This window comes from Syzygium oleosum, unplaced genomic scaffold (genome assembly GCF_021117445.2).
Source record: "Syzygium oleosum isolate NSW1041296 unplaced genomic scaffold, Sole_v2.1 Sole_v2.17, whole genome shotgun sequence".
In the NCBI taxonomy this organism is placed as follows: Eukaryota; Viridiplantae; Streptophyta; class Magnoliopsida; order Myrtales; family Myrtaceae; genus Syzygium; species Syzygium oleosum.
Window position 1 is genome coordinate 4,740,720 of NW_026607501.1, and position 106,846 is coordinate 4,847,565.

Genomic DNA, 106,846 nt, shown 5'->3' on the forward strand with positions numbered 1-106,846 from the left:
CTTCCATCTGCACTTGATGTCCCTGCAAAACCCCCCGAAAAAAATTGTATCATTACTCATCGCAAACGTGTATATAGATATGTGATTTGCAAGGGTGCCGAGAGAGAGACTAACACAACGCCACGAGCAATAGGATCGTCAAGAGAGCTAGACACTACAAAAAAAAAATGATTTTTGCGACGGGGAATTTTTCGTTGCTAATTTACGACAAACTTTGCGACGGATTTAGAAATCCGTCACAAATTAGCGAAGAAAATAATTCCATCGCAAATTTGCGACGGAATTTACGACGGAATTAATTTCCGTCGCAAATTTGCGACGGAATTATTTTCCGTCGCTAATTTGCGACGGAATTATTTTCCGTCGCAACTTTCGTCGCAAAATTGCGATGGAATGTTGGTCGTCGCTAATTCCGTCGGAAATTAGCGACGACTAATTTTCCATCGCAAATGTGCGACGAATTTTGCGACGGATTGATTTTCCGTCGCAATTTTGTGCGACGGAAGTAGCGACGAATATTATATCCGTCGCAATTTTCGTTATATGCAACCCACCCGTCAATTTCTCTCTCTCAGTAGTAATTCGTCACGTCGCCCGCTTTTCTCCTGCCTTCTCCCTCTTTCGTTTCTCTCAACAAGCCGTGCGCGCAGAAATCAATCTCGTTAAAGCTTTTCCACCAGTAAGTATCGTAGCTAATTTCTTGACTAAACATGCGACTAATACGATCCTGTCCTTTCTATTCATCGCTTGATGCGAATTTTTTTTTTATTGACTTTTTTATTCTGTTTTTGTTGTAAATTGGTGGCCGGTCGACCACCAATTTGCGACGGACGGTCTGTGTCCGTCGCAAACTTGCGACGGACACACCCGGGCGAGGCTGCCGGTCGACCTCGCTGCCATGGCGAACTCGCCCAGATTTGGAGGAGGCCGACCGGCGGCCATGGCCAGGCCGGGCGGCCTCCCCCAGATCTGGGCGAGGCCGATCGGCCTCGACCCATGGCCGGCGAGGCCGCATGGCTGGCCATGGCCGCGGGTCGACCTCGCCGTCGCCCGGTTGGGCGGCGGCGAGGTCGACCGGCGGCCATGGCCAGACCGCTTGGCCTCCCCCAGATCTGGGCAAGGCCGAGTGGCCTCGCCGGGGCCGAGTGACCTCGCCGGGGCCGAGTGGCCTCGCCGGGGCCGCCGGTTGGCCATGGCCAGGCCACTCGGCCTCGCCCAGATCAGCCGGTTGCTGGACCGGCGGCCATGGCGAGGCCGCTCGGCCTCGCCGGCGTCAGCCGGTCATATAAGAAAAAAAAAATTAAAAAAATTCGGAAAATATAAAAAATAATTTAAAAATGAATGTTAAGTGATTTTACTTTTATTTAGGTACGTGTCCAATTGAGGGTCTCACAATCCAAGTGAACGTTGCAATTCTCTTCAAATTGACCACTTTCTGCTACCAAGATTTCAGTCAAATATCTGAGTAAGTTTTTTTTACATGGTAATTTTTTCAATTTTTTAAATTTCAAAGTAATTGTTGCGTGAAAAACAAAATTTTAATTTTCATAATTTTATTGTTTAATTAACAACAGTAGATATGATATTTTAAATATTTTACGAGATATTTTTATTTTAATACATACACAATGCAAAGAGGTAGGGCTTTGATGTATAATAAGAACTTACCTGGACGTCGAGGATTGACCGATGAGTTTCGTACTGGGTTGGAACTATTTTTAGACTTTGCTAGTAGTAAATATGAGTTCATGGATAGAAATAAGTTAAGGTGTCCGTGTAGAAAGTGCAGTAATGGTAAATTTCATGTGTGTGATACAGTTAGAGAACATCTTTGTAGATTTGGGTTTACTCCGAATTATTATAATTGGACTTGCCATGGTGAACCATTTATATCTGATGAAGGATATCGAAGAAGTGACCAATTTTTAGTTAGGGAAGAATGTAGCTATTATGACCAATTGAACCCATACGAGAGGATGGTGATTGATGCAGCTGGTCAGAATTTTGTTTCAGATTCGAACCATGCAAGTACTAGTTTTACTCCTACACCTGAACAAGTGGGTACTAGTCATGCATCATAATTGGAAGAGATAGGAGTAACGGGTTTTGATGAGAATGTGTGTAATGAAGCTTTTTCATCTAATCAGTTCTGGGAAGTGTTGAAAGCAGTAGATGAACCTTTATGGCCAGGTTGTGACAACCACACTAAGTTATCAGTGACAGCAAGACTGTTAAATATCAAGGCAGAGCATAATGTGTCGCAAGATTGCTTCAACTCTTTTGTTGACGTAATGCGGGAAACAATGCCTCGTGATAACAGCATGCCAAATGATTTTTACGATATGAAAAAGTTAGTGGATAACTTAGGTTTTCCAGTTGTAAGGATTGATGTATGTAGTAGGGGTTGTATATTATATTTGAGAGATGATGAAAATGCAGAATCTTGCAAATTCTGTAGACAACCTAGGTACAAGATTAACAGGAGGCAGGGTCGTAATCAGAAGCGTAGACCATGCAAGCAAATGTTTTATCTGCCCTTAATCCCCAGATTGCAAAGGCTTTATGCGTCTCAAGCCACTGCCGAACACATGACTTGGCATGCAAATCATGAAACAGAAGAGGATCTAATGTGTCATCCTTCAGATGCAGAGGCATGGAAACATTTTGATAGAACGTACCCTGAATTTGCGATAGAGCCTCGAAATATCAGGTTAGGTCTATGTGCTGATGGATTTGCCCCATTTGGGAAATCAGGAAAAAGTTATTCATGTTGGCCAGTTATCTTAACGCCGTACAATCTTCCACCTGGTATGTGCATGAAGACACCTTATATGTTTTTGACATTGATCGTGACTGGGCCGCAAAATCCGAAAAAGTTAATAGATGTTTATATGCAACCATTGATTGAAGAGTTACAACGGCTATGAGAGGAAGGTATCCTTACATATGATGTTTCTACCGATCAAACATTTGTAATGAAGGCTGCTCTTTTTTGGACGATAAATGACTTTCCAGCTTACGGAATGTTATCTGGATGGAGTACAGCTGAGATCTTAGGATGTCCGATATGTTTGGAGAGATCAAAGTCATTTAGATTAAAACATGGAAAGAAGCCCAGCTATTTTGACTGTCACAGACAATTTTTACCGATAAATCATACATTCAGAAGGAATAAAATAGAGTTCATCAAGAATAGGACCAAAAGAACACGTCCACCATTGAGGTTAACCGGCGATCAAATTTGGGAGCGGGTGCAGGACTTTCCAACTGTTGTTCAGAACCCTCACGATACGACTTTTGCGTACGGAAGTACACATAAGTGGACAAAACGCAGTATATTTTGGGATCTACCGTATTGGAAGGCCCATCTTATTCATCATAATATTGACGTCATGCACATAGAAAAGAATATTTTCGACAATGTGATAAATACTGTGATGGATGTCACCGGAAAAACAAAAGACAACTTGAACGCAAGAAAAGATATGAGAGATATTTGTGATCGGCCAACACTAGATGTGGATGCAAGCAGCAGGGGACCAAAACCAAAAGCAGTTTATACATTGGATAGGGAGCAGATGCGAGTTGTTTGTCAATGGTTAAAATCTGTGCGGTTTCCTGATGGATATGCTTTGAACCTCGGGAGATGTGTTGATTTGAATGAATGCAAGTTGACAAGTTTGAAGAGTCATGATTGTCACATATTGATGGAAAGACTAATTCCAATAGCTTTCAAGGAAGTTCTACCGAACTTTGTATGGGACGCCATTACAGAGTTAAGTAATTTCCTGCATGATATTTGCTCGACAGTGTTAAAAGCATCACACATGGAGAAACTGGAGAGAGATAATCCAATTATTCTTTGTAACTTAGAAAAGATATTTCCTCCATCGTTTTTTGATTCGATGGAGCATCTCTTAGTTCACTTGCCTTATGAGATCAAAGTTGCAGGTCCCGTCCAATTTTGATGGATGTATCCATTTGAGAGGTAATTTTTTTTCAAAATAAAGTTAAAATTACTTTATTATATATTATGTTCCGATAAGTTTCTTTCTATTGCAACTAGATTCTTATATCATTTGAAGAAAAAAGTGAAGAATAAGGCATGTGTTGAAGCTTCAATTTGTAATACATATATTGTAGAAGAAGTGACAACATTTGCGTCATACTATTTTGAGCCGCACGTGCAGTGCAAGAGGCGGAGAGCAGGTAGAAATGATGAGGGCCCCAGTGATCCCAATTGCAAAGCATTCTCTATTATCAATTATCTGGGTCGACCAAGCAGCGCATGTCGGTTTCGTTACTTAACAGGCGAAGAATTGCATGCAGCCCATACATATATTTTACTAAACTGCCCAGAAGTCGAGCCATACTTCGTGTAAGTTTAAATTTGCAAATATATGTATTGTGTGTCAAATATTTGCTAATATATAAATGCTATTTGTTACTAGGATTTTCCAAACTTCAATGTGTGGACTACCACCAAATGAGTTCGACCGTTTGTGCGATGAACAATTTGCAGCATAGTTCAAAACATATGTAAGTTGCCTATGGCCCAAAACCAAGTTATTTAAATTTTATACATCATTTATTAAAATATATTTTATTGACCTTGCGTGTGTAACCTTAGGTTCACAGTAATCATAATGAACTTGGAGAGCAAGGATTGCTATATCATTTGTCATGGGGTCCACAGTTAAGAGTACGAAGTTGGCCAGCATATTTCATAAATGGATATAATTTTCACACTCAAGAATATGGAATGGGAAAAGCCACAATGAATAGTGGTGTGTGTGTTCGGTCATCCAATGGTAACAGTTCAAAAAATGATTTTTATGGCTTGTTGGATGAAATCATAGAGATAGAGTACTCTGGACCTTTAATGATGCGGCTTGTGTTATTTAAGTGCAAGTGGTTCGATCCCGTCAAAGGAATGAAGGTGCATACAAAGTTTAATTTGGTTGAAATAAATCACAAGAAAATGTATATGAAATATGAACCATTTGTCTTGGTACAACAAGCAATTCAAGTATGTTATGCATCATATCCTAGTTTGAAACGTGACAAAGCTGATTGGTGGGCTGTATATAAAATCAAAGCACGGAGAAAAATCGAGGAACACTGGAAGAATAGAGCCTATCAATAAGAGGAAGTTTGTAACACGGTTGAAATTGAGGAATAAAACATTCCAACTTTACGAGATCCATGTGGAGCAATGATAGATGTGGATCCAACTGAAATTTGCGAATTAAATGTACAAGATGGTTCAGAATCTGATTTTAAGACAGATGATGAAGATGAAGATCAAGATCAAGACGAGGACGAAGACGAAGACGAAGACGAAGACGAAAATGAAGATTAAAATTGTTGTGACAAAACACTTTTAGTTAAATTATTATTGCGACAAGTGTTATTTTGGTTGTCATAATTATTATTATTGTTCTTGTTATTATTGTTATTGCTATTTTCATTATTGTTGTTGGTATTATTGTTGTTGTCGATTATTCATATTAATGTAATTGATTGTCGAAAAATTTATCGCTAAATGACGACAAGTCAAATATTATTCGTGCGCTGACATTTGCGATATTCTATTTTCCATTGGATTTGGATCGTTGCTAATTTCGTCACTCATTTTACGACAACAACTTATTCGTGGCTACTGTTCATCGAAGAATTATCGACGGAAGTGAAATTCATGGCAATTTTCCGAATCCGAAATAAATCCGTCGGAAAATTGCGATGGAAAAATATTGTCTGTTGCAAAAATTTGGACAGGGAAAAAATACGTCGCAAATTTGCAATGGACCAAAAAAAGTCCGTCACAAATTTGCGACAGACGAGCATTCCGTTGCAAATTTGCGACGGACAAAACAATGTCCGTCGCAAATTTGCGAAGGATCAAAAAAGTCCGTCGCATATTTGCGACGGACCAACATTCCGTCGCAAAGACAAAGAAACTGTCCATCGCAAATTTGCGACGGACAAAAAAACTATCAGTCGCAAATTTGCGACGGACAAAAAAATGTCTGTCGCAAATTTGCGACGGACCAAAAAAAGTCCGTCGGAAATTTGCGACGGACTTTTTTTGTCCGTTGCAAATTTGGGACGGGAAAAAAAATTCCCTCGCAAATTTGCGACGGACAAAAAATGTCCGTCGCAAATTTGCCACGGACCAACATTCCGTCGCAAATTTGCAACGGACAAAAAACGTCCGCCGCAAATTTGCGACGGACTAGCATTCCGTCGCAAATTTGCGACAGACCAAACAATATCCGTCGCAAATTTGCGACGAAATGTTAGTCCGTCGCAAATTCGAGACGGAAAAACATTCCCTCCCAAATTTGCGATGGATAAAAAAAGTCCGTCGCAAATTTGCGACGGACTAAAGAATTGTCCGTCGCAAATTTGCAACGGATCAAAAAAGTCCGTCGTAAATTTGGGACGGACCAACATTCCGTCGCAAATTTGCGACGGACTAAAGTATTGTCCGTCGCAAATTTGCGACGGACCAAAAAAGTCCGTCGTAAATTTGCGACAGACAAAATTTCGATCGCAAATTTGGGACGGGAAAAAAAATTCCCTCCCAAATTTGCGATGGAAAAAAAGTCCGTCGCAAATTTGCCACGGACAAAAAATGTCCGTCGCAAATTTGGGACGGGAAAAAATTCCCTCGCAAATTTGCGACGGACAGAAAAGTCCGTCGTAAATTTGCGACGGAATGTTGGTCCGTCACAAATTTGCGATGGACCAAAAAATGTCCGTCGCAAATTTGCGACAGACTAGCATTCCGTCGCAAATTCGAAGGACTCGTTTCGTCCGTTGCAAATTTGCGACGGACAAACGCAAATTTGCATCCGTCGCAAATTTGCGTTGGACACAAAAAAATCCAGCTCTCTCTCTCCCCCTGCAGGCGCACGTGCCCCCGTCAGCTTTTCTTATTTTCTGACTGTCACGCTTCTCTGACTGTCACGGGCTGTATTACTCTTCTTCTTCTTCTTCCTGCCGTTGTCTTCGCCGAGTGCCTTGGACCGTCATCGCCGTTGTCGCCTGCCGCCCTGCAGCTCTCAGCCGTCGCCCCCGTCGCCGTCGCCGCCGTCCCCGTCGTCGCCTGCCCGCGCGTGGGGTCGCCGCTCGCCTGGCGGAGCTCGCCGCCGCCCGGCTCGCCCGCGCGCCTCGACCGCCCGCCTCGCGGCCTTACGAAGCCGTCGCCACCCGGCCTCGCCTAGCTCGCCGTCGCCACCCGGCCCGCGGCCGGCCGTCGCCGCCCAGCCTCGCCCGCCCGCCTCGCAGCCGCCTGAAGCCGTCGCCGCTTAGCCTCGCTGAGCTTGCCGTCGCCGCCCAGCCGCCGCCCAACCGTCGCCGCCCACACGGCCGCCCGGCCTCGCAGCCGCTTGAAGCCGTCGCCGCCCGGCCGCCGCCCAACCGTCGCCGCCCGCGGCCGCCCGGCCGTCGCCGCCCGGCCTCGCCGAGCACTTGCCGTCGCCGTCGCCGCCTAACGCCGCCCGAGGCCATCGCCGCCCGGCCGCCGCCGCCCGGCCCGCGGCCCGGCCGTCGCCGCCCAGCCTCCACCGTCGTTCGCCGGCCGTGGCCGATCGCCTGGCCGACCAGCCAACACTTGGGCCCACGCCCGCGCCGAGCCCGCCACTGGCCGACCGGCCAAAATATAATTATTGTTTGGTTTTTCTTGGCCTTGAACCGAGTAAGCAACTCCATAAAACCTACCTACTATAATGAGTATTAATCGGATTTGTTTAGGGATTGTTTAGTTCTAATTGGTTGGCTAAGTTAGGGGTCAATTTCAGGATTGCATGTGGCTTTGATCGATGTTCGACTGGTTAATTTGTCCATTATATCGCCGATTAAGCGTTCAATGATGATCGGGTGATTGATTAAGCGTTTATTCAGAAAATGCATTAAAATTGAACAAGTGTAGAAAAATTCAGAAAAATTTCGTGAAAATTAAAAAAAGTCATATTTTGGGAAAATATTAAATTTGTTGAAAGAAAACCAAAATTTCAAAATATCACAAAATGGCAAAAAATAACTGTGGCCACCTACTTTGTGTGAAATTTAAATTTTTTTAGGTGCCCAAAAAAAGAATAATAATAAAAAATTCAAAATTTTCAAAATTTTATAAAATGGCTTAAAATACTTGTGGCCACCCATTTTGAGAGAAATTGTAATTTTTTTAGGTGCACAAAAAATGTAAAAATAATAATAAAATAAAAATTTCAAAACTTCACAGAATGGCTTAGAATACACTTTGAGTGGAAAATAAATTTTTTTAGGTGGCCAAAAAAAAATTAAACATTTTAAAAATTTCAAAACTTCACAGAATGACTTATAATACCTGTGGCCACCCACTTTTAGTGAAATTTTAATTTTTTTACGTTGCCAAAAAAATTAAAAAAATACAAAAATTTCAAAACTTTACAGAATGGCTTAGAATACCCATGGCCACCCACTTTTAGTGAAATTTTAATTTTTTTTATGTGCCCAAAATATTTTAAAAATAATAAAATTAATTTTATTACAAAACTTCACAGAATGGCTTAGAATACTTTTGGCCACCCACTTTGAGTGAAATTTAAATTTTTGTAGGTGCCCAAAAAAAAATTTAAAAAATCAAAAATTTGAAAACTTCACAGAATGGCTTATAATACCTGTGGCCACCCACTTTTAGTGAAATTTACCTTTTTTTATGTGCCCCAAAAAATTAAAAAATAAAGAAATAGCTAAATTTCAAAACTTTACATAATGGCTTAGAATACCTGTGGCCACCCACTTTGAGTGAAATTTAAATTTTTTTAGATGCCCAAAAAAATTAATGGCTTATAATGCCTGTGGCCAGCCACTTTGATTGATGATCGTGTGGCCGAGAACGAAGATCATGTCGCTGAAATTGATGTTTCATGGTTGTTCTTGTATTTGATGAATTATCGTGTGGTTTGAAAGTGGATCGTGTTGTTAATTATGGCTAATGTCGGCTTAGCATGGCATATCGTGCTCATATATTGATGTTTGATATCAAAATGAGTGCGATTCATAGTATATTTGTTCGTAGGAAATTGCCCGTCATAAACACTCGGCATTGGCTAATTAAGAGGGAACATTTTCTGCTTTTGAACCAAAATGGTAAGCTTCGTCATGTACGTCATTATGTGTCCGTAATACGTGTTCATATTTTTTTACATATTTGTCTAACCTTCCTACTTGTCAGTATAAACGTGGAGGTCACATGCATAGAAGACCAACCTCTTCAACGTCCTCGTCCCCGGCCCTTTCCTCATCTCCTGTCCTTTCATCAAACCCTCAACCACAATATACTGATGGACAATATGGACACGTTGGTCCTTCCTCCAACGCTCAAGAACATGTTATGGGACTTGGCCACATGCCAACTGAATCTCCTCCAGTTCCATCTCCTTTGGCTCCCTCTCCTTCCGTTCCTCCTTATTATTCAGCGCAACATTCGCATAATGACGGAAACACAGGTGAAGAAGATCAACGATTCATGATATGCCCATTTGGAGATTCGTAAGTACTTCATTTTGTTTAGTATATGTAATATTTATGGCTTTAGATATGGATGTCAACTGAATTGTCGATGTTGCACAATATCCGTATGTTTGCAGATTCACGGATGCTCCGTTTGTTGTGAGGGAACTGAATAAAATAGTCAAAAACTATTGGATGGGGCAGTATATTAATTACAGAAGTGTTCCACAAGAAGTGAAGGATTTGTGGTGGAATGAGTTCAAGGTAAGTTTTAGATATTCTATTTTCTCACCAACTAAGTTCGGTGTAATATATTGATGGTCAAGAATGATGTAAAGGGACCAGAACAATTCTTTAGTTTTCGGTACTAAAGGGACCAGATATTTTCCCCAAAATGAACTTAACAAAGTCTATCGCCGAATTGTCTGGTGCATGGTAATAGATATGTGACCATCATAATAACTTTCAGTTTTTCTTGTATTGATTGCAGCGGAAGTTCAGGTGGGCTCAAGAGGAAGAGAATGAAGTGAGAAGAATTTTTCAGAAGAAAGTTAGTGATTTTATACGAAATGTGATGAATAGAACGAAGATCAAGAAAGTGAAGCCGGCTTTCATTACAGATGACAATTGGACGGAAATTAACAGAATTTGGGAAACTGAAAGCAATCAGCAAATCAGTGAGCTGAATAAAAAGAATCGCTCTTCTAGTTCTAGTGAAGGGTTTGCCACATATGCTGAGGGTTGTATCAACATTGGGGAGCATCGCAAACGACTGGTAAGTCTGTTAAATAAGTTATAAGTTAATTTAATTCAATTACTCATGTTTACATTTTGTAGGCACAAGAATTGGGGACGGAACCGACATTTGCAGCTACATTTGAACGTACATTTCAAAATAAAGATAAGACATGGATTGGCGATCGAGCAAAATCTGTTAAGGTATGTAAGGTTATACTTTGGGCTTTATGGAAACTAGAATGAAAACCGTGAATGCTTTTAATATTTATGGTAGATATATATTTGAAGTTATTTTATTTTCATCTATATTGTTAATATAGGAAAAATATGATGAACTTTTAATGGGCAATGCTAGTGGTAATGATGGTTGTGCTGCGTCTGAGCCATCAGTTGACAGTATAGCATTATGGGTGGAGGCAACGGGTAGGATGAAAAAAGGAAAAATATTTGGGATGGGATCCTTGTCAAGGATGTACATGCCGAATAATGCTGGAACTTCATCATCCAATGCGACTGGTCGAAGGAGGTCACGACATGATGAGCAATTGACCCAAGAAGTGAACCAACTGAAAAATATACTTGTAGAGAAGGACGAAGAAATACATGACTTGAAACAACAAATGCAAATCGTTATGCGACACCTCAACCTCAATCGCGATGACGTTCCTCTTGTACCTCCCGTCAATCCAACAGGTGATGGGCACAATGATGAGCAACACAATGATGCTGAGATTGATGATGATGATGATGATTTTCTCGGTCCTTTCTAGTTAAAATTGCCAAAATCGGGGGTAAGCTTGCTTCACAATCTTTTATGACATAAGTGCAGTTTCACCTAATATGTTCCTGCCCTACAATTACTTTTTGTGCACAACTTTTTTACAACAAGGTTCTTTGCTTGCGAAAAACTGAAAATTTAGAGATCCTAGGATCGCATGCTTGTTAAAAAACATCATGATATTTGAACATTGTAGAAATACATGCCTTAATTGACTTTGAGTCCTCTCTTCCTGGGGATTGGTGTTGGTAATTCACCTCTCTAAGTCATTAAACTATTGCAATGCTGTTTTGACAAGGATCTAATTTTTCCTAGGTGACAGGAATACGGTTTACAAGAGTGAAAAAAGTACAGTGGATGTCAAAGTTGACTCATATTCATATGTAAGAACATTGATGTTCGTCCTGAAACGTTTTTTTGTTAACCCTCTTACTTATTTTTTTATACCTAGTTCCACATTCATGCATAAACACTTCTTTTATATTCTGGACTGATTGAATATTTTTATTTATGTATCCACATTTCATCAGGTGTCGACAAAAGTGACTGCTTTTGGTATCCTGCCGAGTACCACAGCTGCCCAATCTTGTGTCTGGTTTGTCGATTTTTCGTTTTTTAAGTAGAATCTATGGTTGTCCCGCCTCCTATGAATGTTTTGAATGTATTATAAGATTAGATATCAAATATCATCATGTCAGACTTTGCAACTTTGCATATATCATTATTTTTTAGCGGACTAGCATCTTTCCTTCAGTTACATTTTTCAATTATATGGCATTGTGTCTGGTTTGTTCGTTTTCTGTTTATGAAGCGGAATCTATGGTTTTCTCGTATCCTTTGATTGTTTTGAATGTATTACATGATGTTCATTAATGCGTAGCTATTGATATGGACAAGTTTTGATGGCCGAAATAGTGTAAAATTTGGAACGAATATTTAGAGACGAATCAAGTTCGTGCCTAATTTGCGACGAATCAAGTTCGTGCCTAATTTGCGACGAATACATTTTGCGACTAATTTTGCGACGAATTTTGTGATAAATTTTGCGACGAATAAAGTTCGTGGCTAATTTTGCGACGGATTTTGCGACGAATTTTGTGATAGATTTTGCGACGAATAAAGTTCATGGCTAATTTGCGTCGAATTTTGCGACGAATTTTGCGACGAATAAAGTTCGTGGCTAATTTGCGACGAATTTTGAGACGAATTTTGCGACGAATTATTTGCGACGAATTTTGCGATGGATAGTGTTCGTGGCTAATTTGCAACGAAATTTGCGACGAATTTTGCGACGAAATATTTGCGACGAATTTTGCGACGAATAGTGTTCGTGGCTAATTTGCGACAAATTTTTTTCCGTCGCAAAATTATTCGTCGCAAATGCGATTTGCGACGGATTTTGCCTTTTTTTTCGTCGCAAAAATCGTCGCTAATCCGGCGTTTTTTTGTAGTGAGATATCGCGCCCCATGATGACCGAGCTAAGTGAGGAGGAGTCTCGACGGGGGAATTTATATAGAAGTTCAGCGACGGCAAGAAAGGAAGGTTGAGATATCTTGCAACATTAAGGAATGTGATCCAATGTATAATATGTATATGGGAAGAGAGTGATGGTCATGTTTCTACACATATTTATCTGAGTATTAAAACGGTAGCTTAGACTGGAGTTAGATTTTGAGTAAATCAATGCAAAGACAGCGAGAAAGGAAGGTTGAGATATTTTGCAGCATTAAGGAATGTCATCTGATGTATAATATGTATTCGGGCAAGAGAGTGATGGTCCTGCTTCTACACATGTTTACCAGAGTATTAAAACGGTAGATTAGATTGGAGTTAGATTTCAAGTAAGTCAATGCAATGACTAACAATTACTTTGAAATTAAATTCTACCATTGACTACATGCATCATAGTCTCACCAGCCCACCTTGATATTTGTCGTTCTAATCTGTCAGAGACGTATCTCTCGAGATTATGCATATATCTCCCTTGGCTGTATATGTAGCCGATTAATTATAATTGATACCATAATATCTAATTGCTCTAAATAGTCATTTTATCAAGTCGATAAGCTTACTATTCTTCGATATATAAACAAATTACACAATTCACTCTTTCGCATGTTCTTATCTAAAGCTTTTTATGTGCATGTGTCCTTAAGTCGATTTTGCAAGTATTTGATGTAGCCACCGTCTCCATGTTTATGAAAAGAAATACCTTAAGATTGTTGATTTGATTACCGATGGAGATAGAGTAGTAGCTTATAGTTCTTTGATGTGTGATGATGATCATTGTCTTAAGGTATTATTTGCCCACATTATTGTTGTTGCCAAGTTTTAAATAAATATACCTCCAGGATATACACTAAAGTTACAGAGGAAAGAGTTCAGCAATTACTCAATTTTTCTCTTGGAATTTCACTTTGAATGTGTTGTCAAACTTGTCTGTGAAAAAAGAAGAGAGAGTTATGAAAAAGAAGTTGTTATTTTAAACGATTGTCATGAACAATTTATGATTTTGTGTTATTTACAAATAATCAATCAACACATCTCTTGAGAATTGTACCTTATTCCCACCGTCACCACTTTTCATAATCAGCCATCACCACTTTTTAGGATAAGGATACTAGGAATGCCATAACTTTTGTACGACGCTCACTTGAGTGCCATAACTTTTTTTTTTCGCTCACTTGAATGCCACATCGAAGTAAAATAGATCATTTGAGTGCCACTTCCAGCGAAAATAGATCACTTGAGTGCAATTTCCGGCAAATGAGCTGACGTGGATTTTTTAATTAATTTTTCATCCGACGTGGATTTTTTCAATATTATTTTCTTTTATTTTATTGATTTTTTAAAATTTTCATTTTTCTTTATCTTTTTATTTTTCTTTTTCTTTCTTATTTTCTTTTTCAAGGTTGGCGATGGTCGCCGGCGACCTTCGCCGGAGGCCTCGCCCTAGGCCAAACTGGGCAAGGGCCACCTTGCCATCGGTTGGTATGGCCACGAAGGCCCTTGGCGAGGCCATCGCGGCCTTGCCGCTGCGAGCGAGGCGGCGAAGGCTCTCACCAAATTTGGCGAGGCCGCCTCGCCTGCGGCCACGAACGCCCTTAGCAAGGTCATCGTGGCCTCACTGGCCGCGGGCATGGCGGCGAAGGTTCTCACCAGATCCGGCGAGGCCGCCTCACCCACGGCAACGAAGGCTCTTGCCAAATCCGACGAGGCCGCCTTGCCCGCGGCCGCGAAAGCCCTTAGCGAGGCCATCGTGGCCTAGCCGGCGTGGGCGAGGTGGCGAAGGATCTCGCCAGATCTAGCAAGGCTGCCTCGCCCCGCAGAGGTGAAGGCTCTCACAAGATCTAGCGAGGCCACCTCGTCCGCAGCTGGCGAGACAGCCTTCGCGGCCTCGCCCACCGCCGGCGAGGCTGTGACGACCTCGCCTAGGGCCTTCGCGGCCAAGGGCAAGGCGGCCCTCGCCCAATCTGGGTGAGGCCTTCACAGCCGGCAAGGGTTGCCGGTGACCCTCGCCTGCATTGAACAAAAATTTTGCACAAAAAAAATTAATAATAAAAAAATTCAAAAAAATATTAAAATATTATCCACGTCAGCTCTGGCGAAGCCACGTCAGATTTTCCGGCTACCAAATGGCATTTGGCACTCAAGTGATCACTTTTTCAAATTTTTGGTACTCAAGTGAGCGAAAAAAAAGTTATGACACTCAAGTAAGCGCCGTATGAAAGTTATGGTACTCTTAGTGTCCTTATCTCCCACTTTTCATATCAACAATTCTTTATCAAGTCACGAGAAAATGCTTCATGACCACTTTTCATATCCAACAATCACTTATTTTCGTGATAACAAACATTTCAACGTCAAGAAGCTGAGCGGGGCCGCAGAGGAAGCTCGGGCAAGGATATAGATATGTTTGTGGAGAGCCTAATGGAGCTTCAATGTGGAAGAAGAGACGGTGGTCGATGGAGAGAGTTGATAGCTTGACCAATTTGATGGTTTAAACTATAATTTTATTTTATTTTTCTCTCTAATACTTATATTTCTTTTCTTTTCCTCGGAAAATGAATATTTAACCCTTATCCTAGTGGTCAAGCAGGCAAAGGATCCGACCAAAAAAAAAAAGGAGGCAAAGGAGAAAAACTTTTCTTCTTCTTCTTCTTCTTTTTGTTTTAATAGTGGGAGTACTGCTCATTTAAGATAGTAATTGAAGGTGCGTGTCAATTTTCCATGCAAAGTTTATCTGTCTACTTTCTTTATTATTAAAAGACTTAAGTAAATTAAAGATTTAAGATCAGATTACCATCAATTCATAAAAAAGTTGTTGCTCAATGAAGAAGCAACGACGAAATTTTCACGATGACGGACTTGGTTAAGCCAATCAATTGTCGTCTTCGTCTTTTGGTGTTTATGAAATGGGGCGTAGAGGGGCCCAAATGAAAAGAAAAATGTGATATGGGACCGAATGTTGTAATTAAAGTGCAACCAATTTGACATGGCATATTTCGACAACTCGCCTCAAAGTCTTGTTCCACCACCCACGAAAAAACGGCCGAATATCTTGTCCACCGTCAGTACGAACGATTTAACCCCTCATTTTCTCATCAATCATGAAATCAAGGGCGAACCAGGCAATTTGTCAAAAATGCGCTTTCCCCTTTTCAGACTTCGACCAATCCGAACGACTACTGTAGGTCGCAAATCCGATGTCATCGCCATGGATTCTCAAATTGCCGCTCTTAGGAGCAATGAACCATAACGAATACGACATCGCCTTATGAATAAATTCGCTTTCCAGCTCCATAATGGTAAATAAATCAATTGTCGCATACATCTTCAGCATGATCATAAGAGGAACCTCACTGTATCTGTAACAATCTATCAAGTGCATCGACACTAGTACATCCCATGAACACAACCTTTGGCCCTGTTCTACACATATTTATCCAATTTTTAGAACGGTAGCTTAGATTGGAGTTACTCTCGAGTGAGTCAATGCGACGACCTACAATTACTTTGAAATTAAATTCTATCATTGTCTCCGTTTGTTTCATGGAAAATGAATTATTTGTAAAATATTTTCCTTAAAAAATGATCATTCGTATTGCTTACAAAGACGAGCGAAGATGGATGGTTAAAGCAACAAGAGGCAAAGATTTGGCAGCGAAACTCCTCAAAGTATCTTTCCTAGCGACTATATATTGCACTTGGATGGAGCGCAACCATAGGCGGTTTCAAAACAATCCAACTGACATTCAGATTATTTTGGCGAAGGTGCGGAAAAATGTAAGAGGTAGAGCTTCGCTATACCAAAAAATCAAACCTTCGCAAGCTAACTTTGTTTTAGCTACTTTATGGAGACTTCCTACCTCCGTATTCTCGAATTATTAGTACTAGTTGTAATGCCGGGGAATGCCCCTAAGCTGCTGTACATCATCTGTTATATACTACTTACATTTTACACCAAAAAAAAAAGACGAGCGAACAAAAAATATTTTCAACATTTACAAAAATGTTTAAACATTTATAGTTGTTGATAATGAACTTTTTTCGTTAAACGATTATATTAAGCGATACAAAAAGATCATTTTTAGGAAAATATTTTTCAAATCATCCATTTTTCGCAAAATAAATGCACACTGCATATTTCTTAATATTTATTGTTCTAAATGGTTAGAGATATAATTAAGAGATTTTTCGTATCAATAGTATTTTTTGAAACTAAAGAAAAAGTGCAATGAGGAAATCACAAAAATCTAATCACATATTACATACCAAGGATGATTTCGGCTTCAAACTTTGTAAGAGTATGATATTCAATCCTTACATAGCAATACATTTCGATCTAAGAAAATAATTTGAGAATTCTCGGAATAATTACCATACAAACGTATTAATCTGTCCCATACCGAATTTTTTAAGTTTGAGTTCGAATTTTTCTCATTCTGTGATCATTTATCTAAATTCTTCAGGAATTGATTAGTTTCATAATATTTTGCTTTCTCATTTATCGTTTTTGAATATTTCATTTTCGATTTTGTGACTCGGATATTTTTGCCGCAGTATTTGCTTAACAATTTTTACGCAATTTTCCATCAGTGCTAGGTGTTGTAAGATTAATTTTCAAAGCGCGGAGTAAGTAACAATTTTTTTTTCCGACCAAAAAAAAAAAGCACAAGGTAAGTAAGGCGCGGACCGGTACATGAACGCAAAGCTGCTGGTGGACTGATTGGGCGTCGCGATTAGGGCGTGTGAGGCCTAGGCCTACGCAAAGCACAAATTTTTTTTTTTGTTTTGTTTTAATAGTGGGAGTACTGCTTATTTAAGAGAGTAATTGAAGGTGCATATCAATTTTCCATGCAAAGTTTGTCTGTCTACTTTCTTTATTATTAAAAGAATTAGGTAAATTAGAACGGTAGCTTAGATTGGAGTTACCCACGAGTGAGTCAATGCGACGACCTATAATTACTTTGAAATTAAATTCTACCATTATCTCCATTTGTCTTGTGAAAAATGAATTATTTGGAAAACATTTTCCTTAAAAAATAGTCGCTTGTATTGCTGACAAAGACGAGCGAACGAAAAAAAATTTCATCATTCACGAAAATGTTTAGACATTATAGTTGTTGATAATGAACATTTTTCATTAAATGATTATTTTAAGCTATACAAAAAGATTATTTTTAGGAAAATATTTTTCAAATCATTCATTTTTCGCAAAATAAATGCACACTACACATTTCTTAATATTTATTGTTCTAAATGGTTAGAGATATAAATAAGAGATTTTTCGTATCTATAGTATTTTGTGAAACTAAAGAAAAAGTGCAATGAGGAAATCACATAAATCTAATCATATATTACATGCAAAGGATGATTTCGCTTCAAACTTTGTAAGAGTATGATATTCAATTCTAACATAGCAATACATTTCGATCTAAGAAAATAATTTGAAATTCTCGAATAATGGGTGACACTTTTTTCACTCCTCATTTGGCTCAAACGCTCCCTTTCATCTCCCAGAGTCAAATGTGGGGCCCATTTGAGATCCTTTTTTTATTTGTCTTTTTTTTTCTTCCACTTTCTTTTGTCTTGTTCTCACTTGCGTTGATGCGTATCGCCGATGCGTCTTCATCTTCCTCCTCCGAGACCTCCATGCACACCAACAACTGCACTGTCTTACAAAATCTCACGAGCTTCCTCTCTACCTCGCCATCACCCCTCACAAACCCTTGGCACGTTTGGTAGAACCACCTCGATGCAAACACAAGGGACAGCTTTATCTCCTCCCTTGGCTTCTTGTCTGGCACAGTCCACGACATCTGTTTCCGGTACTCCTCCTCAAATGCTGCATCAAACTCCAGAGACACGCCCTTGCCACCTCTAGCGATCATCCCTTGGACGCCACCTCCATCAGCGACGAGAGGACCTTGATCTATGCCGCGGCCGCATAGCTCGCTGTGTATTGCCTCACCTTTTTCGCGTCCCTTGCATACTTGAGGTTCATCAATCTCGCCTTTTTCACCATGTAGTTCAGATTATTAGTGAGTAATAGGTAGGAGAACGAGACTTCCTTGTAGAGCTTGGCCTTGGCATTGAACCTCCATAGCAGGATGAGGATTAACCATGCTAATCATGATCACTCAAAGCTTAACCAGTACAAAGAGGGCTTGTAATTCTCTCTGGCGATCCTTTGATTCTCACGATGATTTCCGAGCATCGAAACAGAATGATCGAGGTGCTTGAGCCTACGGGCAACTCGAGCAAGACCTGAACGTGAGATAATCCTGATGCATCTGCAACTAGCCGTTCAGGAGGATAAAGAGCTCGACACTCTTGTCAAGGAACCATTGCAGGAGATAGCGTCATCTTCATATCCGTGGGTTCCTAATCAACAAAACCACTGAGAATAAAAAGGAAAGTGGAAGAAAAAAAAATCAATTAAAAAAATTCCCAAATGAGCCCCACTTTTAATTTTTAGCGAGGATAATATGGTCAATACACTATAAAAGGGAGTGTGAGCCAAGAGAGGTGTGGAAAAAGCGCGACCCCAAAATAATTACCATATAAATGTATTAATCTGTCCCACACCGAATTTTTTAAGTTTGAGTTTGAATTTTTCTCATTCTATAATCATTTATCTAAATTCTTCAGGAGTTGCTTAGGCTGGGCATGGCAACTTGCCAAATAGTGTTTGATTCTTTTCTTTTGTTCCCAGAATCAGTTTGGGAATAGAAATCCGTTTGTTTAATTTTTTGATTCTGAGCACAAATTCTTGCAAATTTGTGCCCAGAATCAGTTTTGGAGCAGAATCAAGAAGCTAAAAAAGTAGCTTCTTGATTCTGGGAACAAAAATGAGAATTAGTTTTTTTTTTCTTCTTCTTTTTCTTGGTTTTTAATATAGCTTCTAATGTCCGGCGTGAGGGCCATCCTCGTCGTATCTGGCGAGATTAAAATATTTTAATAAAAATATTATTAATAAAAAAAAATTACCGGCCATGGCCAGCGACCAGGCCATGGTGAAAAAAATAAAAAAAATATTATTAATAAAAAAAAATTTACCGGCCATGGCCAGCGACTAGGACATGGAGAAAAAAAATAAAAAAAAATTATTAATAAAAAAAAAATTTACCGGCCATGGCCAGCGACCAGGCCATGGCGAAAAAAATAAAAAATATATTTTCAATAAAAATATTTTTTATTAAAATATTATTAATAAAAAATTATTTATAAAAAAATATTTTACCAGCCATGGCCAGTGACCAGGCCATGGCAAAAAAAATATTTTCAATAAAAATATTTTGTTATTAAAATATTATTAATAAAAAATATTTATAAAAAAAATATTTTACCGGCCATGGCCAGCGACCAGGCCATGGCAAAAAAAAAGAAAAAAATATTTTCAATAAAAATATTTTTTAGTAAAATATTTTAAAAAATTTATTAATAAAAAAATTATTTATAAGAAAATTTTTTACCGGCCATGGCCAAAAAAAATAAAAAAATTATTTTTAATAAAAGTTTTATTAAATAAAAAATATTTTACAGGCCATGGCCAAGAAGGAGGAGAAGAAAAAAAGAAAAGAAAAAAATATTAAAATATTTAAAATGTTATTAAAATATTATTCATAAAAAGAAATTTTATGCCGTTATCAAACGCATTTCTGTTCTTTTACTATTTCAGGAATAGAAATTTTGGGCCGTTACCAAACGCCTTCAAATGCTCAGAATCAGTTCCCGGGCACAGAATAAAAAAGAATCATTTCTGACCAGAATCTTTTTCCGGGCACAGAATGGTTGTCATGCGCAGCCTTAGTTTCACAATATGTTAGCTTTCTCTTTACAGTAGAGAGAAAAACCATTTTGAAAGGACAATGAACGCGGGGTAATTAATTAAATATGTCATTTTTTCTGCTTAGAAATGCCGTGAGGAGTTCTAAAGTTTCCTCAAATCTCGAGTCACACAATGCGACACTCGTTCCACGAGAGTGAAATAGAACTTCTGGTTTGACAATTAAACTAAGCTGCATATCATCGTTTTTGAATATTTCATTTTCAATTTTGTGACTCAGAATTGTTTGCCGCAAGATTTGCTTAGCAATTCTTACGCAATTTTCCATCAGTGTGCTAGGCATTGTAAGATTAATTTTCAAAGCGCAGAGAGAGTGAGGCCTGGACCAGTACACGGATGCGAAGCTGCCAGTGGACCAACTGGGCGCCGCGATCAGGGGTGCGAGGCCCGGGACAACGTGGTGCCCGACCCCGCCGAGCTGGCCCGGGCGTTGGCCGAGTCGCTCAACAGGACAAGGCCAGGGATCGAGAGGCCAAGGAGGCAAAGGAAAGAAATTTTTTTAATTTATTAGTGAGACAACTGCTTATTTGATAGAGTCATCTATCAATTGCCAATACCACAATGGCAGAGCCCACGAACACAAGCTACGGGAAGCGTCCCTATACGAAAGCAGAACGCTGCGCAGTCTCGGACAACCTTGCAATGGGGGTCCAACTCCACTGGTCCCGGTGTGCTTCCACTTCCATCTGCACCTGATGTCCCTGCAAAAACCCAAAGGAAAAAGAAGTCGTATTGTTACTCGTTGCGAACGTGTATATAAATATGAGATTCGTGAGGGTGCCGAGAGAGAGACTGACACGATGCCGTGAGCAATAGGATCGTCAAGAGAGCCAGATATCGCGCAATTCTCCCCATGCTGGTAGAGCTAAATGAGGAGGAGTCTCGACGGGAGAAATGTGATCTGATGTATAATATGTATATGGGCAAGAGCATGATGGTCATGTTTCTGCACATATTTATCTGAGTGTCAAAACAGTAGCTTAGATTGGAGTTAGATTTTGAGTAAGTCAATGCGAAGACGGAGAGAAAGGAAGGTTGAGATATTTTTCAGCATTAAGGAATGTGATAAGATGTATAATATGTATACGAGCAAGAGAGTGATGATCCCACTTCTACACATAATTATCCGAGTATTAAAACGGTAGCATAGATTGGAGTTAGGTTTTGAACAAGTCAATATGACAACGGCCACAACAAGAAAGAAAGGTTAAGATATTTTGCAGCATTAAGGAATGTGATCAGATGTATAATATGTATATGGCAAGAGAGTGATATTCCTATTTCTACATATAGTTATCCAAGTACTAAAACGGTAGCTTAGATTGGAGTTAAATTTTGAGTAAGTCAATGCGACGATATACAATTACTATGAAACTTTTGATGGCCCGAATTTCTTGATATTTATCATTCTACTATGTTAGAGACGTATCTCCAGGATTATACATAAACCTCTCTTCACCGTGCAAGTCCCCGTACAATCATAATCGATACAATAACATCTAGTTGCTCTAGATGGTCATTTTGTAAAGTCGATAAATAGGCTCATGCAAAACAATTCTCTCTTCCACGTATTCTTATATGAAGCTTTTATGTGTATGTGTCCTTAAATTAATTTTGCCACTGAATGGTCTCACATTGTCACCATTGGGTGGCGGTATAACTGGCCTCTCGTTTTCAACGTTCGGCAAAGTTATGTTTTGATTTGCCATTCCGTCATCATTGTTTCCAGTGGAATTATTTGGAATTGGACCACTTTGATTGACCATATTGGCAAGATTAACCAAGTTAGGATTACTTTGGTTATGGCCGTCGAGAACTTTAGGCCTTTGCAATATTCTTACCACTGGTTGCGGTATTGCTTGGCTGAAATTACCGACATTTCTTAATTGAGCAGAAGAGGTCGAAGGAACATACCCCATTGCCGCCTGACTTCCTTGCATTGAAAATGACTCACTTGATGGTCCCGGCCTAGAGGTGAGTTCGTTCACCATGTTGACTATCATGGGTTTGAGCACTATAGTAAGATGATCAGCCACATGATTAGCCAAATCATTTTGTTGCTCGTCGAACGTCATTCTCATGGTTGCCACCGGGTTTGGCTCCAATTATCTCCCCTATTCATCGGTGAGATCCCCTGGACCATCCGCTAAATTCCCACCATTGTTGTCATCACCCACTGCATAAGCGGATGATGACTCCGACCGGTCAAGCCTCTCATTACCTTGCTGTGGGGATTGATTTTCCTCGCCAGCGGCATTGCGGGGCTCTTGATTCCTCATTTTCGCCATTTGCACTTCCTCAAACCGAACCACAATGGTCCCACCAAGCGTGCCAAAAGATGTTTCGCCGAAAATGGTTTTCAACAAAATACTCTTTACCAAAGGTTGGATCTTTGGTTTTTTGAAGTGAATCGGGCTCAGTGGTGATTCGGACAGAAAACAATCAATATGGCTACACTACGAACTAAAGATAAACGATAGCGAACAAATAATTGGTTAAGTAAATTGCAAGTAAAATTGATAAGTGTTGTTAAATGCAGATACTGTACAATCGACTTTTCTTGGTCTTATATAGTCTTGTACAAAATGTTAATCTTCAAATTACAAATTCTAACTTCTTCTGATATTCTAAGCTTCAAATCAAGTCACGAGAAAATGCTGAGAGGGCTCATTACATTTCAATTCTTTATCAAACGAAAGAGGTCCCGCGAATCGATTTTGGGACTCGGATATGTTTGCCGCAGTGTATTTGCTTAACAATTTTTACGCAATTTGCCATCAGTGCTTGGAATTGAAAGATTAATTTTCAAATCACAGAGAGAGTGAGGCGCAGACCAGTACCCAGACGCGAAGCTGCTGGGGGACCAACTAGGCATCGTGACCAGTAGTGCTCAATTAATTGTCAATCAATTGTCGATGATCGACTTGGTTAAGCCATCAATTAAAGTGACGCGAAGATCAGATTACCATCAATTCATAAAAAAGTTGTTGCTCAATTAAGAGGGAAAAGTGCCAAAAAAGTCCTAAACTTTTTTTTTGTGCCAATTCAGTCCTAAACCTTTTGCATTGATGCCAATTTAGTTATAAACCTTTTTTTGGTGCCAAATAAGTCCTAAACCTTTTAAATTGGTGCCAATTCAGTCCTAAACCTTTTGTTTTTGTGCCAATTTAGTCCTTCCGGTCAATTTTGACCGGAATTTGCCAACGTGGACACTTGCCGGCCGGCGGCCGGTCACCGGCGCTGATGTGGCGCTGACGTGGACAACTTTAATAATATTTTAATATTTTTTCGAATTTTATTTTTTTCCTTTTTTTTCTTTTTTTTTCCACTTTTTTTTTGGTCCCCTCCTCCTTCCTCTGGCAGGTCGCCGGTCCGGCGACCGGCCAGAGGCCAGAGGCCGGCGAGCTCGACCTCGCGCCGGCCCCGGCGAGGCGGTGGCCTCGCCCGACCATGGCGAGGCTCGCCCTCGCCGAAGGCCACGGCGAGGGCCTCCGCGGCGGCGAGCCTCGCCATGGTCGGCGAGGCCCGACCTCGCCGGATCCGCGAGGTCGAGCCTCGCCCGGCAACCTCGCCAAATCCGGCGAGGTTGGGCCTCGCCAAATCTGGCGAGGTCGGGCCTCGCCCGACCATGGCGAGGCTCGCCCTAGCCGCGGCCCGACCTCGCCGGATCTAGCGAGGTTGAGCCTCGCCCGACCAAGGCGAGGCTCGCCTCGCCAATGGCCGGCGAAGGGCCTCCGGCTCGGGCGAGCCTCGCCATGGTCGGGCGAGGCCCGACCTCGCCGGATCTGGCGAGGTCAAGCCTCGCCCAGCAACCTCGCCAAATCCGGCGAGGTTGGGCCTCGCCAAATCCGGCAAGGTCGGGCCTCGCCCGACCATGGCGAGGCTCGCCCTAGCCGCGGCCCGACCTCGCCAGATCTAGCGAGGTTGAGCCTCGCCCGACCAAGGCGAGGCTCGCCCTCTCCAGTGGCCGGCGAGGTCGACCTCGCCGGCCTCTGGCCGGTCGCCGGACCGGCGACCGGCCAGAGGAAGGAGGGGGGGACCAAAAAAAAAGTGGAAAAAAAAAAAAAAAATAAAATAAAAATTCAAAAAAATATTAAAATATTATTAAAGTTGTCCACGTCGGCGCCGGTGACCGGCCACCAGCCGGCAGGCGTCCACGTCGGCAAATTCCGATCAAAATTGACCGGAAGGACTAAATTGGCACAAAAACAAAAGGTTTAGGACTGAATTGGCACCAATTTAAAAGGTTTAGGACTTAATTGGCACCAAAAAAAGGTTTAAGACTTAATTGGCACCAAAAAAAGGTTTAGGACTAAATTGGCACCAATGCAAAAGGTTTAGGACTGAATTGACACCAAAAAAAGGTTTAGGATTAAATTGGCACTAATGCAAAAGGTTTAGGACTTTTTTGGCACTTTTCCCATAGGAAGCAATGACGAATTTTTCATGATGATGGACTTGGTTAAGCCAATCAATTGTCGTCTTCGTCTTTAGGTGTTTATGAAATGGGGCGTAGAGGGGCCTAAATGAAAAGAAATAAAAATCTGATATGGGACCCAATGTTGAATTAAAGTGCAACCAAATTTTTTTTTTGATCGATCATTTTTTAACTCTCAGCTCAATCTCAGACTTTTACCTAGCTCTTGCAAGGCGTGAGAGTCAAAATTTATATTTGAAACCATACGTCGCCATCCCTAGGCCCTCCTGAAAAGATGGATATTCGAACTCCCCACATCCCTCTTCCCAAGTTGGGAGGATGGCCACTGGGACAAACTCCAATGGTTAAGTGCAACCAATTTGGCGTGGCATATGTCGACAACTTACCTCAAAGTCTCGTTCCACGACCCACGAAAAAACGGCCGAATATTATCCACCATCAGTACGAGCGATTTAACCCCTCATTTTCTCATCAATCATGAAATCAAGGGCAAACCAGGCAATTTGTCAAAAATGCGCTTTCCCCTTTTCAGACTTCGACCATTCCGAACTGACCGCACGTCGCAAATCCGATGTCATCGCCATGGATTCTCGAAATGCCGCTCTTAGGAGCAATGAATCATATCGAATACGAAATTGCCTTATGAATAACTTCGCTTTCCAGCTCCATAATGGTAAATAAATCAATTGTCGCATACATCTTCAGCATGATCATAAGAGGAACCCCACTGCATCTGTAATACTCTATCAAGTGCATCGACACCCGCACATCCCGTGAACACAACCTTTGGTAACGCACCCAAATCGCAGGCAGTGCACCGTGCAGTCTTTGAACTCGGCGCAAACGGTATGGCTCAATAGAGTTTCCTCAGGAGGCATGCTTCCAATTTCATCTGCGCTTGATGTCCCTGCAGGACCCAAAGAACAAAAATTGTATCATTACGCATCGCAAATGGGTAGTATGTAACTCGCGGGGGCACCGGGAGAGAGACTGACACGACACTACGAGCAATAGAATCGTCAAGAGAGCCCAATCGCGCGTGGTTCTCCTCATGATGGCAGAGCTACGTGAGTAGTCTTGATGGGGCGGCGGTTTATATAGAGGTTCGGCGACAGCGAGAAAGGATGGTTGAGATGTTTTGCCCCGTTAGGAATGTGATGTTATCTATAAGATGTATATGAGCGATAGAGCAGATGGCCCTGTTCTACACATATTTATCCAAATTTTAGAACGGTAGCTTAGATTGGAGTTACTCTCAAGTGAGTCAATGCGACGACTTACAATTACTTTGAAATTAAATTCTACCATTGTCTCCGTTTGTTTCATAGAAAATGAATGATTTGGAAAACATTTTCCTTAAAAAATGATCGTTTATATCGCTTACAAAGACGAGCGAACGAAAAATAATTTCATCATTCACGAAAATGTTTAGACATTTATAGTTGTTGATAATGAACATTTTTTGTTAAATGATTATTTTAAGCGATACATAAAGATCATTTTTAGGAAAATATTTTTCAAATTATCCATTTTTTGCAAAACAAATGCACACCGCATATTTCTTAATATTTATTGTTCTAAATGGTTAGAGATATAATTAAGAGATTTTTCGTATCTGTAGTATTTTTGAAACTAAAGAAAAAGTGCGATGAGGTAATCATAAAAATCTAATCACATATTACATACGAAGGATGATTTCGGCTTCAAACTTTGTAAGAGTATGATATTCAATCCTTACATAGCAATACATTTATATCTAAGAAAATAATTTGAGAATTCTCGGAATAATTACCATACAAACGTATTAATCTGTCCCATACCGAATTTTTTAAGTTTGAGTTCGAATTTTTCTCATTCTGTGATCATTTATCTAAATTCTTCAGGAATTGGTTAGTTTCAAAATATTTTGCTTTCTCATTTATCGTTTTTGAATATTTCATTTTCGATTTTGTGACTCAGATATTTTTGCCTCAGTATTTGCTTAACAATTTTTACGCAATTTTCCTTCAGTGCTAGGTGTTGTAAGATTAATTTTCAAAGCGCGGAGTAAGTAAGGTGCAGACCGGTACACAGACGCGAAGCTTCTGGTCGACCGACTGGGCGTCGCGATCAGGGCGTGTGAGGCCCGGGACAATGCGGTGCCCGACCCCACCGAGCTGGCCCGGGCGTTGGCCGAGTCGCTCGACAGGACAAGGCCAGGGATCGAGAGGCCAAGGAGGCAAAGGAAAGAAACTTTTTTTTATATATTAGTGAGACAACTGCTTATTTGATAGGGTCATCTATCGATTGCCATTATTATAACAATGGCAGAGCCCATGAACACAAGCAAAGGGAGGCGTCACAAAACGATAACAGAACGCTAAGCAGTCTCGGACATCCTTGCAATGGGGGTCCAACTCCACTGGTCCCGGTGTGCTTCCACTTCTATCTGCATTTGATGTCCCTGCAAAACCCAAAAAAAAAAATTGTATTGTTACTCATCGCGAACGTGTATATAAATATGTGATTCGCGATGGTGCCGAGAGAGAGACTGACACGACGCCGTGAGCAATAGGATCGTCAAGAGAGCCAGATATCGCGCATTTCTCCTCATGATGGCAGAGCTAACTGAGGAGGAGTCTCGACGGGGGGAATTTATATAGAAGTTTGGCCGCGGCGAGAAAGGAAGGTTGAGATATTTTGGAGCATTAAAAAATGTGATCTGATGTATAATATGTATATGGGCAAGAGAGTGATGGTCCTGTTTCTGCACATATTTATCCAAGTATTAAACAGTAGCTTAGATTAGAGTTAGATTTTAAGTAAGTCAATGCGAAGACGGAGAGAAAGAAAGGAAGGTTGAGATATTTTGCAGCATTAAGGAATGTGATCTGATGTATAATATGTATACGAGCAAGAGACAGATGGTCCTGCTTCTACACATAATTATCTGAGTATTAAAACGGTGGCTTAGATTGGAGTTAGATTTCTAGTAAGTCAATGCGATGATCTAAAATTACTTTGAAATTAAATCCAACCATTGAATACATGCATCATAGTCTCGCTGGCCTGAATTTCTTGATATTTATCGTTCTAATATGTTAGAGACGTATCTTTCAAGATTATGCATATTTAAGAGAGACTTTGCTTTTCTTTTTTTTGTTTTATTTTAATAGTGGGAGTACTGCTTATTTAAGAGAGTAATTGAAGGTGCATATCAATTTTCCATGCAAAGTTTGTCTGTCTACTTTCTTTATTATTAAAAGAATTAGGTAAATTAGAACGGTAGCTTGCTTAGATTGGAGTTACCCTCGAGTGAGTCAATGCGACAACCTATAATTACTTTGAAATTAAATTCTACTATTATCTCCATTTGTTTTGTGGAAAATGAATGATTTGGAAAACATTTCCTTAAAAAAATAATCGCTTGTATCGCTTACAAAGACGAGCGAACAAAAAATATTTTCATCATTTACGAAAATGTTTAGACATTTATAGTTGTTGATAATGAACATTTTTCGTTAAATGATTATTTTAAGCGATACAAAAAGATCATTTTTAGGAAAATATTTTTCAAATCATCCATTTTCCGCAAAACAAATGCACACTACATATTTCTTAATATTTATTGTTCTAAATGGTTAGAGATATAATTAAGAGATTTTTCGTATCTATAGTATTTTGTGAAACTAAAGAAAAAGTGCGATGAGGAAATCACATAAATCTAATCATATATTACATGCGAAGGATGATTTCGACTTCAAACTTTGCAAGAGTATGATATTCAATTCTAACATAGCAATACATTTCGATCTAAGAAAATAATTTGAAATTCTCGGAATAATATGTGGCGCTTTTTCCACTCCTCATTTGGCTCAAACACTCCCTTTGACAGTATACTAACCATATTACCCCTCAGTCTTTCCACCTTAGAATGATGTATCTCCTAGGGTCAAATGTGGGGCCCATTTGAGATCTTTTTTTATTTGTTTCTTTTTTTTTCTTCCACTTTCTTTTGTCTTGTTCTCGCTTGTGTTGATGCGTATCGCCGATGCGTCTTCATCTTCCTCCTCCGAGACCTCCATGCACACCAACAATTGCACGGTCTTACAGAATCTCACAAGCTTCCTCTCTACCTCGCCATCACTCCTCACAAACCCTTGGCACGTCTGGTAGAACCACCTCGATGCCAACACAAGGGACAGCTTTATCTCCTTTCTCGGCTTCTTGTCCGGCACGTTCCATGACATCTGTTTCCGGTACTCCTCCTCAAATGCTATGTCAAACTCTGGAGACACACCCTTACCACCTCTAGCGGTCATCCCTCGGACGCCTACCTCCGGCAGCGATGAAAGGACCTTGCTCTATGCCACGACCACATAGCTCGCTGCGTATTGCCTCACCTTTTTCGCGTGCCTTGCATACTTGAGGTTCATCAATCTCGCTTTTTCCACCATGTAGTTCAGATTATTAGTGAGGAATAGGTAGGAGAGTGAGACTTCCCTGTAGAGCTTGGCCTTGGCGTTGAACCTCCATAGCAGGACAAGGATTAACCACGCTAATCATGATCACTCAAAACTTAACCATTTTAGAGAGGGCTTGTAATTCTCTCCGACGATCCTTTGATTCTCACGATGATCTCCGAGCATGGAAACAGAATGATCGAGGTGCTTGAGCCCATGGGCAACACGAGCAAGACCTGAACGTGAGATAATCCGGATGCATCTGCAACTAGTCATTCGGGAGGATAAAGAGCTCGACACTCTCGTCAAGGAATCATTGCGGGAGACGGCGTCATCTTCATATACGTGGGTCCCTAATCAACAAAACCACTGAGAAGAAAAAGGAAAGTGGAAGAAAAAAAAAGAAACAATTAAAAAATTCCCAAATGAGCCCCACTTTTAACTTTTAGCAAGGGTAATATGGTCAATACACTATAAAAGGGAGTGTGAGAGTCGAGAGAGGAGTGGAAAAAGCGTGACCCCAGAATAATTACCATATAAATGTATTAATCATACTGAATTTTTAAGTTTGAGTTTGAATTTTTCTCATTCTATGATCATTTATCTAAATTATTCAGGAGTTGCTTAGTTTCATAATATGCTAGCTTTCTCTTTACAGTAGAGAGAAAAACCATTTTGAAAGGACAATGAACGTGGGGTAATTAATTAAATTTTTCATTTTTTATGCTTAGAAATGCCGTGAGGAGTTCTAAAGTTTCCTCAAATCTAGAGTCACACAATGCGACACTCGTTCCACGAGAGCGAAATATAACTTCTGGTTTGACAATTAAACTAAGCTGCATATCATCGTTTTTGAATATTTCATTTTCAATTTTGTGACTCGGAATTGCTTGCCGCAGTATTTGCTTAGCAATTCTTACGCAATTTTCGATCAGTGTGCTAGGTATTGTAAGATTAATTTTCAAATCGCAGAGAGAGTGAGGCACGGACCAGTACACGGACGCGAAGCTGCCGGTGGACCAACTGGGCGTCGCGATCAAGGCGTGTGAGATCCGGGAAAACGTGGTGCCCGACCTTGCCGAGCTGGCCCAGGCGTTGGCCAAGTCGCTCAACGGGACGAGGCCAGGGATCGAGAGGCCAAGGAGGCAAAGGAAAGAAAATTTTTTAATTTATTAGTGAGACAACTGCTTATTTGATAGAGTCATCTATCAATTGCCAATACCACAGTGGCAGAGCCCACGAATACAAGCTACGGGAAGCGTCCCTATACGAAAGCAGAACGCTGCGCAGTCTCGGACAACCTTGCAATGGGGGTCCAACTCCACTGGTCCCCGTGTGCTTCCACGTCCATCTGCACTTGATGTCCCTTCAAAAACCCAAAAGAAAAAGAAGTTGTATTGTCACTCGTCGCAAACAGTGTATATAAATATGTGGTTCGTGAGGGTGCCGAGAGAGAGAGACTGACACGACACCGTGAGCAATAGGATCGTCAAGACAGCCAGATATCGTGCAATTCTCCCCATGATGGTAGAGCTAAATGAGGAGGAGTCTCGACGGGGCGGAATTTATATACAAGTTCGGCGACGGCGAGAAAGGAAGGTTGAGATATTTTGGAGCATTAAGAAATGTGATTTGATGTATAATATGTATATGGGCAAGAGAGTGATGGTCCTGTGTTTCTGCACATATTTATCCGAGTATCAAAATGGTAGCTTAGATTGGCCTTAGATTTTGAGCAAGTCAATGCGAAGACGGAGAGAAAGGAAGGTTGAGATATTTTGCAGCATTAAGGAATGTGATAAAGATGTATAATATGTATACGATCTGAAAAAAACCAGAGGTTATTTGTATTCCTCGGAAACCCTGCCCACATCGCCATTCAATATTTCTTGGCCCACTATTGGCCAAACCACCTGGGCACTAGGTCCAATGTGAGTAGAGAGTGATGATCCTACTTCTACACATAATTATCCGAGTATTAAAACGGTAGCTTAGATTGGAGTTAGATTTTGAGCAAGTCAATGTGACAACGGCGACCACAAGAAAGAAAGGTTAAGATATTTTGCAGCATTAAGGAATGTGATCAGATGTATAATATGTATATGGCAAGAGACTGATATTCGTCTTTCTACATATAGTTATCCGAGTACTAAAACGGTACCTTAGATTGGAGTTAAATTTTGAGTAAGTCAATGTGATGACATATAATTACTTTGAAACTTTTGATGGCCCGAATTTCTTGATATTTATCGTTCTACTCTGTTAGAGACGTATATCCAGGATTATACATAAACCTCTCTTGACCGTGCATGTCCCCGTATGATCATAATCGATACCATAACATCTAGTTGCTCTAAATAGTCATTTTGTAAAGTCGATAAATAGGCTCATGCAAAACAATTCTCTCTTCCACGTATTCTTATATGAAGCTTTTATGTGTAGGTGTCCTTAAATTAATTTTGACACTGAATGGAGGTCAAAAGTGATTCAGCAAGTGTAGAAACCAGAGGCCGATGCTAATGTGCAATTGATGGATAATTTTTTTGTCTGCTTATATGCTATAATGAAGTGATTTCAGGCCATCAAAAGTGCTTGAATGTCGAAGTTCAGTCACCAGTGGCTTAATTGGATTATTTGTCCTTCCCGATTCACCCGGTACTATAGGTGGCAAATGAGTGAATTGGGTCGGGTGCTAAAATAAATTGACCCGTTTAGCTCGTATATATCATTAAAATTTTAATTAACTCATGTTGAATAGAATCCATCAAGACTCATACTCACCCATTTGCCTAATTGGACCCACTATGCTAAAATATCGTAAGTTTATGTTTGGGATATGTTCACTAGAAGTCATCAAACTTGTTACCAAAGTGCAATTGAGTCCTAAAACTTGTCAAATTGGTTCAAATGAATCTTAAAGTTAATACCATTAAACTTACTAATAGAAAATGCTGACGTGATGCTGACATGGCTTATTTTAATATTTTCTCTCTCCTACGTAGCGATGACGTGGCTATAACGACGTCATTTTGGCCCTAATTTGATTTTTAATACTACTTTTTTTAAGCTAAAAAAAAAGGAGGAGGAGGAGGACAGACGGGGAGGGAGGGCTTCCCCCCCCCCCCCCCCCGCCAGCCGCCGCCGCCCTACTATCGCCGAGAGGGGTCGACGAGGGTGGAGGGACGGCAAGCGGGGGTCGCCGGGCCCCGGCCAGGGGCCGATGACCCTCGCTGACAGCAGGCGAGGGCCCGGCCCTCCCCCAGATCGGGCGAGGATCGGCCGCCACTGTCAACCCTTTACCAGGTCTGGGCGAGGGCCAGCGACCCTTGCCCAATCTGGGGGAGGACCGCGACCCCTGCCTGCCATCCCCCCACCCTCGTTGGCCCCTCCCAACAATTGTGGGGTGGCGGCGGCGGGGAAGGCAAGCCCTCCCTCCCCACCTGTCCTCCTCCTCCCCTTTTTATTTTTATTTTTTTGAATTTTAGCTTATTTTTTAAATTTAATTTAAATAAAATTAATATTAAAATAATGATAAAAAAATGTCACGTCATTGCCATGTAAGATAGAAATAATAATAATAAAGCCACGTCAGCATTTTTCGTTAGTAAAATCGAATGGTGTTAATTTTAGAACTCGATTGAATCAATTTGACAAGTTTTAATACTCGATTGCACATTTTGCAAGTTTTAGGACTCAATTGCATTTTCGTGATAAGTTTTAGGATTTCTAGTAAATACATCCCTTTATGTTTTAAGTCGCCCTTTTTTCCAAAAGCACCCAAAATTACAATTTTAACCGGAGAAACCATGCCAGTTTGGATAGAAAATATTGATATCGGATGTGCAATAATATTTCTCGATAACATTACATTCAATAATGAACCTTTTTATTAGACATAACATTTTGGAGTAATCATTAATTAGGCTAGATATATTATGAGCAATGTTATGAAAAATAAAATGTAAAATTTTACGTACATGATATTTATCTATATGACTGATCGTACCAACTATTCATCCTATTAATATACTAACCATGCAATTATTTTAACATAAAAGTTAGATTTTATATCATAATATTATTATCATTATAATTATGTCTGTTCCTTTTTGAAAGACATTTGCATCTTTTTATAATATAGACCTTTTTAGATGTTTATATAGCAATCCATTTTTAAGAAAAAACAATCAACAATTAGCTTAATTAAGAAATTTTGTTTAATTATACATAATGTTCAACCTATGGCAGAAATTTTAACATTCGACTTTGTTTGAGAAAAAAAAAACTTTTTTTGCCATAAAAGAGGCAAGTTTCTAGCTTTTCCTTTTAACTGTTGAAGTGTAAAAATTTTATAAAATTATTTACAGCCACCTAAATGCTTACTCACACGACATGAAGGAACTCATAACGAGCAAATACTATGGCAAATGGTTTCTTGTAAGGAAATAAATTTGTTTTACAAGGAGTTGGGAAGAAACTCGATTTTAAAGCCGTAAGAATGCAGGATAGCTGCGACTTAAGCTTATAATATCGTGCCGATGTCAAGTGGGGTTTGCCCACGTAGAATATAATAACCATAAGGATAAACAATTATGTACGGGAAATGAGCGAGCAAATTTACGTAGCGATTGCGATCTAATTAGAGAGAAAAAAGCGCGACGAGGTGATCTTATAAATATATCCACGTTAGAAATTAAATGCGAAGGGTGATTTTCACCCGTCCAACTTTTTGATCTGAGGAGCATATCATAATTTAATTATTGCATATCATAATTATATTATAAATTTCATTATTCATTTATGGCTAAGTCCCCTTTATTCCCATCCGACACCCCGAGGTGGGTCCTACTCGCTTGTCGTGTTTCCACGTGGTCGCTGGAAGTTCGTCAGCCGTGACGCAACCCAATGAACTCCCCCCAGTCAACAAAATCCATCTCTCTCTCTCTCTCTCTGCAACACCCCCAGAGAAAGCTGCTTCTTCTTCTTCTTCCAATGAATTCGTCTTGTATCCTCCGCCATCATCGCCTCCTCCGCCGTCTCTTCCGCCCCGTCGTCCGCCGTTGAAGCCCGCCCCTCGAAGCGCAGAGGAGAGCGAGAGGCGACGGAGAACTGCGAACTGGTTTGCCAAGCTCGAGCCATCAGCCATGTCCGTCCACATCCTCATGTACCCTTACCCGACCCCGGGCCACATCATCCCCCTCCTCGACCTCGCCCACAAGCTCCTCCACCTCCGCCGCTCCGACCTCGCCGTCACCGTCCTCGTCACCCCCGACAACCTCCACTTGCTCGACCCCTTCCTCTCTTCTTCCTCCTCCTCCTCCTCCTCCTCGCTGCAGTTCCAGCCTCTGGTCTTGCCTTCCCCGGAGCCGCCCGCGACGCCCCATCCGCCGCGGAGGCGCCTCGCCGCCAACGTCCGCGCCCTCCGCGACCTCCACCTCCCCCTCCTCTCCCGGTGGTTCGAGTCCCACCCCTCCCCGCCCTGCGCCCTCGTCTCCGACTTCTTCCTCGGGTGGACCCACCGCTTCGCCCGCGAGCGCGGCGTCCCGCGCGTCGTCTTCTCGCCGTCCGGCGCCTTCGGGCTCTCCGTCAACTTCGCCCTGTGGCGGGACCTCCGCAGGCCCGACGAGGAGTCGATGGTCTCGTTCGAGAAGTTGCCGAACCGCCCCCGCTTTCCCTGGTCGCACATCCCCCTGATATACAGGAATTACGAGGTGGGTGATCCGGAAATGGAGCTCCTTCGGGAGGGCGCGATCGGCAACATCGAGAGCTGGGGGATCGTGTTCAACTCGTTCGACGGGCTGGAGCGGGCTTACCTGGATCACATCAGGAAAGAGGTCGGGCACAACCGGGTTTGGGCCGTGGGCCCGCTTTTGCCCGCCGAGGCCGACGGCTCGGCCGGGCCCGTTAGTAGGGGCGGGCCCAGCTCGGTATCGGCTGGCCAGGTGCTGACGTGGCTGGACGCCTGCCCGGACGGTTCGGTCGTCTACGTGTGCTTCGGGAGCCGTGCCGTGCCGACGCAGCGGCAGATGGATGAGTTGGCGGCGGGGCTGCTGGAAAGTGGGGTCAGGTTCATTCTATGCGTGAGGGAGGCAAACCGGGGAGGACATGCGGCGGAGGGGAATTACGGGGCGGTCCCCGAGGATTTCGAGGAACGAGCGGCCGGGAGGGGCCTCGTGATCAGGGGTTGGGCCCCGCAGGTGCCGATACTGAGGCATCGAGCCGTGGGTACGTTCCTGACTCACTGCGGGTGGAACTCGACGCTGGAGGGGCTCAGCGCCGGGACGGTCATGCTGACGTGGCCGATGGGCGCGGAGCAATTCGTGAACGCCAAGCTGCTGGTGGACGAATTGGGCGTGGGAATGAGGGTCGGCGAGGGGTCGGAGAAGATACCGGAGGCGGCGGAGTTGGCCCGGGTTTTGGCCGAGGCGTTGAGGGGCGATCTGCCCCAGAGGGTGCGAGCCAAGGAGATGAGCAGCGCGGCTTGGAACGCAATCGAAGGAGGGAGCTCAGAGAAAGATTTGAGTGACTTCGTGAGGTGCGTGGACGAGCAAAGGAGGACCAAAATCCATGCTTAGCATCTTCACGTTCTATGTACCGAAGCCACAAATTGTGATGAGAGAACGAAACGATGATTATTTTATGTATGGATTCTTGGGCACCGCGATGTGACTCGGACTCCTCGAGCGTTTTATATGAATTGTTGGAGACTTATCGAGTTCTTACGAATTATATTAGATTGGGAAAAGTGCACTGAAAATCCTAAAATTTGTCACGGAAAAGCAATTGAGTTTTGAAGTTCAATTGAGTCATGAAACTTATCAAATTTGTGTAATCAAGTCATTTTGTTAACTCCGTCTGATCTTACTAACGAATTGAGCTGAAACATGAAGCATAAGGCTAAAACGACATCGTTTTGGTCCGGATCTAATTTTTTTTATCAAAATTTCATATAAACTAAATTAAAATGTAGTTAAATTTTCAAAAAAAAAAAGAAAAGGTGAAACCAGGCAAGGGAAGGACTGTCGATGGTGGGGAATGGCCGGTAACCCTTGCCGATTGGCGGCCCTCAGCCATATTTGGGCAAGTGAGGGTCAACGACGATTGCCGGCCACTAGCCGCGGCTCGAGGACTTCAACTAGCCATCCCCACCATCGTCGAATTTCTCGATAGGGCGGTAACGGCAAGGGCTACCCTCATCTGGTTTTTTCCTTATTTTTCCTTTCCTTTTTTTAAAGTTAGCTTATTTTTAATATAATTTAAATAAGATTTGTATTAAAAGATCAAATATTTTAATCATATCATCGCCACGCGGGAGAAAGAAAATAATAACTAAAAAAAAGTCACGTTAACATTTTCCATTAGCAAAGTTGGACAAAGTTAACGCCATTAGCAAAGTTGGACAAAGTTAACGAAAGTAGTTGATTGCACCAATTTGACAAGTTTTATGATTTGATTACACTTTTAATTATATTTTCATCACAAGTTTTAGGACTACGTGATCTGTTTGCTTGTTTTTTTTATTTTTTATTTTTTCAAGAACAGGTTTAGAATAGAAATTCGTTTGGTAAAATAATTTTATTTTTCAATTTACGGGACAAATTTTTAACCTAAAAATAGGTTTCGAAGGTTTTAGAATTTTCAATTTTTCTATTTTTGGAATAGAAAAAATAACAACTCTTTTATATTGCTCGCCCTCCCCGCCCGCCGGCCGCCGCTACCAGCCTGTCATCTGCCCGTCTGCCGCCTCCCATCGTCCGCCACCGCCGGTCGCCGCCCGCCCGCCCGCCATCCGCCCGCCCCAAAGGCAAAGGTAAAAGGATTACTATGTTGGTTCAGTTTGAAACCGCTAAACAAGATTTGATTATGATCTCGCGACCTTTTTGGGTCTCTCGGGCTTCTTCTTGTTCGACTCCTCTCTCAGTTTCTTGGAATCCTCCTCCTTCCCCAGCCACTCCGCCGTCCCTCGCAACTCGCTAGTCGCTAACCATGGCGAGTCGCGCCGCACCCACCTCGCCGCCGAGCAAGCGGTCCAAGAAAGCCCCGCCGGACGATGGAGGACGGCGACGAGCGGCGCCCGACGACGGAGGAGGATGACGGCGGCGTGTGCTGCGGGATCTGCCTAACGGAGGAGGGAAGAGCCGTCCGGGGCCGGATCGACAACTGCGACCACTACTTCTGCTTCGTGTGCCTCATGGAGTGGGCCAAGGTGGAGTCCAAGTGCCCCATGTGCAAGTGCAGGTTCTCCGCCATCCCGAGGCCTCAGAAAGACGGCGTCTTTGCCGGCGAGAGGGTTGTCAGCGTCCCGCCCCGTGACCAGGCACGTTCTGAATGTTTCGAACTCGGGTAGATTGCGTCTCGTGTTTGGACAACTGGGTCCTTTTCCTTTCTCGGACTTGATCAGCAAAATTCATTGATTTCGATGCTTTTACTTGGGGATAGAGCAGCTCGTTTGAGGGGCTCCTTGTGGTCAGTAATTGGTTTTGCTTTGTTCCTTTGATCAAATTTGGTTAATATTGAATTAGTATTAGAGCTACAGTCTGTCTTACCGTTGAAGGATTTGAGATGAATGTGTTTAATTTAAGCTGGTGATTTTTGCCTTCCATTCTGCTTGAGCATACGACCGTGGACTTTATTTCCACTGAGTAATCTAGTGATAGAACCTCTTGGCGGCAATGGATTGGTGTATGCTTTGGACTTTGCCTCCTCGCTTTGGGTATGTGTTCCTCGGCTCTCACAATGGAATGGTCTTCGTTTAGCATGCTGGATTCTGAGACGGGATAGTACTTTGGGTGTCTCAATGCTGTTTTCCTTACTGAAAAAGGGTGTTGGTAGTTGTCTAAGGCGAAGGAAATATCCCAGGGGGAAGTATGCCTAGTAAGTGATTGATAAAATTACTGAATGAGAGAAACATCTTCTAGATGACCTTCACCTATTCTGCGATGGACATTTCTTTAACTATTAAACGGGGAGTTGTTTGCTACAAACACGCCTAGTAGTGTTGATTGGGCCTGCGAGTTTTTCTTGATAACATATTTCTGAACCTCCCTCTTCACTCGACGTCGTGGTGTGCTTCGGTGCAGGAGCTCTGTGTTGCCCTCAGCCCGCAGGGCTCAGAGCTATCCCCTACTTGGAACTACAACGGAGGAGGATGAAGTTTCAGAGTCTCGCTTAGCTACACCATGTAGTAAAGTGGGTACTTTATGGTCAGAAAACGACTTAGCAGTAATCGATGGAGTGGTTCCAACTACAAGAATGCCAGTCGACTCTGCTCGGGCAACTGTTATCATATCCAACCATTAACTTTCAACCCTTCCAAAGCACTATGGAGAAAATAGTCCATAGTCTCCATAGTCTTTGGACTATTTTCTCCATAGTGCTTTGGAAGGGTTGAAAGTTAATGGTTGGATTTGTTAACAAAAAAAAAAGCACTATGGAGAGAGCGTGGAGAGCTGACTCAGTGAATATTACTCAGGAAGACTAGAGAACTTTTGCCTTTGCTTTCAAAACAGAGCATGAGTTGAAAAGGGTCTTAGAGGCTGGACCCCGGTCTTTTTCTAGCAACCTAGTGGTGCTCAAACCATATATACTGGATGTCCCACTTCCAAACTATGAATTCACACAATGTGATTTTTGGGTCCAAGTGCACAGTTTGCCTTTGAACCGGATCTCAGAGGACTCCATCAAGAGAATCACAGCAGCTGCTGGATGTGTTTGTAATGTCAGAACCGACCCAAAGGCTTTTCCAACCTTCTCAAAGGGTAAGGCCAAAGTAAAAATCGACTTGGCAGCCCCCTTGAAGCCTGGAATGATAGCTAGCCAAGGAGGGAGGAAATTGTGGGTTGACTTCCGATACAAGAGGTTACCACATTTCTACTATTCTTGTGGTCGTATGGGGCACTATGCTAAGTTCTGCGAAGTCAAGCATTATGACGAGAACAGGCTTGAAACTAACGAACCTGGATGCTTTGGACTTTGGCTTCGTGCTGAATCGAGAGAGTGGAGCCCCCTTTGGAAATCGTTCCATGCAAGGCTTGGGAATGTAGACATGGATGATGAGATTGTCCCTGAAACTCCATCCCCTTCACTTCAGCTGGTGGCTTTTGAATCGAGAGGCAAGAGACCACTAATTCCAAGTGGTGAGAAGATGACAGAGAAGCCAGGGATGCCCTTTGTTTTTAATCCAAAAGCAAGAGAAGTAGGTGTCAGCGGCTCCAAAGAAGGACTCCAGCAACAGTTATTGTTGATTAAAGCTCCTGTCTCGACCCTAGGGACAGAAGGGAGCTCTCTTGGTCATCAAAAGACAAGGAGTCGGGGAAAAAAATCAATAAACAGCAAGACTCAGAGCAGGTATAGCCCTTACTCTCCCCAGAAGGGAATCGCTCCCGTCTTGGACGAAACCCAACTTTTAGATACCCCAATCCAAGTTCTGGTTGATCATCAGGTACGGACTTTGGTGGCTAGCACTAATGAGCCACCGGGTGTCCCATGAATATCTTAAGTTGGACTTGTCAGGGGTTGGGCAATCCCCTGACAAAGCGGGAACTGCATGTCTTAGTGGCACATGAGAGGCCTAGCATCATTTTTTTTATGGAAACAAAAAACAAAGAAGAAATTATCTTGAGGCTGAAGAGATAGCTTTGTTTCCAGTTTAGTGCAGTGGTAAACCCAATAGGTATCGCAGGGGGGTTAGCGATATTATGGATTGATTTGGTATCATTAAAGTTGGTAAGTGCCTCCTCGAAGCTGATTGACCTAATTTGCTTGGTGATAGGAAGCCAAAACCATATAAGAGTCACTTTTGTTCATGCTACAATAGTATACCAAGAAAGGCTCCAACTCTGAGGGAAGTTGCAGCTAGTCAGCGAAGCCAACCATTTACCGTGGATATGTATGGGAGATTTCAATAAGATCTTGCATCGTGGGGAAAAGGTTGGAGGATGTAGGGCGGTTCATTACAAGTTAGCTAGGTTATCAAAAAAAAAAAAATCATTACACGTTAGCTGCATTTCGGGACTTTCTTAGTGGATGTTCCTTTATGGATGTAGAGAGCAAGGGTTGCGCATTTACATAGGTAAACACTAGGGATGGGGAGGCACACATCAAAGAACGACTTGATAGAGTTGTATGCAATATGGAGTGGAGAGTAATGTACCCAAATGCACAAGTTCTTGCCCTTCCTGCGGTCAGCTCGGATCATTGTCCCCTATTGCTTTCACTATCAGCAGCAATGACAAAAAGGAAGAGGGAATTCAAGTTTGAAGCATACTGGTTGGAAGATGAAGAATGTAGAAGAGTTGTTCAGTCAATGTGGAGTATACCTAGATTGGAAAATGAGAAACTCTTGAGGAAATTACAAGGAGTATCAGAAGCATTAACGAAGTGGAGCAAAGAGAAGTTCTCAAATGTGAAACGCCAAATAACTATCTAAAAAGGGAGCTTCAAGAGATCACGAATACTCTAACTGTGCATCACAATAGAGAGTGTGAAGTTCTTGAACCAGCAAATGGATGAACTAGGGAAACAAGAGGAAATGTTTTGGGGAATGAGATCACGGATCAGCTAGTTGCAGTGGGGAGACAAAAACACTGAGTTTTTCCATGCAACCACAGTACAAAGAAGACAAAGAAACAAGATCTCTATGCTGAAATTAACGGATGAGGAATGGTGTCAGGATCCAAAGCAACTACAGGATATGACCGAGCAGTTCTTTAAGTCTCTATACACCACCGAGGGCCCAAGAAACTTTCAACCAGTACTAGAACATTGTCCCAACTTAGTGGAGGATCAAATGAATTGCAATCCACTGAGAAGTGTATCAATGGAGGAGGTAAAGGAAGCAACTTTCCAGTTGGGAGCAAAGAAAGAACCAGGACCAGATGGTTCAAATGGGCTATTCTATTAACAACATTGGGACATCATCCAGCACGATGTATTCACTATGGTGAGAACAGTCTTTGACTTTGGCCATCTTGACCCAAACCTGAACAGAACACATTATTATGATTCCCAAGAAGCCTAACCCAGAAACGCTAGACCAGTTCAGGCCCATTAGCTTATGCAACTTCGGCTACAAAATTATCTCTAAGGTCTTGGCAAATCGCCTAAAACCTTGGCTTCCTAATATGATAGCGAAGGAGCAAAGCGCTTTTATTAGTGGCAGACAAATACAAGATAATATCCTGGTTGTTCAAGAGGTCTTACATCAGCTAAGAATCAGGAAGAGGAAAAGGAAATTTCAAGCCATCCTCAAGCTGGACATAAAAAAAAGCCTATGATCGGGTTGAGTGGGACTTCCTTGAAGCATGCATGATTAAGATGAGTTTCAGTGCAAGATGGGTTTCATGGATTATGCAATGTGTCACCACAGTCTCCCTTAGTATCAAGTTTAACAGAGAACCCCTTCCCTTCTTTGCGCCATCGAGAGGTCTTTGGCAATGAGACCCTTTATCCCCTTACTTATTCATAATTGTTGCAAACGTACTCTCCTCACTCATGTAGAAAGCCGTGGATGATGAGAGTGTTAGAGGAATCAAACTCAATAGGTTTTGCCCGACACTTTCCCATCTACTTTTTGGAGACGATTCTATTTTCTTTGTGGATGGAAAGGTTAGTGAATGCCATAACCTAGCCTCTATTCTACATCAGTACTGCTTCGCAATAAGTCAAGAAATCAACCTCAACAAATCAGGAGTTTTTTTCAGTTCAGGGTGCCCACATCAGCTGAGAGGGAATATGGCCCAAGAATTGCGAGTTCCAGATATTGACAAAATAGGGAAGTACCTAGGAATCCCCTCCGATTGGGGCCAAACAAAAAAGCAAATGTTCGCATGGATTTTGGCAAGAGTAAACATGAAGCTGGAAGGGTGGAAAGACAGTTTTATCTCCAAAGCGGGTAAAAGGATCTTAATAAAAGCGGTGGTACAAGCTTTACCACAGTATGCGATGTCCATATTCAAAATCTCAGTGTCCATTTGCAAGGCCATAAAGAGGAAGATTGCTTTATTCCGGTGCAAACACATACATAAAAAACCGGCCTTCATTGGAGAATATGGGAGATACCGAAGCAAAGAAAAGACAAAAGAGGTTTGGGCTTCAAAGACCTCATCACGTTTAACAATAAGATGCTAGGAAAACAAGTTTGGAGAGTCTCTCAAACTTCAAATGCATTATGGTGCAAAGTTCTAAAAGGATGTTACTTTCCAAACATCGATTTCTGACATGCAGCTAAAGGTTCTCGTCCATCGTGGGGCTAGCAGAGCTTTCTTATGGGAAGAGATGCCATTTCGAAGGAGGTGAGGTAGAAAGTGGGTAACGAGCAGCATATTAGAATCATGGAAGATAGATGGCTAGAAAGGGGGCGAATTAAGAGGACCAAAAAATCAACATGAACCCAACATGGTTGCAAAATTGATCGCCCCAGTGGAACCTCTCTAGAATGAACAACTTTTACACAACTTGTTCGATGAAGAAGTTGTGAATGAAATCCTAGCTACTCCACTGCCATCTACCCCGAAGGAAGACTCGCTAGTGTGGTCACCAAATCTGTCAAGTTGTTATTCCGTCAAAAGCGGATACAATGAGCAACGAAAGAATGAGACCACACATGGCTCTGGACAGCCCTCTTCTTCCTACCGAAACCCCTAATGCTCTTTGGAGCAAAATTTGGAGGCTAAGGCTGCGCATGTCAACCATTCTGTGCCCGGGAACAGATTCTGGTCAGAAATGATTCTTTTTTATTCTGTGCCCGGGAACTGATTCTGAGCATTTGAAGGCGTTTGATAACTGGCCAAAATTTCTATTCCTGAAATAGAAAAAGAACAGAAATGCGTTTGATATCTGCAGAACTGATTCTATTCCAAAAATTTTTCAAATGCTTTTTAAAACTTGGTATTTACAATTGTCATGGAGCACTTACCAATTATTTTTTTCTTGCAAGTGAAGGAAACATGGTGAACATGATGATATGAATATACCAAGTATTTACATGGTGATGTCCTCATCAGGTCAAAGTGTCCATCAACACAAAGTAGCATCAATTGTTGAGAAATAGAATCTTCGCAGTATATAGAAAAGAAATAAATGAGAAAAAAAAAATCAGGACCATGATGCTGGCAAAGTCAATTTGCCAAAAATTCCCTTCTATCAATTCTTAGGGGGTGGGGCTACTTCCACCCCCATTTTAGATGGAACCACGCGTTTTTGTTTTAAGTGAATTTTAATAATGTTTGAGAATTGTCTATGAATGAAATCAGACTCCTTGGTTTAAACAAAAAATTCCAATTGTTTTATCGATTCACACTTTTTGTACAGGACTTAGAATGGTCAATAATCAAGGAAAGAATATTCTGAGGTCATTTCGACCCTTAACTTTGAATGGAAAGTAAGTGAATTTTAATAACGTTATTAATATTTAACTGAGTATCAATGGCATAAGGGTGTTATTGTCACTTTATATAAAAAGGTGGTTTCATCCAAAATGGGGGTGGCAATAGTCCAGCCCTTCTTAGGGAGGTCAAGTTGATTCGATGCTTTGAAAAGAGAACCTCTAAGTAATGCAAGCACTCAGCCGCACAAAAGGAAGCTTAAGGTGCAGCTTGCTTGGCGAAATACGACAATTGTGGTGCAGAGATTCGACTTCGTGCATAAGTGGACAACCTAAAGTTGTTCTGCTCAGGTGATATGACTATATATAAAAGAAACGCTATTAAAATTCATCACTTCGTGCATAAGTGTATAGCCTAAAGGTCGTACTAAAAATAGTCAGCAAACAAGAGAGGCACACAAAAACTCAAGACACATAAGGATCCTCTCCCGTCGTCATATAGTATTTAAAAACAATATTACAAAAGTCGGAAATACAATATCATGGAATCTCGGGCATATTGTTATCCTTTGCCATTTTATTTGCAATACTTTTCCTAAGCATGTTTATCTCAGCTGCTTGCTCATGTGATGTATCATCTGCAACCTCCACTTCTGTAGCTCCAAATGGATACTCCGGATCTCCATAATGGGAAAAGTTTTTGTCCATCCTGTCTTGGTCACGAATGTAATTATGAAGAGCACAACATGCAATTACAATAAGTGCTTGCTTTTTAATTGTAAATGAAGGCATGTGTCTCAAAATGGTGAAGCGATTCTTTAATGCCCCAAATGACCTCTCAATGACATTCCTTAGTGATTCCAGTCCCTTGATCCAACGATGTTCTTGTCAACATATAACTCACTATAAAGATACTTCAGGTACAGCAAGCTTGCTCACTGACAACTAATGAAAAATACACCCAGACAGCAGTGCAAATTAAGTCTGCTTGCCTACACACTAGAATGTTAATACTTCTAATGGTCTTCTTATGCGCATACTGCACAATATAATGCACCTACAGAAGTAATACAGATTGTCCACCATGGATAACCACAAGAAAGGCGGCCTTGGCCCTGCCAACAGTCCACAGGATTATTGGCAATTTCATGAAGTTAACATAGTCTTGTCATACCGCATTCCAAGCCAAGGACCATAAGAAAAGCTCACATATCAATGAAACCTTCATTAAAAATGGTTCCTCTTGTTTTCTTTGCTTGGCATAACAAATGGCTCCATGAATCTCCAACTAATAATAATCAGAACTAGAAAAATGAAGAGAGAAATCATTTCAATAACAGGTGAGGATTTTACCTTTGTGAATCAACTTGGACAAATTACAGAAAGCAATCGACAGAAGCGTGGAACTGAATCCAGGTGAAACGAACTTCTACTCAAATTGATTAATCACCAATCAACCTGTGCAATCTGATGAACAAAAACAGCAGAACCATTTAACAAATGAAAATCACCACCCCCAATGCTAAAAGGATTGCCGTTGTGAAAAGCAACACGAGACAATTACCAATGACCAATACCATATCACCATAGTTGCATAAAACAACCTCACAAGTTAGAAAAAGAAAAAACTGGGAATAGAACCAATTGTGCAGTCGATGAGGAAAGTTCAGGTTTTGGGGGAAACCCAAGATTACAACACGCAAACGTGAAGTGGGCAGGCATCAAAAAATGGGAATTTGAGGCCGCAGAATGAATTTGCGGAGATTCAGAGGCACGCAAAATAAGCAGAGGCAGGGACACGATGATGTTCTCACCAATTTGGTGGAGGGATTAGAGTTCACACAAAGGAACAAAATGGTTGAGATGTGACCGGGAGAGGCTAACGCAGGTGAGGATAGTGTTGGCTCGCAAGCGAGCCTTCACCCAGATCGGTCGTCGCCAAGATGGGCGAGCGCGGTGGAACTCGCTCGAGCGAGCCCTTGCCCAGATCTGCAGCGGCGGCAGCGCTCGGGCAACCGTCGCCGATCTGGGCAAGGGCTCGCACGAGCGAGCGCCGCCGCGCTCGCCCATCTTGGCGACGGCCGAGGCTCGAGCGAGCGCCGCCCTCGCCCAAGTCGGCGACGGCTCTCTCGAGTTCGCGCCATCGCGCGAGCCCTTGCCCAGATCGGCAACGGCTGCCCGAGCGCCGCCACCGCGACGGCGTCCCTCCATAGTTGCAAGTCATCAGCAAGAACTCATCTCGAACGAGAAGGAGCAGCCTCGTCGGTGAAGGAGCAGCAGCCGTGAACTCCACGAGTAAAATGAGTTCTGGGCAGGAGAAGAAAACGAAGTTGTTGTTTTTGATTCTTTCGTTGTTGTTTTTGATTCTTTTTTTTGTTCCAGAATCAAGAAGTTACTTTTTTTTTATTCTTGATTCTGTTCCAAAACTGATTCTGGGAACAATTTTTTGCAAAAATGTGCCTAGAATCAAAAAATTAAACAAACGCATTTCTGTTCCCAAACTGATTCTGGGAACAAAAGAACAGAATCAAACACTATTTGGCACGTTGTCATGCGCAGCCTAAAAACACTTCCAAAAGTCAAACTTTTCCTATGGAGCGTCTATTAATATGCATTACCTACAAGGCTAAACTTGTTTAAGAGAAGGGTATTATCTAAGCCATTTTGCCCCTTGTGTGGAAAAAAGTTCGAGACAGTCGAGCATCTATTCCTCTTATGTGACAAGACAAAGCAGGTTTGGTCAAATCCCGAATTCAACATCCACTTTCTCACCAACAAGTCACTAGATTTGAAAAGTGGTTGCTAAACTACAATGATATGACCCAGAAGAACATATCGTTCGAGATCATCGCAGTCACCCTCTAGAAATTCTGGTTAGCGCGTAACTCTCTTGTCTTCTATCACGATCATTCGGACCCAATCAGCATAATCGACTCGGCTCTAGACATGCATTGTAATTACGCGAAGTGGAATAGAAGCAACTTAAAGCGCGAAGCAGTATCGCTAAACTTACGGCCGAGATGGAGACCACCAAACCCTTGTTTGCTGAAGATAAACATCGATAGATCTTACCTCTCAGGGACCATGGAAAGCGCAATTGCATGTGTATGCCGCTATTCAAAAGGAAGATTGATGGAAGGCCTCACGCGACCAGTCCGAGCATCTTTCGCTCTTCAAGCTAAAGCCCTTGCCTATCTCTATGCGCTCTAACACTTTGCCGATCGACCTCATATAAAACTAACGCTGGAGTCTGACTATTCAACTTTGATAAGCTATCTAAAAGATTTTTCCCTCTATCCTTGGGATGTTGAGCCACTTATCGCTGATTGTTTGGCCTCTTGGTTTTTTTTAGAGTCTAAAATTGGTCCTCTGCACCCGTGACTTAAATAGACAAGCAGACTGGGTTGTAAGGCGTCAAGGTGTAAGACCCTCTGCCTAAACTGGGTTTCTAACCCCCCATCTCCTCTTTGGGAAATCCTGTGTTTTGATGCCCCTTACTTTTGTTGGTGGGCTCGGGTTTAATGAAATGATATCTCTATTTCGAATAAAAAAAAATCTAGTGATAGAAAACCTGAACCAAAAAAATTGAAAAAATTTAATCAAAGAAGCAATTTGCTATCTGTGTTCTTTGGCAGGTTTATGATCCCCATGGACTTAGATCTTTTGATCCTTATACGGAAACGCAGTGCGGTGTCTGCAGAGGCAAATAAGATGAATGGTGTCTGCTGCTTTGCGATCTCTGCAATTCGGCTGTTCACACTTATTGTGTGGGATTGGGTGTCACTGTACCCCAAGGGGATTGGTTTTGCCATGACTATGCTGTTATGAGGGACGAACATGTTGGAACCAAAAGGAATGATGATTACTTTGGAAATTTAGAACAAGTGCACAAGTTGGAGGGAGAAATTGTTCTTAGAATACTTTCTGATGGGTTCAATCAGTATATAACACTCACCTCAACTCCTTATATAAAAGCACAATACCTATACTACATTTAATGATGAAGAAAAACATTCCGCACGCTTATTTTCTGAAGGACAAAATGTCAACAACAAAACGAACACAAACATTAAATGAGCCAAAGACCATGAAGTCTTTGTTCCTTCTGACAATGTTAGAAGTTCACGCTCTTTGACAAAAAATCAAACAAGAGCTCCTCTTTTTCTTATAAAAGCATTTACTAGTGGAGGGTCCAGGCAAAGATAGGCAAAGATAGCCCACCATAAATCATGATTATTTCCTTTTGTCTTCAATCTTCTTCTGACACCCACCATAAATCAAGACTTCCAAATCTAGAAACTAGCTATGAACGTGTTTAAATTCAATTATTAATCTTATATTATTCAAACAACATCCCTTAAAATTGATTTTGAAATTCAACAACACCAAGCATCTTCTTTAATTTTTCGAACGAATCCGCTTTTAATGGTTACGTCAAAATATCTGCAATTTGATCTTCCAATTTGCAAAAATCAAGCTCAATCTCACCATCTTTGACTCGTTCATGAATACAGTGATACTCGATGTCAATATATTTGCTCCTGCCATGAAAAACTGAATTCTTGGCTAATGCAATAGCCAACTTATTGTCACACATCATTTTGGTAGGACCTATTTGTTCATGCTTCAATTCACGCAGCATCCTACGAATCCATATCGCTTAACATGCCGCCAAAGCTAACGCTACGTATTCTGCTTCAGCTGTCGAGAGTGCAACAACTTGTTTTTTCAAAGACCAAGAAATTACTCCTAATCAAAGAAAGAAAGCATATCCAGAAGTACTCTTTCGAGTCTCGGTATCACTTGCCCAATCACTATCTGTGTACCCTACTAGATTGAAATTGTCAGTATAAGAATATAAAATTCCATGGTCACGAGTTCCACTAACATACCATAAAAAAAATTTTGCTGCATGCAAATGTGATTGGTACGGTTTTTCCATGAACCTGCTAATATTTCCCACTCCATAGGTAATATTTGGCCTAGTAGATGCCAAATATCTCAAACCTGCCAACAATGCTTTTGAAATAAGTGAGATTTACCAGTTCATCGGTTCCTTCTTTCTTCAGCTCCAACCGTTCTACTACAGGAGTCCGAATTAGCTTGAGCAATTCCATTTTCAGTCGCTTCAAAATATCATTAGCATATTCCTGCTATGAAATAAATATGTCATCATTTGCCTGTTTCACTTCAAGGCCAAGAAAATAGGACATCAATCCTAAATTTGTCATCTCGAACTGGCTAGTCATAACCTCCCTCAATTGAGCAAACATCTTTTCATAGCTCCCTGTAAATATCAAATCATCAACATAAAGGCACACAATTATTATGTCACCATTAGTATTTGACTTGATATACAAAGTATGCTCATACGGGCACTTTTGAAAATCATGCTTTAACAGGTACATGTGTACCAAGCACGAGGTGCATGTTTTAGCCCATACAATGCCTTTTTCAGCTTGTAAACTTGATTTTCATACCCTTTCTTCTCATAACCCTATGGTTACTCCACATAGACTTCCTCTTCAAAGACACTATTAAGAAATGCTGATTTCACATCCATTTGATGAATCCTCCAACAGTTTTGAGCTGCAAGTGCTAAGATCATCCGAATGGTATCCATTCGAGTCACTTGTGCAAATACGTCAAAATAATCAATGCTTGGTTTTTGCTTGTAGCCCTTTACAACCAGTCTGGCTTTGTAAAGGTCCACCTAACCATTGGGTTTGTACTTCGTCTTGTACACCCACTTAACACCAATGGGCTTCTTACCGGGAGGTAAAGAAGTTAGCATCCATGTGTCATTCTTATCAATGGAGTATATTTCTTCATCCATTGCTTGGATCCGCTTCTCGTCTATGGCTGCTTCATCATAGGATACAGGGTCACATTCAGCAAATAAACAAAAGTTTACCATAATTTCATCAATTATTCTGTCACTATTACTGTCATCGTCTCTTGTGACCACATAATCCTTGAATTTTGCTGGAGTCTCTCTCAATCGCTGTGAATGACGTAATGGTGGTACTAAAGCTTTTATTGGTGAAGAAGATGTACCACCAGTCGAAGATGATGGAGGTTTTTCTGTATCTCCCTCCAATAGTTCATCTTCGATGGTAATGCTTTTCTGGTCACCCTTTTGGTTCCAGTTCTAGGCTTCATCTTCTAAAAACTAGACATCCCTGCTGATGATTACCTTTACAGTGATTGAGTTATACAACTTATAACCTTTAGTTGTGTCACTGTAGCTAATGAAGATGCACTTCTCGCTTTTGTCATCCAACTTCTTCCTTCGTTCATCTGGTATATGGGGATATATCACGCACCCAAATACTCGTAGAAATGAAACATCAGGTTTGTTGCCGCTCCAAGCCTCTTCTAGGGCTCTTCCAAGAACACTCTTTGTTAGACACCTGTTCAGCGCAAATACAGCACACGCAACTGCTTCTGCCCAAAACTTCTTGGGTAAATTTTTAGCTTTTAGCATACTTCTTGCCATTTCAAAAGTTGTTTTATTTTTTCTTTATGCTATACAATTTTGCTGAGGAGTATAGCTAGCAATCAACTGACGTTTTACTCCATGAATTTTACAATATTTATCAAATTCATTTGAGGTGAATTCTCCACCTCTATCTGATCTCAACGTCTTCAAATTAAAGCCACTATGTTTTTCAACATAGACTTTAAATTCTTTAAACTTGCCAAAAGCTTCAAATTTTTTTCTCAAGAAATATACCCAAGTTTTTTTGGCAAAATAATTCATAAAAATTAGCATGTACATTTTTTGTCTGAATGATTGAACCTTAATAAGGCCACATATGTTAGTATGTACCAACTCCAATGGTTGTTTTGCTCTTCTAGCTTTTCCAACTGGAAAAGTTTCTCGATGTTGTTTTCCAACAAGACATCATTCGCATGGACGATCTGGACAGTCAATCAAAGGCATACCGATCATCATCTTTTTCTGGACTAGTAATTTTAGTTCATGAAAATTTAGATACCCGAATCGAAGATGCCACAACCAGTTGTTGTCTATCATCATCGCTTGAAAACTTAAGAGATTCTTCGTCTGAAGAGTCATGGGAAACATCCGGTTCTTCGCCATCTACACCATTGTAATCAACTTTCCATTTTCAATATGAACCATGTGGCCTTTTTCGAAAAGTAGCCCAACACTTAGCAAATTCCATAAAAGTCTAGCACAAAGTAAACATCCGTAATAGTAACATTAGTACCATCTTTTGACTTGATATTGATGTTACCTTTGCCCATAATGGGAATTTATTTATTTATTCCTGAAATTGACTTCCCCACGATTCGTCTCATCCAACTGCGAGAATAACTCCTTCCAGCCGGACATATGATTGCCGCAACCAGTATCTAGGTACCATATGTTGGTGTCTACGGTGCTCTAGTCATCCTTCTTGCATGCTAGCACCATGTATTCCTCAACATTGGTGGCATGTGCGTGCTCCGCCTGCTCAGACGTCGTCTTTGCCTAGCATTTAGATTTGTAATGTCCGAATTTATTGTACTTAAAACACTTGACTTTTGATTTGTCTCATGTTTTAAAAATTCCGGTGAAATTCGAATTTCCACCTCTACCTCGGCATCCTCTGCGACCTTGACCGCCTTGATAGCCTCCTCGACTTGATGGAACGAACCGACTTTGCAATGCTTGCCCGGGATTTGAACCGATGGACTTTTGATTAATTCTTTGCTCATGCAAGCACAATGAACCCATCAACCGCTCCAACATGAGGGTTGACACATCTTGCCCTTCCTCGATCGCTGCGACAACGTAGTCAAATCTTTCGGTCAAAGACCTCAAGATTTTTTTACGACTCGAACATCTTGGAGTTTTTCACCATTAACCCTCAATTGGTTAACGATGGTTTGCACGCAATCAAAATATGCCGAGACTGATTCAGAGTCATTGATGCGTAAAGACTCAAAATCATCTCGAAGTGTTTGAAGCCGCACCCGTCGAACACGATCATCACCTTTGTAGGATTTTCGTAAAACATCCCACGCTTCTTTTGCGGTTTCCGCACTCGATATTTTTTCAAATATCGTTTCATCCACGACTTGAAAAATCACATATAATGCTTTCTGATCTTTCTTCTGAAACTCCACCAAAGAGTCTTTCTCCTCCTTTTTTAAAGCCTTGAATGCTTCAGCATTGGCCACTGCAGTGTAGCCATTTTCCACCAGATTCCACAAATCTTGTGATTTGAAAAGAACCTTCATATGCACGGATCAGTTGTTGAAATTCCTTCTCTACAACTTTGGAAGTTGCACTTGAACAGAACTAATGGATGTCATTTCTAGCGCTGATACCAAATATTGGAACCAAAGGGAATAATGATAACTTTGGAAATTTAGAACAAGTGCACAAGTTGGAGGGAGAAATTGTTCTTAGAATACTTTCTGATGGGTTCAATCAGTATACAACACTCACCTCAAGTCCATATATAAAAGCACAACACCTATACGACATTTAATGATGAAGAAAAACATTCTGCACACTTACTTTCTGAAGGGCAAAATGTCAACAACAGAACAAACACAAACATTAAATGAGCCAAAGACCTTGAAGTCTTTGTTCCTTCTGACAATGTTGGAAGTTCACGCTCTTTAACAAAAAATCAAACAAGAGCTTCTCTTTTCCTTATGAAAGCATTTAATGGTGGAGGGTCTAGGAAAAGATAGGCAAATATAGCCCACCATAAATCAAAAGTCAAGTGTTTTGACCCGATTGCTTCTCTTTTCCTTTTGACCCGATTGCTGCTGTACCTGAAAGGGACTATGGTATTGATGGAGAAATGTCCCAAGAAGGCGAAAGAAGCGATCCCAATGTTGCAAAGAGAGCAGCGTAATATTCGGGTGCAAGAATTCTATAGGCATGACATCGACTGAGCCGCGAGTTTCGATATTCAATATCGTAAGAGATAGCGGAGCCTCTAACATCGGGAGCCCCACAACCACAGTGTCATCACCTTTCGACCCGATTGTTGTTGTATCTGGAACGGGCGATGGTATTGATGGGGAAATGTCCGAAGAAGGCGAAAGAAGGGATTCCAATGTTGCAGAGAGAGCAACAGAATATTCGGGTGCAACAACTCTACAGGCATGCCATCGATTGAGCCGCGAGTTTTGATATTCAATATCGTAAGAGATAGCGGTGCCTCTAACATCGGGAGCCCCACAACCAATGTGTCATCACCTTTCAACCCAATTGCTGCTGTATCTGAAAGAGGCGATGGTATTGATGGGGAAATGTCCCAAGAAGGCGAAAGAAGGGATCTCAATGCTGTAGAAAGAGCAACGGAATATTCAGGTGCAAGAACTCTACAGGCATGCCATCGATTGAGCCGCGAGTTTTGATATTCGATATCGTAAGAGATAGCGGTGCCTCTAACATCGGGAGCCCCAGAACCAAAGTGTCATCACCTTTCAACCCAATTGCTGCTGTATCTGAAAGGGGCGATGGTATTGATGGGGAAATGTCCCAAGAAGGCGAAAGAAGGGATCTCAATGCTGCAGAGAGAGCAACGGAATATCCGGGTGTAAGAACTCTACAGGCATGCCATCGATTGAGCCGCGAGTTTTGATATTCGATATCGTAAGAGATAGCGGTGCCTCTAACATCGGGAGCCCCACAACCACAGTGTCATCACTTTTTGACCCTATTGCTGATGTATCTGAAAGGGGCGATGGTATTGATGGGGAAATGTCCCAAGAAGGCGAAAGAAAGGCTCCCAATGTTGCAGAGGGAGCAACGGAATATTCGAGTGCAAGAACTCTACAGCGATGCCGTGATGTGCATATTCATATAAAGGCATTTCGTGAGAATTGGGATGCACTGTGACGTGGGTCATTGAGCTTTCATTTAGGTAATGTGGAGTCTGTGCTCAAGAAGAGTAAAGAGCAAGAGCATCATAATTCAGGGCATAACAGATTAGGTCAACCATCCTCAAGTCATCAACCATTGGAAGATGAAGATTCTATGTTAGGTGTTCGTGAAATTCTGAACATTTCAATGAACAAGTAATATAATGATAAAAAGAGTATCGTCTCACAGAGATTTTTTATTAATAAACCAATTAAATATTAAAAATAGATTGATTCTAAAATTTATGAAACAAATCAAAATAGAATTGAGAATAAATAAAAATTGACAAATTCAATAATTAATTTTATATTATACAAAAAGAACATGCGGGAACTGATGAAGGAGAGAGCTGCATTGGACATGTTTCAATGCCATCGACTGAGCCGCGAGTTTCGATATTCGAATATCGTAAGAGATAGCGGTGCCTCTAACATCGGGAGCCCCGCAACCACAGTGTCATCACCTTTCGACCCGATTGCTGCTGTACCTGAAAGGGGCGATGGTATCGATTGGGAAATGTCCCAAGAAGGCGAAAGAAGGCCAAAGAAGGGATCCCAATATTGCAGAAAGAGAAACGGAATATTCAGGTGCAAGAACTCTATAGGCATGCCATCGATTCAGCCGCGAGTTTCGATATTTGATATCATAAGAGATAGCGGTGCCTCTAACATCGGGAGCCCCACAACCACAGTGTCATCACCTTTCGACCCGATTGTTGCTGTATCTGGAAGGGGTGATGGTATTGATGGGGAAATGTCCCAAGAAAAGGAATCCCAATGTCATAGAGAGAGCAACGGAATATTCGGGTGCAAGAACTCTACAGCGATGCCGTGATGTGCATATTCGTATAAAGGCATTTCGTGAGATTTGGGATGCATTGCAACATGGGTCATTGAGGTTTCGTTTAGGTAATGTGTTGTCTGTGCGCAGGAAGAGTAAAGAGCAAGAGCATCATAATTTAGGGCATGACAGATTAGGTCAACCATCCTCAAGGCATCAACCATTGGAAGATGAAGATTCTACGTTAGGTGTTCGTGAAATTCTGAACATGTCGATGAATAAGTAATATAATGATAAGAAAAGTATCATTTCACAGAGATTGATGATTAATAAACCAATTAAATATTAAAAATAGATTAATTCTTAAATTTATCTAACAAGTCAAACTAGAATTGAGAATAAATAAAAATTGACATATCCAATAATCAATTTTATATTATACAAACAAAACATGCGGGAACTGATGAAGGAGAGAGCTGCATTGGACATGTTTCAATGCCATCGACTGAGCCGCGAATTTCGATATTCGATAACGTAAGAGATAGCGCTGCCTCTAACATCAAGAGCCCCGCAACCACAGTGTCATCACCTTTCAAACCGATTGCTGCTGTACCTGAAAGGGGCAATGGTATTGACGGGGAAATGTCAGAAGAAGGCAAAAGAAGGGACCCCAATGTTGCAGATAGAGCAACGGAATATTCAGGTGTAAGAACTCTACAAGCATGCCATCAACTGAACCGCGAGTTTCAATATTCGATATCGTAAGAGATAGCGGTGCCTCTAACATCGAAAGCCCCACAACCACAGTGTCATCACTTTTTGACCCTATTGCTGTTGTATTTGAAAGGGGTGATGGTATTGATGAGGAAATGTCCCAAGAAGGCAAAAGAAGGGATCGCAATGTTACAGAGAGAGGAAAGGAATATTCAGCTGCAGGAACTCTACAGCGATGCCGTGATGTTCATATTCGTATAAAGGCATTTCGTGAGAATTGGGATGCACTGCGACATGGGTCATTGAGTTTTCTTCAGGTAATGTGTTGTCTGTGCACACGAATAGTAAAGAGCAAGAGCATCATAATTTAGGGCATGACAGATTAGGTTAACCATCCTCAAGTCATCAACCATTGGAAGATGAAGATTCTACGTTAGGTGTTCATGAAATTCTGAACATGTCAATGAACAAGTAATATAATGAGGAGAAGACTGTCGTCTCATAGAGATTGATGATTAATAAACCAATTAATTATTAAAAATAGATTAATTCTAAAATTTATCTAACAGATCATAATGGAATTGATAATAAATAAAAATTGACAATTTTTAAAATGAAATTTTAGAGCTAAAGGCAGATAATCAATTAGATAAAATATGTTAGAGCATCCGATTTCACCATAATGAATTTCAGATCATTATGCTTACAAAAACAATATCAAACATGTGATAGCGGAATTTTCTAGTCTATTACTATCATATCTCTAGGTATAGCAAACCTACTCAGTTTATCAATACATTATATCTCTATGTGAATTTAAATAAACAAAAGTGCATTAAAATTTATGAATATTCCTGGTTTACAATGAATTTTTTGGACCACCTTATCACCGAAAGTTACACAAATAACATGGTATATCTCAATCCACATTTAATTCATGGTTATATATTATAAGGAGCAATTACATATTATCACTTCTCGGTCTCAAATATGCACATCAGATCATTCAAGTGGTGGCCAGTCACTTGCAAAATATAAAAAGTATGAAATTCATATCATCATAGTCAGGCTACATCGATGCTCTAACAAAGAAAATTAGAACATAATAGAAGAAGAAACGAAAATATAAATTAAACCAAACATCTTGAATCAAAGAACAAGAATTCTGTCACCACTTTTGTTTTCTTTTCAAAATACTTGAAATACTCCCAAAATAATAAAATTTGCGATCTAAAAGAACACTAGTTGTCCCCCCAAGCTCTCAAACAACTAAGATTCTTATCACAAGGCAATTGCTTCTTTTTCGCATAAAACTAGAGAATAAATCGCAGAATTCTTGATTTGATATCCATCTTCTAACTCTTCTCTAAATAGCATATTCTTTTCCTTCTTTTTGCCATATTTTCCTTATTTTCTCCATGTCTCATTATTCTGCATAAACAAAGAAAATTTGAGTAAATAAAATGAAATTCAAATATTTTCTAACAAATATTGCATTATTCGTTGCCTAAAGTAAATAGAATAACTCTATTTTTATAGAGTTATCAAACCTCCAAACTTCACATTTTTCTAGTGCTCGAGCAAAAGCAAGATATAAAACATACTCAAGCTAACAACCCCCTCCGTAACATCCTTCCATAATTACTCGAAATCACAATTCAAAGAAAAACACAAATTTCATCCAAACATTGAAATTGATTCATAAGTGAATACCAATTCTAACTGTGTGATCCGAGTATGTGTGTGAGTCCTCATCTTTTCGAATTATATGCAATCCAAATAAGTTCACATTGGTATGCAACCTCTCAAAAACTCTTTATAATTATGACCAAATATCATACATTTGCTTTTCATTCCTCTCTCCACTAATGTAAGCTAATCATCCAACCAAAAATCAATAGGACTTTCCCTGTGTTGTAATGTAAGGCTGGGCTAACAGTGAGATAATGGTAAATTTAAGCTCAAAACACCTATGAACACGTTGATTTATAAGATCTAATTAGAGCACATGCCACTATCCCCAATTTCACACCTTCAAAATAATCTTTCTGCCACCACTGATCATCATTCTTTTTGTTTTTTTTCTTTTCTTTTTTTTCCCTTTTTTTTTTCATTGCTTTATGGTGGAGTTCCTCCCTAAGTCCCTCCTAATATAATGTGAACATTCCAAACCCATTGAATATTTAAAAGGCTCACTCAATTGAAAGTTGGATATGGAACCATAAAAGCAATTTCTTTCTTTTCTTTTTTTTCTTTTTTTTTTTGAAACGATACACCCCCAACAACCATAGCAATCAAATTATTTCCATGCTCCACCCTTCCTCCCAAATTGCTATTATGCTCAAATAAACTTTTATCCTAAGAAATCAACATGTTCATGGGATGTGGGACAATGATATAATTTGGCAAAAAGCAAGCTAAAAAGATGTGGGTGTCAATGAAAGATTGGATAAAAATTAAGGCTCAATGGGGTAACTAGGGATAAATAAACAAGGTTGGCTTGAAAGGCTCAATCAATCCAAAAATTGCCTAAATCATTTTCTCAATTAGATGTAGCCTAGGATTTCACCTCAAGAGAAAATCAAACAAATTCTAAGATTTGGGTGAGATTTAAGAAAAGCACATACTTCACGTAAATGTTCTCTAGATGTACACACCACTCAAAAATTAAGGACTTTTACTGCTTAGTAAATGGATCAACATAATCGGCATCAAAATTAACTCACACATCTTTCGCAAGTTTGAACAAAACTTAAATTTTCCTAAGAATTGCAAAAATTCACAACAAGGAATGCAATCATGACAAAAAAAAAAATCAGATTTAGCAAAAACTTTGTTTCCCCCCAAACTTGAATGAAGCATTGTCCTCAATGCCAAAAAAAAAAATAAACAAAAGAAAAACAGGAACAAGAAAACTCCCCTTATTGTAGGATGTGTCCATGGATGGTCTTGATGACTAAACTCCAAAAATGTGACCTCTCAAGAAAGAAAATTAACCTAGAGAAAAAATGATAATCATGTTCTTTTTTTATTTTTTTGAAAAAAAATCAATTAGGCAACATAATGAAAATGCTTGGGTTGCCTCCCAAGAAGTGCTTGCTTTATAGTTTTCAGCCAAACTACCTCAAATGTCGCTACTCTGGAGGATGAAGTTTAATGGTGGTCTTCTGCTTGCTGTAACCACCTTCAAAATAGGGCTTCAAACGTTGACCATTCATCTTAAATGTGCCTTCAATGTCATGTGCAAGTTCAATTGTTCCGTATGGGAATATCTGTGTGACTGTATAAGGACCAGACCATCGGAAACGTAACTTTCCTGGAAAAAGTTTAAGATGAGTTATAAAGTAAAAAATTTTTGCCAATTTTGAACTATCTTCTAAATATGTGTTTGTCATGCCATCTTTTTATACGATCCTTGTACATCTTAGCATTGTCATAGGTCTCATTGCGAAATTCCTCTAATTCATTCAATTGCAACAATCTTCCTTCACCTGTAGGCTGCATGTCAAAATTCAGAAATTTCAATGCCCAAAATGCTTTATGCTCTAATTCCACCCGTAAATGACAAGCCTTCCCAAACACTAGCCTAAAAGGAGACATCCCAATTGGGGTTTTGAATGCTGTCCTATAGGCCCAAAGTGCATCATCAAGTTTTATTGACCAGTCTTTCCTAGAGACATTCACTGTTTTTTCTAAAATTCTCTTAATTTCGTTATTTGAAACCTCTACTTGACCACTAGTATGAGGATGATAAGGGGTTGTAACCTTATGTGTGACTCCATACTTACTCAAAAGTGCTTCAAACTGTTTGTTACAAAAGTGTGTCTCCCTATCACTTATGACTACCCTAAGAGTGCTGAATCGGGTGAAAATATTTTTCTTCAAAAATTTGACCACAACCTTAGCATCATTTTTTGGCAATGCTACAGCTTCTACCCACTTAGACACATACTCCACAACCACTAAAATGTATAAATTCCCATAAGAAGGTGTAAAGGGTCCCATGAAATCAATACCTCAAACATCAAATAATTCACACACAATAATGTTGTTTAAAGGCAACTCATTTTTTCTGGAAATATTTTCAGTTCTCTGACACCACTCACATGAAGCTACACAGGAGTATGCATCTTTAAATAGTGTGGGCCAATAAAATACAGATTGTCAAACCTTAGCTGCAGTTTTGGTGGCACCAAAATAACCACCTGCCTCTCTATCATGACAATGACGTAAAATATTTGCCCTTTCTTCGTCTGGGACATATCTCCTTATGACCTGGTCTGCACATACTTTAAAAAGGAAAGGCTCTTCCCAAAAATAATTTTTAACATCAAAAAAGAATTTTTTCTTCTATTGATATGACAATTCAGGAGGAAGAATATTACTTACCAAATAATTCACAAAATCAGTTTACCAGGGAATATATGTGGATTTGATGGAAAAAAATTTCTCATCAGGGAACTCTTCCGTAATTGGACTTACCTTCTTCCTTTGAATTTAGAATTCTTGACAAGTGATTTGCAACTAGATTTTCACTCCCTTTCTTATCTTTGATTTCCAAATCAAATTCTTGCAGCAGTAGAATCCACCTGATTAGACGTGATTTTGATTCTTTCTTTTCAAGTATATACTTAAAAGCAGAGTGGTCAGAATAAACTATAACTTTTTAGCCAATTAAGTAAGAACGAAATTTATCAAAAGCAAAAATTATTGCCAAAAGTTCCTTTTATGTTGTTGAATAATTCAATTGTGGCCCTGACAAGGTTCGATTGGCACAGTAGATGGTTTGAAAAATTCCATTCTTCCTTTGTCCCAAAACAGCTCCCACTGAAGAATCGTTAGCATCGCGCATCAGCTCAAAAGGTAAGTCCCATTGTGGTGCTGCCATGATTGGTGTTGATACTAACTTTTCCTTTAAAGTGTTAAAATCCTCCACGCATTCATCAGTAAAATTAAATAGTGCATCTTTTACCAAAAGATTAGATAGGGGTTTAGCAATCTTTGAAAAATCTTTTATAAATCGCCTGTAGAATCCTGTATGCCCCAAAAATTCTCTGACAAGTTTCACAGATGTTGGTGGAGGCAATTTTGCAATGACCTCCACTTTGGCTCGATCGACTTCTATTCCATTTTTAGAGATCTTATGCCCGAGCATTGTTCCTTTCTGTACCATAAAATGACACTTCTCCCAATTCAAAACAAGGTTAGTCTCCTCATAGCTTTGTAAAACCAAAGCCAAATTATTCAAACAAGAAGAGCCAAAAACGGAAAAATCATCCATAAAAATCTCAATATATTTTTCAACCATATAAAAAAAATAGCGATCATGCAACTCTGAAAAGTAGCCGGTGCATTACAAAGACCAAAGGACATTCTTCTAAAAGCAAAAGAACCATAGGGACAAGTGACAGTAGTTTTTTCTTGATCTTCTGGTGCAATAGGCATTTGATTATACCCTAAATATCCATCAAGAAAGCAATAAAACTCATGTCGTACAAGTTTTTTTAACATCTGATCAATAAATGGTAAAGGAAAATGATCTTTTGTAGTTGCATTATTTAATTTTCTGTAATCCATACACACACGCCACCCGGTAACTGTTCTAATTGGAATCAATTCATTATTATCATTTTTTTGAACAGTCATACCTCTTTTCTTTGGCACAACTTGCACAGGCCTTACCTAGGAACTATCAAAGATAGAATAGATTATTCATGCATCAAGTAACTTAATTACCTCAGCTTTCACCACTTCTTGCGTTTTTTGGGTTCAAACGCCTCTGAGGTTGGATAGTGGGTTTATGTTGTTCCTCCATTAAAATTTTGTGCATGCAAAGTGAAGGGCTAATTCCCTTGATGTAAGCTATTTTCCATCCAATGGCACTCGTATGCTCTCTCAACACTCTGAGCAGTTTCTTCTCCATCAAATCTGTCAAAGAAGAAGATACAATTACTGGCAAAGAAGAAACTCCATCTAAATAAGCATATTTCAAATGAGAGGGTAAGGGTTTGAGTTCAAGAATAGGAGGCTCTTCAATCGATGGTTTAGGCTTTGTTGTGTGTTGTCCTAACTCCTCAAATTTTGTTGCCTTTTTCCTTGAATATTTTTTATTTGCCTCCATGAAATTTACGTACTCCCTTATATCCTCATTCTCAATTTCTTTGTTCCTTGGTTGAACTAGATGTGCTTCAAGTGGGTTTGTAAAAATATTTTCTTGAAAAACCTTGTTCACCAACTTGTCAATTGTCTCAACTCTAAAACAAGAATTATCATCAGAGGGATATTTCATTGCTTTAAAAATATTAAGAGAAACGGGATCATCTTAAACTCTAAGAATCAACTTCTCATGTTGTACATCAATAAGAGCTCTTCCTGTTGCTAGAAAAGGTCGACCTAAGATAAGCGGTACCTCAAAGTCTTCCTCCACATCAAGAACTATGAAATTTGTAGGAAAGATAAACTTGTCAACATTTACCAATACATCTTCCACAATACCTCTCGGATATTTAATTGATCGATCAGCTAGTTGAAACAATACTGTGTTGCTTTTACTTCACCCTATCCTAATTTCCTGAAAATAATGCTTGCACCTAAATCATATAATGCCTTTTCAAAGTAAGAATCCCCAATAGTGCAAGAAATTATAAAACTCCCCCGATCTTTTAACTTCGGAGGTAATTTATTTTGTAAGATGGCTGAACATTCCTCGTTCAATTTCACACTTTCATAATCCACCAGCTTCCTTTTGTTTGCCAAAATCTCCTTCAAAAATTTTGCATAGCTTGGCATTTGTGCTAAAGCATCTGCAAAGAGAATGTTAATGTGCAATTTTTTAAATACATCAAGAAATTTAGAAAATTGCTTATCTATTTTGTACTGCTGGAGTCGTTGAGGGAATGGAACTGGTGGCACGTGTGGCTTTGGATTATCCGGAAAAAGTTTACTCTTGTCTGCCTCCTTTGGTTGTTTCTTGACCTCCTCTTCTTTGTCTTTGGAAATCTTTTGTTCGGCATCTTCTTCTCCCACTTGTTTACCGTTTCTCAGGGTTATAACTTTTACATTTTCAAATGGATTTTTCTCTATGTTGCTATTCAAAGAATCCTGTTGTCTCCCTGACATCATGTTTGCTAACTGCCCCACTTGCATCTCTAGATTTCTGATTGAAGCATCTTGGTTCTGAAATCTCACATCTATGCTCTTGATGATATCCTAAGTGGTGTTGGCAAATTTGGTGACTATATCTTCCATAGTGGACTTTGTCTCTTCTAGTTGTTTTAATCCTGGTGGTGGTCTTGTCACACTCTAATTATTCCATGAAAAATTTGGATGATTGTGCCATCCCGGATTGTACGTGTTGGAGCAGTGATTATTCTGTGATATGTTAAAATTCCCAACAAAATTAGCATTTTCATTAGATTGAGTAAAAGTGTTACCTACCTGACACTCTGTGCTAACATGTCCTCCACCACAAAAATCGCATGTGATATTTTGAATTTTCATGCCTGAAACACTTATGTTATCTATTTTTTTGTTGAGTGCTTCAATTTGTGCAGCAATTGCAGTGAAAGTATCCACCTCATGAACTCCGATAGCTTTTCGCACCGGTATCCTCTCAGTAGGCCACTGAAAACTATTGGATGCCATTTCCTCTAATGGATTGTAGGCTTCTTCTGGTGTTTTATTATTCAGAGTTCCCCCTGCAACTACGTCAATCATAGAACGGAGATTTGTACTACACCCATTATAAAAAGTTTGTACCTGCATCCATACGGGTAGTCCATGATGTGGGCATCTCCTAATAAACTCCTTGAATCTTTCTCATGCTTCATATAATGATTCATTATCCATCTGCATAAAATTAGTAATATCGTTACGCATTTTTGCAGACTTTGCATGTGGAAAGAACTTACCAAGAAATTTTTGAGCCATATCATTCCATGTAGTGATCGATCCTGCAGGAAGAGAAAAGAGCCAATGCTTAGCTTTGTCTCTAAGGGAAAATGGAAATAATCTTAATCTAATAGCATCATCTGTAACTCCATTATATTTAATTGTATCACAAATTTCAAGAAAAGCATCGATGTGAGCGTTTGGCTCATCGCTTGGTAGCCCACTAAATTGCACTGATTGTTGAAGCATCTAAATCAGTGATGGCTTGATCTCAAAGTTGTTTGCTTGAATTGCAGGTCTCCTGATGCTTGATATGGTGCCCTCAACTGTTGGCGCAGCATAATCTCTCAAGAGTCTACGTGGATTTCCACCATCACCAACTCCCTCCATCTTTTTAGTCTGATTTCTCTGTTCTCTCAGTTTCTTTTTAAATGTACGTTCGATTTCTAGATCAAACTTAACAAGTTGCCCTTGTTGACTATGTGTCATACACCAATGTACACTTTGAAAAAAAATACGATTAAAGCTAGATTAAACTTAGAATTATCCGGTATCATTATTAATTGGTATTAAACAAATAATCCCCGGCAACAGCGCCAAAAAATTGTTCGTAAAATTCTGAACGTGTCAATGAACAAGTAATATAATGATGAGAAGAGTATCATCCCACAGAGTTTGATGATTAATAAACCAATTAAATATTAAAAATAGATTAATTCTAAAATTTATCTAACAAATCAAAATAGAATTGAGAATAAATAAAAATTGACATCTTTAAAAATGAAATTTTAGAACTAAAGACAGATAATCAATCAGATAAAATATATTAGAGCATCCGATTTCACCATAACCACTAGATATGAATTTCAAATCATTATGCATATAAAAACAATATCAAACATGTAATAGCGAAATTTCCTAGTCTATTTACTATCATATCTACAAGAATAGCAAACCTACTCAGTTTATCAATCCACTAAATCTCTATGTGAATTTAAATAAACAAAAGTGCATTAAAATCTGCGAATATTCTCGATTTACAATGAATCTTTTGGACCACCTTATCATCGAAAGCTACACAAATAACATGGTATATCTCTATCTACATTTAATTCATGGTTATATATTATAAGGAGCAATTGCATATTATCACTTCTCAGTCTCAAACATGCACATCAGATCATTCAAGTGGTGATCAGCCACTTAAAAGGCAATAAGCACAATAATATATAACTCACATGAATGAAATCACTTGCAAAACATAAAAAGTATGAAATCACAATAATATATAACTAACAAAGAAAATTAGAACATAATAGAAGAAGAAACGAAAATATAAATTAAACCAAACATCTTGAATCAAAGAACATAAATTCTGTCACCACTTTTGTCTTCTCTTCAAAATACTTGAAAAACTCCCAAAACAATAAAATTTATGATCTAAAGGAAAACTGGCTGTCCCCCTAAAAGAAAATTCCTATCACAAGGCAATTACTTCTTTTTCGCATAAAACTAGGGAATAAATCGCAGAATTCTCAATCTGATATCCGTCTTCTAACTCTTCTCTGGGTAGCATATTCTTTTCCTTCCTTTTGCCATATTTTCCTTATTTTCTCCATGTCTCATTATTCTGCATAAACAAAGAAAATTTGAATAAATAAAATGAAATCTAAATATTTTCTAACAAATGTTGCATTATTTATTGCCTAAAGTAGGTAGATTGACTCTATTTTTATAGAATTATCATTAGGTTTTGCTTCCTGCGACGAAGATAAGTACAATATCACCAAAGCAAATGAATGGATTGAGCCAAGTCTAGACGGCAAGCTCGTGATTTAACAGGCAGTGTTCGCCATGTAGCAAACAAATTGGCTAGGAAAGGAAATGCTCCAAAAGTAGCCAGTTTTAATATTAGTCGCTTAGAATTGAGGAATCAAGTAAATAAAAGTTGCAATACTGAAAGTGCAGTAGCTTTGCAGCATAAGGTCAGTTATGTTGGTGATAAATTGTCTAAGCCTGGATCTGCAGTAATTGATAGGCAGAAACAGAAAAGATGTCCAGGATTGCCTCCTTCCACAATGGACCAAGCTAGTTTGCAAAGGCATGAGTATCATACAAATAAGTCTGTCAGAACATCATGCAGCATTACTGTTCGTAAAATTCTGCACGTGTCAACGAACGTGTTGAACAAGTAATATAATGATGAGAAGAGTATCGTCCCACAGAGATTGATGATAATAAATCAATTAAATATTAAAAATGGACTAATTCTAAAATTTATCTAACTGATCAAAATATAATTGAGAACAAATAAAAATTGACAATTTTTAAAAAACGAAATTTTATAAACTAAAGGCAGATAATCAATCAGGTAAAATATGTTAGAGCATCCGATTTCACCATAACCACTAGATATGAATTTCGGATCATTATGCATACAAGAACAATATCAAACAGCGGAATTCCCTAGTCTATTTACTATCCTATCTCTAGGTATAGCAAACCTACTCAGTTTATCAATTCACTATATTTCTATGTGAATTTAAATAAACATAAGCGCATTAAAATCTGTGAATATTCCCGGTTTACAATGAATCTTTTAGACCACCTTATCACCGAAAGCTACACAAATAACATGGTATATTTCTATCCACATTTAATTCATGGTTATATATTATAAGGAGCAATTGCATATTATTACTTCTCAGTCTCAAACATGCACATCGGATCATTCAAGTGGTGGCCAATCACCTAAACGCATTAAGCACAATAATATATAACTCACATGAATGAAATTACTTGCAAAGCATAAAAAGCATGAAATTCATATCATCGTGATTAGGCTACATCGTAGCTCTAACAAAGAAAATTAGAACATAATAGAAGAAAAAACGAAAATATAAATTAAACCAAACATCTTAAATCAAAGAACAAGAATTCTGTCACCACTTTTTTCTTCTCTTCAAAATACTTGAAAAACTCTCAGAACACTGAAAACAAAAACGATCTAAAAAAAAACTCCATGTTCCCCCAAGTTATCATATTTATATGATAACATCCAAGACTCCTCTCACAAGGCAATTGCTTCTTTTTCGTATAAAATTAGGGAATAAATCGCAGAATTCCCAATGTGATATCCACCTTCTAACTCTTCTCTGGGTTGCATATTCCTTTCCTTCTTTTTGCCATATTTTCCTTATTTTCTCCATATCTCAATATTCTGCATAAACAAGGAAAAATTAAGTAAATAAAAGGAAATCCAAATATATTCTAACAAATATTGCATTATTTATTGCCTAGAGTAGATAAAATAACTCTATTTTTATAGAGTTATCAATTACTTACCAAGAAAACAATTGTCCTTCTTTGACATCTTCTGCTGGTTCTGTGTCGGGATCCTCTAAGCCTAGATCTCCCATAATTGATAGACGGAGACAGAAAAGATGTCCAGGATTGCCTCCTTCGACATTGGACCAAGCTAGTTTGGAAAGGCATCAGTATCACACAAATAAATCTGTTGGAACATCATGCGGCATCACTTACCAAGAAGACAATTGTCCATCTATGACATCTTCTGCTGGTTCTTTGTCGGGATCCTTTCATTCTTTTTCTGCCACACTTGAGGCAAGTGTTGCTTCATCACATAATTCCCAGGGGAAAGCAATGCAGGAAGAGGCTCGTGTAGCTGGGCACTCTAGAAGAGATGACAGTGCAAAAAGTGAAATCCAATCTCTTGTCAAGTTCAATTTGAAGCTGGTTAGCCACAATAAACAGCTGGGTATGTTCGATAAGCAACCTTCTACTTATTTATGGATTTCTGTTAGTGATAGATATGATAAAACAAACATCTCTAGGGCGTAATCTTGATTTTCTTTGGGGATCGTATGGATGTATCATGCTACCTGGTGACAGATTTATGTTTTGCTTCTGTAAGGTTCTCTTGAATGCTTTTCCGGCTTTTGTGTAACCGATCGCATGTTCTGTTTCAGATGGTATATCTTGCTTTGCCTGAACGTGTTAGGAAATATCACTGACAAAACAGCATGTCTAAGACAATAGGACTAGAACCTGTTTCAGTTAATGTGACCACCATGGATATCATTCTGCTGTTGTCTAATCACATTCACATCTAATCGTGAAGAATCCTATGTTGAGTTTCCACACAGAAGTGCAGATAGCACATCATGTTATTAGTTCCTTCTTGAAGCCAATCGGTTGAATGTAATTTGTTGACACTTGTCGTTGGGTGCATTGATTACTTATGATTCAGACACAAAGGAACTAACCATAAGTGCGAGTCGTGCTTAATCTGACTTTTAGGGTTGATTTGCTAATCTCAATATCTTCTCTTGCTTAGTAACTAGAGTCCTGGTACAAGATACGATCAATTTAACTTTGCCTGTCATTGCTGGATGTTAGAATAATATCAATCCTTCTTCGATGTTCTTGTGAACTTTTTGGTGGTTAGGAGCTAGAAGTGAGCTCTTTTGAGAGACTACTACTCTTTGTTGAATAACATCTCACGCGATTCCTCCGGATCTCACCATCTTAACTTACTCCAACCATCTCATTTTTTTCTATTTTTGAAGACTCGTTATTGTACTCTCTTCATTCCTGTCATTTAATAGCAAGTTTCTCATTCATCGTAACTCCTGCAAGAGTTGATGCATTCAAAGAAATCACCAGAGCGGCGACCCACATCATATAGGCCGCGTGTGGCTTGGAGCGGCCCAAGTCCGTCATCCCCAGCTCCGTGTGTCGTCACATCCGGAGGCTCCACGAGTCCAATCTCATGCCTAATTCCTGCAGAGCGTGCTTCCATGCCTATGTAAAGACCATCGTCGACACCTTTCTGCTCAAGAAGTTGAGTAAAGCTAACTAATTACATTCTTTCTTCCCATTGCCTCCGCCGCTTCTGGATTTATCAGAGTCACCATGGTTTTTGAAGGGAGAATTCGTGGGCTCCTCACTTTCTGCAGAAAAGGGTTAATGGAGTCACCGTGTTTAGTAAAAGTAGTATATACAGATCTCTGCTGTTGCATCTCTCTCGGTGTGAAAAAAGCTTTGATTGTTAAAGAGAGTAACCATCCATCCAAAGTAGTGACCAAGTTCACTGCAGAGCAAATGGGATGTGACAGCAGCGACCGGGATAGGCATAAAACGTGGGGAATGCATCTGATCTTATCATCATCAAATCAAATGGGACCATTTGCGGTCCTTGGCAACGAAGGAAAAAAAACGAGTCTGTCCGAGAACGAAAGCGAAATCAAAATGGAGGAGGTGGGGGTAGGGGGGAATAATGGTGTACTTCGTTGAGAGTCCCATCGACGTCTGCTGCCGGTGGTTCCCTAGTTGCTGCCACCGTTGGGTGGAGGGCCACGTGTCGGGATGTCGGGGGGCCGTATTTTGGTCCGGGTGAATTAGTCCGGCAAGTGCGGCGCATTCGCACTGTTTTAAGAGAAAGATCATACGATTATCGTGGCGCATCAATGACCATATAAAGATTTGCTCTTGATGTGCATCAACATCGATTCGGTCACTAAATGTCGAGAGTTCCTTCTGATTTAAGATCGACTTATTTCTCTGTATGGTGTTATTGGCGTGGGAGCTAATGCGACCGATAAAACGACCCAAGACCCAATCCAACGCAAACTGGGTTGTGCGCAAGTCGGGTTACATCAAACGCACACTTTCTTAAGTTTTCAATTGATCGGGTATCATGGAAACCCGACCCTAGCCTGATCCTAACTTTTGATGGGTGAGATGGGGGAGAGGGGGAGGGGAAGCACGTGGCGCCCACAAAAGGTGTTCTGCGTTTGGCTTCTCTTCTCGCGGGTCCCCTCTTACCCTCCCACGTGACTCCGTCGCAAGACGGAGACGCATCGCCTAGGGTCGTTCGTTGTCTTCCTACCGGCACGTGCTCAACCGGCTCTTTGCCCAAACGAGGGCCCCACCCGCCTCCTTGCTAATTACGGTTTTGCCCGCCCCCCCTCAGGCTAGTTTTCCCGACACGGCATCTCGAGATCGATTCGCGAACGAGGCGGTCGAAAGGTCGCGCTCCCCGACACTCGAAGCTCGACCCCCTTTCTTCTTCTGGCAAAGAAGCCGACCCACCCCCCCTGGCTAGTTTTCCCGACACGGCATCTCGAGATCGATTCGCAGACGAGGCGGTCGAAAGGTCGCGCTCCCTGACACTCGAACTCGACCCCCTTTCTTCTTTTGGCAAAGAAGCCGGAAAAATGGTACCGACACCTTCGGAACAGTACCGGGACGATCCCGAAACGACACCTTCGGCTTCAAGCAAGCAAGAGGGGATTGTACGCAATGCACATTAATCAAATGGCGTGACAGACAGATAGATAGATGATCAATGATAGATTATGCGGCCCCGAGCAGCGAATAGTGATGGCTATAAGCTATTCGCTAACATAAACAATTGAGGCACCTCTGGTTGTCTCCAGAAGTAGACAATCACTTTTTGGCCATGAACAATCATAAAAACGAATCTTTCCTTTTGTTTTCCAGCTCTAACTTCAAGACATATGGATTGTATCTACCATTTATATATTCTAGGGAAAATAATACGAATGGTCAATGATAACGTGACTCTGAATTTTTAATTTATTCAATGTGATCCTTGAATTTTGGCTCGGTGTATAATGTGGGCCCCTGAACTTTCAATATGTTCAATGCGATCCCTGAACTTTTGGTACGTGTTAAAATTTATCCATGAACTATATAAAAATATTCGATACTGTCCCTGAACTGAAATTAATAGAATGACAATAATGAACATTTCCATATAATTCAGGGACTAGATGTGATTGGTTCTTGGTCCGGTCCGATCTAATAGAACCGGCCACTTAGGGTTTAGTTCACATTTTACAAATTTATGTCAATGAAGTTTACTTAGAGTTTAGTTCACATTTTACTAATTTTTATCAATGAAGTTCATTTAGGGTTTAGTTCACATTTTACTAATTTTTTTGAACCATTTGTGTCATTATCCCCGTATTCTACTAAAGTAAATACGAGTCCATATGAAATAACCAAACTCGGGTAATCTCTCGAACTTTGGTCTAAATGCTTAGCGAGGGTTCAATGTAATTTTTCGGTTTTTAGTCGCTCTACACTTTATTTTTTGTTCGATTTTGAACACCTCGAGTATTTAAAAAAACCTCGCCCCGTCGCATTATTTAGAATTTTTATTCCTATTTGCCGGGGAAGCCGCGAGTATTTTAAATTGCGATGAAATTAACCCCTTGGATTGTGATTTGATTAAATTTGTACTTGGAGCCATAAGGATTGGAATAAAACAAGACCATCGTAATCGTGGCTATAAGTTGTAAGCACAATCTAGAACGGTTGAGAAATAAATGAGAATGACGTGCTATCTAATGTTGACGTGAATACTTCATAGAGGACAAGTACAAAAAGAAAAAAGAAAAAAGAAGAAATGCTTCGCTGCAAAAGCACTCGATGAATTGAAAATGACCCGAATGATCTATGAATTTTGGCCCTATATGTAATGTTATTTATGGACTTTTAATTTGTTCGATATGGTCCCTAAATTATCGTTAAATATCCAATCTAGTTCATGAATTATATGAAAATGCTTAATATTGTCATTTCATTGATTGAAGTAAACGAAACATGCTAATGATGTTTTCAATCTATTAAATTTGAACGGTGAAAAAAAAAGAAGCTACATGTGGATTATCAACGTGAGGTATTTATCTAATCCTCGTCATCGAATAAAGATGAACACATTAACACTGTAATTTCTGTTTTTCCATTTTTAAAGTAGAGGGAAACGGTCCCTAAACTTTGACTAAATGTGCAATTTAATCCTTGAACTTTTAATTTGTTCAATGTAGTCCCCGAACTTTAACCCAATGTTCAATGTGGTCCCTAAACTTTCAATTTATTCAGTGTGGTCCTTGAACTTTTGGTACATATTCAATATAGTCCTTGAACTTTATAAAAATGTTCAATGTAGTCCTTCCATTAATTCAAGTTCAAGGACTATATTATATATTTTCATATAGTTCATGAACTAAATCAAACATGTATAAAAAGTTCGGGGATCACATTGAGCAAATTAAAAGTTCAGGGACCATATTGAACATTAAGCTAAATTTCAGGGACTACATTGAACAAATTAAAAGTTCAGGGATCAAATTACACATTTAGCCAAAGTTCAGAGACTGTTTGTGTCATTATCCCTAAAGTAGATGGATAAAAAGGTTGACCTGTTGACTCATCATTTTGAAATACCAAACTTGGCATGCAATAATCCACGTCATCAAATAACATCCGATTTGTCGTTTGAGCAAACGAAATGACTATATTGAACATTCATCAATAGTTCAAGGACCACATTGAACAAATCAAAAGTTCAAGAACAGTAATGCACATTAGACCAAAGTCCAGAGACTGTTCATATCATTTACCCGATATAAAACTTCCCGGGATAGTCCCGTCATCATAATTCGTTCAGCACTCAACAAATGGTGATTTCAACTCGCGCCATACCCGATCCACGAGACTTTAGCGGGGTGGTCCTTGGATCGAGACTTCAATTCATCCGAACTCGACTTTCTCGCCGTGCAAAGAGACATCGATGGACGGCCGAAAAGAAGATCAACGAGCCAACGAACCTGACGGTACAGAAAGATACATCCATCTGACCCGCGGTCTGGTGCGAAGGACCCAAGATCCAATTACCGGTACAGATAGATGAATCCGGCACGGAATTTCAATTAGACCATATCGATGACGAAGTAGGACAAGATCGCCCGATAGGTCATATAATCCAAGAAGCTCCGCGCGATAAGATAGAGCCAGTCGCCGGTTTTTACCCCCGCGCCTTTTAACTTGCCCTGATTTAACCGAATTAACAACCTACGACCCGACAGGCCGCGGCCGGAGGCGGTAACTAAGCCAGGCTCGGCAGCGCGCGCGCGGTCCGGGACGCCGTCGAATCGCGCTCCGCTGCCCGACGGACACGATCCGTTCGGGAAAAAAAAACGGAGACGCTGGACGGGGGGCGTTAAGTCCGGGGGACTAACGCCGTCAGCGAGGGAACGGAACGGAACGGGACGGATCGGGGGGGGGGGGGGGAATTTCCACTGAACCCTCCAAACAAAAATAAAAAAAAATAAAAATAAAGAAAGAAAGAAGAGAAAGCGTGGGGGGGGGAGGGGAGGGGGTCCCCACCGCACGCGAGCCGGCGAGCAGAGTGGCAGGAGATGAGTGCACGTGACCCTTTATCTCTTTCTCTCTCTATCTCTATCTCTTTCTCTCTCTATTCTCTATCCTTCGATTCCCACCTCCATTCAAGTTTTGTCGTCTTTTATTAAAGCCCCCCTTCCCACCCCACCCTTCTTCGCTCTCCCATCCTCTTCTATTCCCCACGAAAGCATACATAAATTAACTTTCCGTCCCCACCCAAAAGGAAGCAAAAAAAAAAAATATCCCGAAACGGTACCCGGTGAACACATTTGCCCCGAACTAATTTCCGGCAACCCCCTAATCCCAATCCGCCCTCCGAGGAACTAATCGCACCGCACGGCTGGGAACGTCGACTTGGAAGTACGAAATTCTCCGTCGCTTGGTTGGTTGAAACGAGCAGTAAAAGTTTTTCGGGATAGAGAGGGACGCCGAACTTATGTTCCGGCGAAGAAAAGAGGAAAGCAAAATGCCTCTGAAAGCTCTAAATTATATATTTGCCGTGTTTTCTTTTTTTTTTTTTGGCCGTCAGCAAAACACGCTAAATTTGCACCTGTGTGACAGTACCTTCTGTCCAACCACGAAAAATAAATCTTAAACTTTGCTCAGCGAGACTAAAAATAAAATTCTCATGCCGCCAAATATCACAAATTTATATCAAGTTTTGCAACGGGAATTCAAGATCTTCGGATTATACGGTTACGAGTCCGGAGAGCCTTGAATGCTTAAAGCACGGGCGTCGCTGCGCGCGAAATTCACAATTTATGGCGACACGAAAAAAGGGGAAAACTCATAACGTCGACACCGCACCGGACATAAAATTGTAATTTTTTTCCGCGGTATTAACCCGAAAGGAAAATATCCGAATCGAAGGCGAGGGCGACCGCACGGCCCTCGCATCCATCTCGATCTCACGTGCAGACGGCCTTTCCCGTGGTGCGGGGTGGTGGTGCGTGGTGGTGGTGGTGGGGGACCCCGTCGCGTCAATGGCGTCGAGCGACGCAACCAAAGTCACATGGCCTTTCCCGTTTTGCCCTTTTTTTACTCGGTTTTTTTTTTTATCCCTTTTAGGTTTTATTTAATTTTTGTTTTTTTTTTTGCGCGCGGTTTGATTGTTTTTTCCGGATGTTGATGTCGTCCCGACAGGCGCCGCGCGTGCGCGGATAATTCCGTCTTTTGCTTCCGTCGTTCGTTCTTTCTTCCTTCCTTTCATCTAACCGTTTTTGGCGAGACCCGCGACGAGCTATTATTGCTCCTTTTATTTCCTCCCCCCCCCCCCCTTCCTTTTTTTTTTTTTTTTGCGCCCTTCCAATTTAATTTTCTTCGGCTTTTTTTTGGGCGAAACACACCAACAGCTTTCTGTCTTGGAATTCCGGGAATATGTGGGGAAAAAAGATGAAAAGGAATAGCAAAAGAAAAACAGAAGAGGAATTCACGGCGCTGAGCACGGCAAAACGTGCGCGATATAAAAATCTCAGCCTAATTCGCTTAAAAAGGCATAAACTTTAAGTCGGATTTTTAGTTCCGACCCGGAGCCTCTCTTTTTTTTTTGTCGTCTAGCGATAAAAGCACGAACCTTTTTAACTCGTGTCTCGATTCTCGCCTAAACATTTTTTTCTTTTGTCTCGCGAGAAAGCATCGACTTAAGATTGGGTCCAGTTCTTGCCCCGACCTTTTGTTGTTCAATAAGGAAGCACCAACTTTGAGCTGGAATCCAAATCCAGCTCTTATCAAGTTTCGGCCGAGCACAGATGGAACCGCACGTCGATTTTAAAATGCCCTTTTTACGAGACGAAAGGAAAAATTGGGTCCAAATTGGAACCAGGGCCAAAGGCCGCGTGCCTTTTTCTGCGAGACAAAGGAAAGGCTCGTGCCGAAATTAAAACCCGAGTTGAGGTCGGTGCTTTTTTTTCGCAGGCCCCGCGAATTTTATCGAAAACTAAAAGCAATCAAAAACATAAAATTAATAATAAAATAATAGGACTCGGGAAAAAAAAAACACACACACAAAAAAAACCGGGACCACGAACGGGATAAAATGGAGGGGGGGAAAGGGAGATCCCCCCACCCCCCCGTATAATGGAGTGGCCGGGACCCACGGGCGTCGCGCCCACGTGAGTTGGCCACGTGACCTGCGGTAGGCGGGACGGCCTTCCCCCTTCCCCCTCTCCCCTCCTTTTTTAATCACGTGACGCGGTGCGGGTCGCGCGCACGCCACGACACGTGTCCCCCCCGCCCGTCACGTTATTCGCTCCTACACGGGATTTTAATTTCAAAAACAAAAATTAAATTAATTGAGACGTGAGGATAAAAAAATGATTAATTCAAAGGGGCCCGGAGCACGAGTATTTATATTACGCGGCCTAAATGACGCGCAAAACCTTGGGGGATTAGAATAATGGGGGGAGGGGGGAAAGCTAGCAATTTGTTAACTGATCCCTAAACGGATTCCTCAAGGAGGGAATGTCCAGGCCGCGGGAAACTCTCCCTCGATGATTAAGTCGTATTTAAAATTAAATCGAATCGCGAGATTAATTTAAATGTTTTGAATTATGATTCCAAAAAAAAAAAATATTTTGACACCTCACGATGTCTGGGTTTTGCGCTGCTTTTGGGGAAGGGGGTAGGGGTGAGCGGTTCCCGGTCCGATCCGGTTCCAAGGTGGAACCGGGAACCGGACCGAGAAAACCGGTTCCCAATTTTGGGAACCGCGGACCGGACCGGTTGGTTCTAGGACCGGGAACCGGACCGGATCGTCGGTCCGGTCCGGTTCCGGTCCGGTCCAATGGAACCGGTTACTTAGAGTTTAGGATTTTTTTTTTGTCAAACACTTAAGGTTTGATTTACATTTTACTAATTTTTATTTTATGTCAATGAAGTTCACTTAGGGTTTAATTCACATTTTACTATTTTTTATCAATGAATTTATGATAATGAAGTTCACCTAGAGTTTAGTTCACATTTTATTAATTTTTTTAAAGAAAAAAATTACAAAAATATATATTAAATAGTCGGTCCGGTCCGGTCCGGTTCCCCCTTGGAACCGGGAACCGGACCGCCCGGAAATCGGTTCTGCTTTTAGGAACCGGGAACCGGACCGATAGTCCCGAGAATCGGACCAAACTCGTCGGTCCGGTCCGGTCCGATCCGGTCCGGTCCCGGTTTGGGCGGTCCAAGTTGCTCACCCCTAGAAGGGGGGCTTTGCCTTGTCCCCCTCCCCCCATTCATATAGTTCCAATTTTTTTTTTGTGCGTTATATATCGAGATAAAATTCGGGGTTTCGGTTTGCTTTTTGGGCCGTTTAAAAAATAAGGAGAAGGGAAAACCGCGAGTGACATAATTTTCGTACAGCCATCGCTCTGATGCCATAACTTTTTCGGCCGATCACTTGAGTGTCGCCATGTTTAGAAACCGTTCCATTGCAAGTGCCGTATATTTTAATGCTGTGCTGGAGTTCCCGATACTCAGGTGGTCGATTAGAAAGTTATGGCATCGAAATGAAATTTCTTTAGACGTTACGACAGCCAGGCGATCGGTTAAAGAGTTATGGCATCGAAATGAGCACCTTTCGAAAGTTACGGCCCTTCTGATATCATTTTCCCGTTTAAAAACGAACCGTCTCCATCGAAATCAAGAGATTCATAGCTTCGAATTTTGATTTCGTAAGCTAACTTTCCCTCAACGCAAATTTTGTTTAAATGGCTAATAAATCTTTCAAACCAAGATTCGACCCCTACGTTTTTTTTTCCCTTTTTCTACATTAGGGTTGATTTTCCGAACGATTTTCCGGCTCTCCTAACGTCGAAAGAGAGCAAAATAATTTAATAACGAAATAAATAAATAAAAACACAAGAGAGAGAGAGAAGATCGAAAAGGCAATGGTACCAATGTTCATGCATTGGAATCTATAGATTAATCTACTAATTTTTTCAAATACTTGTTTATTATTTGGTGGGGTATAGTTAGGAAGGTTTAATCCTTGAGCAAAGTATATTGTTGTAAAGCTAAAGATTTTATTTAGTTGGACGACGTACCGTTTCAATTATTTTTGTGTAAGGATCAAGCTCACCATCATTATTGCGTCCTCAAAGCTTTTTGGGAACGGGGGGGATGTAAATGGATAAGTGCATGCATGATTCGAATACAATAGTGGCATCGACAGCTCATTTCGTAATCGTGTTTTGTGTAATTAAGAAGCTTATATTGCTCGCACGGATGTCCCTCGACATGTCGTGAAGATCTCGATTCGAGCGGCAAGGGCTTTCGTCTCTTGATACGTTGAATATAGTCTCAGATCAAATGATGCGCCGATTTCGAACATTTATCAGGGTATTGCATGCCGGTCATCTGCAGTCCGCCATATTACCGAGAATCAATTTTGCAAATCAATCGTGATTGTGCTTCTAACCAATTTAGGATTTTACCCGTACCAAAGAAAAGAGGGGTATTTGCACAAACAAATGGTCTCCGAGCTTTGGTCGAATGTGTAATATCGTTCCTGAACTTTTAATTTCATGCAACACGGTCTCCCGAATTTCAACCCAACGTGCGATGTTATCCCTAGGCTATCAATTTGTTCGATGAAATTTCCCGAACTATCAGTAAATGTTCAATGTAGTACCTAAATTATACGAAAATGTTTAAAAGATCGCGAGTCGTATCGAATATCGGATTAAAAATTCAAAAACCACTTGGACAATGCAAGAGAGAGATATTTGTATTCATTGCTCGAAACGATACATAAAAAGAAAGTACACGGACCTCGTGACATAGCAAATCGAAACAGAACAAAGCCCAGAATACTGTAAAACAAAGCCAAATTCAAAAAAATAAGGAGGACCAACGAAACACCAACAACGGAGTTAAATACACGTTCGTCCCGGAAGAATGGATATGTCAAGCGAACGGGAAACGGGGTTTTTTGACAACGCAAGAGGGAGAGAGAGAGAGATAATTGACGTTGAAAACGAAAACGGGGTTTTTGATGTAACCGTGGGGCCCACCCCACCCCCCCACGTACCTCAATAGGGGTGGGGTTGGCCCATCAAGGCGAAGTCCCCCCGCTTTTCGTTCCTTTTCGCACGTGACCCCGCGGGCCCCACGCTGGGCTTCCCCTTCCCTCCCGCATCGCATCCCCCCGACCCCCTCCGTGACAAGACGCGACAGCGACCGTTCATCCCCTTTCTGACGTTTCATCACCAACCGTCGGATCCCCCACCCATCACTGGTCACGTGCCTCTCGAGCTTCGTTCGCCCGCTGTTTTGTTATTCCCCACTCCTCCCTTTGCTTTCCCTTCCGCAGCGGATATTATAATCTAATGATTGACTCCCGAGGCATCTCTCTCTCTCTCTCTACCCTATTCGTTCATAGCGTCCCGTGTCCCCCCGTGTGTGTCCGAATCACGGGCGCGTTCCTCTCGCGAAAAATAATTATTTTTTCCCCGAGAATGATCGTTCGGTATCGCTCACGAAAATGAATCGGCGAATAGCATTTTTATTGTCCATGAGAATTTTTAGACGGAAATTACTTGAACAATCGTAAAAGTTCCAGGATCTATCCAGGTTCTACCTGTATTATTAATTGAACAATCGTAATGAATCATAACCTTTAATGGCGACCACTTACTCTTACAGTTCACTTACCATGACTTATATTCAGGCATACAAAGAATATGAAATATTAATAAAGTAAAAGTTTCAGTCATAAAATGGAAGCTCGGACTAGTAGTTTCGGATTATACGCTCATTATCGAACACCAGGAAATAACGCAGGATCGTGCGAACACATGGACCAAGAAAAATAAAAAAAACTTATTCTAGATTCTAGGTTTCACCTATTTAGAACCTGTAATTTACTCGTCAAAACAGGTTTCCTAATTTTTGGAATCTAGAACCTACCCTGCATACCTTGAAATCTGGAACCGGACAGGTTCCCTTCGGTCTAGTTCTCAGGTTCTAGGTTCTACCATGAAACCATACTCACTCCTGATCACAAGGCGAAACTCATTTAGTAATCACACCCATCTCATGTCTTGCGAGGGGAAGTTACTATTATTGTCGTGCAGCTTTAATTTCCAACTCAATCGACATTAAATCGTAAGTCAAATTTCGATGAAACTCTAACCCATATTTTACCCGATTCATTCGATCGACGATCTACTTCGTGGGTCTGGAATTCAATCTCCGTTGTACTAAAATAAAATATTTGAAAGATTTTATGGGATTGACGCCAACTGTTCTAAAGTTTAACCCGTTAGATGAAAGCGTAGTTTAATATATATAAATCCTAACATTCTCCCTCGTGTATCAGCTACACTGCAGTTTGATAATGAGCGTGGACAAATATAATAAGGAGGCCAATAAGGGATATGGAAGGCTCAGAACTCGGGACCTTATGCTTTGACATCATAAAAGATATTACAAGACCGCTGCCAATCAAGATTTCATGAGATCATTGCCAACTGTTTCAAAAGGTTAAGCTGTTCGATGAAAACGCAATTTAATTATCAAGTATTCTAATAATATTGTTCACCGTGTGTCTCGAGATTCAATATAATTAACCACATAAAAGCAAAAAGAATTTAACGAGAGAGTGAATCCATTAATACAAGAGAAAAATAAAAGGAATATTCACGGCTTAAGACAGACCATTTATGCGCCAAAATAAGAGAAAATGACACAAATGGTTTTTGAACTTTGATTCAATTGTGCAATGTCGTCTCGTCCCTGAACTTTTACTTTATCCAATGAGATCCCCAAATTTTGGCCCGGTGTGTAATATCGTCCATAAACTTTTAATTTGTCTAACTTGATCTTTGAACTATTAGTAAATGTTCAATATAGTTCTCAAACTATATGAAACAAACGTAAGCAGAAGGACTGCATTGAACATTCATCAATAGTTCGGGGACTGAATTGAATATTTGCCAACAATGCAGGAACCGCATTGAACATACTAAAAGATCAAGCCTATGTTCAAAGATCACATCGTGCAAATTAAAAGTCTAAAGATGATATTACACATCGAATTAAAGTTCGTGGACTATTCGCGTAATTGTCCTTGAAAACAAAGACGAAATAATAAAAAAACCCACGAAACAACATGAAAGTGTAGTCGGATCCTACCGAGCTGTTCCGTTCTGTCCACACACCGCAAGGTGTGAATGCTCGCCATGATTGCCGGAGCCCCACCCCCACAAAAAAGAAATAATATCAACACGTTCAAGCATAGTGCAAAGGGATTTATTAATTAATCAAGAAGTTTATTTTATTAATTTGGCAATAATAATTAAATTTTGAAAAGGGGTTCATAAAAATAATAAAGAAAAAAAAAAAGAGGAGCAAAAGAAGGTGGAAGCACAAGGTGGAGGGGAACGTGGAATGGTGATTTGATTAGCATAGGGCGTGAGAGTTCGCAACGCCATGGCTCGCATGTGCGATGCATTCTATCTTACCCAACATAATAATAATAATACTAATAATAATAATAATAATAACAATAACAATAAATAAATAAATAAATAGATAGAAAATTGGAAAACGACAGATGATCGCGAAAACGAAAAATGGGTATTTTATGTTTTTGGTCCTCTCTAGTGTGACACAATTATTCAATTTAGCAATATTTTATTTTCTTGTTCTTTCTTTCTTCGTTTAATTTAAGTACCGCCTAATATATATTATATTTATCTCTTCAATATATGTTCTTATTCGCTTTGATCAATAATAGAGCACACCGGCCAAATGGTCTACCTTCTTCATGTGGATGCTCGCAAGGATTAAATTTTAAAATGGACACAAAGGCGTGATTACAAACGACATAATTTAGCATTGATCGAAGCTTCAGAAATATAATTTGTTCAACAAATATATGAAAGGTGGATCGAACGTTAATAATCAGAAGAATTTTCTTTTGCAATTCTAGAAAGCTCGGTAAACACCATAAGACAATCGAATGGATTTCGTCGTTAATTATGTCGAGATCATCTGTTAAGCAGTTAATGGGGACACTTGAGCGGTTTGCAATAGACCGGCTCTTCTCTCGTGTCGAGTAGTTTATTAGATTATCGGGATAATTATCCAAAAAGTCCTAAACCTATTGTACGGCGGCTAGCTCGGTCCTAAACCTTTCAATTATACAAATTTAGTCCTAAACCTTTTGATGATTTACCAAACAATAGGTAACCTGCAATGAATAAAGATCAATGATGGATTCTAAGGTAACCTACAATGGATGAAGATCAATAAAGGATACCGGTTGAGCAATCATACGATACCCACGACGACGTGTTTGCTCATCGTACTGAATTGGTACAGCTACATGAGGAGGTCAAGAGCCATGGATAACGTATTCCATGTTACGGACGCATCACGTGTCAACGACGTGCGTGGCGTCGCCGGCCGATCGAAAGGCGAAATGCATGAAACGCCGGCATGTCCTCGGGCAGAACGAGATTCACGGCACATAAAGCGGCGGCGAACCCGCCCCCGCGCGGCGGCGGTACATTCGGCACGTAAAACACCCTCCTTTCACGATGCCGTGACATGAGGTTCAATAGATTTTTGGCCTTTCTTTCTCAGTCGAGGTGAGAGAGAACGAGGAGGAGGCACATGGGAAGAGGAAAGGCAAAAATGGGGTAAATTGAGAAGAAGCTCCGCACTTTCCGGTTACAGCTCAAAAACACAACACAAACACGACACGACCCAAACCAAGAACAACAACAAAAGAAAAGAAGAGGAAGAAGAGGAAAAGGAAAAGAAAGAGCACTTCCTCCCCTCGAAAACAACACCCCGAGACAGGGAGATGATCACGTGAGGTTTCCTCCTGCGCCACCAACATCCTCTGCCCCCAGTTTTACCGCTCGAAAACGTATTAAATGATGATGGGCGGGGTTGGGTTAAAGCGAGCAAAATCGGGATCTGTGCCCGCTAATCATCAGGTGTGTAAGTCGTCTGCTTCCATCCCTGCCCTGCCCTGTCTTTGAAACCAACCCTCCCTCTATTAATCTTTAAATCCCCTTCGCCCCTCCTTTCTTTATTCAGGAGCCAATATGGACGGGGAAAACCATGGTAAGGTCAACCGGGTAAAGCTGTCGAAATGTCAAACGCCATCCCGTGACGGCCACGCCCTTTTCTTGAAAAAGTTTTCACAGTGGCGTGGCATGGCATGGCAGCAACCGCCGGTGGCAAAATCAAATGCAGGTGGTGAGCTCGCTAGTAAAAGAGGTGGCGGCGACGCGCCTCTTTTCTTGAAAACCCTTGAGGGGTGCCGGAGGGTTTTCCGGCTTCGGGAGCTCGATGTCGGGAGTCCGAATCTTGCTGATCGGTGTGCGGTCCGAAAGTGTCGTGTCGACTAGCTTGTGAAGCTCTTGAGGTGTTTCGTGGGTTTTTAGGCAGCCAGAGCATCCGCGTTTTAATTGGAGTCTGTCTTATTGTGAGCGGAGCTTTGGTGGCTTGTAAGTTAGACATCCGTTGGTGGTGACGTGTGTACATTGATCGAGCTAGAATGACAGGCCTGTCGATGTGAAATCTTATGGGTTTTCAGTGGGCAGAGCGGTTTATAATGCGAGTCAAGCTACCGCCCGGAGACTAGTTGCGTTATTTGATCGAAAAAAAAAAAGAGAGCCAACAACGTCATAAACCACTCGAAATAAAGAAGCAGAACGTGTAAAAGGACCAATCGAGCATTTACATGTCTAATTCCAATATTGCTTATTGTATAATCCCGATCACGTTTCTCCCTCTCGCAGCGACCTGTCAAGCCGACCATTCCCTTGGGGAGCGACATCATCTGATACGTGCGACACGGGCGTCAACGTCACTCTGTACCGTCGGAAGCTAAAGAGAAATCAAGAAAAATCGAGATGGAAATCGACTCCAATTGACGGCACGTGATATGACAAGTAGTCGATCGACACGTCGGGCCACTCCTAAACTTTAATTTTGCCGTTGGTACTTGAAAGTCCATGATCACAACTGCTTGGTGCTTTTGTCACATTGCAATTTACTGGTGAGCCAGGGGAGCGAAGGACTAGGGACTGTCCTGTGTGCAATAATTTCAACAAGGGCAATATGGGTACTCCATTTTTCCTTCTTACAAGATTGTGGAAAATTGGTTAACTCTGCTTGGACCATTTGGGAATTTCACATTTCCGGGCCGACCCCGTTTAAGGTTTAGGACACAGAAAAAGGTTGTTTAAAATCGAAAAATTCGACTTCGAAGGGCTTTAAATTGTTCAATCTACTCCGTCGGATTAGCAAAATACGATACATAATTTCAATCATCTTCGGCGATAAAATCTTCGTTTAGCTTCTTTCTTTCCCTCTTTCGAATAGCATCCCTCCCTTCATCTCTTTCTCCCCGATGAGCAACGCCAGTGGGCCCGGTCGTTGTTGCTAAGCTCCGCCACCGGCCCAAATCTGGTCATGGCGAGGAGTGAGGGGGGGGGGGGGGGGCTTGAAGAAGAGGCACAACCTTTCGAGCCATGGAGCGTAGCGACGGCGACGGCTCGATTTGTAAATAGAGATGGATTAACCACCGGATAACATTTAAAAAGTACAAAAATTCGAACCGCCAAAAAAATTGAAGTTTCAACATACGATTATTGCAATTTTTACGCATTGACTTATCTTAAACCCAAGTGGACACTTGGCAAAGTCACTACAAGTGCATTGAAAGAACAAAAATTTAAAAATAAATAAATAATTAATTAATTGATGGTGAACAATATGTTCCGAGATAAAGAGAATAGCATCAGTCCTTGGGGGAAGTAAACTACGATTAGCATCGGGATCGCCACCAAACACTAATTTAATCACCCCCCCACAAAACAAATTAAATAATTAAATAATATAATATAAAAAAAAATTAACAACGACCCTAATAAATCATTGAATTCCGTGACTCGCATGCCGTACCGAGCTTCCCCCTAGCGGCGCCGGTTTTTTTAATTCGAACCCCCTCCGTTAACCACTACCGTCTGACACTTTGTTAAGCAATATTAATTCGGAATAATTCAATTTTCACGACACCGATTGTGCATATAATTCGAAGACAATCGATTTATTAAAAGGGATAATAATGTAAATAGTCCGTGAATTCAAGCATGATATGTAACTTGATCCTTGAATTTTTAATTTGTTTAATGTAATCCCTAAACTTTAGCTCAAGTCGTTCTCGAACTTTTAATTTGTTGAATGTGTTCCCTAGGATTTTTGTACATGTTCAGGTTAGTCCCTGGAATATATGAAAATATTCAATGATTCAATTCCGTTAATTCAAGTCGAGAGACAATATTGGACATTTTTCATATAGTTTCGGAGGCCACATTAAATAAATTGAAAGTTCCGGGGCGACATTTCATATTAGGCTAAAGTTCAGGAATACGTTGAACAAATTAAAATTTCGGGGAGGTTTGAAGTTTGTGGACCATTCGTATCGTTTTCCCTTTTCTTTGGAAAGGGTAAAATTTCCTAAGTGCCAATGGGGGCAATTCGGAACGAAGTTCTCTTTAATTTGATCGATTCCTAAAATCTGAATTTTTATCGGGTATTAAATAAAAGGGATAAGTGCACTAGAAGTCCTAAAATTTGTCACAAAAGTGCAATTGAGTCCTAAAACTTTCAAAAAGTGCAAACAAGTCCTAAAACTTGTCATAAAAGTGCACTCGAGTCCTAAAATTTTCAAAAAGTGCAAATAAGTCTTAAAACTTATCACGAAAGTGCAAACAAGTCCTAAAATTTGTCACAAAAGTGCAAACAAGTCTTAAAGCTTTCAAAAAGTACAATCAATGGAAGGACTTGATTGATTTTGTGACAAACAAGTCCTAAAACTTTCAAAAAGTACAATCAATGGAATGACTTGATTGAACCAATTTCATTTGCACTTTCGTGACAAGTTTTGGGACTTGTTTGCACTTTTTTAAAGTTTTAGGACTCAAGTGCACTTTCGTGATAAGTTTTAGGACTTGCTTGTACTTTTCGAAAGTTTTAGGACTCAATTGCACTTTCGTTACAAGTTTTAGGACTTTGAATGCACTTATCCCTAAATAAAATGTTCTGAACCACCCCCCCTCCGGTCAGTCAAGCCCCCCTTAACGCCGTTAAGCCCCGCCCGCGACGCAAACGGCGTCGAGGAGGAACGCCGTCCTCGCCCGCCCGAACGGAAAACCACCCTCCAATAAAATTATTTATAATCATCATCATTTACGGGGAGGGGGTGGAAAAGGGGAGAAGAGCGGAAAAAAAAATTAAAAAGAAATGGATAAAAATGGAGCAAAAAGAGACGCACCGGAAAGCAATGCAGGAAACGCTACAAATGAACTGTATAAAAGATCTCCAGCTATGGCTTCCCTCACAGACGAGAGAGAAGAGAAGAGAGAAGAGAGAGGAGTGAAAGTGTGAGCCCTTCGCTGTCGCGTTGAATCTCCGAGCTCTGCTACTGAGCTGAATTGGGATTGGATTCGGTTCGGTTCGGTTCTCCTCCGGCGACGGCAGCTCGGATCGCCTGAGGTTCTTGTTCTTGTTCTTGTTGTTGTTCGTTTCCTGCGTTTCTTGCTGTTGAATTATGCTTCGGTCTCGAGCCGTGTAGAGGAAGAGATCGTGGCCTTGTTTTGGGGCTGACCCGTTTCCGAATTATGCTTTCCTGGTGTTTCTTTCTCTGTGTGCAGCTTCGGATTTTGCTGAGCGTCGCGTTTCGTTTGGTTTCGTTTGGTTTCGTTCCCGGTGGCCAGATTCGTGGGGAATTCTCCGGGCTGAAGTTCTCCGGCGGCGACGAGATTTTCCGGGGAGCGGTTTTCTCGAGAGGCGGGCGCCGATCAGGAGAGAGGTCGCTTGGAACCGAAGCGACCCGGCCGAGCGGATTCGGGTTGAGATCGGAGGCGGGAAGCCATCTCCGAACGAATCTGCATTTTACTTTCGGGGCGCAGATCTGCGGAGGGCTGCGGGTGATTTCGAGTCCAGCTTTCGGAATTTCGCTTCGAGCTCGGGAACTCTCGCGGAGCTTTTGTTCGAGAGCTCGCCGGTTCGCGAAGAATTCAGCTCTTCGCTCCCGTAATTCAGTCGAGTTTTGGTCGTCTGAGGTTTTGCATGATGGAGCTCCCTCAACCTCGTCCATTCGGAACAGAAGGTATGACAATCTATACGCATCATCTGCTCTGGCGTTCGCGGCTGCAGATTGATGCTGTCGGGTCCGTTTCTTGGTTTTCTTTCCTTTTGTTTCTTTTTGTCCGAGTTCGAGAAAGAGTCCGAGAAAAAACACACGAGCGACGATGAAATCGAAGCCGGTTCTTGCAGGGAGGAAAGCAACGCACGACTTTCTGTCGCTGTGCAGCCATTCAACCCTCCACCACCAAGATCCAAGACCGCCTCCTTCTTCTCAAGGTAACACACTCTCCATCCTCTCTCGCTAAAAAAAATCTATCCTTTTTTATCCCAAAAATAACATCGATTCGGCCAATTAATGAAAAGGGTATCTCGCTCCTCCCCCTGTTCATTCATTGCAAAAAATCTAGTTTTTAGATCCCGAGAATAAAGCAAGCGAAATAGAGAAAAAAGAAAGAGCAAAACGCTGGTGGGTCGTCCCTGCGGATTTGGTAACGATCGTGCCTTTAATGGGGTAGAGAGAGAGAGAGAGATATCTGTAAATTAATGGGGGCGGGGGAACGATCGAGGTTAGTGCGTGCACGTGATGAGGTGAGCGTCGCGGATCTGGGCCACGAATTCGGGCGGGGCCGGGTCTCGGGGGGGGGGGGGGGGGGGGGGCTTTTGCCGAAGCCGAAAAGCAAAAAATCAAGAAAAGCAAGAAACAAGAAGAGGAGAATCCGGACATCAGATGATGGGGGAGGGAGGAAGGAAGGAAGGGAGGAGGGGTGGTGGTGGTGGTGGGTCCCGAGTTGAATCCGACGGGTCGATTTGACATCGCACGAGGGCCGGCGGGTGGTGGGGGCACGGGGCACGAGGCACGGGGCCCGGCGCGCAGTTGCTGTGCCGTGCCCTGCATAAACCTGCGTCACGTTGGTTCTGGTCGGATCAGCCAGAGACCTCGGGACTCTCGAATCCACCGCGTCCCCCCCCCCCCCCCCCCCCGACTTCCTCCTCCTGTTTCTTACTTTCCATCCTCATCGTCCCGCGAGGGAAGCGGCAGCAAAGTTAGAATTTTTGCGAGCAGTCAAGCGATGCGTGGATCTGTTACGGTTAGGTGCGCGCGCGCGCGTGTACTGTGCGTGTGTGTGGTGCCTTTTGAGTTACGTAAGGAAGGCACGGTCTCGGGTCGATCCCATGACTGACTTTTTCGAGCAACGCACATGTTTCACATGAGCCGGCGTGCGTTCATGGGTATCGACCCTTTTTCCCTCTTCCGTGTGTTTTGTCCTGGGCGGGTTTCGGGAACGAGCGACAGCATCATCCGGACGTTAATATCACGACCCAACGCATGGACGGTGGTTGAGGGAATATTGGACAATAATTTGTCCGGAATTGCGTCACTTGTCGACTGAAACCAAGGCCCCACTAAAGCTGTTGCTGAACAGCAAGAATTCCTCGTCCTCTCTGTTCTCCAGGAAGAACCCGTCTTGGATCTAGACTCCAAGCACTGTCGCGTGAGAGCCATCAAGATGGCGATCCGGCACGGTTCACTTCAAATTACGTTGACCCTTCTTCAATCTTGTCCTGTGCAGATTGCTCGAATCATCAATCTGACAGCTGAGAGAAATCTTGGATCACGTGATCTAGAGCCTGATCTGGTTTATTCTTTCTGTGTGCAGACAACTTCCTGAAAACCCACGACTTCTTGGGGAAGACGAGCGCCAAGGAAGAGGCCACGAGCGACATATCTTCGTCCCTCGAGAGACCACCACCTCCGGCTCCCCCAGCGCCGGCGCTGCCGCCGCAGCATTCGGTGGAACACGTCCTTCCTGGAGGGATCGGGACTTACAGCATCAGCCACATTTCGTTTTTCAATAATCAAAACCTGCCGAAACCTGAGGCGGCCATTTTCACGGTGGCTCAGGCAAGTAGCACTGACCGGACGGATGAGAACTCCAACTGCAGTTCTTATACTAACAGCGGGTTCACGCTTTGGGATGAATCTGCAGCCAAGAAGGGAAAGACAGGGAAGGAGAATGTGCCTTCTGCCTCTGTACGAGGTAGGTAAATCAGTTGTTCTGTGCGTGTGAAGTACCCCTGTTTATGAGAAAACGTGAAAAACTGAATGGTTTTTTTATTTTATTTTATTTCTTTTGGTTGGCTCTGAATTTGACAGAGGCGGAGGTGAAACTGGGGCCGTGGGCCGCATCGGAGCGGCCGTCGCACTCATCTTCCAATAACAATCACCGGAATTCGTTCAGTTCACTCTCTTCCTCTCAGTCAGTGGCTATTCTCTCTCTTTCTATCTGGTCGCTTCACTATTATATATCAGATTAGGTCGATACTGAGGATGACCTTTTCATTTTATAGGCCATCAGGGGCCAAAAATAAAAGCTTTATGGATATGATAAGATCAGCCAAGAGTGGGAGCAATCAGGAAGAAGAATTGGACGACGATGATGCAGAGTTTGTGCTCAAGAAAGAGACTTCCCCTATTCCTGAAGGTAATTTTAAGGTCACATTTGTCTTTATGGAATTGTTATCTAAAAACTAGTCGATCTAATGTTATATCCCGTTGTTAATTTTCCTTAATTATGTGCATCTTTAGCTGTTTCTATATATCGCAGAAAAGGATGATCTCATCTAAATTCCAACGTTTTCTGATGAGGAAAGTTTTGAGTTGGTGCAGGAGAGTTGAGGGTGAAAGTTGACGGAAAGATTAGTGATCAGAAGGCCAGCACACCTCGTTCCAAACATTCTGCAACTGAGCAGCGGAGGCGGAGCAAAATAAATGACAGGTGAGTTGAGGGTCGCTCAATCTCTGTCTTCCCCTCTAAGATCAAACAATTTCATCCTAATGCGTCTGATTGTATGGGTAACCACATTTTCACGCAGCATTATCCCTTAGATAAGCAATTTACTGGCTAGTCGACACTGTCTATTCACATTTCATCCTGTGGAATTCCATGGATCACACCACTTTTGTACTGCATATAATATCCTATCATGTATTTGATATGTAGACCTCCTGCTGCAGGTTTCAGATGTTGAGGTCTCTCATCCCAAACAGCGACCAAAAGAGAGATAAGGCATCATTTTTATTGGAGGTACTTGGGCATTCATTTCCCTTATTTTCCTTCTTTCTTAGAATAAACCTTATAATCTTGAACTGATGAAGGAACTGCTTTTTCACAGGTTATCGAGTACATACAGTATCTACAGGAAAAGGTAACTAATTATGAAGGTTCATTTCAAGGATGGAGCCAAGAACCGGCAAAAATCATGCCGCTGGTAATTCCCTTCTCTCATTCATCTGTCTTCTCTCTGCATGGGGAATTGCGTGTTATGGATGAATAATTGTTCCATAAATTTTGTCAGCCATTTCCTTATAGTGGCAATAGAGTGAAAATTTCTTGTTGGATAAGCATTAGGGGCTTCTGTTTGGATATCAGAGGCATCCCCCAACGCTGGTCATACCAGTCGGGTGGTCACCTCACTAATGACCTCACCGATGATTGCTTTTCTGAGATCATGACATTGATATATTCATTTAGCATCTGTGACTACTATCCGTCTCACTCAATTTCCTTGAACAGAGAAATGGCCAGAGGCTGACGGATGATTATGTTGATCAATCTGGAAACATCAATAGCGGGTCCGGTCCTGCTTTGGTCCTTGCGGCAAAAGTTGATGAGAACAATATTGCCATGGCCCCAGCCATTTTCAGGAGTGCGAACAACCCTCTTGAACCTGAGATGGGATCTGCTAATGCTTTCAAATCTGTGGAGCCCCACCCTGGAATGACAAATAGAGCAGTTCCATTTCCAATGTCTCTTCAGCCGAACATCTCGAATTGTGTCAGGGGTAGTGGTGCAGTGGCACGAGGGGATCCTAATTTGGACAACAACGCATCCCAACCGCTAACACAGATTAGTAGAATCAAATCATTGACTAACGAGTGCTCTGCTTCAACCAATAAACTGAACGAAGAGAAGCTGACCATCGAAGGCGGTACAATAAGTATCTCAAATGTTTACTCTCAAGGGTAAGCATAAATTTTTCAAGTTCTTTTGTTCAGATTTATACAGCAAAAAGTTGTATTACTGGTTTTTTTTGTCGCAATTATTTATTTTTGGCAATAAACTGTTTTTGAGCATTTTTTCATATCTGTTCAAAACTATTCTCAAATATTTAGGACCAGATGTGCAGCATTTTTTGTGCTCTGTTGCATTGTAATTTGTAGCAAATCATTGCGGTACATTGCATTTGTTGGTAGAGAACTGTCTCACACTTGCTACAAACAGGAACTTTTTATAGAGTTTCTGCTCTGAGAGCAAAGGCAAGACCACATTTGCCACACCGAGGACTTTTACAGGGCGAGTATTTTCAACCAATATTGCGTCCGCATCTTGTTTTTCTTAGTGTCGGTCTGATCTGGCTTATCGCAACTGGCAGATGAATCTGAAACTAGGTGTCGAAACTATTTTTCTATATGAAGAACTATCATGTTTTAGACTGTTCCATTTTCTTTTATCTGCATTATTCATAGGTGTCTTGTTAATGAGTGCCCCCATGACATTTTTTTAAGCATACTTAATATTCCAAAGCATTGATCTGGCATAGCATGAAAAAAGCAATGTATTGACAATTGCAAACTTTCCTTCTTTGATTGCTTAGCCTGTGCCGGCGAGGCACTCCTTAACAAATGTTCAGGGGAAGCAAACCACACATTAATCTGTTCATGCAATGTACTAGATTGATTCCCGGTTGATGGTTGCTTCATTTACAGTGTGAGGTGACGAGTCTTGCACTCTGTCCACTACTTGTGATCGAGTTATCAGGCCTTTCTCTGCTATCTTTTAGAATTGTTTGGCGAATTGTTGGATAATATGAGATTTATCTGTAACAGGTTGCTGAATACATTAACTCAAGCATTGCAAAATTCTGGGGTAGATTTGTCACAGGCCAGCATCTCGGTGCAAATTGAGCTAGGGAAGCAGGCAAATGGTAGAAACGCCTCCTCTTCATCTATTCCTAAGGTACTTCCCTAGTTTCCTCGGTCGTCGTGTTTCTTCTTTATTTTGGGTCGACCTAAGTAAATATGTGTCTACATAACTTGCAGCATCGAAGAATGACCTTAAATCTGTGTATAATGCAGGATACTGAAGCTAGAAATCAAGGAATCACACGGCCTCGAGCTACAGGCGAGAATGCAGATCTGGCCCTGAAGAAGCTAAAGACGGGGAAAAGCTAGGTAGCATAACAATCATCCAGATATTCTTTTTGTACTATGATTTATTCAAATTTTTTTTTGGGTTAAATTTTCTTACATATAGGGTTCATCCAATCTTCTCCTGGCTAAATAAGCTATCCAGTTGAGACCATTGTACATTGTCTTTAGTTTGTTTGAATGCACATAACTTTCAGGCATGTATTACTTGTGATATTTCTCTTTCTTATTTTTTTTTCCGGGGGGTCGGACTTACTTGTAATATTTAATCATAAATCAATTCTCACTGATTTGGAGACTCTACCCGCGTCCTCGATTTGTCATCATCAGGCATTCGTAATGTGTACTTATGTTGCATGCAGTAGCTTGTCTTGCTTTGCTTTGCTTTTCTTATAGCGTAAGATGCCACTCGAATAATTTAGGGCTACACCACAATCTTCTTGCATACAAAAGTTAGCAGGTGACCTCGAGCCTTGTTGTACTGGTATTTAAGCATTGTATTTGGTTGGTGTCCGTGATATGATTATGCACCGAGGATTTTCGCTAATCCTTCACAATCCCGTTGGCTTGAGAATGATTTCTGGTCCTTGCTTGCGTAATTTACTTGGTTCGACTTTGATGATTATTCAAAAAGATGGCCGTGATTTTCACATTCTAATCATGGTTTCCGATTTAGCAAAAGATGTGATGATCAACCATCACAATCATAGCAGCACATCATCACACCTCAGTTTATTAACTTGATAATCAACAAACGTTACTTGCAGTTAAAGCATGCTTTAACCACCTCCAGAGAGCGAGGTCGATGGGTAAGTTTTATACAGAAGCAGTAAGCCGCCGAGAATGATTTTTCTTCATTAGCCCCGCGATAATAATGACGATCCTTCCATTAAGAAACAGAGTCAGCTGTTAGAAGGCATTCTGCTTCTTACCTCATGTGCTCATGGCCTTCGCATAGTGAAGTTGGCTACCATATCTTCCTTGAAGAAACAGAGAAACCGGTTGTCATCATGTATGTTCTCTAGCAGCATTCATGACTTTGGTGTGAAGATAAGACCCCATTCGGTATCTCATCTTATATTTTGTGTACAACGGCCGATTATTGAGATTCACAAGACTCGCGCATTTTCTTTTTACACTGTGATAGAAAGAGAACACCCAATGAAGATATAGACATCAGCAGGCCGACAGTCTGATACAGCTCGTATTCCAAAGAGAGCAAAGGACGACGAGAACCATTCGCCAGCCATCTTCAATGATACAAGCCATTGGGCAACAAATATGAACAAAAATTAATCCGGAAAGTGCCCATGTTCATAGAGATGAGCTTGTTCAATCGGCTTTTTGTCACTTCAGTTAGGTTGTCATAACCGGCTTGCTAAAGATCAACTGGGAACATATTTTTCAAGAAAGTAACCAAATGTGTCAACTGCCAATTGCATGAAGCTCTATCCAACATTTCATGGTTGTCAACATGACGACAGAAACACTTGCTTTAAATCTGCGGACATATTAGCAAAGATGACCAGCAAAGCTGCAGTTACTTATGCACCAAAATAAGAAAAGAAAAAGACCTAGGAGAAATAACATGACATTCCTGTCCAACGAGTATTCCTAATCATGTTGCCAATTGCTTCAGATGTGTAAAGAAATTGAAGAGAATGTGTATTGAGAAGAAATGGCAGCAGCTAATGAGAAGGAGAAAGGAGGATTGCAGCCAATGAGGGGATGTGGATTGCCTTCCTTGAATTCACAGTTGCGGCAAACCGCATCTATATTTGCGTCTGCTGTGGAAGTGCACAAGCAATTTGATCGAACACGACCCCATAATGGCATGATAGCTTCTGTACATCAATTGAATAATTGGCATGGCAGAGACGGTTGGATTGTGCCCCTGTAGCTTCTGCGGGATTTGACCCTTTATTAAAGGGTTAACTCTTCTGGTATCTCACTTGATGGCCCTTTCAGAACAAAACTCTTTTGGTCATAGTGATATGATGAAGAGGTCAAAGATCTCTGCAAATAGCTAGGGTTGCAGAAGCCAATTGAAAAAATCAGGATCTCCCAACCAACAACCAATTATGCATCGCAGATGATCTTAGGCATTCTTGTGGGTTTGCATAAAAGTATTCCTCTTCTTTAGGTCTATCTGGAATGACCAACCTCCTTGTGGGATTGCCGACACGGAATGCATGGACTTCCTTAACAGCAGAAGAGAACTCTTCCCAACTTAAATTTCCACTACTGAACTGGTCTATCAACTCCACAAGAAGCCTTCTATCCAATAAGATTGTCTTCTTGAAACCAAGAAACCTAATTGTACCATCAGAATATAGTTAAGAAGTTTTAAACTTTTCGACAAAAAAAGAAGTTTTAAACTTCGAAAAAACATGGCACGTGAAGAATGATACAACGGCCTGTCATGCAATGTATGAGATTCAATAGTTATCAACACCCAGTTCGATTTAATTGTCCAAACTTGAAATAAAAGTTCAACTGAAGCCAAAGAGAAAAACTAGCAAGATGAAAAATGAAAGATTTTAGTTCCAAGCCTAAAGATTATTACCTACGATGTCCTTCAACAACCTTAGCCATATTCCCGTCATAGGTGGGAACAAAAACATCACTTTCCAAGGATACAAGATAATCTAATGCTGCCATCTGTGACGAGTGATTCTGAAAAGCTTTTAGGTCTGAGGACTCTAGTAGTGTCTCCTTTTTAAACTGTTACAAGCAGAACAAGTCAACCAGTTGACTAGAGACACAAACATGAAGAAAGCAATAAAAACCAGATATTAGCCCTTTGGCTCTGTGATACTGACCAGTTTTGGATAAGACCTAGCGAGAGTCGCCATTCTTCTTTCTCCACCATATATTTCACCAGCAGCAACAAAAATTTGCATATTCCGATCAATGTCCAGAGCCTTCAATGTAAGAGCAGTCTCTTCAGGAGTCAAAGGACAAAGACCCTCAATCCTCTGCTCATCAGAATCGATTTTCTTAACTTTCCACTGCTCGTAATCGTATCTGTCAAGAAGAAAATTTAGAGGGGAGATTTGCTCAGAGAACCCCTAAACAAGTTATCAACTCGAATCAAATGTAGCTCACAGCTCACCTCATTCTTGTCAACTCTTCCACCTCGTCATCATTGCAACCGAGAGTACAGCCTGAAAAGGCCAACATGTCCATCTCATATCTAAGGTGAAGCACTAGAAAAGGACCAGTTCTCCTTAGAAGCTTTACAACCTTTCTTCCCAGCTCCTCTATCTGAGGAGTGAACTTCAAAGCACTAAAATTCACCCGGCAACGCAGCCTCTGAAGCTGCAGCGGTTGGCCATTGTTGGCAAGTCGGGCATCAGTTCTATTGAAATGTACAACTTTGTGCTTCTGTATGAGGGGAAGAATCTATATACACCAAAAGAAAAATAACTGAAAGTAAGCTAGGATTAGGAACCTGCACCCTAGATAGGGAACAACAGAACCAATGAAACTCAATCACACAATTTCACTTCAATAATACACGATTAGAGAACACAACTTTTGATATTGAAATCGGGTTTATAACACAGTCGAACATGGGTGCAAGTTCATATAGTACAGGGATGACAGACCCGGTGACGATAGTAAGAAATGTCTGACCAACTGGTTGGCGCCATGGAATAAATTCTTCCCCGTTCCACTCTACTCTTGAGCCTGGGCGGCAACTCCTTTAAGATTCGAACCTCATCTCTCAAAGAGGTGATGAAATGATCGACATCGAATATGTCATGAAACTCACTGCCAAGTACAAATTAACGGCTTTAAGCCACGTTCTTGCTCGGAATGCAGTATTTAGTAATCGAGTAAAAGAAACAAAAATCATCACAACCTGGGGTCAGCCCAAAAGGAAGTTTTATCCAGCTCAGGGACGATGAGCGTGACATTCATGAATCTAGCAATGGCAACCATGTCGCAAATCTGCAATTTATAAAAAAGTTATGGAGTGTTCATCTGTGGACATGGGCGAAACCGGATAATGCTATCGAGAGTTCAAGCATGAAGAACATGGGAAGACCTAGCTTACACTCACCGCTGCTCTCATTTGATTAAGTCCTCCATTGCAAGAGACCATCAAGTATCCATTGTTCTTGTAAACCCCTATCCAATCCAATGAGAAGTCGTGAATGGAACACAAAGATCGAAAGGTACTCGGAAAGTCTCTCTTCGGAAGCGTGCTAAACACGATGACCCGAAACAATCCTACTTCCAAATGTGAATCACTTGACAGAGAATACCAAGAATAACCAAATTTCAGCATAGGCTTGCAGTCGGGAAAACTCCATAATCACAGCGAAATTCAAAGAGGCAACATTTATGACAACGATAGACGATTAAAGCATTTCCTCATACCCGGAGAAAAGCCATGAATTACCAACATCACTACAGAAATTCAAAGACATTCCGCGAATTCAACGCGACAAGCACACTATCCTAAGATTTGGGACAAAAAGGAACGAAATTTTGCACGAACTGTATAAGAAGCAAGCAACAGGACTTACTCTTGGGAGGGAACACACGCCGAGGTTGGTCTCCGGAAGAGACCTTGACCCTGACCGCCTCCTTAGCTCCGGTTGCCAGGGGCGACCGACCCCGATGATTGCAGGAAGGCCACCCTTTCAACACCCTCGGACCCCACGTCTCTCCCAGCGCCGTCAGCTGCACTATACACGTCCACAGCAGCACCGACGTGGTGGCGCGCAGCATCCACATCCGCATCCTCCTCGACCCAGACGGTGCCGCCGCCGCCGCCGCCGTGATGTCCCGTTTCGCCATCTCCCCGTCTCTCCGAGCGCGGCTTCAATACCATCCTCACATCTCTCTCGCCCCCACAAACAGAATCGAACCGTACCAAGACCAAGTGAAAATCCGCCAAGCAACACGACAAGCGCGCGAAGCCCCCCCCTCCACAATCTTCTTCCTGCGCACTACCGAGTAATGATCACCGCCTGCCGGATTAACAAACCCTAAAACTGCACTCGCCGGAGAATCGAGTGACGATCGCTGAAATTTGCATTCGCCGGAGAATCCAAGAACGAGAAATTAATGATGCTGGGAAAGAGAGAGACTGGAGAGACGAAAAGAGCAATTAACGATGTTGGGATCGTATCTTACGTTTGTTGCTACGTATATTACTGTTATAATTTGCCTCCTTTTTGGATTCAAACTTTTGCAGATAGATTAATGATTTGTAGATAATAATAAAAAAGAAAATCGAATAAAATCGGATAAAATCGGATAAAACTGAAGTTCTGTTGGTCCGTTTTGGATAATTTTCTTTTTATTGGTGGAACTGTTTGGATAGCTTCCAACTTTTAATTTTTTTAGAGTTTTGAAATTATTTGAACATCAACAGTAATTCAAATTCATGACACTCACGTCCGCGCGCGGGGAATTTTTTTTGGCGATTTTCTTTTGGGTTTTAAAATTAAAATGCTTTTCCTCTTTATTTTCGCAATCCCCTATTTTTTTTTCGTACATCATAATGGCATTACTTTCAAAGACCGATGTTTTCTACGATTTTGGCAATTTTGATGACCGAAAAAGGACATTAAGGCTTCTTTCTAAGGCGCTTCGTCGCAATAACTGTATTTTATAGACGAAGCAGAGACTACTATATGATTGTATATAAGTATTCACTTTGGACAGTGGGATATTTCATATCGACATCTTTATGGTTCGCTTCTTTCGCGAAGATTGAATGATTTCGAAAATATTTTCCTAAAAATGATTGTCAGTATCACTTTATAAAAATAAACAAATGAAAAATGCTTTCATCGTCCATGAAAATATGTAAACATAAATTTTTGTTGGCATTGAAAATATTTTTCATCAACTGATTATTTCAAGCAATATAAGCGATCATTTTTTAGAATGTATTTTTTTTTAAATCATTAAATTCCCGCAAAACAAACAGAACAAAGCCGTGATTTGGAGTTTTGCTTTATTGTCTTGATTGTTTAAGATGTTGGAAAAATTAGGAGAAGATGAAAGTGATAATTGTTGGAAATCGGTTGGAAAAGATGAGACAATAAGATCAATTGTCTAAGGCATGCAAATATTGTCCTTAATGATAATTCTGCCCCTCGTAGTATGAAACTTGATACGATAGTCTCTAGCGGCTATCCTCCCGTGATACAACGAACATTCTTATTTACACAGCACAAAATAGAAGGAACATGAACAACTAAATTGTAGGTATAATAATCTAACAAAGAAAGGAAAAAAAAATTGAATAAATGTAAAGATTTTCATGTTTTTATATATCACCTTTTCAATTATGTTTGAAGTAGCAATTTGTAGGTAAAAGAAGAGAGCCATTTTCCATCATCAATTCTTGCATTAAATTAAAAACCGTTACAAATTCGTTACTAATTGATTTCGATCAAGACTGTTATAAAAACATTAGGAAAACCCTTACAGAATAATAGCTTTCCATAATCTTTATCGAAGTCGTTAGTTTCAAATATTTCAAAACTGTTAACAATCCCTCACTTATTTCAAAGGTTTTAAAAAGAAAGGAAACAAATGCCGAGTTAAACTCAGTTGAATGTAAACTGGTTGCTTTACCACGTTTCAATCGAATGTGTCTCTTTTAATCATTGAAAGTTTTTTTTTATTCTTTGCAATGGCTATTGCCTATTGACAATTATAAATGCCTAGAGATAGAAGGTATTTGTTTCATTTCCAAAGGAAAGTTTCTCAACTACTCGGTCTTATTTTCAATTGTGAGCTTGAGAAGAACTTTCCCTATCCCGAAAACTTGAGTAGTTTTCGAATCACCAAGTTAAATAATCTCTTCTCATTCCTCTATTGGATTGTGGGAAGATAAGATACTTTGTTTGTAAATATATGCCTGGTAGCATTTGAGTCTACCATCCACTCTTTCACATTGGCCATAATATTGGCTTGAGAAATGATTGCAACAATTGGGCCATCATAATCATTTGTTTCAACCAAGTCGACTTTTGATTTGGCGGGATTGTCATTTCTCCCACAATATTTTTGGCTAATTTCCAAGTTACAAGAGGTGAACACATATCCATTAGTAGATTTTGTCTCGTTTGAATCTAACATCTAGTTATCGTTTCCGTATCCTCCTAATACAGCGGGAAATCCATAAAATGCCATAATTTATGGTTCCGCTATATAAAATATGCTTAAGAAAATCTTGCTGCTCGTAATTCTAACAACATTTATCAGACCACATTCAACAAGTAAATGACACAACAAATGCATCATTAGGAAGAAAGAATATCCAGAGCTTCTGTCTTTACCATCATGCATACCTTTAACGATTAAGTGACACCGGAATAATGCATGAATACATAAGCAATGATAGCATATCAGCAACGATCACACAAAGCATATGCAATTCAGCACCTCAAATACATGCATGTAATGAACGCGCAACAGTGTTCATAAGATGCACTTGCAACTCAGCACATTTACTAATTTGCACATATACACATGCAATGGACACATCAGCAATGTTCACACGATACACTTGCAAGTCACTAATCAAATAAAACCAATTACAATATCTCTCATCTGAACCAAAGCAACCAGCAACAGCAAGTCCAAGCTCCGTTCCAGCGAATTCAAGCATGTCCAAAATAGAATTCCCCAATTACTTAGCAAAACATGATTTCGGTATCCTATTATATCACAGAGGCATGTAAACATGTATGACCGAAGTGATATCAAATTCAAACCAAATCATGGCCAAATTAGAGAAGAGAAATTACGACCAGTATGTTTAAGTCTAAAACGGACAGAGGGATTATATCTTCTTCGCCGTCCCATTAGCCATCGGGAAAACGGAAGGCAATGGGTCCATGGGCTGTCATGTTGGTGGCGGATGGTGGCTCCGCTTCATTTCCTCGACCAAAATGTAAAGATCAATCGTTGAGTAACGATGTGTCCCATTCCCGCATCATCGGGCAAAATTTTCGCTTTTGATTGCTGATCTGCCCCCTCCCTTCTTGATCTTTTTCCCTAGTGTATTCTTGATGCGACCGTGGCATGATAATTTGATTGATGAAGGGAAAAGAGAAGATCTGAAAGACAAATTCTTTGCGGTTGTGTCAATTGTACAGTGTAAAGCACATGAAGTCGCTTAGTCCTTCCCGTACCAGCACAAGGTCTCCCAATAAGGAAGTCAATCTTCTGCTCAGTCTCAAAAGCTGTCCCGTTCTTCACGTCTCCGATCAAATCCCACCACTCTCCGCTTCCAAAAGTTGAAGGTGCTACTCTGATCACATTCTATACAATTTCATGAGCTGGGTTCCCCAGCGCGTCTCTCGCCATTGCTGAATTCTCTAGGATCTGAGACCTCGAACTCTGGTAATGGCTTTGGCTTGCCCTCACATGGATGAAGTCCACTCCATCGAGCGTCACTATCAAACTCCGTGCAGACACGATGCTCTCACTTCGGACGTTCAAATAGCACACCCCTTGAGCCCTGCACCGCGGACAATTAAAGTGGAGCTGAAACCAAGTGTCGATGCAAGCAACATGGAACAAGTGAGCGAAGTTTGGCAAATGCTTCAATTAGTCCCCTTCCTCGAACTCTCCCAAGCGAACTGCGCACTGGGTGCCGATGCTCGGCTTCGTCGTCTCCACTTCCTTCTTGCAGAACCGAGTAGTTGGCAGGTTGTGCATGGTGAAGGAGTCCAAGCAGTGGCTGTGGAACTGGAGGGACGGGTCGTCCGGGTTGGCGTTGTTCAGGAGCCCGGTTTCTTGAGAAGGTGGTGAGACGAAAGGCACAGAGAAACCGTTTCAAGACCGAGTAGTAGCTGAAGAGTAGGAAGACAGTGCATACGAACACGACCAAGGAGATCGCCAGCGGATTCCAACGAGGAGTGCTACTGCCATCAAGTGCCGCAGGTGTGATTGGACCAGGACTTGAAGGCATCTATCTTGTGGTGAAGTTTGTATCAATTGTATCAATTGCTGCAATATTATGCTCAGATGGCTTCCGAATGGTCATCATCCTAGCTCGCCTTCATTGTGTCGGAATTATCTGTCCCGCGTCCTGTATGTGGTGGAACATTCTTTGAAGCAATTAAGGTTTTCATTTGGGTCGATTACACCGAGGTAACACCAACACAGTTCGAGTCGTGATTCTGAAAATCGGTGCATGCATCTATGTGTGCATTTGTTTGTCTTCGTGTAGATGATATCAAGGTTCTTTTTATAATGATCCAAAATAATGTAAATTATACCCTTTTATCAGTTCTGAGGTGAACTTTGACATTCATCAGACATGTGTATTGGCCACATCGCCTGTCATCATTTCGGCATGAACGGCATGCTCGCCGCTTCGCCTCTGATTGCAAGAAGTACAAATTCTTTCCAGCATTGACATTTCACCACGCAAGATCTTCGGAGAGTGACTTGTACTTAACAAACTCATGAAACCAGGAAGTTCTAAGAAGAAATGACAAATTTCAACATCCATTCATCATCGTCTGTTCTATCTTGACAAAGTATTCGTTCAAGCATTGTAAAGCAAAAGACCAAGATATCGATGCAGCTTTCTGGTCTAAATTCAGAAATATGGCAGCCAGAATCAGATGCACGAGAGTTTTATATACAAAGGACACCTCCACATGCACAAACTAACCAGTAGGAAACTCCATGCCATTCACACCGGGACAAAAAACCAAAGCCATGCATTTACAACTAAATGCCCAAAAAAAAGAAGGAAAAGCCTCCTGTCATTGGAACCTCTGCCTCTTTCCCGCTGGAATCTGATTCACGACACAGCCGACCGAAGGCATTAGACACCCATGACCCTGATACAGGCGGGCCTCGCCAGCGAAGTTCAGCACTGAGGCCAAGCACGTATATGGCGAGACATCAGGATGTGGGGATTGGTTTATAGTTTTCACCAGGTAGTTGCTAGGACTTGCACCAGGTTTGAGACAAGCATTTGCCAGGTCACAACTTATTACTGCAACTGGCGGAATTTTGAATGGTTGGAGAGGAGGAGGGTTCCGCCACCGAGGTAGTGGCCCTGTCACGAGGAGCGTCTGGAGTAGAGGACCAGCCTCCATCACGGCCTGCAAGAGCCTGCCCTTCTGAGGCAGGGCTTTTCCGTTGACAAGGTCATCAATAATGACAGATGCTGCGTCGAATTTAGCATTCACCAAGGAGATCGAACCACTAGTCATAGCACCGCTATATTCCTGAACATAAGGCTGATTGATGAAGCCCGTGTTACCAGAATCGACCACGTTAATGCTCGACAAGTCTGGTGAAGAAACCGCATCCAGGAACAGATTTACAGTTGATGAGCCATGCGAGTGGTGATTGTTGTAGGTACCAGAGAGGCTGCTTGATTCAGTTATGCCCGAGTTCGCTCTCACTGGCACTAGGAAGCCATCAGGGTATTTTTGTTGAGAGAACAAGGATGATATGTCACTGATGCTTTGAGAGGTGAGCTTGTTGATCAGCTTCTGAAACTGGTCTCTGGCTTCATCCCTTTCTTGGTAAGCAGTCTTCAGGAGGTTGAGCAGGTACTTCACATTCTCCCTGTACTTTTTCATTTCTTCGCTCGTTTCCATTTTCACTGCCTCGAGCTTCAGGCTGGTGCACAGGATCTTCTGCTTCAACTCCTCCATGTTCTGTCGTTTCAGACTTTTAACATGAAATCGAAAGTACAGAAAAAAAAAGCAGAAAAACCAGCTGATCCGGGGAGCATAAGAAGAGAAGAAAGATACGTCTAGAGGACTTAATGAAAGACTCTGAAGCTATATATCAATAGTGAATCAATAGTTACACCGACCTGATGAAATTTTTTTGGATTTTCACTAGAAATGCTGCTGACAAAGTATTCGTTTGGTAGATACATTAATATCTTGAAATGGGCCAGCCAAATTATATTTAGATTCTATCTATCGAGGCTTCATTCATTTGCAGGAAAGCAACAAAAATAGAGAAAAGAAAAAAAGCATTGATATTTGAAGGGGAAAAAATGTGGGGTTGGCTCTGAAAATATCTGTAGTTTAGATCAAAACCAATATGGCTCTTGTTAATAATTTTTCAACACCTATTCAATTCACAACTATCTTCAGAAACCGAATCACTTCCAAATCAAAGTTTGCTACACAGAGAAACGTCTGCAAGTGCAAGCATTTTGCGTTCGTGGAAAACCCAAGAAAAAAGAATGCAAATGATCCCCATGAACTGTCTCGAAGTGACCCTTGAAAGCAATTGAAGACAAAAAAAATTGTCATTCTGAATTAAGAGTCAAGAATTCAGACTATCTCAGTTTTAAATCAACTGCTTTTAGTCAAGAATTCAGACTATCTCAGTTTTAAATCAACTGCTTTTACTCATCCAGGGACAAAAAACAGCAGTTTGAGAGGCAATGAAGTGCACATGTGAATCGAAGACGACTTCGAATGAGCAGAAAAGCAAGGACTGTAGAGGAAACACAAACCTCTTGACAACTCCACAAGGAACCCAACTCATCCATCCCTTCCATCTCCTATGATAGACACAGACTCAGACAGCAGAAAGAAGCATGAAGAAAACTCTCAAGTGATTGGGGGAGTTAAACTGCTAAACAAAGGTGACCAGTGACTCATTTATAAGAAGACGAGGCACATGAGACAAGCGAGAGAGATGGCTTTACCATAAAGGTGCAGAGAACCAAGTCCACATCCAAAGATGAAATTAAAATTAAATAAGGAATGCCAAGACCTTCCTATTAGAAAAGAGAGGGAAAAGAAAATTCCCAGATTCCGTTTTCCACTCTGTGTGAAACTTGGAATTTTATTGGAAACCATCCAATCTTCTTGCCAAAAAAAAGACAATTCATGCCCGTAAATATAATGTATTCGTGTAAATGTAGCTTATATATAATGGTCAATGACCAAATCTAGTTAGGTTTTCCTTGTATATATTTTCTCTTTAGTTCTTTCTTTCTTGCTTTTCTTTTTTTTTTTTGGTGGCAATGACATACGAAAATGTAAACGATACACCCATTTTTCAAATTTTATTTTGATTCGGCGCCTTTTTAGCATGAACTTTCATGATCGGTTTTGTTGGTGGATTGACTTGAATTGTACCTCTATATATAAAGTTGAATGTAGATGACCCAAATTTTATTTTAATGGCTCGTAATTATTCGTCAAGTTAAATTGGGTGTACTACGATCAACTATGAGGATATGATTCGTCATATTGTGCTTGGGAACGATCTACCAAAGGTAGACTGGTTTGTGTTTTGACTCACCTAGCTTGTGTTTCGACTCACCAAGCGTCTCACGGGGAGTGCCACACTTAAGTTCCCTTGACTCACTTGATGCACACTAAATTGAAAAGATAAACTTTAGAGAGAGTAGTGTTTTTAAAGAGAATGCTCTATTGTTCTTTTTGTGATAAATTTGTGGGATGATACAAATGAGGAGTGACCTTATATATACTTGAGCAACTCTAATTATTACCATAAATCTTTCTTTAATCTTAGTCCAATCTCCTATCTACCAACTACACTTATTAATTACAAGAATTTTCAATAAGTGTACGATTGAAATTTGCAAGCACCACTACATATCCGCTTTTAAATTACCCATAATATTCTCGAGAACATTTTAGAGTACTCATGAGAACTATATATCCTTAGAAGTGTTAAGGCATACTTGGTCATCACCCTCGCTGGAATCTAGCAGGGGCGACTTTCCTAGCTTCGGGCGAGGCTCGCCCTTGCCAAAGGCCAGCGAGGGTCGACCTCGCCAGCTTTGGGCGAGGCTCAACCTTGCCCTGGCTAGAGTCCCCCAAGGGCCGGCCTCACCAGCTTTAGGCAAGGCTTGACCTCGTCGGGATCTGACGAGGGGTAACCTCGCCGGCCTCAGGGGAGGATCGCTTCGCCATATTCGGCAAGGTCGAGCCTCGCTTGAAGCTAGCGAGGCCGGCGAGGTCGCCCCTCGCCAAATCCCAACATGGGTGACCTTGCCTGAGGCTGGTGAGAATTGCCCTTGCCAGTCATCGCTTGTGGCCGGTCGCCAGCCATTGCCAAGACCCGGCGACCAACGGAGGAAGAAAAGAAAAAGAAAGATAATAAAATAAAAATTACAAAAAAAATTATCTACGTCAGCACTGGCCATGCCACATACATCAAACGACTAGTTCCATGTCAACGAATTCCAACTAAAATTGGCCGGATGGACTACATAAATTTTCAAAAGGTTTAGGATTCAATTGGTCAAATTAAAAGATTTATGATAAAATTGGCACACATGCAATAAATTTAGGACTTTTTTGGTAATTTTCCCATTATCGTAGGATCCATGTTCTTTTCTTCAACCCCAAATAAAGCCTTTAATCGCTGGATGATCAATGTTTTCAAAATGGAACCGTTATTCTATGCAACTAAACGAATTTATTTTTGGTAGAAAATTAAATCAAATCAATCCGATTGAAATCGCTATTCATCTCGGCCATTAGAAGTTTAGGGCGCGAATAATAACCATTCTCTTCCTCGACGCTATTTCTGGCTAGTACATGAACAAGTTTCTGAGCAAAAAGTATCTGATAACGACATAAAATTTCAGTTTCCGAAATAGAAATTCGTTTGATAGATTATTCTTAAATTATTGTTCCTAGTGGCCGGCCGACGAGAAGGGGGGCAACGACGTGAGGCGGTTGACGCGGTGGGGGGCAACAGTGAGAGGCGGCCGGCGTGGTGGGGGGCAGCGGCGGGAGGTGGCCGGAGCGCTGGGGAATGGCAGCGGGTGGCGAGGGTGATCAATAAAAGAGTTGTTACTTTTGTTTTTGTTTCAGCTCATTTCTGTTCCAAACTTATTTCTAAGCTAAAAATTTGTTCCGCAAATAAAAAAAAATGAAATTGCGTCGCCAAACGGATTTCTGTTCCAAACCTGATTTTGAAAATAAAAAAATAGAAAAATTAAGAAATATAATAATTATTATTCGCGCTCTTGAATGCTAACGAAGGTTAACTATAATCGAGGGGAACGTGACCGCCTTTGTTTACCTTCCGATTACCTTCCGATTTGGTCCACGTGGACAGCTCCAAAGCCATAGATCGTTTGCCATGCGTAACTCCACATTAGATTATGAGGGCTTGCCCACTATTTTTAACAAAACATTCATTGCTGCCAGTGGCTCTCCCAAAAAACCGTTACCAACCGTTATAAAAACATTATAAAACTGTTACAGAAGTGGCTCCAACAGGATTCGTTAGCAAGGGCAACCCTTGCTAGTTGTCGCCTTTGGCAGCAACCGGCGGAAAAAGAAGGAAGAAAAATAAAGAAAAGAAAAGAAAATTATAAAAAAAAATTGTCTACGTTAGGGCGGCTGTACCACGTAGGATAGTCGGTGTCCACGTCAGTAATTTCTGGCCAATTACATTGGCAAATTTTCAAAAGATTTAAGATTAAAATGACGAAATTAAGAAGTTGGGAATTGAATTGGTACAAGTGTAACAGATTTAAGACTTTTTTGGTAATTCTCACCAACGATTACACAACATGACAATATAGTTTGAGCTGAGTTTTCTTCTGTATTGCGGTCTATATCGAAAAATTTGAGAAGAGCCTATACACGCAATTTCATCTTTTTGAAAAATTAACGGAACAACTCTAGATGACTCTCGATGTTAATAGTACTACGCAATGAGACACTTTGAGTATTCGACATAAAAATTTTTTTAGAAGCATCACTTTATTGCTATAAGAGGTTTATGTAAGGTGACTAAGGCATGTTTGTCTTTATTTAAAAAGAGTATATTTACTTTTCTGATAATAGGTTATTTTAAAAGCGAGGAAACATTGTAAACTCCAAAAACTATAAAAGATTTCTCAGTGTCTTACAAATGTCGCGAAATGGAGGTGCTCAAGGCACTTACTTAAGAATGTGGCCAAGATGAGTATATAGTTGTCATATGTACTTTAAAATGTTCTCAAGAATATTATGAGTAATTTAAAAGTGAATATTTAGTGGTTCCTGGAGATTTCAACCGTACACTAGTTGAAAATTCTTGTAATTAATAAGTGTAGATAGTAGATAGGAGATTGGACCATCACCGTTAGATTAAAAAAAGATTTACGGTTATAATTAGAGTTGTTCAAGTATATATAAGGTTTTTCCTCCCTATTTGTATCATCCCACAAATGTATCACAAGAAGAGGATGGAGCATTCTCTTCAAAAACACTTCTCTCTTTAAAGTTTATCTTTGCAATGGGTCAAGCGAGTTAAAGGGTATAAGTATCGCACTCCCTATCAGACACTTGGTCAGTGGAACACAAGCCCCTCATAGTTGACCCTAGTACATCTAATTTTACTCAACTATTCAATCTCAAGACATACATATCAGTTCAGCACGATTTTCCTCACATCTCTCTTCCCTCGAACACTAAAAAAATGGAATCACACTGGACCAACCCTAAGTGAAACCGTGAATGAACATAAGCAGTGAAGCCTCCACTATTTTCTCCTTCATTCTACTGACAAATTGGCAAATTAACAAACTCAATAATGTGTTAACGATGTGACCGAAGAGTGAAATCGAGAAACGATCACTGAAATTTGTATACGCTGGAGTGCGCTAGATCGGGAAAGAAAATGGAAGTGAAAAGAGCAATTAATGATGTTGGGATTTTCTAGTAATACATGTACTAATATTACGTACATTAACGTTATTACCTCTCTTTGGATTTAAATTTTTGCATATTAGCATATAATGAAAATAGAAGGAAAATACATTTGTAAACAAAAATAACATCCGAAAATACTGCAACTTATTAGAGTGTGTTTGGTTTGGTTTTGGAGATGCATTGCATGTCGAACCCAATTCAAGTCCTACCCAAATTGGGCTTTAAGCATTTCTGAAAGGGTTAATATCACGAAAAATTCCAAACCGGTATTTATCCCAAACTAATTTTTTGACCACCAAAAATCCCAAACTGGTATACCTATGATTAATTTACCCTCCGTTAGTTCCGTTAAATTTTACTATCAAATTGTTGAGTTGAATGACACGTGACAATTGACGAGTGTACAAGTTTGGCGTTTTACCCCTCTGTTATTTATAAGTTTATCAATTTGTGATTTTTCATGATATTAATCAAATTTAACAGAAGGTAAATTTGTCACATATATACCAATTTGGGGTTTTTGTTTGTGGTAAATTTATTACAGGTATACAAATTTGGGGTTTTTCGTGATATTAACCATTTCCGAAATGCTAATTCATTTTTTTCTTCCAACTTTGCCATCGCTAAACTTTTGAAATTCCACTTTTACCCTCACCATTTTCACGTCACTGCCCAGCGAACCTCGCCTGAGGTCGCGCGAGGCAATCCTCACTGAGGTCGCACGACCTTCACTTTGGGGTCACTAGGGTTGCGATCCTAGGGGAGGCCTCCGATGCATGATTTGGCTC

General features: G+C 41.0%; 4 protein-coding genes, 1 long non-coding RNA gene, 1 other non-coding gene and 1 pseudogene across 8 annotated transcripts; 4 read left to right on the plus strand and 3 right to left on the minus strand.

Moving 5' to 3' along the window:
* The first annotated feature begins 34,394 nt into the window (after positions 1-34,394).
* LOC115676715 (flavonol 3-O-glucosyltransferase UGT89B1-like) lies at positions 34,395-35,825 on the plus strand. The gene has a single exon (XM_030599681.2). It carries the CDS (start codon positions 34,395-34,397, stop codon positions 35,823-35,825), a length of 1,431 nt encoding a protein of 476 aa, XP_030455541.1.
* An 8,616-nt stretch (positions 35,826-44,441) lies between these two features.
* LOC130140261 (uncharacterized) lies at positions 44,442-45,575 on the minus strand. Its single transcript, XR_008818301.1, has 2 exons — positions 45,388-45,575; positions 44,442-45,040 (listed from the first exon to the last, which is right to left on the minus strand). It is a non-coding gene; the product is annotated as an uncharacterized LOC130140261 (long non-coding RNA).
* Positions 45,576-46,657: 1,082 nt separating this feature from the next.
* LOC115676718 (uncharacterized) lies at positions 46,658-68,217 on the plus strand (annotated as a pseudogene).
* Positions 62,737-62,843, plus strand: LOC115676780 (small nucleolar RNA R71). The gene has a single exon (XR_004005196.1). It is a non-coding gene; the product is annotated as a small nucleolar RNA R71 (small nucleolar RNA).
* Positions 68,218-85,132: 16,915 nt separating the features above from the next.
* Positions 85,133-90,699, plus strand: LOC115676701 (transcription factor BIM1). Of its 3 annotated transcripts, none has more exons than XM_030599665.2 (11): positions 85,133-85,209; positions 85,377-85,463; positions 86,846-87,226; positions 87,343-87,445; positions 87,537-87,670; positions 87,856-87,964; positions 88,204-88,273; positions 88,362-88,457; positions 88,763-89,211; positions 90,076-90,205; positions 90,325-90,699. In XM_030599665.2, exons 1-11 carry the CDS (start codon positions 85,170-85,172, stop codon positions 90,418-90,420), a joined length of 1,695 nt encoding a protein of 564 aa, XP_030455525.1. In that variant the 5' UTR covers positions 85,133-85,169; the 3' UTR covers positions 90,421-90,699. The 3 variants fall into 3 exon arrangements, 2 of the variants coding, with proteins under 2 accessions (XP_030455525.1, XP_030455526.1); XR_008818242.1 differs by lacking the exon at positions 90,325-90,699 and adding an exon at positions 89,471-89,542 and having other exon boundaries at positions 85,140-85,209; positions 90,076-90,108; XM_030599666.2 differs by lacking the exons at positions 85,133-85,209; positions 85,377-85,463 and adding an exon at positions 86,504-86,711.
* A 1,110-nt stretch (positions 90,700-91,809) lies between these two features.
* LOC115676618 (rhamnogalacturonan I rhamnosyltransferase 1-like) lies at positions 91,810-95,385 on the minus strand. Its single transcript, XM_030599560.2, has 8 exons — positions 94,935-95,385; positions 94,466-94,533; positions 94,265-94,353; positions 94,008-94,173; positions 93,512-93,801; positions 93,219-93,423; positions 92,963-93,120; positions 91,810-92,709 (listed from the first exon to the last, which is right to left on the minus strand). Exons 1-8 carry the CDS (start codon positions 95,206-95,208, stop codon positions 92,451-92,453), a joined length of 1,509 nt encoding a protein of 502 aa, XP_030455420.1. The 5' UTR covers positions 95,209-95,385; the 3' UTR covers positions 91,810-92,450.
* Positions 95,386-99,872: 4,487 nt separating this feature from the next.
* LOC115676620 (uncharacterized) lies at positions 99,873-104,279 on the minus strand. The gene is made up of 2 exons (XM_030599561.2): positions 101,882-104,279; positions 99,873-101,063 (listed from the first exon to the last, which is right to left on the minus strand). The coding sequence occupies exons 1-2, from the start codon at positions 101,924-101,926 to the stop codon at positions 100,155-100,157; spliced, it is 954 nt and encodes a 317-aa protein (XP_030455421.1). The 5' UTR covers positions 101,927-104,279; the 3' UTR covers positions 99,873-100,154.
* Positions 104,280-106,846: the final 2,567 nt, after the last annotated feature.

Coding starts and splice junctions, on each gene's coding strand:
- LOC115676715 (XM_030599681.2), top strand. CDS start 34,395: ATGTCCGTCCACATCCTCATGTACCCTTACCCGACCCCGGGCCACATC.
- LOC115676701 (XM_030599665.2), top strand. CDS start 85,170: ATGATGGAGCTCCCTCAACCTCGTCCATTCGGAACAGAAG. Junction 87,446..87,536: donor AGTTCACTCTCTTCCTCTCA/GTCAGTGGCTAT, acceptor TTCATTTTATAG/GCCATCAGGGGCCAAAAATA. Junction 88,274..88,361: donor AGGCATCATTTTTATTGGAG/GTACTTGGGCAT, acceptor GCTTTTTCACAG/GTTATCGAGTACATACAGTA.
- LOC115676618 (XM_030599560.2), bottom strand. CDS start 95,208: ATGGCGAAACGGGACATCACGGCGGCGGCGGCGGCGGCACCGTCTGGG. Junction 93,424..93,511: donor GAAGAGTTGACAAGAATGAG/GTGAGCTGTGAG, acceptor TCTTCTTGACAG/ATACGATTACGAGCAGTGGA. Junction 92,710..92,962: donor GTTGTTGAAGGACATCGTAG/GTAATAATCTTT, acceptor TGGTACAATTAG/GTTTCTTGGTTTCAAGAAGA.
- LOC115676620 (XM_030599561.2), bottom strand. CDS start 101,926: ATGGAAGGGATGGATGAGTTGGGTTCCTTGTGGAGTTGTCAAGAG. Junction 101,064..101,881: donor CCTTGTGGAGTTGTCAAGAG/GTTTGTGTTTCC, acceptor CTGAAACGACAG/AACATGGAGGAGTTGAAGCA.